The 144,179-nt window shown below is 47.8% G+C and overlaps 1 long non-coding RNA gene across 1 annotated transcript; it reads left to right on the top strand.

Moving 5' to 3' along the window:
* The first annotated feature begins 23,464 nt into the window (after positions 1 to 23,464).
* On the top strand, positions 23,465 to 128,561 carry LOC311526843. The gene is made up of 5 exons (XR_014713175.1): positions 23,465 to 23,557; positions 63,074 to 63,148; positions 106,961 to 107,202; positions 126,841 to 127,216; positions 128,340 to 128,561. It is a non-coding gene; the product is annotated as an uncharacterized lncRNA (long non-coding RNA).
* Positions 128,562 to 144,179: the final 15,618 nt, after the last annotated feature.

The raw sequence follows: 144,179 nt of genomic DNA, 5'->3' as shown, positions 1-144,179 counted from the left end.
TTGCGTTAGAGCGGGTAGGAGGAAGGCACATGGGGAGGTTGTGGCGGGATGGAGAATGATGCCAGGAGTCCCTGGAGTATGCAATGTGCTCAGCTGCAGAAGCAAGAAAGAAGGCGCCCCTTAGTTCTGTTACATGGTATTGTCTCTGCTCCTGGCTAGAGGGGTGCACAAGTCTTTCCACCAGTGTGAACGCATGCGCATGTGAATTTAAAATTCCGCTTCTGCTAATGCTTGCACATGTGACTTGACATTCACGCTTTGTGAATGTCTGTGAGCACACGGAGCACAAATGTAGCTGGAGCACATTCATGGTGAGATGATTTCTCAGGGACAAAAGTTTGCATGATTTGCCCCTCTCGCTCGATACGTGTCTGTGTCTCTGTTTTGATCCACATCCGTTGTTCACGTAAACATACAACGCACAATGTGCGGCATGCGGTCAGCCAGGCTCACCTCTGCTGTCATATGGCATGGAAAGAGGTGGGCTTGTAACAGACTTTTTGTAGCATGTTATTTCTACCCTATGGAATCATTCCAACTTTGTGTGCCACGTGCATTCCCCACCAGGGGTCTGTCTGAAATATGACTGGTCAAATGTAGGCTAGAAATATGATTCCCTTGATTATTTGCACTGGGTTAGCACCTTCCATCCAAAGAGCTTCCAACACTTGATAAGCATTGACCCTTCCAGTGTGTATCAGCATGGATGCACTTAGTTTCCCAGATGGAACCTAGAAGAGCAGAATCAGGGGGAACAGACATTCCAAAGCTTGGAGCCTTTGGCGTCAATGGGAGTGAGTCATTAATATACATGGCCACCATGCTACGGCCACGGGCTCAGGAGGCTTTCTTGACTGGGGCTGTTTTCTGAATCAGGGCCTGAGAGTCTCTCTTCTCCCTGAGAATACAAACCCTCTGGGGAATCTTTCTGGGAGTGTTGGGAGCAGCCACCCCGATGTACAGCGTAGCACTGAGCCCTCTGGCACACACTAAGCTGAATCCACCCGCCCAGGCTTTCATCACTGGCGCGATATTGATGTTCAGCGTGCCGTGTGGAGCAGGTGTTAATGGAAGGTCACTTGCGGCTTGACCTCCATATAATTACTAGGCTGTTTCCAGCATTCGCCTGCCATGTTAACACAGATCAATGCTGCAAATGGTTACGAGGCTTGAAGTGAACGTGCCCTGGGGTGCTGCTCTGCTGTCCGCCTTCCTCTAGGGGGTTGTCTCATTTATTAGATTTCTAAAAACCTGCCCCATCGGGTAGGCCTCTGAGTGTGTTTGTATCAGGAACAGCATGCCAGTGTCTAAAGAGCAGGTTGTGTTGCCAGCGACCGGCTGTAGGAAAAAACAATCCCCACGTTTACCATCCTCGCCAGCCCCGCTGTACAGCCTCAGCTTGGCGTTCGAGCAGACCATGACTTGTCTCTAGGTCCGTTCCCACTCCCAAAAGCGGCACCGAGTGATACTGCAAAATGGAGAAGGAATGAAAGTGCTGAGTTTCTCCCACAGCCCCAGGAGCAGAGCACAACGGGAGATGATGGTCTTGGGCAAGGAAGTGAAGGATGCTGTGGCTAGTGGCTGGGGAAGGGGGGTTGTTGGCACATTTTAATTACCTGAGTTGGGCTGAATCTAGGGACTTTTAAATGTTGTTGAAGAAATCACTTCCGTTCTTATAACCTCAGGTTTGTTCCTGTCTCTGCCGTCTGTCCATCTCCTTGTTCACCCAGCCGATGCCTTCCATTTGTAGCTCAGCCGTATCTTGTGGGACATGGGAATGATCGTGAGTCATCCTGCGGTTCTGTTCCCACGCTGGAAAGAAGAGTTGCATGGCTGCATTCTTACAAGAGCCTAGTGCATCCATGTCATCCTAGAGACGATGGTCGATGCACATCCGCTGCCTGGCTGGGCTGCAGGGGATCTGTAGCTGTAAATAAAAGCCCGCCATTGTCTCTCTTAGCCTTGTGGGACCTTTCGTCCTTGTACAGGGCTGTTGCAGTAAGGTCAGATGACAGCTCACAAGGCTCAAGCCTGCATCATCCTGTTGCATTGGCTGAGGAAGGAGTTTTTCAAGATAGCAGAGAAGGTGACAGGCAGAACAGCCCCAGTAGAGTCAGCATCTAAAATTCTTGCTTGGTGGTAGGTGGCTTTGGGGTTGACATTCAGGAAATCCACTTCCCACCTGCTGTAGCTTCTGTTGATTTCTTAGGACTAGATTTCTGAACCAGTTCTGAAGTGCAGACCAAACATCTCTGAGGTTGGCAGCTTGTCTTACTTTTATATTCTCTTTCAGCTCAACTAATAACAGACATGGTCCCAAACACTATCAAGCTTTGGATCTGGATTCAGATCCAAGTGCAGCAGCTTGCCTGGTCTCTCTCTTCCTCTAACGGGTGAAACAAACAGCCAAGATCCAGCCACTTTAGGGGGAATTTGCGCCTGAACGTGTGGCTTTCACTAATACTCTGTATTTCACTTACCAAGGCTTGAAAACTACTGCATGCTAGAGGAATGAGAAGCACTAATTTAGTATCCAGTTATTACTCTGTGGCTTTCCACTGAGTTTATTCTGAGTTCTTCCTTGCAATATTTTAAAGTCCTGTGGAAGGATCTTCACAGACAGAGTCAATGGGCATAATCTTTTTTTTACATTAAATGCTCATTACTTGACTGGAGTTACTTCTCATTTACACTGGTGTAACTGAGATCAGATTCTGGTCCAGTTTCTGTTCTATGTCTAATGGCAGCTTTCTGGGATGTTTCCTGAGTGATGATCAGAGAAGAAAAGAATCTGTGTACTGGAAATGATCAGATGCTGAAATTGTCAGTTCAGTCTGTAGATTACACTTATTGTGTGTGTTTGTGTGTGTGTGTGTGTGTGTGTGTGTGTGTTAAATGTACATACACCCACTGTACAAGGGAACAGTATTCTACAATAATGGCCAAAGTATGTCAGTTCTTTGGAGCTTTCAGAATATTGTAGAGTAGGTTTTTTTGTTTTTAACAAGGGCAGAAGTGGCTTTAAAATAATATTGGATAAAGGGGTCGGGCAGAGAAACCTGTGGGCCTGATTTCCCAATGCTCTGCTGCTTGTGTTGTCACTTAGATCAGTGCAAGATGGGTGTGAGATGCCCCCATTCTGACCTGGTAATGTTTTATTCTTGATCTGCACAGTAGATGATGACACAAGGCGCCGGACAGGGGGAACCAGACCATATGTATCTAGCACAATCAGTCTCAGCCATCCCCAGTCTAAGGCCTGATCTGTACCTGGGTTTTGTACGGATTGTAACCATTTCGGGTAGAGGTGTGATTTTTTTACTGAAATAGTGAAATAGGAATACGCTCTATCAGTATACGCACCTTCATCGCTGTATAAATGTGTCCACCCGTACGGCCATAACCCTGCCAGTCAGTGCTTTATTGCTTTACTGATACCGGGGCCTGCTCTGCCCGTATTGTTCAAGCACAGCTCTTGAACGTAACCAAGCCCTGAAATCTGTTTGTTCTGCTTTATTTGTCTTTCATTTTCTGTTCTCTCCCAACTGAATGCTCAAAGCAACGTCCTCCAGCTCGAGGGCTTCTGTCCACCAGCATGTTAACTTTGTTGACAAATTTGGGTGTCCCGATGATGCACATCTTAATTCTTTGTACAAACTCTCCAGCACGGCACATCCCTGGCTCGACATCCATCTCCCCTCTCTCCACAGAGCTTTGTGTAGGGGCTGCCTGTGTTCTTGTTTGAAATTGTCTCATCTTCTGGGAATGAAAAACACACAAACTGGAGGAGAAAATACTTAGGGTGCTTGGTGATTTTTAAAAAACTGATTCCCTCTCCTCTGGCAGCTATAATTTTTCTGCGGCAATGTTGCCATAGAGATGGTGTCCAATCTAGCTCTGTTGATTTTCCCCTTTATGAAAGGCCATGAATAGGCTCTGAGGTAGGTAAATGTATGCAGTGACACTGAGCGGATGATTCTATTCTGACAAATTCCTGCAACATTTGTTTCCAGGCTTGTCTGAGGGCTGGGACACTGTGTTGGTCTTTTTGTTCCACGTGCTGCCCTCGCAGGGCCGGAGTTAATGGAAGCCTTGTTCCGAGCTACTGGGGCAGAAGTTTTTTTGCTGAGGGAGACAAAAGCTGAACAGGCCACCACAGAGGCTGCTTTGGGAAGGCTGTCTCATGGGGGCTCTCAAAGGAGATAACGCGCAACCCAGGAGACTCATCAAACGTTTTCAAGCACCCTCCCTGTCACCCCTTTCTTACACATCTGCCTCCTCAGACTTCTTTGCTGGGGAAACGGGGGGCTTTTCTCCATCAAGGGTATTCATTAGATTTGCCCTTTTTCTGCCTGCCAGGGGGATAACATACGGCTCTTTGCAGCATGCCTGGGAGTTCAGCTCAGGGGATGTGGCCATGGTGGGATGGCTGGAGCAGAACTCCCCTCTCTTGGAAAGAGAAAGATTACAATATGCCGAAATCCAAATACAGGGAGCCAGGAGACTTTGTACCATTCACAGCACAAAGGACGTTCCAACTGTCACGTTCCAGGCCAAACTGACAGTGATTGTTTAGGTACAAGAAGGTATAATGCGGAGTGATAGCATGCAACTAAAAAAGCAAAATTTAGTCTGAATAACAGAAAATATGACTTAGCAGTGTGGCTGGCTCTTGTGATTTTTACCTTAAGGCTCTTGATATCTCTGTTTTCCCTTAGAGCCCCAGCTCCTGGAGTCCTGTGATTATGTAAGAATCTCAGCTTGCAATTTTTTTAAGGTTCTAGCCCTTGTGATTGTAGGGAAAAGTCTGAAAATGTGAAGCAAGTGCAACCTAGCAGCTGAGAGAGCAGAAAACAAAGAAAAATAACCTAGCAGATCCTTATGTCTCATGATCTTTAAGCCATTCTCAGATCTTTTCAGATCTGACTCATGTTTTTTAAATGCTGGGGTTGGTGACACAGTACCTGGAAGTTCTACCAGACTGCAGAATAACCTGTCCAGGGAAGAGATGGGAAGCCTCACCGCTAAAGACTTTTGAAACCAGACTAAGCAAAGCATTAGAACCCTGCACTGCTGGGGGGTGTTGCTGTGCTAAATTTCTGCTGCTTTCCTCCCCAGAGGTGGCTGCATTTTAGCAGTGGGAAAACGTATTCAGCTTTAATTTTGTAAAGCACATGGGATCTATAGGAGTGAGAAATTGAACATCAATGTAAAATATCATCTGTATAATCTGCCTATATTCACTAGTGTGGAGGGAATGGTTTCCAGTGAATAATTTAATGAATTTAGTCTCCGTTTCTGCTCACCAAATGCCCACACACAGAGGGGTATTTCTTCAAATGCACTTAACGAATATTTGTTAGACTTCCTGCGTTGACGACTCTGGAGTGACTGCAATTTGCTATGAATTGAGCATGCAATAGCTGATATTTAAGCTGTTTTAATTAGTTGAGATGGGGTCCACAAATCACATGGTATTGTTTCTGTCTCCTGATTGGCTGAGAGTAATTCTTTTAGTGTCTAGTCCTGAAAATGTTTCAGCATCTGTAGATACCCAAGCAACCCTATTGGACTATATTTATAATTAATGTATTTAGATATTATATGAGATCATTTGGCTGAGAACTTAATGATCAAGACCAGGCTGTCTGCTCTGAGTGATGTTAAAGGTTCTATGTCAGTTTTTTAAGAGTATGACTTTGTCTTCTCACTTGTGCACTCAAGTGGTTGGTTGCTGCCATCCACCCCATGTATAATTGCATTTTCAATGATGCTGTGTGGATAGAAGACTTCAGCCCACAAAGACTTAAGTGGGTAAGTAACTTTATTCATGTGAGTATCACATTTAACTCAGGAGGGCATTTCCTATGCTTGTGTGTTTGCAGATAAGGCCATCATTTGAAAGTGCTTCGGGATCCTTCAGGATGAAAGGTGCTGAGGAGATATGAATTCATAGGTTCCAAGGCTAGGACTGTTATGATCATCCAGTCTGATCTCCTGATAACACAGGCCAGAGACCTGCCCCACAATAATTCCTAGAGCAGATTTTTTTAGACAAACCTACAGTCTTGATTTTAAATTGTTAGTGACGGAGAATCCACCCTGACCCTCGGTAAATTGTTCCAATGGCTAATCACTCGCACTGTTAAAAATGTACACCTTATTTCTAGTGTGAATTTGTCTAGCTTCAACTTCCAGCCATTGGACTGTGTTGTACCTTTCTCTACTAGGCTGAAGAGCCCAGTAGGAAATACACGTATGTACTGACAGACTGTGATCAAGTCACCTCTTAACCTTCCCTTTGTTCAGCTAAGTAGATGGCGCTCCTGCAGTCTATCGCTATAAGGCAGGTTTCTAATCCTTTTATCATTCGCGTCACTCTTCTCTGACCCCTCTCTAGTTTATCAACCTCCTTGTTGGATTGTGGGCACCAGAACTGGACACAGGATTCCCGTCATGGTCAAAGGCACAGAGCCAAACACAGAGGTAAAAATATCTCTCTACTCCTACTCAAGATCCCGATGTATATGCATCCCAGCATCACATTAGCTCTTTTGGCCACAGCATCACACTGGGAGTCCATGTCCAGCTGATTATCCTCCACCCACCCCCAACCCCCAATCTTTTTCAGAGTCCCTGCTTTCCAGGAAAGAGACCCCCAACAGGTAAGCTTGGCCTGCGTTCTTTGTTCCCGGAGGCATATGTTTACATTTAATTGTATTTAAATGCACATGGTTTACTTGTGCCCAGTTTACCAAGCAATCCAGCTTGCTCTGTGTCAGTGACTTCTCTACATTATTCGCCACTCTCCCAATTTTTTTGTCATTTGCAAACTTTATCAGTGATGGTTTTATGTTTTCCCACAGGTCATTGATAAAAAGTTAGGATCCCACCGGAAACGCACCTGCTCAGTGATGATTCCCCATCTACAATTACATTTTGAGACCTATCAGTTAGCCAGATTTTAAACCATTTAATGTGAGCCACCTCAACACTATTGCCTTTATCAGCCAAACCTGTAATCTCTTTTTAAAAAAAAAATCAGTTAGTTTGGCAGGATCCATTTTCCATACACCCATGTTGATTTGCATTACTTATATTATCCTCCTTTGATTCTTTTGTTAATGGAGTCCCGCATCAGCCACTCCATTATCTTACCTGGGATTAATATCAGGCTGTCAGGCCTATAATTACCTGGGTCCCCCTGTTTACCGTTTACAAAAATTGGCACATTAGCTTTCTTCCCATCTTCTGGAACTTCCCCAGTGCTCCAAGACCTAATGAAAAATTAATCTTCCTAGGATCATCTCTGTGTAAGTGCAAACAGGAATGTAACCTCAAAGGAACTGTTTACTGAAACATGTATGATCTAGAAAACAGATAAAATATCTAGACATGTTTCTAAACTTCCCACAAACCAGGGAACCAGGGAACAAGCCAGCTTTGATTCTGAACTAATCTTTTCTTTTTTCATTTGATTAAAATTTCACCAGCTAGACGAAACCCAGACACTTGCATGTGTGACCGTTACACACCAGAGCGGTCCCCATGAACTCAGTGAGATTATTCGCAGGCATATGTGTTTGTAGAATCAAGGCCCTGCCTTGGCGGTGTTAGTCCGGATGGCCAACAGTTTTCCTTGGACCAGGTGTTGCACTCCCACCTTAGTGAATGATGCTGATTTCTCCTGCCTTGAGCCCCACTGGTGGAGCTGAAAGGAGAACTGAGTTTGCTTTCTCCTGTAGTTGTTTAAAGGGTGTATTCTCTCTCAATACATAACTTCCATTCACTTTGCCGTGCACAGGAGAGCCTGGGGACCCTTTTTTCTGCTGTGCATAATGCATGACTCTTTTGTAATGAAAACCTGGTAGAAGTGAAGCTAAGAGCACCAAACCCTGGTCGCTTACAACATATAACCAAAAGAGGCACCACTTTCAATAGCAAGTAGTAACACTGCCAGCCCTTATAAATAACCCTCTAAGCCACACCACGTTCATAGGAGGTAAGTCTGTCAGGATTACTAGAGAGTGGGAGCACTGACCATTCTGCAGCCTAGAAAAAAAAAATCTTCCAATATAATACTGCCATTTAAGGGAAATCAGACCTGAAAAGCAGCTGTCAAACTTTAATTTCCTGGCTAATTAATGGCTGAGAATCCATCCTTTAATGACTCTTGACCCTAGAAACAAAATTTATTAGTACTTTCAGATTTTGCACAGTAGTGCTAAATGGGGCATGTAATGTACTAATTTAGTGCCTCTTTAGCATAATCACACCCCACATACAGAGCTACATTTCCTTGGCAGGCAGCTTTCACAAGACCTGCAAAGAACTTACGTAGGACATTTCACCCTATTATTCATTTCACTGATGCCTGGGAATCGATAAATGTGATTCCCCCCCCCCACTTCCCCATGAAAAAGCATAAAAACACCCATTGATCTTAATGGGGATGATTAAAATGCAGACAATTCAGTTCTCTTCACTATGAGCCATGGGGAGACCTTCCCTTTTACTGTATGTCTAATCTGTGATTCGAAACTCCACAGAAATGATGACCTAGGAGATAAATTCTACCTTCCAGAAGGAAGAGTCACGCATGTTGGCCACAGCTTTGACTGTCTGAGTCAGAGCTATATTTCGAGCATGTTCCTTTAAAGTGTAAAACAGACATCCCCCCTCCAACTTGTAAATATTTCTAGAGCACTGAAATTTTTTAAAACCTCCCTTTAAAATGGAACTTGGACCCACCCCCAAAGGGAAACAGCCCAGCGCAGTGTGATTAAAGCTGCTTAACCTGCTGATTAATTACCCAGCCTGGTTTTTCTGGCTTCCCTTGGGTTGCAGGTTAGAGCTCTGGCCACAGAAAAATAAAGCCATTTGTCTTGTGCATCTGCATGCCAATAGGATCCCCTTAAATATGCTCTTAAAGCGGCTGTGGAGGGGTTCTGTGTTACACGTAAAGCACTCCCCAGTTTTATCCTTTTGCTTTTTCTCCTCCTCAGTGTCTGACAGTTCGACCACGTGACAGAGTCGTTTTCAGAAGAAGTTTAGTTATTTTTCTAGCTGTTTGTTCAAAGAATAAGAACACCTTGTTTTCGGTGAAAAGGAATAGAAATAGTCTGATGTTTTTAATTTCTATTAATAAAACCCATTGTAGAAAGCACAGCCCCCACTAATGTTAGTCTCCTTTCAGAAATGCTTTTAACTGGACAAAAATGAGAACGGTTCGTTAAATAAAATGGGCTCTGCCCTTGTATCAGCCTGCAGCTGACCAATACTAATCAATACCCAGCCCTGCAGTGAATCCGCTCCCCTGGGGAGCCCCTTTGACAGGGCTGGGGTGGGCAGGATGAGGGCCGAATATCATTGATTAACACATTGCATATTTACGGCCCAACTCTGCCCTCAGTCACGGTGGTATCATTCCGGAGAACGCCTCCCAGGTCACTAATTACTCTGGATGGGCATTAGTGTAAGTGAAAGCAGGAGTCACTCTATTGACTTTGGAGTAACTCTGGATTTACACCAGTGCAACTGAAAGAGGATTCAGTCCATATAGGCCTTTTATCTGAGGATCTCAAAGTGCTTTGCTCAGGTGGGGTCACTGTCATCCTCCCCGCTTTACAGCTGCAGGATCCGTGGTGCAGAGAAGTAGGGTAAATCCGAGGACCCGTGGTACACTTCTGGCAAGGCTGCGACTAGAGCTCTGGTTTCCTGACTTGGGGCCTAATCCTGTGAGGTGCCGAGCCCCCGTTTGCCCAGCTTCCATTGCCGTCAGTCAGAGATGAGACCATTCAGGGCTTTCCCTCCCCTGTTCTACCTTCTGCGTCCCACCCGTTCTTTGGCGTGAGCTGTGTAAGGGAAGAACAGAACAGAGCTGAGCCATGCGAACCTACCAGCTTTCAGACTGCAGGCTGCTCACGTGTGACACCTGAGTTCTACAGTGCTCCCAAATCAGACCAACCTCCCCCTGATTTCGAGGCTGATGGATCTTCGCCTGGCTGAGGAGCTGGGGATGGCTGTAATAGAATTTCTTCAGGCCGCTATTCATTTACGTTTCTAGGTAAATTTGCTTCAACTGTGTCTGCAGCTCTTTGGATAGCTGAGATGATGCCTTTACTGGCAGGCGTATTGGCAGGTTTTAGAAAGAGAATTTCATCTTCATAATCACAAGCATTCATGGTAGAAACCTGATCCTAGGAGCAATGCTTAACCAGCCAGAGGGGGAAAACGACACCACGTAACCTGCAATGTGTCCGGTCAAAACAGCTGAAAATTCAAAATTGGAATATTTGCAGCAAACAAGCTACAGCCCAAGGAGGATTTGCAGGAGTTATTCAGTTAATCATTTTTAATAACAAATACATGTGAAGAAATCCCAAGCAGAGAGAGAGGCAAAATGAAAACAAAGATTACTAGTTAGCAATCTTTCACCCTGCTCTAGTAGGAGGAGTAATGAATACTGTCCTACCCGTCAGGGAAAGTGAGATTTAGCTAGGTACTATGTATACCACATTTGGAGGGTCTCATGTGGAAGGTGCAAAATAAGTGTAAGATATTCTTGCTGGAAATAACCGTTAACCACAGGAGACGCGTGGCCACTGTTTTCAAAACATTTTCATATAGTGTCCACCCACATTACAAACACATATCATTGCTTTAGAAATAACAGACTAAACCCACCACTAGTGTAAATCAGCACCGTGCTATTGACTTCAATGGAGTTACAGATTTACACCAGATAAGGGGCTTGCCCACTATATTAAATTTTTTAGGCAATGCATTTCTCACCCTAGTGTCTGTGTGCCTTAAAATATGAATGAATGTAGCCTTACAACCCCTTGTGAGGGAAGGAAGTATTCGCGACACGGAGGAATGTGAGCGTTCAGCGCTTTGGTTCCATGGGTTTCATATTAGTCCATGGAAGTTTCACTCATGTATCTGAGCACAGAGCTGGGCCCTAAGGGAAGGGAGGCCATGCTTTGGTGTAACTGGGAACAGAATTTCATCCCTAAAGTTTGAACAGGCACTTGCCAAAGACTCGTATGGACTTCAATGAGCTTTGGATCAACCCTTGATGAACTGAGCTGAATACAGTAGCTATCTCCAGCACTGTGCCATGTCCTGCTTCAGTTTCATTTGTACACCAAAAAGAAATGCAGAGCTATCTAATAACTCCTCCACCAGACATGCATGTGGTGCTCATGGCCCAAGACCAAATCTCTTCCTCTGGCATTCCCCAGGGTTATGTTATGCCTGCCACAGCCTAGGGCTGAAATTACATTTATTAACCTTGGTGTGCGTGGGTGGGGTCTGTGGGGAAGGGAACCTCAGGGCACAGGTCCCAAACTGTGGCTCTCATTCTTCTGAGTCCCTTTTTCTCCCCTGCTCAGCTGCTCTCTCTTTTCGTGCCTACAGAGGGAGCCAGCAGTTCTTGCTAGCACGGGACTCATCACTTAAGCTCTTAGCTGCGGAACTTGCAATGGGAGAGAGGACAGATCTGAACTTCTTAATATGATTTGGACACATTAGAAAAAACAGGCCTTAAAAAAACACCTCCCACCCCCCAAAACCTCCCTAAGCTCTGGCAAGCTGCATGTGGCGGGTATGTGGCCTGCTCCCAATTGTGTGCTCATTTCTGTGGTGAGGGGCAGGTACGTTGTGCAAATGGCAAAGGTTTCTCTGGCCCTGCTATTGAAGAAGTGCCTGCAGCCATGGTTTGACATGCACGGTTGCTGGGGAGGGTTTAATGACATGCCCCTGTGGGTTTTTGTAGAATAAAACTAATCTCTCTCCTCTCCCAGCTGATGGGACCCAATCCTGCAATCCTTCACCAGACAAACCCCCAACAAACTAATCGGAGCATCATTAAACGAAGGTTTCAGAGTAGCAGCCGTGTTAGTCTGTATTTGCAAAAAGAAAAGGAGGACTTGTGGCACCTTAGAGACTAACCAATTTATTAGAGCATAAGCTTTCGTGAGCTACAGCTCACTTGCTGTAGCTCACGAAAGCTTATGCTCTAATAAATTGGTTAGTCTCTAAGGTGCCACAAGTCCTCCTTTTCATTAAACGAAGTTGAGCAGGGCCAGGCATTTGCTGTCTCAGCATCAGGCTGGGCCTGAGTCTCCCCCGACTTACCCCAGGGTTTCTCTGCGGCTTCTGTGGAGTCACTGCTCAATTACATCAGCATCACCTGGAAGGACACTCGAGCACAAGGTGCTGCTCAATGCTTAAGCAGGAGAGCAGGAATCAAGGCGCTTCAGCCCTAGTCTCACCTCTGCCACTGACCTCATACAAGTACCCCTCTGTGGCTCAGTTTACCTACCTGTGCTCTTTGCCTTGACAGGGTGTTGCACAGCTTGATCCCTGTTAGAACCATGCTCGGTGGTTTCCTGACGAAAGCTGGTGTGGAGGTCCAAGGCTCAGTGTTACTTTATCAGAATAGGTAAGCAGCAAGTTCCACTGTTGTTAGGGACCTTTCTAGATTGCTGTGCGAGGGTGCGGAATACACCTGGAGAAAAACCAAATGAAATGCAGACAAAAGTATTGGATTTCTCACACTTCTGAAGAATGTGTTTGTTTAGCAGAATACGGTTACCTAATGGTGCTTTGAAGTCAGTAGCATGCCCCAGTTCGATTCCCATTTTCCGCCAGGCAGCACACGTCGGGAGGGAGATAATCTCTACACTGACCCCGCAGGGTTTTTTACCAGTTTTTCTTTGTTTCAGTTTAATTTGAACATTTCTGAGCTTATTTAAAACCAGAGCAAAGAGGGTAACCAGTTCTGCAGCTCTAATGCATAGGAGCCGTCCACTGGTTTCAACTGGGCTGCTCGCCAGAGTAAGGACTGCGCTCTCCGCGGGACCACTTGCATTCGTACATTGCAGGATCAAGCCACAAAGCACTATGTAAGAAGCTTTCAGAATCTGCTGTAGGGCCTGATCTTGTGCAGCATTACTCACCTGAGCAAGCCTCTTGATTTCAGAGGGGTTATTTGCATGAAAGTGGATTTACTTGTGTGAGTAAGGATATACAATATTGGGACCATTGCACCCCTAAGTTATAAAACTGAGAATACCTGTGTGTGTTCCACTGCAAATGGACGTGTCCTACGTTTTGAAATACACATTACAGAGCTAAGCAAAGAGACGTATGGTGCCAGGTCAGAATGGTTTATGAACAGTTTCTGGCCAGGTCTGTTAAAACATTTAATAGTTTGGCTGCTTACAGCCAAAACACAAGCAAGTATTTAAAGGCAGCAGTAAAAGTTCCTATGTGAGTCAGAAAGTCCTACAGAAATCCTGCAAGTGAATTTCCCTGTGATAGCCTGCAGGGCTAGCTGGAAAAAATACCACAAAAATCTGCTGGTATGAAATATTTGTTAACAGGTCTTTTGGAAGTGGCATGGAATGTCCCTGCAAAGCTCCTGAAACCGGATCCCAGGCGTGCAATGCTCAAGCAGCAATCTTCCTAGCTTTTTAATTACTGTCGCCGCAAAATCCTCTTTTATTCCTGGGGAACCACAAAGGAGCCAGTTTGGAGTGTGACCTTTCTGTGGCATCTCACTTGTTTAGTGAAGACTCATGAATGTGTAAATCTTAAACCTGGAATCCAGCAGGTCTGAACATCCAAGCTTATATTGCAAGTTAAAGCAAAATCCTGCTCTGACAGCTGCATCTTCTCGCCTTAGTTGTTGTGCTCTCCTTTCTGGCAGAGAACTTATCCTCTAACATTAACAAAGATACATCCATTTCTCCTTCTCCCCTTGGGGTAGTGCCGAGCCCCCTGGGACTCTTTCTGTTTGGAAGGTGCTCCGAGGGCCAGGTTCAGAGGAGAGGAGTATCATTAAAGTCCAGGGTCCAGAAAGGTTCCATTCCACTTCTCCCTGCTCACAGGTGACCCTCCAAAGTCTGGTCTACACGGGGGGAACTCATGTCTCTCGGCTGCTACCTGGGTAGTAATGGAGCGAGACCTGGAGGTTGGCAGCTGCTGGCATCTTGTGTTAGGCTCACTCTGAGCCAGGTCTGATTGCATGGTGCTTAAAATGCTGGCAACCGCAAGGGCTCCCTTGGCGTGCTGGGCTGGTGGCAGCACCAAGGTAGGGAACATCCTAATTTAGCCCCACCAAGGGACCAGTTCCTGGCTGCCCTGCACATTGGGCAGTTATTTATCCCGTGCAGGGCGGGGGCAATTTCTGCTCTGGACCTGTTTATATACCTTGTGCATGAGGCTGCGTGCAGGGCAGCCAGGCCCCAGTGGTTGGAGTCTGGGTTTGGTTGGGATGCTTTTCTCCGGGTGCACGAAGCTGAGCCAGGAACCAGGACCAGCACTTCTGCTCTGGCTGGAAATCTTCCGTGTACTTCAGCTGGCATGTCCAGGGCTGGTGCCGCCAAACAGGAAGAGGAAAATCATTTCCGCAAGCCGGCACCTCAGGTAGGATCCGTTTGAGTTTGGGTGAAAGAACCGGTGCAGCACTGGGGGTAGGGGTGGGGGGACTATTTCCTGCGCCAGTTCCCCCCACCCCTGCTTTTTACCAGGCACGGCCAGTGACTCGCGCTGCAATTCTATAGCTAGGGCACAGCCCTGGACAGCAAGATGCTGAGGGCTTGTCGGACCAGGCCAGTTCGCAGCCGTGTCACTGCGTTAATGTGTGCACAAGCCCAGCTGCGGACGTGCCCAGGGAAGCGAAGCCGGGCTCATGCCGTGGGAGATCACCGGGGAGGCACTCCGTGAGTCGGTGGCACAGAGAACGCAGAACTCCTGACCCCCAGCTCTGTGCTCTAACCACAAACTCCCACTCCACACAGGGTGCACAGTGAGTGCGTCTCCCCCCCATCCCCCCACACACTCGAGGCTGTTGGCCTGAACTTTGCTGTTGGAAGTAAAAGACGGGAGGGGTGAAGATTGCAGCGATTGTAACTGCACGGGGATAGCTCCTGTCCCCATCCACACTGGCAGCCAGACCAGCTTCTCTGTCTCAAGCTCTGGTGCTTTGCTGTTGTCCCTAAAGCCTACAGAGGGTGCCTGTGGACCACAGCTGGCTGAGTGGAGAGCGTTTCCAGCTGACTGCCTAGGCACCGGGGAGAGAATGCAGAGGGTTAGGGGGAAGGCCTGGTAGATGCCCTCCCTCCCCACTTGTACAGATCTCAACAACAGCATCTGATTGGATGTCCTGTCCAGCTGCGGTTGCTGGTCGATCTAGCGAGCTGGAGAGCAAGGAGCTGTGCCTGGGAGCTGCGGGAGTTCCTGGGCAGCTGGGGATGTGCCCTTTCCTGGCTCCTGTGCAAATACCCATTTGTATAAGTCACAGGAGAGGCAGAACTTTCCCTCGCCACCCAAACCAAGCAATGTTACGTCACACACGTCGCCTCGTGTTTTCTTCCCCACCAGGGCAGAGGCTCGGCTCTGCTCTGCCCCTTGCAGCTCTGCCAGTGGAGGGTTTGACGGGAGCAAGAGAAGGGCGAGCCCAGGAGCCTGTAACTACTTGCTCAGGAGCTGGGGATGAAGTTGGCAGTCAGGGTGCTGGTGGGGGCATTCTCTGTCTCTCTGAAGCCGTTATGCGTCCTCTTCCCAAGGGGTTTCAGCACCACTGCCAAGCAGTCCTTACCATCGTGAGCGCAGCCTGGGTGCTCATCGGCCAAGCCGCTGGGGTACCGGGGGCCTGGGTGGAGGGCTGGTAACGGATTGCAGAGGTAGCTCACCACCAGTTCAGATCCGGCCTAGGTCAGCAGTGAGTGGTGGCTGTTACCTGCTGTTTGACTGACACGATGAGCTAGGGAAATGGGATGTGGGTCTCAGACCAGTTCCTGGTGGATGAATATCCGCAGCCTGAGCCTGCCCAGCACTGGTGGCTCCAGCGGGGATCCTTGAAAAGGGGAGCCACTGGTCTCTCTGCTTCAGGGAGGCTGAAATCCCCTGCCCTGTGCTGGAGGCCCAGGCTCAGGCCCTGCCTGCAGGCGTGCGGAGCTTGCACGGATGCTGCCTGTGCTCTCCCTGTCCTGTGGCTGAGGAGACTTCACCCACGGGGACTGGCAACCCAGCGCTTCTCCCCAGCTGCGGCATCGTCCATGGGGCGGCTGCACGGTGCAGGTGCCCCATGGGTGCGGGCAGTGCTGGTTCAATGGTGAGGCTACTTCGGTCATTTTTGCACTCTAGGAATATGATGCTGATGCGATGGTTGCCTACAGCTTCATGCTTATCACCCTCAGAACTTCGTGATGGCAGCAGACCTGACCAAGAGCCTCCTGCTTCACAATTCGAACGCTCTACCCCTGGAGCTAGAGGTGAATCTCCATTAGCTGCTAATAGTATAGTGCCTATGACACACATAGCCAGGCAGTTCTGATTCCATTCAGTAAAGAGGGAAATGGTGCACACAGAGGTTACTAGCCAGTTCATTACAACATGCTCTCACAAGTTCATTAACTACAGATGAAATATCTAAAGAAGTAGTAGAGAGACAAGGTAGGTGAGGTCATTTCTTTTATTGGACGAACTTCTGTTTGTGAGAGAGACAAGCTTCTGAGCCGCACAGAGCTCTTCTTCCGGTCTGGGAAATGTACTCCTAGTGTTACAGATAAATACAAGGTGGAACAGATTGTTTAGCATAAGGAGTTAACACATATTTCTAGGGAACATTCAAGGTGAGCTGGTCGATTAACACCTCTCCAGTCATAGGGAGGAAGTTGTGGTGAAAATCTATGAGGGAGTTTGTCATCTGTCCAGAGGATTAAAATACAGAAATAAAAACCTCTCCCACTACGTACTGCTAGTTGTCACCTATCACCCCCACAACTACAACTGTATGTAAGGGAGCAGTATGACTGCTCAGAGCTCCGGTACGAAACTGCAGAAAAACCTGAGTGTCTCTGGATTAAGTTTAGAAGTGTGAGCAACAAGAGTGATGTAGTGGTGGGAGTCTGCTATAGACCACCGGACCAGGGGGATGAGGTGGATGAGGCTTTCTTCCGGCAGCTCACGGAAGCTACTAGATCGCATGCCCTGATTCTCATGGGTGACTTTAATTTTCCTGATATCTGCTGGGAGAGCAATACAGCGGTGCATAGACAATCCAGGAAGTTTTTGGAAAGCGTAGGGGACAATTTCCTGGCGCAAGTGCTAGAGGAGCCAACTAGGGGGGGCGCTTTTCTTGACCTGCTGCTCACAAACCGGGTAGAATTAGTGGGGGAAGCAAAAGTGGATGGGAATCTGGGAGGCAGTGACCATGAGTTGGTTGAGTTCAGGATCCTGACACAGGGAAGAAAGGTAAGCAGCAGGATACGGACCCTGGACTTCAGGAAAGCAGACTTCGACTCCCTCAGGGAACAGATGGCCAGGATCCCCTGGGGGACTAACTTGAAGGGGAAAGGAGTCCAGGAGAGCTGGCTGTATTTCAAGGAATCCCTGTTGAGGTTACAGGGACAAACCATCCCGATGAGTCGAAAGAATAGTAAATATGGCAGGCGACCAGCTTGGCTTAATGGTGAAATCCTAGCGGATCTTAAACATAAAAAAGAAGCTTACAAGAAGTGGAAGGTTGGACATATGACCAGGGAAGAGTATAAAAATATTGCTCGGGCATGTAGGAATTAAATCAGGAGGGCCAAATCGCACCTGGAGCTGCAGCTAGCCAGAGATGTCAAGAGTAACAAGAAGGGTTTCTTCAGGTATGTTGGCAACAAGAAGAAAGCCAAGGAATGTGTGGGCCTCTTACTGAATGAGGGAGGCAACCTAGTGACAAAGGATGTGGAAAAAGCTAATGTACTCAATGCTTTTTTTGCCTCTGTTTTCACTAACAAGGTCAGCTCCCAGACTGCTGCGCTGGGCATCACAAAATGGGGAAGAGATGGCCAGCCCTCTGTGGAGATAGAGGTGGTTAGGGACTATTTAGAAAAGCTGGACGTGCACAAGTCCATGGGGCCGGACGAGTTGCATCCGAGAGTGCTGAAGGAATTGGCGGCTGTGATTGCAGAGCCATTGGCCATTATCTTTGAAAACTCGTGGCGAACCGGGGAAGTCCCGGATGACTGGAAAAAGGCTAATGTAGTGCCAATCTTTAAAAAAGGGAAGAAGAAGGATCCTGGGAGCTACAGGCCAGTCAGCCTCACTTCAGTCCCTGGAAAAATCATGGAGCAGGTCCTCAAAGAATCAATCCTGAACCACTTACACGAGAGGAAAGTGATCAGGAACAGCCAGCATGGATTCACCAAGGGAAGGTCATGCCTGACTAATCTAATCGCCTTTTATGATGAGATTACTGGTTCTGTGGATGAAGGGAAAGCAGTGGATGTATTGTTTCTTGACTTTAGCAAAGCTTTTGACACGGTCTCCCACAGTATTCTTGTCAGCAAGTTAAGGAAGTATGGGCTGGATGAATGCACTACAAGGTGGGTAGAAAGCTGGCTAGATTGTCGGGCTCAACGGGTAGTGATCAATGGCTCCATATCTAGTTGGCAGCCGGTATCAAGTGGAGTACCCCAAGGGTCGGTCCTGGGGCCGGTTTTGTTCAATATCTTCATAAATGATCTGGAGGATGGTGTGGATTGCACTCTCAGCAAATTTGCAGATGATACTAAACTGGGAGGAGTGGTAGATACGCTGGAGGGGAGGGATAGGATACAGAGGGCCCTAGACAAATTGGAGGATTGGGCCAAAAGAAATCTGATGAGGTTCAATAAGGATAAGTGCAGGGTCCTGCACTTAGGACGGAAGAACCCAATGCACAGCTACAGACTAGGGACCGAATGGCTAGGCAGCAGTTCTGCGGAAAAGGACCTAGGGGTGACAGTGGACGAGAAGCTGGATATGAGTCAGCAGTGTGCCCTTGTTGCCAAGAAGGCCAATGGCATTTTGGGATGTATAAGTAGGGGCATAGCGAGCAGATCGAGGGACGTGATCGTTCCCCTCTATTCGACATTGGTGAGGCCTCATCTAGAGTACTGTGTCCAGTTTTGGGCCCCACACTTCAAGAAGGATGTGGATAAATTGGAGAGAGTCCAGCGAAGGGCTACAAAAATGATTAGGGGACTGGAACACATGAGTTATGAGGAGAGGCTGAGGGAGCTGGGATTGTTTAGCCTGCAGAAGAGAAGAATGAGGGGGGATTTGATAGCTGCTTTCAACTACCTGAAAGGGGGTTCCAAAGAGGATGGCTCTAGACTGTTCTCAATGGTAGCAGATGACAGAACGAGGAGTAATGGTCTCAAGTTGCAGTGGGGGAGGTTTAGGTTGGATATTAGGAAAAACTTTTTCACTAAGAGGGTGGTGAAACACTGGAATGCGTTACCTAGGGAGGTGGTAGAATCTCCTTCCTTAGAGGTTTTTAAGGTCAGGCTTGACAAAGCCCTGGCTGGGATGATTTAACTGGGAATTGGTCCTGCTTTGAGCAGGGGGTTGGACTAGATGACCTTCTGGGGTCCCTTCCAACCCTGATATTCTATGATTCTATGATTCTAACCCATACTCAGTGGGACCCCATCCTAAAAGAAACCTTTCTGAAACCCTCTCTTCTGGCTTTCAAACAATCCCCCAACCTCATCATCAGAAGCAAGCTCCCCACAGTCCAGGACCCACCAACTCAAAGCGGCATCAGACCCTGCCAGAACAACAGATGCAAAATCTTCAGGTGTTTGTCCAACGTGTTCTTAAAACCTCCAGGGACGGGATTCTAAAACCTCCCTTGGAAGCCTGTTCCAGAGCTTAACCACCCTGAGAGTTAGAAAGTTTTTCCTAATATCTAACCTAAGTCTCCCTTCTTGCAGATTAAGCCCGTTGCTGCTTGTCCTACCTTCAGTGGACATGGAGAACCATTGATCCCTGTCCTCTCTTTAACAGCCCTTCACAGATTGGAAGGTTACTATATTATTAGGTTCCCCCTCAGTCTTTTTGCAAGACTAAACATGCCCAGTTTTTTTAACCTTTCCTCACAGGTCAGGGTTTCTAAACCATTTATCAATTTTTTGCCATCCTCTGGACTCTCTCCAATTTTCCTAAAGTGCGGCACCCAGAGCTGGACACAGCACTCCCGCTGAGGCCTCACCAGTGTCAAGGAGAGCATCACAATCACCTCCCGTGTCTTACATGAGATACTTCTGTTAATACACCCCACAGTGATATTAGCCTCTTTTGCAACTGGCTCACACTGTTGACATGTATCAGTTTGTGATCCACTAGAACCCCCAGATCCTTCCCCATTGTGTAGCTGTGAATTTGATTTTTCCTTTATAAGTCAAGTACTTTGCACTTGTCTTTACTGAATTTCATATTATTGAATTCAGCTCAATTCTCCAATTTGTCAAAGTTGTTTTGCATTCTAATCCTGTCCTCCAAAGTGCTTACACCCCCTTCCAGCTTGGTGTCACCTGTAAATTTAATAAGCATACTCTCCATTCCATTATGCAAGCCATTAATTAAAATATTCAATAGTACCAGACCCAGGACTGACCCCTGCGGGACCCCACTAGAGAAGCCCAGTTTGAGAGTGAGCCATTGATAACCACTCTTTTGAATATCGTCTTTCAACCAGTTGTGCATCCCCTTATGTGTATTTAATCTAGATGGCATTCCCCTAGTTTGTTTATGAGAATGTCTGGTGGGACTGTGTCCAAAGCCGTCAAGATATATCATGTCTACTGATTCCCCCAAGGTACCGTAGTAAAACGCAGACTGGGAACTAGGACTCCTGGATTCTAATCCCAATGTCCCCAGTGCGTTGTTTGCTCCACATCAAGTCACTTCTTATCATCTTAACTCCGAGTTACACTGCAGCCCAGGGACCTTGGTTGGGATTGGGGCCCCAGTGGACTGTGCACTGTGGGACTCTGTGGGCATGTCCTCGGGAGAAGACAAGTGACAGAGGCAGGGTTGGGGTGGAGGGGACAATCCAGATCTGAACATTTGCATTTTATCTTTTGAAATCACTTAACTAGTGAAAGTCGGCCCCAGCTCCCTGGGTCTGCCGTGCTGCCTTGTGCTTGTTAGCTGGCTGGTGTCTCGGCAGTGCCGGGCACAAAGGGGGGATGTGAAGGAGCCGAGGGGAGCAGCGCAGGGAGGATGGTGTGTGGGGGAGAAAGCCCAGAGGTGCTTGTGTGGCAAACAGAGGAGTGGGCGGGCGAGGCTGGAGCCACTGGCAGAACAGAGGGGATGTGCAGAGGGGTCATGCAATGCAGGGTAATCAGGGAGTGGCAGCACTGTGAGGGGGCGAGTTGGACAAGAAGCTTTCACGTGAGGAGGTACCTTGGGGAGCTGATGGGGGGATGTGGAACAGCGGTGAGCAGACAGTGAACTTGGCAGCAGCATGCTGGATGGACTGGAGGGAGGTGATATGGACGGGGGGCGTCCCAAGAGCAGGTGGTTATGGTGATCAAGGCCTCTCCATGTTTCTTCTCCCTGTCTGTAAATCAGGGCGAGGCACTGGGTGCCTGGGGACACCACCAGGTGGCTGCTGAACATTTTGTGAAAACAAAGCATTAATTTTCTGGATCCAAGATCTTGAGCACCGGTCTGAAGGATTCCGTGATGTGACTGAAGAGACGGCCCCAGGCCTCTCACAGCAGCAGGACGCGAGTGATTTCCTAGGCTGGGGGGGGGGTGAGGGGGGGTGAGACTGGCTACAGCTGGTCTGAAACTGGAATTCCTCTTCCGCAGGAACTTGTGACATTTCAATTTTTTTTCATTCTCAGTTGGAACAAAAACCTAAGTTTTGAAAATTCACAAGCAACACAGATTTCAAAAACCGTTGCGTGAGGGCAATCAAATCCATTCATTGCAATAATGTTGAACCCGTTTATTTTCACAAGGTAAAAACACTTTGTTCGGACATTATTGTTTGGATTCATTGTGTTATGATTTATATATTGTATATTTTAATATTATATACATCATCCATATAATACAGGTAATACTGTAATATAATATAGAAGTATTAAAAATAAACTGAACCAAAGAAGTCGAAACAAAATGTTTTCTTATCAAAATGAAACAAGGACATCAAAACAATTCTTTTCCCTTTTTCCCATAGAAAATTTTGACGAAATCAGCATCTTACAGGGAAATGTTTTTGTTTTGCCGAAACTGAATTTTTTAAACAGAAAACTGTTCCACTGAAAATTTTCAACCAGGTCTAACACTGAGCCCTCAGTTCGGGACAGTGCCATCCAGAAAAATTCAACTAACCTGAGTTCTGCCTATAGCTTGAACAGAACCTTTCTTGCTGCTGGAGATGGTCAAGATAATTCAGCGTATTTGTTTATCTCAGGCTAGATTTTCAGAGGCAAAGGGCACCTCTGTCTCCCATTGGCTTCAGTGGGATTTGTGGAAACTCCACACCTTTGAAGATCAGACCCTCCATGTCTAAATATTCTCTGCACACCCTGACATATCCAGGAGTGCCATTGTTGCATGATCCCATGTTCGTCTGCGGCCAGATTCTGCTGTCGGAGATATGTGAAACACCAGGAGACCGGAGTCAGCACTGGTCTCACTGATACTTTGTGAAATGGTGTGGAAATGCCTCGCTTGCCCAGAGTAACCCCTAGAACTGGGTTTAAAACACAACAACATTTTCATAAACTTTTTTGTGAAAACTTCATCACTCTTCAAAATTTCAAAGTTGGCACCCAGCAAACAGGCTGAAATTTTCATGAAACTGTTCTCCCTTTTGTGTGTGTGTGGGGGGGGACGGTGTCAAAATTCAAAATTTCATTGAAATTTTCAAAAGCATTGATTAACCATAGTTGCTTTGATGTTTCCTCAATGAAGGCCCCCCACCATGGTGTATTTTTCCTTGAGGTTATTTCTGTGATTTGGTTTGGATGAAGTTGGGTTCCAGTCTGTAAAGTGGCTCTGTGTAAACAGCATCTCCTCACCCTACAGGTTCACTCCCTGTATACATCCAGAGTCAGCTCTGCTCACTACTCGTGTGGTTTCTACTGCGTTCACTCTCATAAGCCCTGTAGAGCCAGTGCAGCTAAGACCACGTGAGCTCAATTCCATTCCTCCTTGTGCACATCCACAGAGCTCACACTTGAAAGGCTCCAGTAAAGGCAATGGGATTGTACTGGGATGACTGAGGGCCTTGCTGGGCCCTTGTGCAAGAAGGAAAGACCCAGTTTGTCTCTCAGACAAACTGAGCTTGCAGGGGCTGGCCCTCGGGGAAACAAAAATTGATTCATTTGTACATTTGATCAGAACCAGTAAGAAGCAAGCATGGAACCCCACATAAAACTGCACAGAAACTCAGCGCCAAACCCGGGTTCATTGGCCTTCAGACTAGAATGTCCCTGATGAATGTGTAAGCGTGTTGTGATGAAATTTCCCGGTGTGTTGATGGAATGTTCAGCTGCTGGAATTTCCTGCTCACTGGAGAGTGTGTGTGCAGCCAACTGTCTGTGTGGGTGCAGTGATTCATTGAGTGCAGGAAGACCTTCCCTTATCTTGAAGGAAAGATCAACAGGAAGGAAAACGCTAAGCTTCAGGTTTCGAAGCCCTTGATTCACTGGAACCACGGGTTCAAATCCGAAAGGGTCAAATGAGCCCTTTGTGCATCGGAGACAGGGTGAGTGCCATGTGGTTGATTGCACGGGTTTTCTTTGCTGTGCATGGCTGTTAGAGGTACCATATTACACTGAGAAAGGCAGCATGAACAATTTCATTCATTTTTTGGAAAGAAATAAATTTTTTTTAAAGTTATGTTTTAGTTCAAGAAATGTTGGTCAGTTCCAGGAATTGTTAGAGCCTGTGGAGACGAACGACACTAAAGAAACACAAGCTGCTGCTCTTCTGTTATTACTCTGCTTTTATTTGACATGATTTTTAAAAATTATTTGATAAAACACAGCCAAGGGTGGGTTCTCACCCCTTACCAGACAGCTCCGTGTTCCAGCAACCTCCTGGGAACGTGACAGGAGGAATCTGGACTGCCTAACTTGACTGCACGGCACCTGGAAGGAGAGATGCAGGTTGGTTGGTTTGATCATAGTGTGCTGATTCCCCTTTCACATTGCTCAAGTAGAGATAGCTTTGAGATTGCGTTGCCACTCTCCCAAGGAAGCAAACCTCAACAATCCAGCTCTCACCTGCTCCTGAACAGTGGAAGCTGTGAGTGCAGTAGGGCTTGACAGAATCAGGACTGCAGGATTGGTCCATGCTTCATAAACTTACTTAGCATAACAAATAACCCCTGGGTGTACTGGACTATAAAATGTTATGCGTATTGCCTAGGTCCACTGCTATTCCATAAGATGTTCCAAATTGCTGTGCGTAATAACACGAGTGCAATGTTCTCACGCACTATAGACTGACACCAAACCAAATACCTGGGAATACCACACCTGAATACCCACTCGTCCTCTACATGCATATCTGCCTGTGCACTTATATGCAGAAATGCCCATCTAAGCATGTAAGTTTTCTTTAATTTTTCCCAAGTTTTTTTAGGTCGCTGCAATATTTTACTATGGCATGTAATATTCCTTGCCTAAGATGTTATGTAATGTACTAGCCAGGATATTAGCTGAAATGATGACAAAACCAGACATTCTATATAACAGGATGAAGGATCTGTTATTTATTTATCCCGTCTCTGACACAAGATGCTGGTCATGTGATATCAGACACTTAATAACAATTGGAAAAGCAAAGTTTCTTTCTAAGTGTTACTAGTCCAGCACACGTCTTTCATGCCTTCCATTGGACGCCCTCAGTGCTTCACAAATGCATATGAATCCTCGGATGGGGGTAAGAGTTCATATTCCCACTGTGCCCATGGGGAAACAGAGATTGAGAGTTTAAAGGTCCAAGTCTTCAAAAGTAGCCCCTAATTTTAAGTCTCTCACTTTTTGGGTGCCCAGCTGTAAACACTCCAGTGCCCGATTGCCCACTGGTTTGATTCGTGTGTAACCACTGTTAAGTTATGTTAGTGTAAGGTCAGTGTAACGCAGGGGAGAGTCAGACCCCCGTCCCCACCCCAACCCCAACCCCACCAGGCTTTTCACAAGTGCTGAGCACCCACAACCCAAAGCAACATCAGTGGGAGCCGTAGTACCCCGTCCCGCTGGGAGTCTGCTCAGGTGTCTAACGCTGGGCATGGAGAGTTAGTGGCTATGTTGTCAAATGTGGCTCTCAGTGATTTTTCCAGGAAGTCTGTGCTAGACCTGAGAACAGAGTCCAGATCTGCTGGTGCCCGGTGCTGTGACTTAAGGCACAAGCCCGTCTTTCCAGTTAGACCCGGATAAAAAGTAAACCTGGTGCCCTCATGACTAGCCCCATGTGACATCTGCAGAATCATATGGGAGGGAGACTTTTTTCCATTTTCCAGGTTCCCATCTTCTACGTGCAAGGTTTAATATTCAAAGCAGAATTCAGCAGGAAATAGTTTTGTTCTTGGCTGTGGGTCGTATGTTGCTCCGGGAATGATCACTTTGAGGTATCTTTCTAAATCATATTGTTCCTGCAGGCAACTGCTGCACGGGTGTCGACCAGCCCGTTCACCTGTCAGATTTTGGAATTGCTTTGGGAAAAGATAAGAGAGTTGAATGTTCAGGGAGCTGGAGAGGACAATCTAGAGCTGAGGAAATAATTCCCAGAGCTAATTCTGCTCACCCTGGACGGTATCAGACAGCAAGAGCAGTCACTGACTTCCACTGGGCAACTGGTGGGCGAAGGTGCTGTTCAGAAAGGCTGTAGCCAGGGATCAGGACCGGGTCCCTAGGAGGTAATGTGCATGGTGGCTTTTCTTGTTTTTATGAATTGCCCAGAAGCAGCTTATGCTTTGCTCATTTTTATTCCTTAGCCAAACTTACGTCTGGGCAGGCACTGTCTGTGTCCTTGTTCCTGAATAGGCCATCTCCTGGAGCTGCCCAAATAGGTTGCGTACCTAATCATGGGAATGGTACGTAATTTGCAGGGTGTGCGTTGTTTGCGAGATTTGGCTATTTGAGCCAGGCTGGATAGTTTGGACTGGTAATGCAGGTTGCATGGTATTGCTTTTGCTCTCTAATTAGATGGCTGTAATCCTAGCCACCGCTTTCTGGTATGAAGATATGTTCAAAATTTGCTTTACGAGAACATTCTCTTTTATGTGCTGTTTTCACCGGACATACCTGTTCTCTAGATATTGGCAGAGAGAGAAAGCACAAAGGGCATGGGTGGAACCAGCGCAAATGGGATTTTTGTCAGAATTTTGGCAGGTTCCACCCAGCTGAAGTGAAATCCCAGGGTTGGAGTCTGTGCTGCATTGCTCTGTTTTCACACTGATGTATCTCCGCTGGAGTTAATGGAACTTCCCTGCTATAAGACTGAGGTGACAAAGGGGTGAATCTGGCCCCCAGACTCAGGTCCCGATCTTGCAATAAACCGTGAATAGGCGGCCCACTGCCCCTGTGCGGAACCCCACTGATCTCAACAAAGCTTTGTGTTCTATCCTCTGGCGCTCCCGGCAGGATCCGGCAGGCAGGACCCCAAACTGAGTGCCGTGTTCATAGGGCTGGCCGAGAGCCTTTTCTTCCTGTGAAACATTTTTCTATGAGAATGATTTTTTGGGGGGTGGGGGTGTTAAAAAAAGATTGGCACAAAAATGTTGAGTTTTCATTGGAAAAGCGACAAAACCTGGAAACTTTCAACTCAAAACCAAACACTTTCAGTTTCAAACTGAAAACTTCTCCATTTTGATTTTTCAATGAAAACCTGAATATTTTGGTTAAAAACAAATTTTTAGTGAAAAAAGTTTCAGCTCACAAACCCCATTGTGGGGGGGAGAGGGGGAACGACCCCTTTCAGCTGAAAATATTGTTCTCCATGTTGCAGTTACACAAGGATGTTAAAAATTCTCAGCACCTTCCTGATGTGAATACACAGGACTTTCTGCTTCCGAAAACTGAATCTCCCCCCGGATTGACTTAGCGGCTTTGTTGAACCGTATTCGTGTCCCCGGAGTGTGTAAAGGCAAGGAGTTTGGGCGAAATGCTGCACAACGTACTGCAGGGAGCAGTCTCGGCCTGGCAGCAGGACACAGGCGGTGACCTAATAAGTCATTTCCCTCCCTAATTGCTCTGATTCTGTGATTTAAGGAATTAGACAATATGTGTTTTAGTTGGAACAGGACACTATTACTGAGTAAAGACGTGTGTCATGATCGTATGTCAGGGGAGCGTAAGCGTCTATCAGCAGGCTCCCTGCTCCAGCATTGTGCTCTGCTACATTACTGAAGTGGTAACACACTCAATACTAAAATTACCCATAATAAAGGGCTTGTTGAACTGACGCTCACGGGAAATGGCTGGTACCTACGTTTTGTTTTGTTTTTTCTAATTTACAATCTCAGCCCCCAGTCCAACCAAGGAATGAGCCCCCTCAGCCCCCAGGTCAGTCCATAGCAGGTGAGAGTGGCCCGCCCTGTGAAGGATCAGGCCCTTTTAATCCTTGCACATTATGTCTCTCCTGCATGCATGAGCCATTGGTTCCAGTTTCTCCAGGCAGTTAAATTGTTCTGAACATTATTGGGAAGGTAAATTTTGCCTAAGTTTATAGTATAATTTAGGTACTGACCTAAGTCCTAGATTTAATAATTCTCTAGTGTTTATACTGCTCTGCACCGTGTTCTTAAGTACACCACGAACATTCACTAGTTCATACTGATAACTAAAAGCGGGGGAGGGAATATCTTTTATTGGACCAGCTTCTGTTGGTGAGAGAGAAGCTTTGGAGCTTACCCAGAGCTCTTCGTCAGCTGCTCACCTACCTTGTCTCTCATGTCCTGGGACCCAAACAGCCACACAACACTGCATCCAACAATAGCGAAGGGGCATTGTCCTCATTTTGCAGACTGGGCTGAGTGACTTGGCCAAGGCTACACAGTGTGAGCAGAGCACTGGCACAAAGCCTAGATCTTAGGTGGGAACTGATTGGGATCTAGGACCCTCAGGGGCTCCCTGTACAAGAGTGATCCCCCCCGGTATGGATCAGTAGCAGAGCCAGGACTAGAACCTTTAGCAGTTATGTAACTTATTGTTCATGGGCTTGACTGAATAGCCGAGGAGGTCTGATGTATGTAGGAAAAAAGGTTTTCTGTTCTGTGACAATGACAATTCTATTATACTTCAAAAGGAACCTTGTAATGACTGCTGGCCTTGGGACACTGGCTCACTGCGGTCAGGAGTTTAAAATCCCCCTTTCTTGCGTTCTCAGTGATATTCCTAATCTGCAGCAAGAAATTTGGGCATGACATGTGAGAAGTTGTCTTTTGAAAGAGAGCAATTTTGTTTTCTACTGCATGTGCCCATGTGTACATGGTCACGCGTACACACACACACATGCACAGACGTACACACGCTCTCTCTCCCTTCATGGAAAACCTCTTCAATCTCATCTTGGTGCTTTCAGGGGAGGGAGAGGAGAGCAGACATCGTCCCTCTTGTGTTTGACTAAGTGCATTAAAAATACATCCTGCAGGTGCACTGATTTCCCCCTCCTCCACCAAGTGAAGGAAGGCTTGAATGTCCCTTTTCTTCTCCGGGAGTTAATATATTAACTTATGCAAATGGCATAAGGGCTATTTTGAAGAAAAAACGGGATTCTAATACACTGAGTAATGTGAGGAATTCTGACGGGAGGGAATTAAAATTGTCCATTTTTTCCTCCTAAAATAAATAGACAAGTTAATCTGAAAAAGTGAAGAATACCAAATATTCATCCCATGCACTAGAGTGACTTCATGGGCAAAACTGACAGTTTTATTGTGCGATTCCTTTGCTTGCACTGGAAACGGATGGTTTCCAAGCAACACTTACCAAACAATTAGGGCTTCATGGATAATCAAATTTGTACGGAAACATTCAGTTATGCGATTTAACCGTGATCTCGGCTGGGTGTCGGCACAGTGCTGTGCTGGCGGAAAGAATCCCTGTCTGGGTGGAGTGGCCCTCTCCGTCGAAGGTGTCTGACTCATGCAATTAAGTGCTGCGAGGTTGGGCCCTGAGTGCTCCTTGCTAGATTGACACATGGCTGCTAGCCTCTGCATCGTGAATGTAAGCTACGGTGGGGGGAACCTCTTTGCATCAAAACAAAACGTAACCTGGACAGTAGCTCCAAATTTCTGTCCCATGTCCGGCTCAGGTGAATTAAACCCCCACTGAACTTGACCCTTGAGTTTGCAAAGGCTTGTGCGGGACTTTTCATATACGTGTGCGTGACACGAGAGGGGCTGGGAAGAATTTTAATGTAAATATAATTCTTTCCCTTTTAGCCTTTTGAACTCTTCACTTGTTATCCCCCAGAGATGGTTGTGCGAATAGGGTAATAACCGAACGCTTGGCACAGACGTTAACGCACCACCCAGAATCCTCGCCCCTTAGGGAGGTCAGCATCACGACTTCACTGCGCAGATGTGCACATGGTGCCCCAGCTCCAGGGACAGTGGGCCCAGGGCGAGCCCCTCCACAATGCGCGAGGGGGCTAGAATTTGGCTACCAATGCACAAAGGGCAAGGAGGGGAGGTAACACTGCAGTCGGGTTTATCAGTCCGCATGTGGTGCATCTGCTGAGGCTCTGGCAGAGCCAGGCACCTCCTGTGCACCGGGCAGTACCAAGATGCCTGCACTGCGGGACTGCAGGCTGCAACTATTTTACAGGTGTAGCAAGGGCTGCCCCTCACTGTGTGGCATTAAAATTATAAGCGGTCACTTTAAGTTCTATGGGGTATTCCTAGCCCTGCCGGCAAGGGGGCTCTGTGACTGAAGCATGCAATCTGAGTCTAGCAGCAGTCAGTCTACGAAGAGCCAGCCCACAGCAAGGTTGAGCGAGTTGTGCTGCTTTCTTGTAGGGAGCAGCCTGCATTCTCTCTCTCTGGTTTTGGTTCGTGTGTGTTGAAATCCTGCATCTTAAGAAATAAAGTTATGTGATACTGCAACCTTCCAGAAAGAGCATTTGTGTGTATCTAACTTCTCTGCACATATGCTGTGAACATAACGCTCCCCACTTTCCCTCTGCTCCTCCTTCCTGGGCAGCAGGGCCCCTGACATTGTCCATGGGGAAAGGACAGTGCTCCCCAGTATTCCTCTACCATCTAACTGGCTTAATTTAGCCCTAAACGATTTCCTAAGAGCAAGCCAGAGGCTAGGCTAGAGCTCAGCAGTTCTTGGATTCCAGTCCCAGCCTCTCAGGGCTAGACACCAGCAATGCGCCATAGAGGCATATGCAGGATGCTCGCTCTTCTAGCACTTCAACTACTCTGCATTTTGAACATGTCTTATTCAAGGGTTCCAAGGCTGGACGGGACTATTGTGATCATCTGGCCTGACCTCCTGTGTGACACAGGCCTGAGAACTGCTGTCATTCCCAGAGCAGAGCTGTTAGAAAAACCTCCCACCCTGATTTAAAAATGGTCAGTGATGGAGCATACACCACGGCCCTTGGTAAATTATTTCCATGGTTAATTACTCTCACCTTATTTCTGGTCTGAATTTGCCTAGCTTCAACTTCCAGCCATAGGATCAGATTTGACCTTTCTCTGGTAGATTGAAGCACCCATTATTAAATCTTTGGTCCACATGTGGGTATGCACAGGCTGTGATCAAGTCACCCCTTAACCTTCTCTTTGTTAAGCTAAATAGACTGAGTTCTTTGAGTCTCTATCAGGCAAGTTTTCTAATCCTTTAATCATTCTCCTGGCTCTTCTCCGACCCCTCTCCAGTTTATCAACATCCTTCTTGAATTGTGGGCACCAGAACTAGACACAGTATCTTAGCTGAAGTCACACCAGTGCCAAATACAGAAGTAAAATAAGCACTCTACTCGTATTTGAGATTCCTCTGTTTATTCATCCCAGGATCGAATTAGCTTTTTTGGCTCTTGTCACATTGGAAGCTCATGTTTGCTTGTTTGTGTCATTTGCAACTTTCAGGGATGATTTGGTTTCTTCCAGGGCATTAATAAAAATGTTAAGTAGCGCAGGACCAAGAAATGATCTGGAAACACACCCGCTCAATGATGATTCCCCATCTACAATTGCATTTTGAGACCAGCGAGCCGGTTTTTAATCCAGTCCATGTGTGCCATGTTGAATTTATGTCATTCGAGTTTTTTAATCAAAATGTCATGTGGTACCAGGGCACACACTGAGAGAAGTCTAAGTATACTACATCAACACTAGTACCTTTATCAAGCAAACTTGTGTAAGCAGTATCAGGATGAGCTCCACCCTGACATCTGGTGGTGAGGTGTGGCAAGTTGTGGAAAAGAACTTCAGGGGCCGATCTCATTTGCATAGGCACACCCACCACGCCTAGAATGAGACCATAGCTGCCCAAATGGTCACTTTGGCTGCTGTGGGATCCCCGGTGTCTCTGTTATTGGGGCAGGAAGAATAAATTGTTATTACCCTGATTATGGGAACTGTGCTTGGAACTGTACGTGGCCTTTTGTTATGATGGAGGGACTCACCATCAACTAAGTAGCACTCGCTAGGCAAGGGTCATGGGTTCCAAAACTGTGTGAACGGAGAGAGGCTGGGGACAAGTATTAATACTTGGTGGCATGGGCCCCTTGGTGAGGGCCTTACATGCTGATTGCACTTCCTCCTCTCTCCACTGTGGAATATCAGAGCTAATTTTGATTTCATTAGAAGTCTAGTTATAGGCTGCTGAGCTCACTTTGGGCTGACAGTGCCCCAGCACTGGGGCTCCCCTACTATAAGCTGAGTTCACCTAAGAGCTGAAATCACTGAGTGTTGTGTTAAGTAGTGGGGGAGCCTGAAGATATATTATGGAGCAGTTTGCGGGACGGCTGGTGAAGCAGTTCGACGCGGAGCAGTGTGTGGATGGCAGGAGCTGCTTGTGGGCTGTGGAGCTGAGTGAAGGAGTTCGTGGGGCGGCTGGTGGAGTGGAGCGCAGCTGAGCGAAGGAGTTCGTGGGGCGGCTGGCGGAGCGGAGCTCAGCTGAGCGAAGGAGTTCGTGGGGCGGCTGGTGGAGCGGAGCGCAGCTGAGCGAAGGAGTTCGTGGGGCGGCTGGCGGAGTGGAGCGCAGCTGAGCGAAGGAGTTTGTGGGGCGGCTGGCGGAGTGGAGCGCCGCTATGGAGCTATGGGGCGGTCAGCTTCAGATCACGTAAGGTGCCTCTTACCCCCGTCCCATTTCCACCCAGGTTGGGAGGTAAAGCTCCGCAGATAAACTTTCGAACTCTGGGGCTGCCCTGACCAGGGACAGAGACTTTTGGGGCATTGGACTTTTGGGACTTTGGGTGATTTGGGGTTGCTGGACTCAAGAACCAAAGGGAAAAGGGCATGCCCCAATTTGCCTGGGGTGGGGTTGTTTTTGCTCATGGGTTGTGTTATGAATCCTGTTGGTGGTGTTTCCCCAACATAATGCCACATTGTTTTTCTCTGTTATTAAAAGACTTTTGCTACACTCAGACTATGTGCTTGTGAGAGGGGAAGTATTGCCTCTTGGAGGCGCCCAGCGGGGGTGGTATATATTTGTCCCAGGTCACTGGGTGGGGGCTCGAGCCGGTTTGCATTGTGTTATTGGAATGGAACCCCTAGATATTGAACCCGGCCCTTGTTGCTGCCAACTCTGACGGGCAGAAGGGTTACACTTGTAATCTCCTCCAAAAAAGATATCAAATTAGTTTGACAGGACCTATTTTCCATTAACCCATGTGGATTTGCATTAATGACATTACCCTTCTTTAGTTCTGTATTAATCAATTCCCGCAGCAGCCGCTTCTTTAAGGAGAATCTGGAAGTGGATTGTGTGTCTTGGTGCCTTTACAAATCCTGCTTTCTGCTGGAAGTGATAAAAACAAAATTCAGTGGGAGAATGAGGCTGCCCATTGGGCCTGACTTCACTTGATCTGGCCTGGAAATCTCCTAATGGAGCCTGTCCTCCTGAGGGCTCCAGCCTGCCCTCCAAATCCAAAGAGGCGTGGATAGATTTAGATAAGCAGTCAGGCTGATGGATGTTCATCCCCTGACTCTTCTGTAGGTTTGCCCATCAGTAAACCAGACCCCACCAACTGGGGAAATGTTAGGGTAAATCAGAACAGAGTGGGGCTTGAGCTGAAGCCCTTGACCAAAATACCTCAGAACTTTGGGGCAGTTCGACTCCATGACTGAACCTCCAGGGTGGCCCCTGTCTCTGAAGCCAAAGTCCAAAGCTGAAACCCATTCCCACACTTTGAGAGAATGCAGCTTTAACGGCTGCATTGCCCCTGGGGCCCATTTCCAGGGTTGCCGGCAAGACAGCCTGTTCAGGCAAGACTTTCAGCCCAACTTTGCAGTCCCAGCAGCCCTGTCTGCACAGGGGAAATCTGAGAGGTTTTATCTGTCACAGTGCAGCTCCACCAACGTGGCCAACGGAGGAAGTTATAGTGGAGACAGAGGGTAGGTGCTTTTACCGCGGGTATCCAGAGAGGGTTAGACATCCTGAGCATACAGACCTCTTGCACCTCGTCTCCGCATAACACTGGTGAAGCTGCATCGCTGCAGAAAAACACGTACAAATGTTCCCAGTGCCGGTGCCCCCAGAAGGATCGGGTCATCCGGATGTGATGGCTCATACAGAGAATGACCCTGAATCTTTAGGTAATGGCCCAGCACTGCTTGTTCCTCTGCTATCTGCGTTAAGGATTATCCAGAGCCAGTGAGTTCGTCGGCACTTTCAGCTGGGCTGTTTTTACAAACCCCTGAAGTTCTGAAAGCTCAGAATACGTGAGTCCACCTGCAGCTACAGATGCACCCGGAGCCTCAGCAAGTGCGTTAGCACCAGGGTGTAACTCTTGCTATTTATTCAGCAACTGCAGGGCTGTTGACTGTAAACACATCCTGCCAGTGCTTATTGTGGTGCCAGAATTGGCACATTTTATTGCCAGATGCACCTGTCTGCAGTGTGATTTGTTTCGGCTCCAGGTGAAAAGGGGGTTGGGATCCCAGATGGAAGGAACAAGGAGGCTTTTTGGCTTCCAGGGTTTTGTTGACTTAGCTAGGATGTAACAAACAGGCTTCGTTAAGGCCCGCTAGGAGCTCTTCCATGTGGCTCTAGGGGCTATTGGATTAGGCAGAGATTGGCATGACCTCTTGACAGGACATGCTGGATTAGCCTGTTGTGCGCTGGTTGTCAGTTCGCAGGGCAGAAGTGCTATGACAAGGTCTCTTCTCAGCCACGGCCGAACTGCCCGTCTTCTGTACGGTTCGGTTGCAGGACGCAGGCCCAGCCCAATTTAACGGCCGGCTGAATTGAATCGCGGCGTTTTGTTTCTAGCAGCCACCAGCCACAGACACACACCTCCAAGATTACCCAACTGTTTCGTGGTTACAAGGGTCACTTCACTGTCACGTCCGTTGGCTCTGCGGCCTGCACCACAGGGCGGGTTTCGGAAGTGCCGGCTCTCCCTGGAACCACGTGTTCAGACTGCAGCTGGCTTGGCTCAGCAGATCAGTCCAGTTCAGCGCAGTGTGCTGGGCCCGGCTCCTCCAAACTCCACCCACATTAACCGTGCCCTGGCTCCTTGAGTGGGATTAGGGGCTTACCCCACGGTTTCCCAGCCAGAATTTCCCCTTCCCTGCTATGTGCCAGGCGCCCACACTCACCCCCTCCCCCTCAAACTGGGCCTTGTTCCGTTTCTACCCACCTGCTCCCAGATCACAAATGCTCCCTATGCTGTATTGGGTGTCCCACAATGCCTTTCCCTCTCCCAAAGGACACCGCTGCCCTCCGATGCAGTGAGCTCCGGAGGGATCGGGAGCGCTCATCCTGACAGACGCGGGGCCTGGTTCTCATTTACACGGAAAGCCACATTACACAGCTCCGGTAGAGCGACGGGATCCTGACGAGAGTGTAAACTTTACCTTACACCCCCTACGGTGCCTGAGTGGGGGACAAAAGGGATTCTGTGCGAATGAGAAGCAAGCCAAGAGAAAAGTCACTTTGCAAACCCCACTGAAGTGCAGCCCCTTTGGCCTGTGGCAGGGTAGCAATCTGACAGTGGGGCAGGAAGAGGAGAACAGTGAGGAATCCAGCCTGAAGAGCAGAGGAATTCTTTAATATCGTCACCATGTCCAACGTATCAGTTACCTGGTCGTTAAAGTCCCGATGACCCTCAATAGAACGCTGCTGCCTGCTACAGCCTGGCCTTCCACAGCTGAAGGGTCGTGACGTCTCCCTTCAGCCCCCCAGATATAGGGGAGCCAGCCCGGAGCTCCCAGCGAGCTGGCTCCCCAAGGCAGCCTTGCTTCTGGGACGTGCCTGCGCTCCTGCCAACACCCAGCCCAGCTGACTGAAATTAACCATTCGCCAGAGTCACTCACAGCTAGGTGACATTCACTGGGTGTAGCCTGTGTGGAAGGATATGCAGCCACACGGGGTGCACTGGGGGGAGAGCTTGGTGTAGGCGAGCACAGAAGGCTACACTGGGGTGGGTGGGGGCATGGACCACGCCCAGCTGGTATGGACATGCTCTCAGTCTGCCAGCTGGAACGTGTCTGTGGAGGGGTCCGGGGTGTGGCTGTCATACATCAACCCTGTGCCCTAGGCTGGGAGGCTGGGTTTCATTTCCCCAGCTGGCCTATCCACTCAGGTAAATTCCCCACTGCCCCAGCATCCTTTGCTGCTTGCTGTTTCTGCAGCAGCGGTTCACTCTCCTAGCTGCTTGTGAGGAGATGGGGCAGTGGTGAGTCTGCTGAAAGTGAGCAAAAGCACCCTGATCTACCGTGGTGGGACACTGGCGTAGACGCATAGGGCCATGTCCTGCTCTCGGTTGCACTGGTGGAAGTCTGGAATAATTCCCTTGAACTATACGCAGTTACTTTGGATTTACACCAGTGCAACTCAGAGCAGGATCTGGTCCAGTAACTTTCAAGGAACACCTAATTATATACCGTGCTGACCTGGGTACCAGGTTTACCATACGCCTTATTTCTCTCCCCCACGCCAAGTACATCAAGGACCCATCAGAGATGGGCCTGATCCAGCCCCTGGCACATAGGGAGGTTCTGACCCAGTTCTGGGCCGGTGGGAATTTGCCAGAGTGAAGCTTTTGGAGCTGGGCCCAGAAAGCAGAGTTCAGTAAGATGCAGCGGCGCTTTCCATGGTTGAATGCTCTTCACACATATGGGAGCGGTGTCTGGATGCTACTGGCCAGTGCAGGGGTGAGCAGGCTCCCAAACCTAGGTCATTTGCACCATAAAAGGTGACCTCAGGTCTAACCAAAATGTCTCATTGTCCTTGCACTCGGGGTGGCCGTTCCACCCTGTCATTTCTCCTCTGAACAAAGTCCTTGGATACATCCCACCCCTACCTGCGGTCCACCCACAGCTCAGCATGGGGCTTGCCCCGCTGCATGGGGTCACAGCCCCACTACCCTGTCGGCTGGGGGAGCCTCTGTCAGTGGCTCTGGACTGGAGTGACAGCTGACTTCCCACCATCAATCTTCTCTGCTGACAGAGGGAAGGTGGCCCTCTGTGCAGATGCTAATGGCTATCCACAGAGACAGGAAACAAAGAGGCCAGCTCCTTGTTCCCGACATGCTTTTACTAGCCCAGCGGAGAAGCGCCAGAGGCCCCAAGGGAGGGGAAAGGATTGTAAATGATGGGTCTGTCCAACCTGATACTCTGCTAGGGCATCACTGGAAAGAGGGTGGCTCTTGGGCTGGGAATGTACCTGTGGTCTGGAGCGTAAACGAAACCCTTGGTCCCAGGACATAGCGAAGAGCCTGTGGGTTTGCCCGTGAGCAGCACCAGGCCTGAGTGGCCGGAGCAGCTGGCCCAGGGTCTGCAGACCTGGGCTGCTTCCCAGCCCTGCTGCTGCTTCCCTGCATGCAATGGGGCACGCTGCGGTTGTCTTGGTTTCCCCGCCTGTGGCCCGGGGGAGTTAATCCTCCGCAGTGCAGCAAGGTGGCTGGGTGGAATGTGCGGGACAGTGCAGCGTGTAAGGGGAGCTCAGCCTCCTGTGTCGTGAGGGGCTCTGCGGCTGGGGAGGCTTGGCTGCCTGTGGGATTCAGGCCGCAGTGCAGACACTGGTGTCGGTGGGGACACGCTGTTTAAGAGGCGAGCATGGAGCCCAGGAGCACGGCTCTTGCAGCGGAGAGGGAAGACTGCAGTCGCAAAGGTTAGGTCTGTGTCTGCAGTATTACCCGAACGTCCCCAGGCTTAACTGGAAGGCCACAGGTGCTGCAAGGGAGCAGGCAAGTTCTTATGAGGCTCTCAGGTCACAGAACGCCCCAGGGCACAGATGCTATCCAGGCAGTCAGGACGGGCCCTGGGCTCCTCTTCCCTTGGTGCGCCTGGCCATGTGCCGTGTCAGGAAGAACGCGGTCTGCCCGGACTGCCGGTGGGATTCAGGCCCCATCCCTCCCTCTGTGACATTCGCTACGTACGCCCTGCTATGCGCACAACTCCTGCCCCGCATTAGGGCAGCTTTGTTCTGCTCTGTCAGGGCAAAGGTTCCCTAAAGCCAGTTTACCCAGCCCCTGCTGAGCCACCACACCTATTCCTGCCCTGCTCCCACGCTCTGCTTCTGCCCCGTTAAAACTCCTCCACCTTTGCCCCCTTGACCTACCCGCTGAATGGTGCCTAGAGCAGAGCAGTGTGTGCACTCAGGGGCTCTCGGGGAGCTGGGAGCGTCCCCCTGAGAAATCCGTCCCGACTCCTGAGCATTAAGGAACAGCCCTCTTCAACCGCCCAAGAACTAGTTCCCATTTGTCACCGGTATGCACTGAAACAGCGCTCTCCTGCGGCGGTCCTGGCTTTGTGGGGCTGCCCAAGGAGTTCCTTGGCCTGGGGCAGAGACGAGAGTTGCCCTAGAACTAGGGTGACCAGATGTCCCAATTTTATGGGAACAGTCCCAATATTCAATTTGCTTATATAGGCGCCTATTACCCTCCCACCCGCTGTCCCAATTTTTCATACTTGCTCTCTGGTCACCATACATAGAGCCCTCACATGTCACTTCAAATACCCTGCTGCCCACCACGTGAAACCCGCCCGCTGAACCCGGGCTTTCTGTCAGGGGAGCATCACGGTCCTGCCTCATTCTTCCTTAGCATATGGTACACTGAAAAAACATTCTCTCCTTCTTTCCCCCCACCCCCGGCCATCCTCAGATGCACCAGAGCCCCTGGAGGGTCTGGCTCAGAGCCTGCAGAGTGGTAGCAAAGCAAACAAAGTCTTCCAACCAAAACTGAAGGTTTCTTTCTAAAAGTTATTCTCGCTCAGCCAGAATTTATGGGCTGGACGCAGGAATGGCTGGGTGAGGTTTCCTGGCCTGTGTAATGGAGGAGATGAGACTAAATGATCCTAATGGTCCCTTCTGCCCTTTACTTCCATGGCTCCATGAGTTCCTGTATGAGGATTTAGACCATGCAAAGGGGAGAGGGAATCAGTGGGATATAACTTCAAACCCTAAGGTCTTCGAGTTGATACTTCGTCTCCGTTTCTCCTGCCCTGGAGGCTCTAGTTTTTGCAGCGTGCCAAGTGACACCATATCCTCCGGAGAGGGAGAGGGGTGGCCGGAGAAGAAGATTGGTTTGCAGAAATATTTCATTTCACGGCGTGATAAAGTTCTTTAACAGCTGCAGGAGCAGGAAGAAGCTGCTTGAATATCATGGGGCTTTTGCACCAGCTCAAGTAACGGTTTCTGCTCCACTGCACACAAACGTCGCTACAGGGACATTGTAAAGGAAAGAGGGAAAAAAAGGTTGACGTTTTCTCTTGAAACCGTTTTTCAGTGGAAAATTGTGTGTGTGCGGGGGGGGGATTATATTTAAATTGTTTGCAAAAAGTTTATACTCTCCGTGCAGTATAACTTTTTTCATCAAAAAATGGCCTACCCCCAAAATGAAATATTTCAATTCTAAAATGTCACCATGGTGCTCATGGGAATTGCAGTTGAGTTGTCTCATGTTCCCCACTTTCTTCTCTGGGCCACACTCCTCAGCGAGATTTCAGTTCCCGTGATACACCATGACCATGGGACTCCCCGGAGGCAGGGCTACCCATTGCCAAGAAGGTGAAAATCTTATTTTATGACCAGCTGGAATGTAATTAATGTTTTAAAACTGGAGATGGGCCTGAACAGAAACTCCCAGCTATGAGCAGCCCAAACTTTGGGAGAATTCAGCTACAGACCCAGCTGGTTCTGCTCTCTCCCTACTAGCAGGAAAACAAGTGAAAACGTAGCATCTGAAGTTAACGGCCACGCTCTGCTGTCAGATCATGAAGTGATCAGAGTTTCAGAGCAGCATTCCCATCTCTGAACTACCCTGTCCCCAGACATGACCGTCTCTCCATACTTTTTTCCTGCCAAGCTCGCAGCATGGGGAGAAAGTCGTGCTCCCTAATCCCTGAAACGTTGGCTAAACTGCTCTACAACTGACCTTGAGGGCCTCGTTTTAGTGCATCCACCTGCTGGACCCTGAGCTTGCTGTGTCGTTAGAAGCAAAACACCCACAGGAATCGGTGGGAATTTTCTTGTGTGAAGGGCAGAGACTGCACCACTGGGACGAGCTCAGAATATGTCCCGATAGTCCCCGTTCTCTCTTGTCATTTGTATGTTTGTCTCAAAACCTAAACTTGAATCCTACCCTCCTCGGCTGCACGGTCCATAAGATGTTGTCACGTTCTGCCCAGACTTCTCCGTGGGCCAGGTTCTCGCCTACAGCTGAGTTCTCCTGAGCCCGCGGAGTGGGGGGTGTCAGCATTCTGCCATTAGCTCCCTGCCCCGGAGCTCTGGTCTGTGCTGGCTCGCGCCCCAAGGGGCTGCTGTAACGTCCTCCACGGGAACAGGGAATGGACCTCACACCTGCGGAAGGCAGGTGGAGCTGAGCTCGCGCCCCGCCAAGCCCTCAGAGGCCCGTCCCTCCCCCAGTGCGTCCCCTGCGTCCCGGCTGAGTGTGGTGGTTGGTGCAGGAGACTGTATCAAGGGAATTGCCTGCTGGCAATTTAGGGCCGGATTCTGACCCCTTTGTGCTGCCTGAGTAGTCCCCAAGGGCCAGATCTCAGCAGAGAATCTCTGCTCCTACGTCTGGTTCTGATGCTTCTCTCCATATGACATGGAACGAAAGCTTCAGGGAGTGGCTCTGACCTTAACATCAAGCCAGTACATCCAGCTGCCTCGGGGCCTGTCCTTGGGCACTGGAGAGCACGTACTGCTACTACGGGAAGTGGCGGGTTGGCAGCATCTCTTTGAGGATTAGGCTCTGGAGTTGAAATTAACCCTGCACAGATGACTGGCACAAGGCCTGTGGGCCACCTGGGTCCGGCTGAGCCCTGTTTTGAGGGTGTAAGTGTGGTATAGGCCTGTGCTGGCTGCTCCCCACAGGAGTGAATTACACCCTATTTAAATAAAACTTCAAATCTCTGACCCCAAACAGCGCGACCACCCCCAGTGCCTTCAAGGGGTGTAAAAGAAAAGAACAAGACAAGGAAAAATCACAGTTGCCAGTCAGTGAATACAGGTGTGGGTCACGTCTAACCTCCTGCAATTTCCTTCAAGATCACTTTGGGGTCCATTCCCTTTCCTTTAGCCTCATTCTGCAGTGGCGGGTCACAGCTCTTGAATGCATCCTTCTGCTTCCCATCCTAGGGCGCAGCTTGGCACCTCTCTCTGAACTTGGGGTACGTGTCTGAGTGTGGGCTTTGAGACATGCCATCCTTCAGTGAATGCAGAGAGCAGCGATGGGCCAGAGAGAACCATTTTCCGAAGTGCTTTGCAGTCATCTTACATCAAACCAAATATTTTTGTGTTCACAGCTTTCCCTGCTCCTCCTCGCTCTCCGGACTCCCACAGTCGTGGTGAAATTCCATCTCCTTCACTGAAAAATGCTTTTGAACTTTTCATTTCCCCTCCCAGCCCTTCAAACCTGCATGGACAGCCAGCAAACAGAAAGGTTTTTGTAGAGCGAGGGAAGCGTACGTCCACTGCAAATGGCAATGAAATGAACAATTTCCCTTCACTGTGGGAGGCTCTTACGCAGTCATTCATACTCCTGGAATAAAATCTTGTAACTCTACAATGGCCCAGCACCGTACTGCCCCAATTCCTGCTATGGCTACTGCTCAGAGCTCTCTGCTAGTCCAAAGCAATACATTCAAGATCCTCTTCTCTTTGTGTCCCTCCAGCGCATCTCTGTTCACAGCCGGACCTATCCATTGCTCATTGTAAATTAGCTATAGTTGCTCGATGCAAAGGATCACAAGTGCGTTGCAATGGCCATGATTTTAATGTCTCCTGCTCTTGCAGCAGACTCTGCCAGATGCATGACCAAAGCTTCTCCCGATGTTTGTCACTTTAAAGACTCGGTGCAAAAATAATGTTTGTGGCTTATTGAGCTCCCACCATATCCTGTAAGTCTGCAATTCTCCCTCAGCAGTTGACAGCAGTGGGTGTTGAGAGACCCTGGGCACTGTAAGTCGAGAAGGAGCTCCATTAATTCCTGTCTAGACTAGCTTTTGAGTCCAGGTCCCAGAGATGAAAGGGCACTTTATTAAAACAGGGCATAAATCCACTCTGCCAACAAGTCCACACGCCCCGAGATTATTTACACCTCTTTTCCTCCCGCTGGTCACTGCCTGTCCTTGTATAACCACATGAAAGTTCTGACAGGATTAAGTCGATATATCTTAACCGTTAAATATCAGGCTCTGTGTGCTTTTGTTTTCAGAGTGCCACAAGAAAGACTTCACATTTCTACACGCAGCCTGAAAAGAACTAGATGCCTATGTAAAGGAGCTTGTTAGTCAAAGCTGTGCTATAAACCATGGGCTGGGAAGGTCTTATTACATTATTTCTAAAGCAGCCTTTGCCACATCCACTGTGCCTCTCCTCTCTTCCCTACCACCAATGTTATACCTGTTGGGTGTGCGGTGTATTGAAAAGTGTGTTAAAATTATAACCCATCATTTTAATTTGTAAAGACCTCTTAGCCTTGCTTGCAGGCTAAGGGGCTCTGTAGAGGAGCGTGAAATTACACTCAGTCAGAGAGCCAGCCCAGGGTAAGGTGGGGTGAGTTGTGCCTGTCTGCCTTAGGAAGCAGCCTGCTTTGTCTCTCTCTGTTTGAGTCCTTGTGCGTTATCACTCTGAATTCTAAGAAATAAAGTTGTTACGTAGCCACCTTCCAGCAAGAGCATTGTATATTTTTGTCTTCCTTCTCAGTGTGAGTCATAGCAACTGGGGGGGACCTGGGTTCTAGTCTTGGTTCTGCCATCGTTTTGTACAAGTCGCTACGACTTTGATTTCTTGGGTGCTGCACCTGGCAATGTAAGAAGCAAGACTGCCTGCATGTTGGGTGTACAGCTGTGCGGCATTTCAAGATGGAGGATCTGAGAGACACAGGCACTCGTGCTCTCTCTTGCTCTCTCTCAGGTGCTGGAACTAGGGGTGCTGGGTATATGGCAGCACCCCCGGCGTGACAGGGTTTACAGTTTGGTTCACTGGCTCTCAGCACCCCTGCTCTCAAGGAGATTTTACATTTGTTCTATTGTTTCTTGATTTTTGTTGATCCAAAGTAAAATTCCTCTAGGCTGGCAGTGCATGTTTTACTCTGTATGTGTGAAAAAAGCCAGAAAGCGTGTGACCCTAGTCAGCTCACAAAGCCTCTCTTTGCCTCCATTTTCCTCTTGTTCAATGGACATGAAAATACCAACCCGTCCCTCTCAACCAGCCAAGGTGCCAATAGGGGATACAAGTTTTGGCAAAGGGCCCTAGGGAGGGTCACACACGCAGCATTTACGCAGAGAACTGAAATGACCTCGGAATCTCCTCCTTTGGTTGGAATGACTCTCTCCAGGGGCTCAGAGCCGTGGTTCGTTATTTCTGATGGAAATCATTTTCAGCAACGAGCACGAGGGCTGGTGGCTTCTGTCATGTTAGCAGGTAGCTGATGTACCTCCAGGAGACTGGGAATCGGTATCCTTGCCACTGACTCACTGTGTGACCTAAAGAAGCGACTTTACCCCTCTGCTTCCCCTTTTATGAAAAGGGGATAACGACACGGATCTGCCCCATGGGGGGCTGTGATCGTTAATTATTCCTTGGAAGCTGCTTTGAGAGTCTTCACCACAGAAGGAGCTGCAGAAAGATCAGGTTTATGGGTGAGGGTGAGGGTGTGTCTGTGTATGGTAGTTATGGGACCAGTCACAGCAAATATTTCATAGCTCGCTGATACGACAGAACGGCCTGAGGTTAGCACATTTCATTTATTCACTCAGCAACCCGAAGAGAATTAGCAAGAGAAGCAGCGGGACTGCTCTGCTCTTTTGGCAGCTTGGCCGTGGAAAGCACAAGTTAGCCCCAGTACCTGGGATTACCTTCCCACTGGTCCCAGGAAACTCAGGCATGTTCCTCTGTTACATCTCTATTCAGAAAAGTACTTAAGCACATGACTAACTGAAATCACTGATACGTTCAACACAGGCTTCGGTGCTTTCCTGAAGAGGGGACTTTCCGTCTAAGTGCTCTCACACGTCCTCCCAAAGAGATAGCAGACCAGCTGGTTCCTGAGGGATCACACTGGTCTGCAGGAAGGAAGCATTCCCCCAAATCTCCATGCACAAGTCAAACCCAAACCAAACTAATTCCTCTGAACTGGCTGCAAGTAGGACTTCCTGTGTCACAGCAGGCCCCGGGCCACCCCGCTGCTGCTTGTGTGAGCTCTGAGCAGATAACAAAATTTGATGATCTGGCTACAAAATGCTGAGAAATACGTGGTTTAAAGATGTTTATGATAATTAGCAGATGTGTGTCTCTCACAAGATCAGCATGTAGCAGCAATAATGGGGTTAGAAAGCAGCACTGTCAGTAGACAGATGCTGCTTAAAGGTCACCTTTATCTCACTGTAGAGCTGGGCAGATACATCAGAAAACCACAGTGCCAAAATTTGCATGGATATAAATTTAAATGTGTGATTTATTAAAGATAGGGCTGTCGACTAATCGCAGTCAACTCATGCCATTAACTCAAAAAAACTTGTGATTTAAAAAAATGAATTGCGATTAATCGCACTGTTAAACAACAGAATACCAACTGAAATTTATTAAATATTTTTGGATATTTTTCTGCATTTTCAAATATGTTGATTTCTGTTACCACACAGAATACAAAGTGTACACGGCACACTGTATATTATTTTTGTTTACAAATATTTACACTGTAAAAAGGATAAACAAAAGAAATGGTATTTTTCAATTCACCTCATACAAGTACCGTAGTGCAATCTCTTTGTGGTGAAAGTGCAATTTACAAATGTAGATTTTTTTTGTTACATAACTGCACTCAAAAACAAAACAATGTAAAACTTCAGAGCCCACGAGTCCACTCAGTCCTACTTCTTGTTCAGCCAATTGCTAAGACAAACCAGTGTGTTTACATTTACAGGAGATAATGCTGCCTGCTTCTTGTTTACAATGTCACCTGAAAGTGAGAACAGGCATTTACATGGCACTTTTGTAGCCGGTGTTTCAATGTATTTATGTGCCAGATACACTAAACATTCATATGCCCCTTCATGCTTTGGCCACCATTCCAGAGGACATGCTTCCATGCTGATGATGCTCGTTTAAAAAAAAATTGCATTAATTAAATTTGTGACTGAACTCCTTGGGGGAGAATTGTATGTCTCCTGCTCTGTTTTACCCGCGTTCTGCCATATATTTCATGTTATAGCAGTCTCAGATGATCATAGAATCATAGAATATCAGGGTGGGAAGGGACCTCAGGAGGTCATCTAGTCCAACCCCCTGCTCAAAGCAGGACTAATCCTCAACTAAATCATCCCAGCCAGGGCTTTGTCAAGCCTGACCTTAAAAACTTCTAAGGAAGGAGATTCCACCACCTCCCTAGGGAACCCATTCGAGTGCTTCACCACCCTCCTAGTGAAATAGTGTTTCCTAATATCCAAATGACCCAGCACATGTTCGTTTTAAGAACACTTTCACAGCAGATTTGACAAAATGCAAAGAAGGTACCAATGTGAGATTTCTACAAATAGCTACAGCACGTGACCCAAGGTTTAAGAATCTGAAGTGCCTTCCAAAATCTGAGAGGGATGAGGTGTGGCGCTTGCTTTCAGAAGTCTTAAAAGAGCAACACGCCGATGTGCAAACTACAGAATCCGAACCACCAAAAAAAATCAACCTTCTGCTGCTGGCGTCTGACTCAGATGATGGGAATGAAGATGCGTCGGTCTGCTCTGCTTTGGATCACTATCGAACGAAACCCCTCATCAGCAAGGACGCGTGTCCCCTGGCATGGTGGCCGAAGCATGAAGGGGCATACCAATGTTTAGCGTATCTGGCACATAAATACCTTGCAGCACCGGCTACAAAAGTGCCATGCAAATGCCTGTTCTCACTTTCAGGTGACATTGTAAATAAGAAGTGGGCAGCATTATCTCCCGTCAATGTAAACACACGTGTTTGAGCGATTGGCTGAAGTAGGACTGTGCGGACTCGTAGGGTCTAAAATTTTACATTGTTTTATTTTTGAATCCACTTATTTTTTGTACATAGTTCTACATTTGTAAGTTCAACTTTCATGATATTGAGATTGCATTATAGTACTTGTATTAGGTGAATTGAAAAATACTATTTCTTTTGTTTTTTACAGTGCAAATATTTGTAATAAAATAAATATAAACTGAGCACTGTACACTTTGTATTCTGTGTTTTAATTGAAATCAATGTTTGAAAATGTAGAAAATATCCCAAAATATTTAAATAAATGGTATTCTATTATTGTTTAACAATGCAATTAATCACAATTAATTTTTTTAATCGCTTGACAGCCCTAATTAAAGACTGTTAAAATTGTAAGCTATCACTTTAAATTTCAGGGTTTTTTCCTGATCATGCTTGCAAAGTAGGGGGCTCTGTAGAAAATCATGGGATCTGGGCCTAGCTGCAGTGAGTCTGCAGTCAGCCAGCCTAGAGTAAAAGGTTGCCTGAGCGGTGCCTCTCTTCTTTAGGGAGCAGTCTGCTTTTTCTCTCTCTAGTTTTGGTTCTTGCATGTTAAATAAAGCAGTATGACATTGCAACCTTCCAGCAAGGGTGTTTATGATTTTATCTAACTCCTCTGTGTGCATGCCATGAACATTACAGAATGGACTTTGGTTGCATTCATCACCCTTTTGTGTTTGTTTTCTGTTTGCATTTTAGCAAATGATTTTACAGAGAGAATGTTCACAGACACGGCGAATTTCAAGTGAATATTAGTGAATGTTTGCCGAGGGGGAATTTTAAACCCGTGAAAAGTGAAAATTCTTCTTCAAGTAGTGTCCCTGTGGGTGCTCCACTTCGGGTGCGCATGATTTCCATTAGCAGAGTCCGTTGGGCCCGAGCATGGGCTGCAAACATCCTAGTGCCACGCACCGAGGCGATACCAGAATGAACCGCCCTCAGTTCTGTCTCAAACACTTCGGCCCAAGACAGAGCTTAGCATGTTTGCGTTGTGCATGCTTTGGCTGAATTTATTCTACTTGGTTTATTTAATTTACTGAGTTAGTTGTTAGTTACTGGCTACTGAAAAGACTGTTTTATTTCCTCCTGGGAAATCCTCCCTGTGAGGCCATGCCCAGTTCACCAGGGTGGAAACATTGCCTCACATGTAGATGCTGTCTCGGTCAATGACGGACACTCTAGTGTGTTCGCTGCCTGGGAGACTCGCATGCCCCAGAGAAGTATAACTTCTCTCTGGCCCTCAAATCCTGGGCACAGAAGGGCCCTGTAGCGGGGTGGCTGCTCCACACAGGGAGAAGAAGGGGTTAAAAGCAATACCAGGAAGGCTGCGCGGAACCCACGAATCAGGAAAGGGCTTATTGAGCCCACCAATGGGGGGAGGCTTGTGGGAACAGCCAATCAGGACCGGCGAGGGCCATATATAAAGGGCTGCTCAGCAGAAGAGAGAGGAGTCTCTCCCTGGAAGGCAAGGCCAGTATCCAGACTGCAGTTTGCCCCTGAGGCAAGTGGTGGGACTAAGGACTGCCGGTCCCCTGGAAGGGGGGAGATACCAGAGTGGAGGCACAGCCAGAGGACCGTGCCCAAAAGAGGATGCTGCAATTCGGGGAGTGACGCAGGTCCAAAAATTGGAGACAGCAGTGATGGCAGGCATGACATCACTAGCTGAAGGCAGACTGGAAAGGCCGAGAGCTAATTCCCAGGACGGCCAGCAGGTGGCATCATGGTTGAGAGTCCGGCTTTGTCACAGACCTCCTATACCTCAGTTCCTAGCACCCTTTCCGCCTCGGTGCAGCACTCTCCTAGCAAGGGGAAAGCCTCAGGGATCTCCTCTAAAGACCCTAAGAAGGGGAGCTCTAATTCCCCTCTTAAGGTGCCCACCTCGAAAACACCTCGCTCTCCGTCCAGAACAGCTGCCTCAGAGACCTTGTCCTTGAGGTTTGGTACTGCAGAGACAAAGGTCTCCCCTGCTACCAACGAGTCAGGAAAATCCTGCAGCAGTAAGAGTGAACATGGCTCTGAGAAGGCTCCAGTACTGTCTGGTGGAGATGGTCAGAACAAAAACAGGAGATCCGTACCATCAATATCCTTATTGAGCTCTTTGATACCATGTAAGACTTAGCCTGCATCTACATCAGTGCCACCTGCAAAGTGCTCAAAACCACCAGTACCATTCTCTAGGGACCTTTGGTATCTGAAAGACTTATTGGTGACTGGTGAACCAGAGTCTCCATTGCTGGCAGGTCCTGAGCGTCTCTCGATACTGAGAACCTCTTGGTCTCTGGCCCCTTATACATCCCTGGTTCCATAACCTCCCTTTTCAGTTGGAGCTCCCCCATTAGAGGATGAAGAGGATGATGATGGAGACCTTCCTTCTGTTCAGGGCTCTCCTATGTACCCATGTACGAACCCTCTTCCTTGAAGAGACAGGGAAGATGTCTGGGACCTCATCACTCCTGGTGGGAGCAACTCTGGATGCCACCCCCTTCCCCTTATGGTCCTCAGTGGCCATTGGGATCCCTGGCATCTTATCACCGGTAGTTCTCCAAGACCCAACCCTCTCTCATAAGGATGATAGGGAGACTTAACCTTCTATTCCTCAGCAGCAGAAGGAAATGTTTGAAGACCAAGAGACCAGAGTGGGCGAAGAAGCTACTCCTCAGACTACCATCTTGTCGTCTTCACTGGATTCCATCTATGGCTTCTGATTTCTGGCAGCTTCGAGACCTCATTAAATGTGTGGCAGACTCCCAGCAGAGACCTCTTGAGGACATCAAAGAATCCCAACACAAGCTCTTGGTTATTCTTCACTTGGTGTCACCATGCAGAGTAACCCTTCCTATCAATGAGGCTCTGCTGGAACCTGCAAAGATCATTTGGCAAAACCCGGTTATAGTAACACCTATGTGTCAGAGAGCTGATAAAAAGTATTCTGTTCCCACCAAGGACTCTGAGTTCCCACCCTCCACCTAACTGTCTTGTGGTATAAGTCCAGTATAAGTCCACCCTGTACAACAGAGACCAGAAGTGCCTTCTGGGGAGAAATCTTACTCATCAGCAACTCTATGGTTCTGCACTGTGAATTAGCAGGCACTGATGGCCAAACACAATTCTACAAATTATGCAAAATTTGGTTTCTTTATTCAACATTTTCCTCCAGATCAAAGGGAACAATTTCAGGCTACTATTGCTGAGGGACAGTTACTGGCCAGGACAGCTTTTCAGGAGACTGCAGATAGCACAGCCTCTTCCATCTCCACAGCTGTTGTGATGCACAGGGCATCCTGGCTACAATAAGTTGTCTGGTTTCCCCAGAGAAGTCTAGCATATGGTAGAGGATTTCCTCTTTGGTCTGAAGTTGTTCAGGGAGAAAGCTGATGAGTCACTGTCTACTGTTAATGACTCCAGGGCTACATTACACCCATTAAGCATCTGTACTCCTGCGAACAAAAGAAAATTCAGTAGATCACAAACATCTCAAAGATCTTGCCCAATGCAATTGTTTGGTTTTCAGAGACTGACAGAACCTCCTAGGAAAAGATGTAGAATTGCAGCGAGAAAGATCCTCTAACCCACCCAACATAAGTTTGCAGCAGGCTTCATCTTTGAATTTTGATTGGATGGTCGAGGGTTCGGACCCTTCCCTTCTTTAGCTTGGCAGCTACAACGATTTGCCCACCTGGGAACAACCCTCCCCCATTTCCGACAAAGCACAGGAGCATAGCATCTCGGACAAACTGGTGTGGAGATGGCTACGCCATTCATTTTACCTCCCTCCCTTCTCCTCATTCCCCTTCCCTGTCCCTCTTTAGGGACCCTTCTTATGACTTGCTGCTAACACAGGAGATAGACTCCCTTCTTCACTGAAGAACAAAAGAGCAGTTCCTGCCCAGCACCGGGGAAGGCGTTTCTACTCAAGGTACTTCCTTGTACCAAAAAAAAAAAAAGAGGGTGGAAACAAATCTTAGATCTAAGACTCCTAAACAAATTTGTGAGGCCTATAAAAGTTCAGGATGGTGACTCTGGCAGCTGTAATTCCTTCTCTAGATTCAGGGGATTGGTCCTCAACCTTCAAGACACATACTTCCTTGTAGCGATACACCCATTCCACAGCAGGTTTCTGTGTTTCATCATAGGCCGGGATTGTTTTCAGTGCCAGGTACTCCGGTTTGGTCTCTCCCCAGCTCCGAGAATGTTTTCACAGGTTCTGTTGATGGTGGCTGCCTGCCGGCAGCATCAAGCAATCATAGTATTCCCATGCCTTGGTGATTGGCTGCTCAAAGGTTGGTCATACCAAGAAGAGTTGTGCGCCACATGAAGATCTCTGTTCCTGTTCTTGGATCTTCAATTGAATGGCTCCTTGCTTCACAGGGTTAGAGTTGATCTGTTCTATGGAGGTGCAACAGAGGTTGTTAAATAGTAGGAAAGATTCTACCAGAAATACTTATTTATCTTCAAAAGTGGAGAAGATTTAGTCACTGGTGTGAACTCCAGAATGTTTTCCCTGAATCTACTTAGTTTCCATTTGTTCTGAAATACCTTCTGCAGCTAAAGGAAACAGGACGATTGTTTAGCTCTCTCAAGGTTCGCTCGGCTGCACTGACAGTTTTTCATATCACTAATGAGACGTTCATGCTGTTTGCTCACCCTACAACTATAAGGTACACGAAAGGTCTGGGTAATCTCTTCCCACCAGTGACAGTCCCCACCCCAGCTTGCGACCTTAATTTGGTTCTTAAAAGTTTCATGAAATCTCCTTTTGATCCGATAGTAACCTGCTCCTTACTGAATTAGTCCATGAAAACAGCCTTCTTAGTGGCTATAGCATCAGCCCACAGTCACGGAGATTGGGGCCTTAATGGCAGGCCCTCTTTTCACAGTATTCTATAAGGACAAAATTTCCTTACGACCATACTCCAGGTGTATTCCTAAAGTGTCTTCTGAGTTTCATCTGAATCAGACAATTTATCTACCGGTTTTCTTTCCAGAACCTGTAATTCCAACCTGGAGATGTCAGGAGGGCATTAGCCTTCTATCTAGATAGGACTAAACCATTTAGTAAATCTTCTAGACTGTCTGTTTAGTCTGTGGAGAGATCTAAGGGTTCTGCTGTTTCTACCCAAAGACTTTCAAATGGATTTGAAGGTGTATAATAGGTTGTTACCGTGATGCCAGCTTTCCACGCCTGCCAATGTGTCAGCTCATCTGATGAGGTCACAATCTGTAGCTAAGGCTCTACTTAAACATGGCCCTGTGTCTGAGATCCTCAGAGCTGCTACATGGTCCTCAGTACCTACCTTCTCCAGCCCCTATGTCTTAGACAATGCCTCTAGGTCTGACATGGCCATGCAGTTCCTTCGCCTGTGCCAGCCTCGATTCCAAAGCTCCCTCCTCCATAGGGGGATACTGGTTGGGAGTCCCCTGAAGTGGAGCACCCCTAGGACACTACTCGAAGAAGAAGGAGAGGTTACTCCCCCTGTGCAGTAACTATAGTTCTTCGAGATCTGTTTCCCTATGGGTGTTCTGCTACCCGCCCTCCTTCCCCACTGCTTTGGGGTTTCCTTCTGAGACTCAGCAGTGGAGAAGGAACTGAGGGCATTTCACCCATGCAGCCTGATACAGCCGTGGTGCTGGGACTAGGTTGCCAGCAGTTCACGCACAGGCCGAATGGATGCTGCTAGTGAAAATCGCTTATCAAAGGTGCACCCACACCTGAAGGGAAGCACCCGCAAGGGGACTTACCTTGAAGAACTCCAGTTACTGCACAGGGGGAGTAACCTCTTCTTCTAAACGATTCTAGGAGTTCTACGCATTCAGTCGGAGCCCAGTAACCATGTCATGTGGCCTGTGTGTCCAACCCAAAATAACCACACAGCTCAAATTTTAAATATTATGTGCTTGGAACAAAATGTTTGCAAACAGTCTTCAAACCAAAAGTCACTCATGGAAATGGCTTCAGAAATGCTTTCAAATACATACACTGAAGAATCAAAAGCTGCTGTAGCTATGAACAGAAAAAGAGCCTACATTCACTGAATAAATAATTCACAGGATTATTTTTCTCTCTGCCCATTATCTCTAGCATGTGGTCATTCTTTTAGCAGCATTTACAAACCGTCACATTTCCCTTGGGAAGCAAGCAACTCGGTTCTACTTTTGTTGCAGCAGTGCACGATACTGCAAGAAAATACCTGACTAACATGGTCTTGTATTAGTTGCTAGCCAAGGTGATTACTTTCTCCACATCCTCAGATAATCTCCGTCCTTTCCAATTTGGTGGCTTTCATTAGGCCGGCACGGCATATTATAATTCCTAAAAGCAACACCATTATTCAGATTTCAGATGCCCTGTCATCTCTTTCAGTGCTTCAGAACGATAGACCCAGGTTCATGTCAGCATGAGCACAGGGCTCCGGAGTTCCAGGATTCAATTAGAAGCAAGTCTGAATGAGATAAGGGCCTTATTGAGTCCCCTTAGGAATGGAGCCAGTCCTTTCCTGGCCAGCTGTGTCCAAGCGATCATTCTCTCAGTGGGGCCTGCAGCTGCTGCTGGACGTGGAGAGCGGGACATGTTACATTTGCCTTAGGGACAGAGCTGGTGCGGCATGCTTTCATGTGCCAGGAGTAGCCCACAAAGCTCCAGAATTACTTCACACTGGCTCTCCTTTGATTCATCAGTTTCAATATCTTGCTGGGCAGAATAGGTAACGGGTCTTAAATGCCCTATGTCGGCCTGCTCTGGCCATACTTATGAAGAAGACCAGACTGCTGGCAAGCAGTTTGAAAGCAGCCAGCATGAGGAGCAATTTGCTAGAAGGCAGCAGTGTTGTTCAGAGAGTAATTTTGTATGTTTTCATTTCTTCAGACTTATCTGAAGCTTTAACAGAAGGGGGCTCCGCTTTGTCTGAGTCTTTTGTTTTGTGGCCCCTAGCGTACAGGATTTTCCCAGCATTTGAGACAATGTTCAAGGATTCTCACAACTAAACTGAACGCTGTACCCATTGAGAGCTGCAGTCTCTAATTACCCATGTCACGGCATTTTACCTGATTAATGCATTTATTAACTTGGTTGGTAAGAGAAAACGTTGGCCGGAGCTCCTGAGTTCACCTGAGAGGCAGTCTTTCTGAAGAGCAGTGCTCCCTAGCCCACCCTTAGAAATGCAGCGGGCCTGTATTCTGAATACAGAACAATGCTCCACCCTCCTGGACTGAAAACAATGAGAGTTCAGCTATTAACTTCAATAGGAGCAGACTCTTGGGGCCCGATCCTGCACAGTGCTGCATGCCCTCCATTCCCCTTGTCTTAGGATATGTCTACACTGGAGGTGTGAATTCAAGCTTGAGTAGACGTATCTGCCCTGGCTAGCAGTGTAGCCCTGGTGCGGTAGTGGCCAGATGGGCTAGTCACCCCAAATACATACCTAGGGTCTTGGACAGGACCGTGTTGAGGGCAGCTAGCCCCTCCCACCGCTCGCGCTGCCATGCCTCTGCTGCTATTTTTAGCATGCTAGTTTGATCACAGCTAGCATAGGTGTGCTACCCAAACTGGAACTTACCCCTTCAAGCTCCAGACATAGTCTCTGGCTATAGTAAGGCAGGGTGGTGTAGAGGACAGGGCACAGAGGTGGGAGTCGGGCATGGGATGTCTTCCTAACTCTGCTGTGCTCAGTTTCCCTGCTATAGAAATGGGGATGATGATTTTAATCAGATCTAGCAAATCCCATTGACATTGAACAAAAAGGTATGACTTGATGACAGTGAGCTTGATTAAACTATGGAAGTGGGGGGAAGTCTCATTGCTTAAATTATTTAAAATTGGGAGGGACAAAACACCTACGAATATTCTGTAGGGAGGGATCCTGCATTGGCTGGGGCCTGGACAGCGTGCCCAATGACTCTGTTATACAGCTAGTTGAAAAGGGTAAATATTTTCTGCACAAAATTATGAAAGAATATTATTAAATTTCCATCAACACTTTGAAATGTTTTGATGCAAAACTGTATTTTATTTTAGTGTTTTCAGAAAAGACACCAAAAATTTGTTGCTGTTTTTTAAATGGCCATTTTTCATTGAAAAAAGTGTTGAGAGAAAACTTTCAATCAGCTGGAGTCTGTTCCATCTTTAATTTCCAACAGGAGGGAGGGGAAATGAAATGCCTGTGCTCCCACAGCATGCTGGTGTGGAAAAGCCAGCCTTTTGTATTGCAAAGATGCTGCCACCGGCTGGTTAACGCAGGAGTAAATAAGAGCTGGAGATGAGAAGATTTAACTGCAGCTCACAGATCTGTCGTAAACTTTAGATCCTATGGCCCTGTGGAAGACATCTTCCCTCTCTGTTTAACTTGTCTGGTATTTCCTCCTCCTGGCATTTATTAATCTGAGTGGTTAAACATTGAATTCAACCTGCAAGCTGATCTCATTGCAAATCCTCTTTTCCATGCTGGACTCCGAAAAGGGCCTGACTGAGCAAATTCACTTTTTGCATCTTCATTCAGAAAGGCAGAACTAACTGCTAGGGGTAGATGTGAAACTCACTCCCAAAGCTTTCCAGTTCAGGGGTGGCAAACAGTTCTGGGAGCTTGAGGATTTGTTCCAGCAGACAGGCCTCATTTTGATAAACATCCTTTGCACTTCATGGGCAATTTAGGCATGTCTTTTGCTTTTAGCTACAGAAATGAGAGACCTATTCATAGGGAATAACGTATCCAACAAATGTTGTCCTTGTCTGTGTGTGATCTCTCTGGGGGGTTTTCTTAGCACCCATCACTGAAGGGTGTTAAGTGGTTATGTGCGAACAGATTTTAATTTTAGCAAGTTTATTTACTATTCAAAATTGCTCAACCACTATTTCAGTGCAGAAACTGTTTGCAAGCTATTCACTTCAGCGGCTCTTTTGAAGGCTCGCTATTGGTGATGTCTGATTGGTCACTTAAGTCACATGTGTTGTTTCTCCTTCCTGAGTGGATGACTGCGATTTTCCTACCCTGTAGAAGAGGAATTGGAGGTTGTACGAAGGGCATCCAAACGCTTCTGCTTCCACCTTTCACACAAATCCATTGTGAACACACGAGGGATAAAACGTGCCTGCGATTGTTATGGGCAAATGACTAAAAAGGGTGACTTGCCCTGGGTCGCACAGTGAGTCTGGCTCAGTGGGCAATGGAACCCAGACGACCTGCCTCCCAGCTCTTTTAGCTGGGAGCCACTTGGGATGTTTCCAGTGGACTGTCATTTCCCAAAATACCAAGCACAGGAAGTGCCAGCAGCTAGATCGAGCACGATCCCACCACTGGTTATTGGGGAAGGGGGAACCTCACAGCATGTGATGCCTAAGTTCAGTTTGGATAGGCACCCAAAAGTTTGGCTGTTTTTAGAGGCCTATTTGAATTGTCTAGAACTTTGGGGCTGGACTTTGTCAAGACAAATACAAGGAAAACTTTGTATCTTTGGGGCAGGTGAGCAAACAAAACCCATTGTAAAACAGCAGGAGAAATTAAAGAGCTACTAGCCACTTCCTGAGTGGTGGTCCTAGATGAAAACCTTGGTCTAAATCCCCACTGGGGATGATCTGGTCCTGATCCGGAACCAAATCCAAACTCCCCAGCAAGTCCGCCTTTTAAATAATGCATAAGACAAATAACCTAGCTTTGAATATCCCGAAGCTTTGGATCCAGGTCTGAATCCCAGTACTCTGACTCAGGACCCATTTCTTCTTAACATGAGGATAATTAAGGGACAGAGCTTTCCACTGGCACCTGACTGCTAAGAACAACAATGTGTATAGTTTTCAGAGTAGCAGCCGTGTTAGTCTGTATCCGCAAAAAGAAAAGGGGGACTTGTGGCACCTTAGAGACTAACAAATCAAAAGCAATTTATATGTACAGTTTCTTTGCTGATAAGTGCAAAGCTGCCTGTCGGACATGTCAAATCCACAAGAAGAAGCACAGAAATTGGGCTTGGTTTTGGCTTAATTGGCTTGTGAGTTGCTTGTTGGCTAATTTTTGGCCGGCAGCTAGTTGCTTCTTTTTTTGATTGGCTCACGGCAAGCAGGGGCAAGGTGGGGGAGAGAGTCCGAGGTGCACAGCAGGCCCACCACAGTCCCAGGCTGCGCGCCGGCGAGATCTAGTCACGTAGAGTGTTGGGGTTCTTAGGGATTGGCTTGTTTTGGCCTTGTTTTGAAATGGAATTAGCTTGATTTTTGGATTATTGTGAAAGTCGGGGTGCTTATTTACCGCGTGGAAGTTGGCAGCTGTGGCCTGTAACTCAGTGAACTGGGAAATAGGAAGAAAACTTTTTTTTGCTTTTGCCAGATGAAGTGTAACATGCCCTGGGGCTGTGACTGTTTCTTCTCTTCTTATATCCACCCCTAGCAGTTCCTGGGTAATAACCTTCCCATTCACTGGAGAGCCAGCCTGCAGCCACAGGGCTCTGTCAATATTGACTTTCATGCAGGCTTTAGTGAGGTGGTGATGATTATATAGTTCACTAGTTAAGATTTAGCCAGTGAGCCCAAGTGGCTTTGAAGCCATTAAATACACACCCTGAATGGAGTTTGGGGGGATAGCGGGACAGATAAGGGAACTGATCAGTCCTGGGATTTTTTCTTTGTAATGTGGAATCACAATATCCGGTGACATTCAGCCTTGTGCAGGAGGCCCATGCAGGCCCAGTGCACATGTAAGGGCTGCTTAAACCCCATTCGGAAGGCTGATGTGTGACTTAAGTGATGTATAGGCCTGGTGGGCCATCTGCACAGGGATGACTTCTTCCTTTCATGCACACTTTCACACAAACCCGGCTCATTTCCTTTCCTCATTACTACCTCCTCCCAGCTTCCAAAATGTGCGTCTGCCTATTGGCAATGCCCGTCCTCTCTCTGACCTTGCATGCTCTGCTTTTCTAACCTGGCCGTCGGTGTATTCCCGCATCAAGATGCCTAGATTTAGATCGAAAACGTCTCATCTGCACCTTTTTTTATGACTAGTGGCCTTTTGTACAATGTGACGTTTTTCTTATCATTCAAACTTTTTCGTCAAAATTCAAGATGAAAAATCCCCCGTCAGCAGCCAGCCAGGTCCCTGACCCCATTGCTCACTGGTCACTAGGGCTACTAAGCACAAGCAGCCCTTGCCCTCGGCAGTGTTCGACGGCTAGAAATGTGGCTGGACCCTGCAGGGAGGTGCAGAGCAGGCGAGAGTCCTTTTCCCCTTCACCATCTTGTGCCCCCAGCCAGGGACTGGGCACAGACTCGGTTTGCACCAGGAGACGTCCTTCGAGGTGCTAAGGGAACGGAGTTATGCTGGCTCAGGTCACGGCAGGGGGAATTGCCTGAGGGGATCAAAGAACATCCTGCCACAGCTGTGTGCAGAGCAGTGCCCGTTTCCTCAGCAGTGGTGGGGGGAGCAGACTTCCCTCTCCCTTTGCACAGCGTGACTGCCTCGTTGGTGTGGAGGTAGCTCTGATTTGGTGGCCTTTGGATCTGTGGGTGGGCTGGGCGCATATTTGCTGAGCAAATTTCATTTCCTGGAGAGCCCTTTGCCTCACTTCCCCCTCCTCTGCAATCCTTCCATGCTTATTAAACATGCCATTAGCCGTTATGAATAAAATCCATGGTGCTGGTTCACCCCTGAGCTTGCTGAGAAGTCTGGATGCTTCATCTGCACAGTAAAGTGTTGAGTGATGCCTTACAAGTAAGCACCTGTATGTTGCTAATGAGTAGCCTGCTAAGACGGCCAGGGGAAGTGTTGCATGCTATAAATGGCTTATAGTTAACTTCCAAACAGCTGTTTGTAAACACGTATTGGGGTTGATTTACCCTCGTCGTAGGCCCTGGGAGGGATAATTTACACCCCTCCTAGTGAAACAGGAGAGGAGCTTTATGTTCTATGTTGGGAGTAGCTTCGCGTTCCACAGAAACCAGGGAGCTATTATCCAGAGGGCTGAAGTAGGACTTATATGTTGCATAGACCTTGTGTGGCTTACACTGTGCTTTGTGCTGGTCCTTTTTGCATACGGCCAAGTTTAATCCAATAGAAGTAACTGATATTGATTTCAGTGTAGCTGAAGAATAATACCCCTGGAAGCAACAAGAGAGAGAAAGGGAACGATACAGTGTGGGGAGAGAGGTACTGGAAAACAGACATAGGACAGAAAGGGAAGTAGAGTCCTACAAGAGACCTCAAAGACCAAAGCATATTTTAGAGGAGAAATTCTAGTCCTTGGGCTAGTTTATTGCTTGTTGTTCATGTCCTGAGATGCTAAGTATTTTATTTTCATCACATTCTGCCAGGAAAGTGAGTTTATTTGCAATAGAAAGTAGAGCTCATCTCCTTAATCAAGGGAGAAAAGAGAGACTTTCAGGGAGAAAAGATGGGGGAGGTCATATCTTTTATTGGACCAACTTCTGTTGGTGAAAGAGACAAGCTTTCGAAATACACAGAGCTCTTCTTCGGGTCTGTGTAGCTCACAAGCATGTCTCTCTGACAAACAGAAGTTGGTCCAATAGAAGATATTATCTCACCCTCCTTGTGTCACCAATATCCTGGGACCAACACGGCTAAAAACAACACTGCAGATAATATACTTTCTGGGGGCATAGTTACAGAGATGAAGGGGTAACAAGGCAAAGAGATAGGGTTGAATATTTTTCAGATACCATCCTAGCTTCTTACTCTGTCCAAAGCTAAAAAGCCAAGACAATGGAGAGGCTGGCAGTGAGGTGGTGGAATTCTCTCTCTGTCTCATGTATGCATACTTCAAAATGCTCCATTCTCCAAGCACTTGTTTCTGGGCACAGTGTTTACTCTCAGTATAGTCCCATTGACTTCTGTCCATCAGTGGGATTCCCCCATTTGAGGGTTGCCAATTTTGGTTGGACATGTTCCTGGAGGTTTCATCACATGACATAATCTTTAATTGAAGATTCATTGTTAATTCCTAGACACTCCAGGACAATCCTGAAGAGTTTGCAACTGTACTTATTAAGGGCTTTCAAGATTGGGCTCCATTTCCTACAATCAAGTGTGACTGAACTCTATGCAAAAAGGACCATGCAACCTAAGGTGAAAGCATAAATAGTGGTGACCAATGCAAAGTCAACATTTACCACCAGTTATTGCCTTGCTGTGTCTGAGATATGGCCCCTGAATCATGTTTTATGTATAAGGAAAAAGTCCAGTTATTCCACACCACGATGTAGGGAATGTTGGTAAATGAAGGTGTGGCACCGATACCTACTTGAAAAGGCCGGCTGATGATTTTATATTATTTCCCTAGATCTTTTCACAAAGCATCAATTTATATTCATAGGAGGCGCGTATAACGTGGGTCTCACTTATCACTCAATCGGAATCAAAAAGTCCTCAGAAATTTCTAGCAAGTTGGAGCTTAGCTACCATGGTTAGTGCGTACTTTCTAGATACATAGAGAGATCAGATCAGATTGAGAGAATAAATCTGCACTTGGATCAGGGTCTAACTGCATTTCTGTGATGTATCAGCCTGCATAACATTCCACACTAAGCACCAGGTTTACCCCATAACTTAATGAAGAAGCTCATGCAATATCGTTACTGCAAGGACAAACTCTGCAAATTTCTGGTGCAATCTCATTCTAGTATTTAGGGGAAATGAATGAGCAATGTGCAGGGGAAACCAGAGCTGATAACTGCTGTGAGGATAGCCAAGGGGCTTGCTGTAAAGAGAAGGGTTTGGAATTCTATGAAGTACCTTTGTACTATTCATTTTTCTCTCCTGGGGCTATGCCTGTATTCTAGCTATTTAATGAACATCACTGCAGTACAAAAATCTGTCCTCATGCAGGGAGTCTGGAGTCATCTTTTGAAGGAGCAAGTTCACTCTAAACTATTGTTCAGAAACTCTCTAGTGAAAGAGAATATTTTGTGAACCAATTAGACTGACTCTAAAGAACCCTCCCTGCCGTTCATTAGATTTTCTTGAAGTAAATCCATCCCAGACAAAACAGCTGAAGAGGAGGACACGTGACCTCCTTCCCACCCCAGCCTGGGGCCCCCATGCTCTCCCTGCCCCCTCCCCACCCCACCTTACCTGAGCATGCCAGAGAGGGTGCTGGGGGGCTCCAGCTCACTCGGCCGCTGTTCCCAGACACTGAGCGTGGGCGAGGGGCATGCCGCAGCCAGGAGCTCTCCCACTCAGCCTGGATGCAGGCAGCATGGCTGGAAGAGACTCTGGCCCTGCCCCTTCCTCTCTCCACCCGGGCCAGCTGCTGGGGGTGGGAGTCACTTGACCTATCGTGCCCCTCCAACAAGTCACCTAGTTTCCAAGCCTGCCGTTTTCAGTTTTCAGAACTGCTCCCACCACTTGGGTGGAGTCTGATGCCGCTTGGCCAGGCTGTTTGGAAAGGGCGTGCCACTGTTAGCCAAGCCTGGTGTCAAACTGTCCTGCAGCAGCTCCAGGGCATAGCTACTAAGCTCCGGCCAACTGTGGGAACCAGGGCACAAAGCCCACTTTGGCTGTGAGTTCTACACTTAGATTTCACCAACAACTTAGCAAGTGTAAACTCCTCAGATGCTATAACAGCCTATACATGGAGTCACAGACAGTCCCCTCAGGTATTCCAATGTGCCTTGACACCCAGGTGAGCCTGCCTTTGTGACAGATGGTCCCTGACACCAAGGATCACAGCAATAGTCAGGTTATTCCCAGTCCCAAAGGACTGGTCAATTACACTTTAGATCTCACCCCAAAAGGCAACGTCTGTAGCCAATCCTATAATAAACCATCTAAAGATGTATTAACTAGGAAAAGGAAACAGCATTATTTCCAAGGTTAAAGCAGGTAAACGTACATACACAAATGAGCTACAATCTTAAGTTTCAAAAAGTACTAGAAGTTTCTATCATAATCAGGCTCTGTATGTCCTTTAGGGCTAACCCAGGCTAAACAGCTGGGGATTCCTGGCTTATGCCTAAAAACCATGCCCCTGGAGTCTAAGCAGCAATGGCATACAGTTCCTCCGTGTTAGAGGTTTTATTTCATCTCCCCCACTTGTGTTCTGAGTTGCAAACTCAGCCGATGGGAGGAATCCACTTGCAAGACTCATCTTCATTGGGGTGAGGGGAGCATAAACAACAAAGTCTGTTGTCTTTTTTAACATCCCACTCTAGTCCATCTGGTGTCAATGGGCCTGTCTTGTCAGGCAGGATGTAACTCCTTCAGTTGGGGACCAGCATTTTGCACTAGTTAATGCCTCTCTCCTGTTTGGTGATTTGCACAGTTACAGAGGCTTACAATGCGAACACTCAAATATTACCTGACACTATGGGATACAGATGTTATAAGTGAGATTAATGCAGGTAGCAACTCACAAGCATTCCATAATATCTAAACACATTCTTATCATTCTAATGTCTGTTATAAATGCTAACACACAGGTTAGCCAGACTGATTTCAGCTTTGTGTGTGTCAGCATTCCTTTGGGGCATGGGGGCCTTGGCATGAGCTGGCACTGGGTTTGCCAGCATCACACCTGTTTTCTCACTGACCTTAGCACCACAGCTAGCCTTGCTGGGGGTTAACAACTTCCCACAGTAACATTGCTCACGGTTCCTGTGGGACACTTGTTGCCAACGACCCACCGGCTGTGAGGTCGTGTCTCTAACAGCTGGATCAGGAGTTTGGCCTGGATGTCCAAGTGAGAAAACTAGGGATGTCTCATGAGTAGAGCTGGGCAAAGAGCGAGGGAAATGATTCACTCAGGGGGAGTTCACTCCTGTGCAGGAGGCCAAGCCTGCTTCATTGCTTCATTCCTTGCTTCATTCCACGCTCCCGCCCGTTTTCTGACGAGAATGTTGCTGTGACTGTTTTCACGCCTTTGTTACTCACGTTTTACAAGCATTCAACTCAGCTCAGGTTAGTGCCTACAAAGGTTGGTGGGGAATGGATTTGGACCCCGAGAGGATTAAATGTTTATTCTGGGTGGACAAAGAAGTAGTTTGTAGAGTTTGTAGTGAGAAGTTACAATAATAATGATACCTGTCTTTTCTACAGCACTTCTTATCAATGGATCGCAAAGTGCTTTACAAAGCAGGTCGGTGTCACTATTCCCATTTTACAGATGGGGAAACTGAGGTACAGAGGGGAAGTGACTTGCCCAAGGTCCCCCAGCAGGCCATTAGCAGAGCCAGGAATAAACCCAGGTCTACTGAGTCCCAGTCGTCTGCTCTATCTACTAGACCACGCTAACACTTGTCAGCAAGGTGTTTGAATAATGATTCAAAATCATCTTGGAAGAGGCCAGGACAATTGTTAGAGCTGGTCACTTCAGTGGTGATGTTCATGAGCATTATCTTGTGATGGCTGCGGCCAGTCGTGGTCTCTAATGAGGGTAGACATACAGCTAGGAAGTCACAGTGGGGCAGCTGCTCAGAAATCCCGATGCCACAAATAGTTTTGAGAAGAACGTTTCTTTGCCCTATTTGAAGGGCCAGTAAATATGGAGAATGGAATTATTTGGAACACAGCGATTTTGTTGAGCTGCCATTGCATGGGGGAAAGAAAAGAAAGGCCGTTAAAAGTGACAAACAGTCCTAATGGTAAATGGAAAGCTAAGATGAGAGAGAGAGCACAAAATGGCCCACTTTGCCTCTACCAGGACAAATCTTTGCAATCCTTGCAGGGCGGAAATTACTCATGCAACCACGAGAAAAGAAAAGGGAAAATGGCCCATTATGCAGTGAATAAACCGTTCTCCAGAGGCCTTGTTTAAACAGACAAAGCCACTTTGACATGTAGATGTTTTGCACAGGTGGCAGGGTGGTTGGTTTATGAGAGAGATTGGCATCTTCTCGGATGATAACGAAGGTGGCCCACAACCCCAGGCTGCTGCTTAAACTTCTCAAAATGAGAATGATGCCCTGACTTATCTTGCTCATCCAACCAAACCAGCTTGATTCGGGAGCCTGATGGCTTGGTTAGATATTATGGAGGAACTAAAGCCTTGGAAATTGAGGTTTTCATCATTTGGGGGGTTAAGCTAGTTTGAGTTTATAAGCCTTTTCTCCTGTAATGTTAACACATGCTTCCCCCCACGCACAAGGCTGAGTCAATGTTTTAAGCGCTCATGTTTTCCTAGCTAAAGGGAAAGCTATGCCACGTATTCCCCTGTCCATCCACAGCTGCCAGCTCTGAAACTGGACACTTATAATCACACATGCAGCAGCTCTCCCAGTTGAGCCAAACTTTCCCCAGGTGGACGGCATTTTACATACATCCCCATTTCTTGTCCTTTTGGGGAGGCTCAGCCCCGAAGGAAGTTTTCTGTTGTTTGCCAGTGGTGGGTGCCCCTGGGTGGTGACTAGAGTCTCTGTGCTTTTCTCTTGCTGGAATGAAGCAGGGCTTTGTTTTGCATTAAATGCAGGTTGTGTTCTCTCAGTTATCTTCCCCACTGTGCAGAGAGCCACAGCCTGGTGTGTGCATCATTTGTGTCCTTAAAACAGAGCTTGAGTGGAACTGAAATACAGTCTCACCCTGCGCAAGGGGGAATTTCACCCTGAAAGACCAATCTTCTTTCCACTAAAATCATTGACCAAAACTCCAGTAATGTAAGTGAGATCACAGTTCTGAGCCCACTGTTGGGTGACCCTGGGTATTTTATGGTTTCAGGATCAAGCCATGTGAAACTAGAGGATCTGCAGTATTGGCGGACTTTGGGTTTGAGGCCTAGGGTTCATCTGAAAGGTAAGTGAACTTTTAGGAAATACCTCAGCTGAGTTTTGAGTTTCTAAAAAAAACCTGAAACCAGGTAGGTTTTCCATGATTTTAGGTTCCAAAATACTTGCACAGCTCAAGCAGAGATCGTTGTAACCCCGAGCTGGGGGGTTAATCACTGTGGAAAAGTCTGCAGAGGGTGCTGACCTTTCTGTAGGGAAAAACCCGGTAGAATTCTATAGCAGGGATCCCATTCTGTGTTCAAGTCTGTCCATTGTTGGAAAAACTATGTAGAAAGGACCTACTTTTGTATTCATTTTTGTATGCTTTTGGAGGAATTCCAGCAGATTCCATCCTGTTACATTCTATTGAACTTTTCCGTAGCGTATACATTAGACTAGATCCATAACCTTGCTCAGCTATCTGAGAGGTGTGTATAGGAGTGAGGAACATTGTTTTCCCTGCACCTGACAGCAGTAAAATAAAGGGGAATGGTCTAAAAACAAAGAAGGAAAAAATCAGAAAGGAAGAAGAAAAATACTGGCATGAGGGAAACTCGGCAATGGCACCTTGATCACCACAGTAGATGAGGGAAAGTGTAGAGGAAAGAAAAGAGGAAAATTCTTTCTCGCATTTCAGTGGGAACCTGGATTCAGTATGCCCGGCTCAGCAGGTCTCATTTTTCTTGCAAAGCCTTTTCCTAAATCACACTGCCAGGTACATGGGGCAGCTGTTCGAACTTTGCTGTGGTTTCCGCAGCTAGAAAAACAGGTTTTTTTCCTTGTACATGCTCAGAACAAGTGTTTCATTTAAAATGTGTCTCGAAGTCTCGGGTATGGTAGAGTAAATCCAAGGGAAAATCTCTTCGGGTGGGAGAGAGAACCTGAGTAATAAGTCACTGCAGAGAAAGGAACCGTTTAATAACTAACTCGGGGAGACTTTTCCTTTATAAAATTTGCTGTAAGAACTTTGAACTGGAAATTGCTGATTCTTCCTGGTAGCAGCCCCAGTCCTGCCACCTGACCCACTCAGACCCTGTCATCTCTGCAGAACCCCACTGACTTCAGTGCATCTCGGGGTTCACCACATGGATCAGATTGCAGGGCCGAGGCCTCAGTCTTGTAATATCCAGACTTTGGGGCTAGCTGGGCAGCTGGCGTGTTCTGACCTGGCAGTGCATGAGTTCCTAGATACATTTAAGAGGAGAGTTTTTTGTACTTTTTTCTTTTCAGTTGGGATTGTCCCATTAAAAATTGCAATGGAATCACCAATCCTGTGGGCCAAATTCACCCCAGTATGGAGGGCAAAAGCCTTAGCTACCTCCTCCAACAGAGCTGAAGGGGGACATAACTGATGTATTTGCCCTGTGCAGGCCCTCTTCCCAGGGCTGGATTACATCCTTCTCCCCCCAGCTCCTTCACCACTAAGTTCACTTGCAGCGGGGGCACCAAGCACATTCAGAGGGGAGGGCTGAATTCCATCTTTAATTCGGGCCTCTGAGCATGGGTATAAATTCAGGAGTCTGTGCTCCCCACCATGCACAGGGGACACCCACTGGTGTCCATGGGAGGTCTGCACAAAGATCAAAGGGGGATACGGCCTTTGTTTAGTCCATAGCGGTTAGTGATGGTTGGTTTCAGTGCTCACTGATGCATGCTTCGCTCAGTGAGATCCTCCAATGTTTCTTGACTTTAGCAAAGCTTTTGACACGGTCTCCCACAGTATTCTTGTCAGCAAGTTAAGGAAGTATGGGCTGGATGAATGCACTATAAGGTGGGTAGAAAGCTGGCTAGATTGTCGGGCTCAACGGGTAGTGATCAATGGCTCCATGTCTAGTTGGCAGCCGGTATCAAGTGGAGTGCCCCAAGGGTCGGTCCTGGGGCCGGTTTTATTCAATATCTTCATAAATGATCTGGAGGATGGTGTGGATTGCACTCTCAGCAAATTTGCGGATGATACTAAACTGGGAGGAGTGGTAGATACGCTGGAGGGGAGGGATAGGATACAGAAGGACCTAGACCAATTGGAAGATTGGGCCAAAAGGAATCTGATGAGGTTCAATAAGGATAAGTGCAGGGTCCTGCACTTAGGACGGAAGAACCCAATGCACAGCTACAGACTAGGGACCGAATGGCTAGGCAGCAGTTCTGCGGAAAAGGACCTAGGGGTGACAGTGGACGAGAAGCTGGATATGAGTCAGCAGTGTGCCCTTGTTGCCAAGAAAGCCAATGGCATTTTGGGATGTATAAGTAGGGGCATAGCGAGCAGATCGAGGGACGTGATCGTTCCCCTCTATTCGACATTGGTGAGGCCTCATCTGGAGTACTGTGTCCAGTTTTGGGCCCCACACTTCAAGAAGGATGTGGATAAATTGGAGAGAGTCCAGCGAAGGGCAACAAAAATGATTAGGGGACTGGAACACATGAGTTATGAGGAGAGGCTGAGGGAGCTGGGATTGTTTAGCCTGCAGAAGAGAAGAATGAGGGGGGATTTGATAGCTGCTTTCAACTACCTGAAAGGGGGTTCCAAAGAGGATGGCTCTAGACTGTTCTCAATGGTAGCAGATGACAGAACGAGGAGTAATGGTCTCAAGTTGCAGTGGGGGAGGTTTAGATTGAATATTAGGAAAAACTTTTTCACTAAGAGGGTGGTGAAACACTGGAATGCGTTACCTAGGGAGGTGGTAGAATCTCCTTCCTTAGAGGTTTTTAAGGTCAGGCTTGACAAAGCCCTGGCTGAGATGATTTAACTGGGAATTGGTCCTGCTTTGAGCAGGGGGTTGGACTAGATGACCTTCTGGGGTCCCTTCCAACCCTGATATTCTATGATTCTATGATTCCACTCCCGTTAGGCACCGCTGTTCCTGCCCTGTGTTTCTCTGCCTTCACCTCCCTCCTTTTTCTGTGTCCCTCCATCTACCTTCTCTCTTTGAGGGTCCCTCCGCTCTGTTCTCCACAATCCCTCCCCTACCACAGCTCCCAATTCCCACCCCAGTGAGCTCTGATCCCACCCCTCCCTCCTTCCCTCCACCAAAATGGCAGTGGCTGAGTCATTAGTGGCTGAAGAGTCGTCATTGCGCTTTAGAGCTGACACTCCAGTCAGAGTAGCACGAGACAGGGGGAGATCATCCTTCTGAGCCATTGACTCAGGCTGTCTGCAGACTCAGGCAGACATCCCTGCATCTGTCCCACTCAGGCCACATTTGGACAGTTAATGCTGTAGCCACGAAGGCTAGAAACTTCCTTTTTGTATTAAATGAAAGCTTAGATTCTGATACTAAATACGTCAGGCATGTGAGGAAAAGTCCTCCTGCAGCTGCCACCATATTTGATGCTCTGGTTTAGAGATTATGGGGGAAGTTGTCAAAGGCACAAATGGGAGTTAAGGACCATTGTATTAATTAGATGGAACAAATGGGCCAAAGATGTTAACCTAACCCGGCCCCTGCTCAACATTAAATAGAGGGAGTTGATACACCGAGAGCTCAGCCTGCTTAGTCCCATGGCAAACTCGCTATAAAACTCAGACCAACAATTCGGAAGTTAGTGGTTGAAACACACAAGGAAAAGAGCCAAAAAGAGGTAAAGAGCATTGAAAGTGAAAGTGATTGTTTATGCAAAGCAAACAATGAAACTCTATCCAGGTCCTTTCTGGAGGCAGTGGATATTGGTTAAAGATTCTTCAGTCAAACAGTCCTGTTTGGTGGGGGAGAAAGGGTTATTTCTGTTGTTCAGTCTGAACTGAGATTGACACTTTCCTGCCTTAGACAAACCAGACAGATACAGATGGGAGAGAAGAGGTAGGATAGCAAAGATGGGGGAAATACGGCTTTTGTTGATGTTCTCAGGATACGGCAAGCTGAGTCATGGACGGATGCGTTGGGCTGACAGACTGGCCACCACAGCTGTTGCTCTGGATCATGGTTCGCCTTCTGGGTCAGGGACATCATCTGGTGGTGCTGGTGAAGCCCCTCTCAATACACAGGTCCTTCTCAGGTTGGGCAGAGCTGGATGGGCTGTCTCGTCTCACCACGTGGGTGTCATGGATTTCAGGATAAGGTGAAAAGCTGAAAGAGAGAGAGATTGATTGGACAGGTGGAAAGTCTGCAAGAAGCCTGGGAAACAAGTAGGGAGAACTGGAAGTCCTGGCACAGTCAAGGAATTATGATGTGATTGGAATAACAGAAACTTGATGGGATAACTCACATGACTGGAGTACTGTCATGGATGGTTATAAGCTATTCAGGAAGGACAGGCAGGGCAGAAAAGGTGGGGGAGCTGCACTGTATGTAAGAGAGGAGTATGATTGCTCAGAGCTCAAGTATGAAACTGTAGAAAAACCTGAGAGTCTCTGGATTAAGTTTAGAAGTGTGAGCAACAAGGGTGATGTCGTGGTAAGAGTCTGCTATAGACCACCGGACCAGGGGGATGAGATGGACGAGGCTTTCTTCTGGCAACTAACGGAAGTTACTAGATCACAGGCCCTGGTTCTCATGGGAGACTTCAATCACCCTGATATCTGCTGGGAGAGCAATACAGCAGTGCACAGGCAATCCAGGAAGTTTTTGGAAAAGGTAGGGGACAATTTCCTGGTGCAAGTGCTGGAGGAACCAACTAGGGGCAGAGCTCTTCTTGACCTGCTGCTCACAAACCGGGAAGAATTAGTAGGGGAAGCTAAAGTGGATGGGAACCTGGGAGGCAGTGACCATGAGATGGTCGAGTTCAGGATCCTGACACAAGGAAGAAAGGAGAGCAGCAGAATACCGACCCTGGACTTCAGAAAAGCAAACTTTGACTCCCTCAGGGAATTGATGGGCAGGATCCTCTGGGAGAATAAGATGAGGGGAAAAGGAGTCCAGGAGAGCTGGCTGTATTTTAAAGAATCCTTATTGAGATTACAGGGACAAACCATCCCGATGTGTAGAAAGAATAGTAAATATGGCAGGTGACCAGCTTGGCTTACCAGTGAAATCCTTGCTGATCTTAAACACAAAAAAGAAGCTTACAAGAAGTGGAAGATTGGACAAATGTTCAGGGAAGAGTATAAAAATATTGCTCGGGGATGCAGGAGTGAAATCAAGAAGGCCAAATCACACCTGGAGTTGCAGCTAGCAAGAGATGTTAAGAGTAACAAGAAGGGTTTCTTCAGGTATGTTGGCAACAAGAAGAAAGCCAAGGAAAGTGTGGGCCCCTTACTAAATGAGGGAGGCAACCTAATGACAGAGGATGTGGAAAAAGCTAATCTACTCAATGCTTTTTTTGCCTCTGTCTTCACAAACAAGGTCAGCTCCCAGACTGCTGCACTGGGCAGCACAGCATGGGGAGGAGGTAAACAGCCCTCTGTGAAGAAAGAAGTGGTTTGGAACTATTTAGAAAAGCTGGACGAGCACAAGTCCATGGGGCTGGATGCGCTGCATCCAAGAGTGCTAAAGGAGTTGGCGGATGTGATTGCAGAGCCATTGGCTATTATCTTTGAAAACTCATGGCGATCGGGGGAGCTCCCGGACAACTGGAAAAAGGCTAATGTAGTGCCCATCTTTAAAAAAGGGAAGAAGGAGGATCCTGGGAACTACAGGCCAGTCAGCCTCACCTCAGTCCCTGGAAAAATCATGGAGCAGGTCCTCAAGGAATCAATTCTGAAGCACGCAGAGGAGAGGAAAGTGATCAGGAACAGTCAGCATGGATTTACCAAGGGAAGGTCATGCCTGACTAATCTAATTGCCTTCTATGATGAGATAACTGCCTCTGTGGATGAGGGGAAAGCAGTGGACGTGTTGTTCCGTGACTTTAGCAAAGCTTTTGACACAATTTCCCTCAGTATTCTTGCCAGCAAGTTAAAGAAGTATGGGCTGGATGAATGGACAATAAGGTGGATAGAAAGCTGGCTAGATTGCCGGGCTCAACGGGTAGTGATCAATGGCTCCATGTCTAGTTGGCAGCTGGTATCAAGTGGAGTGCTCCAAGGGTAGGTCCTCGGGCCAGTTTTGTTCAATATCTTCATTAATGATCTGGAGGATGGTGTGGATTGCACCCTCAGCAAGTTTGCAGATGACACTGAACTTGGAGGAGAGTTAAATACACTGGAGGGTAGGGATAGGGTACAGAGGGCCCTAGACAAATTAGAGGATTGGGCCAAAAGAAATCTGATGAGGTTCAACAAGGACAAGTGCAGAGTCCTGCACTTAGGATGGAAGAATCCCATGCACCGCTACAGACTAGGGACCAAATGGCTAGGCAGCAGTTCTGCAGAAAAGGACCTAGGGGTTACAGTGGACGAGAAGCTGGATATGAGTCAACAGTGTGCCCTTGTTGCCAAGAAGGCCATGGCATTTTGGGCTGTATAAGTAGGGGCATTGCCAGCAGATCGAGGGACGTGATCATCCCCCTCTATTTGACATTGGTGAGGCCTCATCAGGAGTACTGTGTCCAGTTTTGGGCCCCACACTACAAGAAGGATGTGGAAAAACTGGAAAACATCCAGCAGAGGGCAACAAAAATGATTAGGGGTCTGGAACACATGACTTATGAGGAGAGGCTGAGGGAACTGGGGATGTTTAGTCTGCGGAAGAGAAGAATGAGGGGGGACTTGATAGCTGCTTTCAACTACCTGAAAGGGGGTTCCAAAGAGGATGGATCTAGACTGTTCTCAGTGGTAGCAGATGACAGAACGAGGAGTAATGGTCTCAAGTTGCAGTGGGGGAGAATTAGGTTGGATATTAGGAAAATCTTTTTCACTAGGAGGGTGGTGAAACACTGGAATGCGTTACCTAGGGTGGTGGTGGAATCTCCTTCCTTAGGAGTTTTTAAGGTCAGGCTTGATGAAGCCCTGGCTGGGATGATTTAATTGGGGATCGGTCCTGCTTTGAGCAGGGGGTTGGACTAGATGACCTCCTGAGGTCCCTTCCAACCCTGACATTCTGTGATTCTATGAAAGTCCGGTGCAGAAATGAGCACACGAGGGAGGGGAAAAGCAGAGCAGGATCTCACATTGATCAGGTTGGAGTCCTTACTGATGCAGTGATGACGGTCAAGCATGTCCACAGCACGGTGTGGTATCATGGCAACAGTCCTTCCACTGCAGTCGCAATGAGGGTAAAAGTTCTTGTGTTCTCCACCAAAGTCTCTCTTTAAAGGCCCCAAACAGGCAAGGGGCAGAATAATCCATCCTCTCACTATTTTGTCCACCAATTAGGCCTAATTTCAGACACACTCATTTTGGTTCGTTGATTTCTAGTCTTCTGCACCTCCTGTTTACCAGCCATAATCTTAACACAGTCCTGGAGTGGTATGACTAGACCCTTTCTGTTTAACTTCATTCTGTCTTTGTGTCTCCTTCGCACATCTTTTCTGAAACAGTTTTATATAATGGCTCCCTGGGACAGTTCGTGAACCTCTCCAACTTTTTACCAGTTGAGTTTATAATTAGGTACATTTGCAGGCCCAATCACAGCCCTGCCCAAGTTCAGTAGGAGTTGGATGCTTCCCTGTCCTCATGTCTTGGAAAATCTCCGTTTAGAGTGACCAAGCGTCTAGGCTTAAACTAAGAACAAGACAACTGAGACAGGCACACAGCATTACACCAGTGGCTTGGGATAAATTTGCTGTTTACAAATAACCTCTCTCCCTAATGGACACATTGACAAGATAACAGCCCTATCATATATATATATATATATATAATTTTTGTAACTATCCACACCTTTGATTATTCAAAATGAAAGAGTCTAGGGTATTTGATTTACTTTTCACCATTCTTTGTATATCTGTATAACAACAACCCCAACAAAAACTCATAACTTTCAGGAGTGAAACTGTAGTCCAGTTTCACTACCTGAGCCCAATTGTCTAGGCAATCCTGAGTTAAATGCAGTCCAGCACATGGAGTCCTTACGAGATCAGGGCCTCTATTTATCATGCAGTAGCACAATGCCCTTTTGTGGGGGATTCCTGGGTTGGCTGGGTTGGGTTTTATGTGACGAGTCTCTTTAAATTTCAGTTTTTCTCCATGGAGTTGTAAAGGAAAAGATTTCTTTCTTCCTTCGCTCAGAGCTCAGCCTGAGTTTGCTCAAAAGGCTGAGGTTTCAAGTCTGTGACTATCCCTGTAACCCAGGGAGCTTGGGGGTTTTGTAACAGAATTTCACACAGCAAAGATGCTATGATTTAAAACCTGAGAGGAGCTTGTGGTTAAGGCACAAGGCTGGGAGGCAGGAGAGCTGCATTCTGTCCCTGGCTCTGCCACAAACTGTCCGTGTGGCTTTGGTCAAATGACTTGATTTCTCTGGGTTGTCGTTTCCCTACCTGTAAAATGGGGATAATGAACTGCACAGGTGTTTCACAGAGATGCTGTGAGACGGCAGTCATCCACGTTTGCAAAATGCTTTGAGAACCTTAGCTCGAAGGGACAATAGAAGTGAAGCATTTTATTGTTATTCCTCGGAAAGGAGACTCCAGAATGAGAAACACATTGAGCCACTGGAAGCAGCAGAAACATATGCTTTGATTTTTAAAGCAACTGCTGCCATGAAAGTTTCACATGTGCCGCTGCCCAGCTTCACAACCAGTTGTTCTTCCAGGCAATTACAGGGCATTGTTTCAGGGCTGCATGTACACAGCCCTCAGATCACCCACATTAAAGAGGGGCTGGCCCCAGGAGAAATGATACTGCCTGCGCTCAGCCAGGCTTTCCATGTGTTGCGGCTTCAAGCAACCATACTGGAAACCAACACACAGGAAATGACAAGGTAGTGAGTCACTGAGACGATTGTCTGCCAGTCAGGGAGCCTGTACCGACAAGGGTCTGTGTCCGGCTCTGAGCAGAGGCCGACATTGCCCTGAGCTGGTGAGTGCCCATTGGCAGATCAGGGAGGAGGAAAAATCGGGACGTATTTTTCACTCTCCAGAGCGCAGTCAGTGCTTGTGAAAGAGCCAACCTGCCTGCCTGGCTGCCTGAGGTCCTCTGTCCACGGAACAGGCACGACCCTGCCCACCTGCTCTGACCCCTCCCGAGCGTCCGCCTCTGGGGCCAAGAGAGGCGCGCAGGTATGCATCGGCCCACTCAGCCCTGGCTGAAGCTGCTAGCAGGGGGCCAAGGGTGAGGTGGTCAAAACAGACTGTTGCCGCGGTATCCCTGGCCCGGCTGGAGGCAGGACTGACTGGAAACCCCCTTAAGGAGATTGTTCTGGTGAGATTTTCAGCCCAGCTTTTAGACCCAAGAGGCTAGGTTCACAGGTTTTTCTCTAAGCTTGTGTTGCTGCCAGCCCCTGCAAGCCCGAGGGAGCAGCCCTAGGGGTTGGATTCTGGTCACACTTACCACAGAGTAAACCAGGAATAAATCCTCTGACGGTGAAAATGTCACACTGATCTGGGGGCAGAATCACCCCCTTTGTGTGTGATGGTGCAGGCCCATGACTGGCCCCTTTAAAGCTGCTGACCCACTTCTCACTTTTTAAGATGAGCTAGAAACAGAGGCCACTGCAGCTCAGAGCAAACAGAGTTGGGAACTGCTGGGGCCTGATCTGCCCCATTAAAATCCATGGGGAAAGTCCCACAGGGGCTAGGATACCATAGAGCTGAGGGCCAGCTCGTTGCCTAGAAAGATAGACTGATGACTGCACTGGAAATGAGAGACGAGGCAGGGGAGGTAAGATAGTTTATTGACCAACTTATGCTGGTGGAAGGTACAAGCTTTCACAGAGCTCTTCTTCAGGTCTGCGGACGGTCTTAAAAACAACATGGGTCCCTGGAGGTCTAATGTTCTCAGTGGATTAGCACGGAGTTATTTAGCACTAGAGTCGGTTGGAAAAAGATTTTTTATGCAAAGAAAAAAAAAGTTTGCTGTTTTTACTCCCCGAAATTTTCTCTTTGTTTTGTTTTGAAGGAAAAAACAAAAATGTTCTGGTTTTCAAAAACTGAAAAAATTTACCATTGGAAAAATGAAAAAAAAATTTCTGCCGTTGTTATACTGTACAAAATTTCAAATGTCAAGATAATTTTCCATACACATTTTCATTTCCAAAAACGGCCATTTTTCATCAAGTTCAAGGAAAAATTCTGACAGAAATTTTTCACCCCACTCTGTTTAGTGCATGTTCTTCCATGGCAGTGAATATAAACAGCACCCTCTTCTCTCATTTCAGTGTTCCCGCTGCATGGACAAACAGTGAAGGCTTGTCTACACATGAAATTACCTCAGAATAAGGCAGGGTGACCGTGGAAAGCAAAATAGCTATTTCTGCTTAACTCCATATGTGGAAGCTCTTATTCCAGAATAAGAATGCCTTATTCCAAATTAATGTCATCTAAGCATGGATTAAGATAAAGTACTCTTGTTCCAGAATAAGAGCATCCACACGAAGTGACAGGCGAACCTCGCGAGGGATGGCGGAATGGTTTCTGGCCTGCAAGGTGTGACCTTTGTTGTAGAATTGCCTGGCCCTTTTGGAGAGACACAGTTGACATGGTGGCTGTAGGGCAGCCCCTGCGGTGGGTGAAATCCTCACCCTCAGGACTAATCAGCTGCTCTGCTAACTGCTCTCCAGGGATGTTAATTCCAGCCACGGCGTGGCTCTGACTCATTTGTGCTTGTTTTCCACACTCTGGAAGAAAAGGAAATTAGGAATGGGTGTTACTTCCCTGCAGATGATCCCATTATCGATCTGTTGCCAGCTCGGCCTTGCAGGGCTAAGGAGATTTCCTGAGCCGGGAGGATCAGAGCTTTCTGCACAGGGAGCTACGCCCTCACATCTTCGCAGTGCACAAGGAGGGGCGATTCAGGAGCACAAGCTGGGATTGTTCCTCAAGTGAGGTCAGTTTAAACAGCTGCATTTTTCAGAAACGTTTTCAACTGCGCTGTGTGTGTTTGGATGTGGGCTGTGCATCATCACCCCTGGGGCCTGTGGGCGCGTCAAGCGTGAGCAAGGGAGGAAAGGACGCCTACTGAGTGCCTTCAGAAGTGCATCCTGCAGGCAAACAGGCAGAGCCCAGGTCCTCTGGCTATGAAAATCCACAGGGGCTGGGCAGAAGTCTTTCATAAATCTTACACTTCCAGAGCCTGATCCTTGCATCCAGTGGGAGCTCCATGCGCAGAGGGATTGCAGGACTCGGATCCTACGTGTGCACTGGGTACACCAGGGCTCCGTATCTGGCTGCTTGTTGCCTATTGGGAGGTCCTTTAATAATTAGCCTGTTTACCAGAGAGGGTGGTGAATGAGTGCAGACTGAGGTGACCTCCTTTTGCTGCCAGAGATAGAGTGGAGGCCCCAGAGGCTGGGTTATGGAAGAGCCCGTACAGGGAGGGTTTTAGCTCTGCGGCCTTGGCCAAATATCAACTGGGATATTTACATTCTACCTGCCTGCATAGGAACACAGGAACAACGGGCTGGCTCAGACCCATGGCCCATCTCTCGCCTATCTCTGACAGTGGCCAGCACCAGCTGCTTCAGAGGGAGGAGCAAGAGCCCGGCAACAGACAGATGTATAATCTGCTACGTACGGAAGTCTCATTCTAGCTCCTAATCATTAGCGATTGGTGTCAGCCCTGAAGCAGGAAGTTTCATCTCCCATCCAAAACACTTGTTATCTCACAGTAACTATTGTAACTCTTGCTTGCTTCCACATAACTGTCCAATCCTTCTTTGAATCTTACTAAATTCCCTCCTCAGAGTCCAGTAGAATCGGAATTCACTTCCACTGCTAACTGCTGTGCAGGGGCTGCCAAATTCCACTCTAGAGGTGGCTGCACTTCAGTGATGATGAAGATTAATACATATCTATGCCTGTATCAGATGTTAGAGGGCCAGATGTCCCTGGTCCCTGCATAGGCGTGCAAGGAAAAAGGAGGCACAATTTCAGCCCCTGTCCCATCCTGACAGATATTTTGCAAACAGCAGAACAGACTATGTTATTTAAATGCATGGCTTGTTGGAATTATTCAGGAGCCCCTTGAAGCTCCTTACTGAATGCTCAGGCAGATGTGCTGTGTTCACTATGGGTATGAGTCCTCAGTTAATTTTCTCAAAAAAACCCTAACAATCTAAAATGCATGTAGAGTCTGAAAACTGACTAAGAAATGACTGTGGCATCCTGGGGCGACGTTTTCAGAAGTGCTTGACTCCCATTCAGGTCCCTAAACAAAGGCTAAATTTTCAGAAGTGCCCAGCACCCAGCGGCTTCCATTGTGATGCTTATTGATAGATTTTCATTAGTTCAGCACCTGATGTGCTGAGCCCTTTTGAAAATCGGACCCAGTAAGAACGTGCCATTTTCACAAAGTGTTTCTTCTAATTACACCTGCATTTCAGACACGGACTGAGAAACTCAGGGTTTGGTTTTGAAAAATCAAAACCAGAGGGGAGTTTGTGTTGAGATTCTGTTTATTCAGAAAGTTCGGGGGATGGATGGTTTGGGTTGTGGCCCATCACTATCATGGACAGAATGGGGTGGGGGTGAGTTGCTTTGCAACCCCCAGCAAAGAGTGATTTGCATCTAGGTTCCATTTTATCTGAACCACTAGAGTTCAGAAGCATTTGAGTAAAAGGTTCTCGTTTCCGTCCATCTCTAGTTATTCTCTTTGGAGTTCAGCAATAATCCTGAAAGCTGTGTGAGTTTGTGTGATTTAAATGATAAGTCCATCTAGACAAAGAGGCAAGAGGAGTCTGAGATAATGCAAATAACTGAAATCTGTCTCTCTAACATACCCAGAGACCATGTGAGTGGGAATTTATAGTAAATGAGCCTTTAGAATTCCCAGGGTTATTTTTACTGTTAAAAAATGACTAAGCCTTTTGGGTAGGCTGGATTTGAATGCCACCTAATGCTCTTTAATGTTATCTCTCTGATTTCTAACTGCTGCTTCCTAAGCTCTAGACTTCCTTCAGTAGTGCAAACATGAGGATGTGTAAATTAGGAATTAAAATGAACAAGCCAGCCAACATTCCTACCCTGTTAATAAAGCTCCTTAAGAGCTGAAATAGACCTTTCGTGTAGGAATCGAAATAGCGTCAATGACTTGAGAACTGGGTTCACCACAGACAAATCAAATCCATATTTTCTTTGTTTTTTTTTAACCGATGGCTGGAAATCTTGCCTAAAGTGACTTGCTTTCTTTTGAGCAGATCATGTAAAACATTGCCCCTGTGATCCTACAGAACAGCGACACAACAGCAGAGCTTTGCAAGGGGAAGAGAAAACCCTAAGTTCAATGGAGAGATCAAAGCCAAAACTTCTCCTTCATGACTTCCTTGTTAGAATTTTTTTTCTTTCTTCTACTTCTTTTCCATAATCAGAGACTTGAATCCCTTTTCGTTTCTATTCAGGCTCAAGATCAAACAGGCCAGACATCTGCTGCGGTATTTTTTCAATAATTTTTTTTGTGGGGGGGAGTGAAGGGGTTTGGGAGGGAAATGAAAATAATGACAGTGGCCAAAAAAATCACATAACTTTTCCTTCATTTACTGGAATGTTTGGTCCTGTCTGTTTCGTCTGAGAAAACAATCACAGCTGATGTACATTGGAAAGATGTTGCTCAGAAGTGTGGGCCTGAAATCCTCAAGTATTTTTTTCACTAAAAGTATTCTCCATTTCGCTGCATGGAATGTTGTGTCCCTGAAATGCAAACAGATTGATTACACTGGTGCAGGTGGTATTCCTAAATGTTACGTGGTTTAATGCAAAACTTGATCTTGAGAACAAAATGCTGAAATTTGAAATTTTGAAGATTTCAGTCTTCTCTTTAAAACAGAACCATGGTTTTATCAAATCCACCCATTCCCCCCCAAACAAAAAAGTCCCTATTTTAGAACAAAATTCTCTGAATGCCCAAAAGATGTGCTCTAGCTCAAACCGAAGTTACGGGCTTGATACAGAAATTACTGGGGAGGTTCTCTGGCCCGTGTGACGCAGCAGGTCCTGAGATGATCATAAAGTCCCTCTTGACCTTTGCAGCTATGAAATTTTTCAGAGTTTTGGTTTTGTTTTGTTTTTCTTTTTTGTAAAATTGGTCCGCATGTGCAAAAAAGAAATTGAAGGTGCAAACTTTGAGTGCTGGGGGTTTGCTCAGTGAATTGCAAATATTTTCAGCAATCCTAATGTTTCGATTAGGTAATTCTAAAATTAGATTTACTGGCTCAGTGCTTTCTGAACATAAGGACCTTTGAGGCTATCTCGAGTTGGGCACCTGAGAATCGAGGTGGCCCAAATCCTCAGGTGCTTTTGAAAATTTTGGCTGATGCTTTTGTAGAGCTGGGCAAGAACCAGATCACTGGATCCAAAGTGCTTTGAACTACTGTGAAGTTCAGATCCAGATGGAAAGCTTGTAAGTTGGACCCCTCTTTGATTCTTTGCGCTACTGAAGGTGGAGATGGGCCTTGCTCATAGAGGCCCATACAAGATAAAGCCCTAAACGTACGTGATATGGTAGTGCCATAATGTTCAAGCTTTTGTGGGAAAACCAGCTCCATTTAATGGTGGATCAAGTACTTTCTACACAATCCCCATTTTTCATCCTACGAGACACCACTCGCATGTGCAAGGAATCTTTGGATGATATGCAAATGTAATGGGCAAAAGATTAATGCGCAAACTCGTCTGCATTGCTAAACATCATAGAGAAGTATGATGGCTTCACAAACCTAGCTCTCTTGGAAAGGGTTTCCTTTCAGTGACATGATCAATACAAAGGATTTAGGGAGATCTAGTCTATATTTTTGTGCGAGTTAGACTGATACATTTCATGTCGATTGCCCTGCTGTGATTCCGCAGAGCACTCAAATGCATGCTTTACTTTAAGCACGTGGTTAAGTGCTTTGCTGAATTGGAGCCATAGGGAGCTGGCTGAGGTTTTTTCTGCCTGCCCTATCAGTGTATATGTTGCACTTTATTGTCTTGCATTTAGTTTTGTGCATAAAAAATCATTCAGCAAGAAACCCAATCCTGAGTTTATATACATGTGTGTAGTGAGAGACAGTGAAGAATCTGACAATCTTTGTGCCTAACCACTGTCCTGAGCCTGGAAAGTCACCATATAATCACATTGTAGTCTCCCAAAGAGAGGGGAATTACTGGGAACACACATTCTATTGAGCTGGCTCTGCGACTCTATGTCATCGGCCACTGGCCTTAATCAAGTTATCGTATCAACCGACGCCTCCCGGGCCCGACACTCTTTTCAATGAGAAAAATTTGCAGACAAATTTCTAGCAGCAGGAAGTTGGAGCTCTCCTGCCTGGCTGGATGAAAAGTACCTGTAACCTCTGCACGGCCTCCCCGCTCTCTCACACTGAGAGATCGCTTCAAGTTAGCACCATGCTGCTTCAGAAGCTGCCATTTTACAGTCCCCTTCAGAAAATCAAATAATGCTGAGTGCACCAAAGACATTTCAGACTGACTGACCAGGGAAAATAACGGTATAAACGGTCCCACATGCGGTCGATATGTTAAAGGGGCGTGAACTGTGCCTTGTGTTCACATTCAGGAAGGTTTGTCTATTCTTCTGAAATCTCTTTTTTCAATGTTCTGTTTTAGTTCCATGCTTATTCTCACCGTGTGAAAATTGCATCTCAACGTTCAAATGAGCCTCAGCTACTGGTCCCACTTTAGGATGTATTTGATTGAATGCAACAAATAAATCCGTTAAGTGACACAGTGGAGGTTTGAAACCGGCTTTAAGGCACTGAGCTGTGTTCTCAGTAAACACCCCACACCTGCTGGGCAAGCACTTACCAAAGCGGGTTTCTATTTGGTTATCAGGCACATTTGACCATCTCCCCACCCCCAAAAAATAACGTAAAATTGTAAGTGCAGGGTAAACAAAGAACTTGTTCTTATGGAAGAAGTTTGGAGGGGAGAAAGGGCTGAAAGGATCACGATGCTGCCCAAGCTTGACGCCATAAATCTGATTAATTTACCTTGTGACAATCTTAACAGAAAGGTGAAGGGTCAGTGCCCTGGCTGAGGGCTGACCTTTCACCTGCAGGGAAAGGCTGCACAATAGGGTCTTGAGCTGCTCAGAGGAGTGACCCTTCCTTTCACAGCTACCTGCTGCTTCCTACAATACAATTGGACACAGCTTTCACTATGATGGAAAACACCTTCAGCCCAAAGGCCCTTTCTTCTTTGCTTCTGAGCCGGCTGGACGTGCAGCCTGGGCCGAAGAGGCTGAGGGGTTGGAACTGGGCAAAGGGAGAGGGCGTATTCCCGCCTTGCCTTGCACCGCCAATGGGACTGCTGTGCCCATGGCTAATCCGCCATCCGCCCAAGCTGCAAGTCCTACCTCAGGGTTTCCTCGGTGGAGGGGACGTCAGGATCTGACCCTGCATTATCAGTTGGAGACTTGGCCTGCGTGAGTCCTGGATGGGGGGGGGGGGAGATATCCTGACTGCTGTGACAGACTCGTGAGAGACCCTGCTGATTTTAAGGGAGCCCCAGCACAGGCCAGTCCAGCAGCCGTGTACTGCAGCCCCCGGGTGACGGTCATGCCTGGGTGGAGACCACAGAACTACGTGGTTTCGTTGCATGGCATGGGCTGGGCAGCCATGTTGAGGCCAGCACAGGGCTGGAACTGGGCAGGAATGGGGTTGATGGCTCTGCGATTAGAGACCCCAGAGAGTAGGGATGCAGGGGTTGTGGCCTGTCTCCAGCTGACATAGCTGCCATGGACAGGATTAACTCTGCCATGGGGGCGGGCGAGGAAGTGCTGTCTCAGCACCGCCCTGCAATCCCCCCGAGGCCTTTTGCTTGGGCTCTGGGCAGGGGTGAAAGTAACATTAAGCACTTACCGGTGCGGGGGCCCGGAGCCGGGCCCCTGGAAGGTGCGGGGCCTCTGGCAGAAGGGGCGGGGCTGAGGGTCAGACTCCCCGAGCCAGGCCATCCGCACCGCCTGGCCCGCGCTGCCCGGGGCTCCAGCCGCTGCTGCGGTAGTGGAGGTGGCCAGGAGCCCCGGGCCCTTTTAAATCTCCATCCCTGGGGCAGCTGCCCCTTTCTCCCCACCCTCGTCGACTTTGTTGGTTCCTGTTTGGAATGGGCTGGAAGTTTATTGTAGCCCCAGAACCAAGCAAATAAACTCCCCCTTGAGCCGGTGTCCCTACACTGCGGAGTTTTGTTACTCTTTTTACCTGTAACCGATAGGTGTTGGAGACCCCTCACTCATGCTGCGGGTACTTCACAGAGGAAAACACCAGTGCCCTCATCCTGCTGGGCTCTGGGGAATGAGCCGCTACCTCATCCGGATTCAATCAAAGCTGACGCACTTGGTTTGAGAAACTTTGCAGCTTCCTCGTAGCATAACCAAATCCCTTACAGCTTGTGCGTGTCATCGAATCGTTAACCGCCGCACATTGTGATGGGAACATCTGGCGCAATGACATCCTGAAATGGGAAACAGGCACAAGCCATGCTCAACAAAAAGCTAGCTCTCCGTGGAATTAATCTCTCCATTGGGTTTGGGTTTGTTTAACTCCTGCTTTCCCCACAGCAGCGGCACCCATTCCTGGCTGGACCAGCCTCTCGCTCGATTGCTGTCAGACTGGAGAGTCATTTAACTGGGATAGAGATGATATCAGTACACAACAGACCAGGCTGAATACTAGGGTCCTGATGCAGTGCCCATTGCAGCCAACAGAAAAATCCCATTCACTTCAATGGGCCTGGGATCAGGCCCTAAAAGGTTATTTCTAGAGCTGTCGGGGGCTGGGTTTTTGTTTTCTTCTGTTTCTGGCAATCAAGTCCCTCTAGGTTCAAGTGAAAATCTTGGATTTATTCTGCGAGTTTTGCACATGAGGGTTGAGATGAGGTTTGAGCCACGTGACAGCTCCTCAGTACAGAGCATCAGCCAAGCAGCTCTTACCCAGCTGCATGGCATGTCAATACAAGAATATGATTTTTCAGACCTATTACAGATATTTGCCTGCACTTGCTGCTCATAGCAGGTGCTGGGCTGATGGCCTGGAGAGTGAATATGGGGTGAGGTTCTCAGCCTGTGCTATGCAGTAGCTAAGTCAGTGATACTCAGACTGAGCGGCTCCTTCATGTGTCTCCTGCTGCTCTTTGCAGCACATGCTATTAAAACACTGTCTGAATTAATTATTAACCAATCAGGAGGCTTTTACTATGTCATTAACCAATTGTAGTTGATAAAATAAGAATACTTTGTCAGTTATTTTGCTGTGAGAATTTTGTATATATATAAACTAAATATTTCCCTGTCATACTGTTTAAATACGACTATGTAGGACTATAGTAAATGAAACAATGAATTCACACTCTTTTGGGTAATGTGGATCACTAATTTGGCTCCTAACCACTGAGGTCTGAGTATCACTGGACTAGATGATCCAATGGTCCCTTCTGGAACGTAAGAAGTGTCCTCCTTTTGGTCCGGATCCCATGGTCCCTTCTCTGGTACAGCTCCCGTGTGGTTTCAATGGGAGCTTTGCCTGAGCATGGATTTATAGGCTTAGGAGTGTATTCGACAAAACAGTCACCCTTGTGTTATCCACCCCCTCCACCCTGTCAGGGTGCCTTAGCATTGCCTCCCACAGAGAGAAACAGGCCCTTGGGCTGCCCTGTAGAACGTGACAGAAAATTATGACCCTGCTTGAGAATTCTATAGAATCATTTAAAAACCAATAGATAGGAGCTCATGTTTTATTAAATGTATAGAGTTTTACCTGTTACATTTCTGTAGAACCGGATTGGTTTCATCCCTAGTAGATTGTTTAGGACACTTCCATAAAGGCTGGAATACCCCTGCGGGTGAGAAGGGATTTCAGTCTCCCTGGCTCATCCAATCATTGGTTTCTTTGCTAGGGGACCCCCTCATAAGGATGCCAAATATGTCCAAATGGCTTTCCCTCTGCTCTCAGGGCTCCTTCATTTCCTGCCTTGAGTTTTGGATTGAACACAACCCATGCAGGGCAAATCTGGCCCTCAATTTAGATATGATAAAACAAAGGTAAACCTACAGCCAATTGAAAGGCTTCTGTGCCTTTTTTAACCCCATTGTTCAAATGGAAGCAGCAGTTTCTAAATAAATACACATGGCCCCTCAGCGTTTGCAAACCAGACACCATGTGGTCATGCTAGTGAAGGAGAGTCTGAGAGCAAAACCAACTTGCTGATTCTCAGCGTCAGGTCCCAGAGGAAACAAAGTGCAGCAATGTTGAAAAGGAAACGAGTTGGTCAAATCCAGTCCGTTTTAATGAAATAGAATGAGATGCCCCATGCAGAGCCATCTCTGCACCAAAACGCAAAACCCCTCTCGGCACTAGGATTTCCAGACAGCACGACGCACACAGTCAGGGCCAGATTGTCACTATTGCTCTGCATGTTGGGTACACATTGGGTGCTGAGATCTTCTGAAAACTTGGCTCTCGGTGGCTAGAAAGGGAGGAAGCGGTGGAGGGGCAGCTGTGCAGAGGCTGTGAGCACAGCAGAAAGGGATCCTGCCCCAGCCTCACTCGTATATAGGGGTGGGAGTGGGACCGGGCAGGCCGTTGAAAGAGCCCTGGGTCCTAACAGCCTGTGTGAGAGGTGTACAGCCCTGCTATTCTACCCAAGAGTCGGAGTTCCAGCCCTTGGTCTGCCTGCTGGTTCAGGGAGGAGCTCGGGCTCTTTCCAAAACCATGTTAGTGCCCCCACAAAGAGCCTCGTTGCTCAGGCTTTCTGCTGGAGGGGTGAACTTTCCCCATAAAGGGTTATCGGAACATGTCTGTCTGTCTGTCTGCCTTAGGGTGTTAGCTTGCTCTCTGAGTGCCTTCCACCTAAAATTGATGTACTAACTACGGTCACTACGGGAGTCTCTGGAATTTCCCCCTTTACAAAGTCAAAACTCTGCTTCGGGAGTTGCTTTTCCCAGATGCGTGGCTGGTTGATTTTTTCGGTGCAGGTGTTCTGGGGGGCCAGGCAGGTGGGGTGTCAGCGATGCGAGCGCCATTCCTGCTTGTGGTGCAAAGGCTATTTCAAAGCGGGAGGGCGTAGGGAGGCAATGTGTTTCTCAAGGTACTGGTCGATAAAGCCAAATTCACCCCTTGCAGACAGAGACTCCCCCGAAGGCAGCGGGCCCATGACCCTCAGTCCCCTACTTACAAGGGGCTCAATCCTGCTCCAATTGAAGCCAATGGCAAATCTCCAACTGACTTCAAAGGGAGGGCCAGCGTGCACAGATCTCATTCTGGTGGTTGTATATTATGTCACACCAATTTGGTTTTATTTTCCCCCCCACTCTATGTAAGGCCTGCTGAATTCCCAAGCTTTCAGACATGCAGTGACTTTCCCCAGCCACCCCTGCAGTGCAATCAAAACCGGAGACAAGTTGTGTGTGCGAATGGCACAAGTAGAAATGGCCACAGACTGGGTAATAGAGCCAGGCTGGGCTGTGCCTGTGACGGGGAGACTTTTCTTCCATAAAGAGCATTTCAGACACTGGAATAAGCTTTTAATCATATCCAGATGGGAGCTCGATCCATCATGAATGTGCTAAGCTGGGAGAAAAGTGACACTGGGAGTTTTATTTGTCCTAGATGGGCCAAATTGAAATATTTTGTTTTAAAAGACCAGCACCTGATTATTCTTATAGGAAGTGACACATCATTGATCCTGCCACCACATCTCTTCTGTCTCTGACATGCCGACTGGCCAGCTCAGTTGTTACAGCCGTGACTTGAGAAGATGCCATCGCATCCTAGAGTACTGGTCTGCATGGGCCAAATTCTGCTCTTGCTCACGCTTGTGCAAATCTGGAGGAAATGAGCAGAGGTTGGATCCTCTGTCTTAGGGCTAACGAATGTTCAGGCTGATTAGCGTATTTCCTCTGTGCCTCAGAACAGCCAGAATGAAAAGCTCCCTTTTCAAGATGAACAATCTGAAGATGCTTATTCAGCCCTTCCATGTGCACCTAATATTTCCAACTACACAGAGGGTGGAATGCTTTCCCCTTGCCAGGAGGTGTGTCGCTACTTCTCACACCATATATCCTTACCCCAGGGCCTCTACCCTTCTAATTCTTCCCACATTGGGTCAGGAACTGAAGGCTTACTGCGTTTTTTTCCATAAGAAAAGCAATTGCCCAAAGGACTGCATCCGGAATAATTCCAGCAACGTCCCCTGAGTGGCGTTTGAAACAAATGCCGATCGTGCTTTATTTTACCGGGTTTTGTCACTTACTAAATCTCTCTTTCTCCGTCTCACTGTGGCGCTATCTCCCATTCCCATCCCCAAGCGCGCACACAGCATCCCTTGTTCGATTCGTACCGCACCGGGCTTCCTGAGCCTCAGTCAGTGCGTGAATGAAAAGAGCTAGAGGAATTATTATCATTCATGAGCAATCGTCTCTGCCCCACTGGCATCTGCAATGCTATGCCACGGCCAGAGCAAAACATTTCCCCCGTGCGTGCGGGTTCCTCTGCTGCTCTTATTGACCAAGCCCCTAGAATTCCAGCCCCAGTCCTACCTGTAAAGGGACAAAATGTGTGAGCCCACGCTGCAGAGCAATGTCCCAAATGCCACGGCCCCCGATGGGGCCTGGAGGAATGTGTCTTTTTATAAAGGTCTGAAGAAATTCCTCACAGCTCAGTGACGGAAAAAGCAGTAAGTAGTCAACAGGCATAAGGCATCTCCGCTGGGTGATGGGGAACCAGTTTGGAGAGTCCGCTGTCAAAGGGAACACGTGTCTGAACTGCGGAGCTGACAGGGGAGGTTCATCAGCCCTACAAGGGGGCCAGGCTAGTGCCACGTGTGCTCATTTAACGTGATTTTAGCCTAGCCATTCTGTTCCTGTCTAGCTGTATCACAGTAGTGTCTAGAGCCCCAAATGAAAACGGGGCCCTCGTGTCTAAGTAAGAGACCATTCCTGCCCCATAGAGTTTGCAGTCTGGATGTACAAGACAGCCACCAGCTGGGAGGGGAAACAGAGGCATAGACAGGGAAAGTTCTTTGCCTAAGGTCACCCAGCATAGCCAGGAACAGAATCCAGGACTCCTGACTCCCATTCTAGTTCCCTTCCAGTGAACCATGCTGCTTTTCCACATGGCTGGCTTTATAGATGCACCTGGAGATGGCACTGATTTGTCATTTTAAATCGTAGTTTTTTTACTTCTGCAGTCCTTTCCATCGCAGGAACTTCCTAAACATCCATGAATTACACAGCCCAGAACCCACGGGCAGCACCAGCCTTTTTCGAACTTGTGGTTTGTGGGTGGTGGTGTTTGTGGTTAAACCTGTGAAGTCTTTTGGCTCAGATGGGCAACACGTGGTGGAGGCTGAAATGGCTCAAAAGGACTTAGCCATTTATGTCTGCGCATGCCCAGCCTCGTCCTTGTTCAACTGAAATCAATGGGGGTTTTGACACTGACTTCCCTGGCAGTAAGCTTGGGCCCAAAGGCCATCAATGGATATTTTTTAAAGAAATGAGTAAATAATTTGTACTAGGGGTTGGGTTTTCAGAGGCACAGTGTTGGCCTAAGTCTGCTCCTGTTGCAGTCAGTGATAACTGTCCCCCGACTTCAACGGAGGAAGCAGAGTTAAGACATTCAGCTCCTTGATACGCTCACCCCAATCTTTATCCCCTGGATAAATCTGGCTGGGTGATGTTTGCTCATTCCAACCAGTCATTCACAATTTAAAATAACACAGTAGTTAGTTACATACTTCATGAATTCTCTTTTGTTTCTAATGTGGATGTAAATAATACAGACATTTGGCAAATGGCTAGGGCCTCAGTTCTACAAACACTTATGTGGGTGAGTAAGTCCATGTGTACCGTTTCTCTGGTGTGTGGTATTTGGACAATGGGAGACCAACTTTGAATTTGATGCATTAGCTTGAAAAGTAAAAATGGGCCGTGTACCAACCCTAATTTGGACCGTGTACCTATTGGTCCTGTTTTGGACCGTGTACCAACCCTAATTCAGGCCTTTGGTTCACATTGACTTCGATGGATGCTTCATATCCTCACCTGCAGGTATAATTTTTGCCATGGAGGAGGAAGACTGTATAAAGGAGTCCCCCTTGGTAAGTAATATGCATTTTATAACTAGGTGTGGGCTTCAGCGCCAAAGTTCAGTCTCTGAATTATTTTTGTTCAGGAGACATTTAACTTATTTGTAACCTTCCAGATTTCAAGACCTTTTTAAAATAAAAATTCAGTTGGTGTTTGAGTGATTATGACACCAGTTTGTGCCGGTTGTTCAAAGAGACTCAGGTGATACAGGCTCCCTCAAGGAGTGGGTTTGTTTGTTTGTCTAAGTTTGTGCCCCTATCTTATCATTCTCCACACACTGCTGCACTTGGGGTTGGGGGTTAATAGACTATTAGGCATTGGAAGGTGCTATTCTTTACTTGGGCAGGTGCAAGCTGTTTGTAAGCTTTGTAAAAAAGAACATAAATCAATCATAAGGGACGTTTGGGAACCTTCATAACTTATCTGTTTTTTATCAACTTGAAAGGGTCCCTCAACGAAATGCCTTGAAGGTTAGATGGAATGATTTGTTAGTTAAGCAGTAACCTATTTTTCCTCCTTAAATATGTTGGCTAATGGCTTCTTGATACGCATCAGAAAATAAATAGTTAATAAAGGTGTTTTGATTGGAACAGCTGTTGCAATTCTTGGACATTGGGGCTTAATTGTTGACTGGAGAATCGAATCTTCAGAAGGTTTGGGGAACAGAGATTGATTGGGGTCGCCAGGTTACTCAGAGTAAAATCTTAACCCTTATCTCTTAAAATGCAGTGTCCAATTGATTTTCTCTGGACCATTACACACAACACACTGCAGGAAAGCCAAGGAAGGGAGTGGTAAAACCTTGTCCTTTTCAAGATACTTCCAAAATAAACCCATTGTGGTCCTTTGATTTCCAGAGAACTGTCTGCAAGGAGCAGCCTTTCCCTTTAAGAATGAAATAATTGCAGATGAAGTCAATGTTGTGAGGGCTTGTCCTTTTGCCAGTTTTATGTTTCATCTGGAGATGTTTTGCTATCTACAGGGATGCATTTATAAGGAACCCAACCGCACGCAGCAGAGCTAGGTAACTAACAACACTGACTTTGTTCAGCCAAATTGAACATATACATAAAAATTGCTGGATTCTACCAATTTTAGCATTTCAGTGATGGAGGGAAAACCTCTAAAGCTGGGGCAATACTCAGCACAGTTACCCCGTGTGCACGGCTGAAAGGGAGAGGGAGGGGGTGTGGTAGCTCACACTGGCAGAGGTTACAGCAGGAAAGGAGGGCTGTGCTTGACCTTAAGGTCACAGAGAGATTGTATTTAGCAGCTAAATCACCTTCATTCAAACACCAGGAGAGCCCGGGGTTAGCAGCAGCCAGCCACATCCTGAGCTGCTCCCTGCAGGCCAGAGCCCCAACTTCCAAGATGGCAGATGACCTGTGCTCTCGGCAGCCACAGCCACATCCTTGCACCGCTGTGGAGCTCCTGCACCTCTGGGTGGTGACGAGGCTGAACGGTGTGGGCCAAACTTTCCTCTCCGACACTCCTCGGCCTGAGGAGCTGACACCAATTTCCGGTCATGTAGGGGCAAGCCCTGTACCCAAGCCAGGACAGCGGTGGCACGGGGGCCTGCCCTGAGAGGCCATGGAGTAGCAGTGGAGGTGCTCGATAGCCACTACTACAGTATCAGGGCTGCAGGAGACGCTCTCCCTCCGTGGGGGGCCGAGGTCCATGGGCGCTGTCCAACCCCCGGCATCTGTCTCTGTGTCAGCACAGCCCTCGTGGGGCACAGATTTGTCTTCTAGCTTCCTGCCCACCATTGCACACCCACTCAGCGGAGCCAGTTCTGTGGAGTTCAGTGCCCCTTAATTACTGGAGCAACCACTTCCACTGTGGGGCACCAGCAGGGAGAGATCCCTAGACCAGCAGTCCCAAGAGCACAGGCCTCTACCACCTGAGCCGACGGGGTAACTCTGCTAGCTGTCAGTGGTAGTAGGCTATTATCTTCTGTGTGCACCAGGCCTTAGAGAGGGATGCAAGACACTTAGCCAGTGGGTTACGTTAATTCATGTTCACTCTGCGCCTAAGGTGGGTATTCTACAGTCGCACACTAGGGAGGAGGAAAGAAAGGCCTGCGGGACTCCCCTCAGCACTTACAGAACACTTTACATCTGCCACATAAGCATCCTGTTTCGCCTTCAGCCTTTGGGCCTGCCGGGGAAGGCCTGTCTGCTAATCCCACCTAACGCTGGAGGAGGAGCCTTGGCAACACCCCACGTATGTAGAAGCTGCATGTGACTTGGAGGGGTATAGCCAGGCGGCAGGGACCAGGGCTGGGGCAGGTGGGCTGTCAGCAGCAGCGTCGTTCAGCTCAGCCGTCCCCACACTGGCGGCAGGGGGGCAATGGAAGAATGGGTCCAAAGGCAGAGGAGAGCAGGGAATAGGGATCCTGGCCCTCCAACATGGGCTGCGCATGAGCCACCGGCTGGGGGAGGCTAGCCCCCAGCCCCGCCCCTTCCGTCTGAGGCCACGCCCCTTCCACCCCCCACCCTCGCCCACTGGAGCCCAGAGTCCCTCCACAGCGGCTGCCAGCTCCTGCCCCAGGCTAGCTCCCCGAGCCCCGGAGCGATGGGAGGGTGGCCTGTGCGGGGAGGGCGGGGGGGTGGGAGACACAGCTCCCTAACCACATTCTACAGGGGAGGGAGCCCGACCCTTTTTCGCATGTGAGACCATGTTTACACTTCCTGAATTTTCTCTCATTTTCAGCAGGAGGGCACGATCGCCCCATCAGTGCCCCTGAGAAGTGAGACTATCCCCATTTTACAGCATGGACGGTGGGGCACTGAGCGCCTCGGTGCCTAGTCCCAGACCCCACGGCACACCTGTGTCACAGCTGGGATTTGAACTCAAGCTCCCAAACTCCCCACACTAACCTCTTGTTTGCAGTGCATCCCCCTTCAAGAGCTACCGGCTGCTTGCTGGGCACATACCCCTCACACCAACACACTCGCCTTTGAGCCAGGCACACGTACTGTTCCCTGCAGCCTATTGCCGACAACTGGCCACGGGAACCCAGCTGGGCACAGGCTGTAAGTGCCAACACGCACGCGTGCTGCCAGGGGGTGCTGCAGAGTGCCCTCATGGTTGTACTGTGTGTGCCCCTCACGGAAGTTTCATGCCCTCAGGTTTTGATCTGCCATTGAGGGTCTGTCGTGTTGGCAGCCAATAACCAGTGAGAGTCCGCGGTGTTGTTAACCTGCCGGAGGGGTTCGTCAGGACTGGAGGAGCTTTGGACCAGACAGAGCCAGATTTTTTCTTGCCTGCTGGTGAAATTTTGATCAGTGAAACTTTCAACAAAACTGGGTTTGGACTTCAAATGTCTAACCACCCTGCCACCCCGGACACCTGGGGTGAGTCTCCCACAGAGCTGGGCAGGTCCCAGGGAGTCTTGCCTGAGCCATGTGGTGAATTGCTCAGCACGGGTTTACTCATGGCACTGCACCATTTCCTCTAGAGTGCACTGCCCTCCCCCCACCCCCAGCACTAACCTGGGGCAAAGGCAGCCCCAGCCGCTAGTCCTGACACTGGGGAGAAAGGGAAGGAATCCCCTCCCAAGTGCAGAAGTGTGTTAAACAGGCTGAGTATCCCAGCCCACATCTGGTAGGCTAGGAATGGAGCCTCTGCTCTGGATCCTGTCCCCTCGTCTGCCAGGCAGGGGGCTTGCCTAGAGGAGGGCTCCGTGCAGCGCTGTGAGTTCAGAGCAGCCCTGCGCACCACAGGGAGGGGGCTGGGTTTGCCCCTGAGTAATAAACAGCAAACACAGTAGAATCAAATTGATGCAGCAGACTGTAGGTAACTGAAATGATCCCAGCCCAATTCTCCTCCCTCCACTGATTCCAGTAGGGTCACGCTGCTGGAAGGAGTGAACCGGGCCCTTAGCCTCTCTCAGCCGATCATTCCTTTTGTCTAGGTCTTTTCCAAAGCTTTTCAGAGCAGGGATACGGGGCCTGTTCGTTTTTGTAAAGCTGAGGCTGCAACCTGTGATGTGAAGAAGACAGGGCATTATCATTATGGTCAGCATCGTATTTACAGCCAGGCTGGTCTGCTTTGTTCTATAACCCTGCCTTGCACTGGACTCACCGTAATGGTCTGCTGCATTCCCAGAGTTCTGGGGAAATAGCTTTCGCTCACGTCTCCTCTGGTTTATCTACGCTGAGAGAGTCCTGAGGCCCTGAAAAGTTGGTAAACAAACTTGAGTGCCATGTCAAGTACTGCCAATGCCTTTGACTTCACCTCAGGGGTTTGGGGAGGTTTTGTCCTTTGGGCTGAGGGTGCCTCTGCTTTACTCCTGCCTTTGTCTGACATGCTGGGAAGTTAGGCCAGGCACAGATGTCTGAGAGCTCCCCCTAATCCTTTTGTATTATTATTATTATTTATTATTTAAACAAGCAAGTCAAGTTTTGGAGGGGAGGGGGTTCTAATCATAATTTGAGCTAATAAGTACCACACCGGGCAGAGTTGCAGCTGCCTGGACAGGAGAGTTTTGTTTGAAGAGCTTCAGGGAATGTCACACAGGGCTAATTCCTGCGCGCGTGGCCCTTCTGCACGAGGCTCAGTTTCTCAGCTGGCGTAGATGAGCCCAGCGCCACTCGAGTCCATGGGACGATGCTGATTTTCTATTCAGGTTCTTACGCTGCCCCTGTCACCACAGCATCTGAGCCCTTTCCAGGAGCGCAGGAAGAGTGTGCGCCTTGCAAAATGCCCAGTGGTTCCCGGGGAGCAGGAGGATGCCCTACGCCAGGTGCCCAGTGGCTCTCACCTAGGAGTCTTTCTCCCTCTTTCTCTACATAAGGAAAATTGTCAGTCTTTAGAAAATATCATTTTAATTATTATTTAAACGATAAATTCATCGCCTCTGCTTTTACATCTCATCAAAATACATTAGCCCCGTACCCTCTCCCATCCCTTCAAAAACGTATATTGCAGCTACATTAATCGATCACAAATATATCATTAAGTCTGCACGAAGATTAAAGAGACACTGCCAGGTTACAGATCACATCATAATAGAAAGAGAAGTTGCCTTGGTGGTGGTAAGAACAACACCTTAAATTATTAAAATGGAAATATTTCTAAAAGCCTCATTTATTTTCACCAATAAATACTGATTATTTACTCTCCCATCAGATAATTAGACTAGACTAGTTAATTTCTCTCACACAATGCTGCAATAGATGAGTTGCAAACACTGCAGGAGAATGTTTAAATCTCCACAAAATCTGTTTTCACCAAAATCAGAGGGACGGGACTTTCTTTCGAGAGAAGTTTTTATAAAAGTTTAATTTTACAAAACCTAAACTTTAGCCCTAATTTGACCTGTCAACAGCCCTTTGTAAAAGGTTGAGGAGGGTCTATGTAATTAGCCATGTTTAGTTAATGACTTGTCCTAGGTCCATAAATGAAAGGTATTACTTGGAAGCGTACAATGAAATTGCCGCAGTCTCTTGTCTCTGGCATCTTGCTATATGCATGTGAGACTGGGACCTTAAGGAAACAGGATTTTAAGAGGTTTGTTGCCTTCTAGTTGAAATGCTGCAGGTGATTGCTGCATGTTAGTTCTACTTTGCACACAAATAATGAGGAGGTAATGGCCCAAATCTACAGCATAAGGAGAATGATGCCTGATATCATCAGGACAATCAGAGGAAGAAAGCTGGAGTTTGCAGGATATGTGGATAGGATGCGCGGAGGAAGTTTGCCAAAGCAAGTTTTGCAGGGACTGGAGCCAGATGCCAGGGCAGGAGGCGCCCGCGGCGAATGTGGTTCAAGGATGTGGCTGAGTGGACGGGAAGCAGTATGGTGCACTTCTTAAGGCTGTGTGAAGACCAAAGTGTGCAGGAAGATTGCTGACCAATGACTCTTGTGTGTTGTGTTTGCTGTTCACTGTGATATGCTTCGATGGTGCTTTGCACTAGGAGAGAATATATGCATGTATAGGGCCTAAAGTCAAGGGGAATTTTGGCTGCACAAGAAATACAAGTGTAGGTCCATGAGAATAAAATAGTAACTAATCTCCCTTGTACTGTAGCTGCAAGTTATTCAGACAATCAGCTGCATTGCTCAAGTTCTAATATTGCTTTCCAAAAGGATACAGCCTCATGCACTGGGATGCTTCACTCTTCCCTTGTTGTTCTCATTAAATATAATGTAGTCACATGACATAACAAAAGTACTCTGCACTCTTCCAGAGCTCGCCTAGCACTGGTCTCAAAGCACGGGTGGTGGAGGGATGTGGTTGCTTAAATTTGTTTGATAACCTCAGTATTCTCCAAAATGATAAGGATAAAAGCAGCAGAGGTTCAAGCATTGTAATAACTTGCACTTGACAAGATTTTTTGCTATTACGTTGCCATTTATTCTGGCCTTGAAGAAAATGGAGCTTCATTCTATGTTCCTGTCAGTTCTCGCCAGCTAAGCAGAGTTGGGATTGGGGTGCATTTGGGCGGGTGACTCCCAAAGAAAATCCAGGCTGCTGAAGATGGAGGTGTTGATGGCAACAATACTGTGAAGGGATATGTTGCTAGAGGAGCATCTGCCTTTCAAATAGAAAAGGAGAATTCTATGATTCTATGACTTGTGGCACCTTAGAGACGAACCAATTTATTTGAGCATGAGCTTTCATGAGCTACAGCTCACTTCATCGGATGCATTCAGTGGAAAATACATTGTATTTTCAAGCTTATGCTCAAATAAGCTTTCAAGCTTATGCTCAAATAAATGTGTTAGTCTCTAAGGTGCCACAAGTCCTCCTTTTCTTTTTGCGAATACAGACTAACATGGCTGCTACTCTGAAACCTGCCTTTCAAATGGGACCCCCACCAAGGTCCAGACTGGGGAGCTAATTAAGGCTCACGCATTGTCCTCCACAGTTCCCCTCCCAAACTGTTGCCTGCCGCTGCTATGCACTATTAAAGAGATGCTGTGTTTCAAAAGGAGCTGCAGAATGTGGATCCATATCTGACCCTCCTAGGGCGACCAGATGTCCCGATTTTATAGGGACAGTCCCGATATTTGGGGCTTTTTCTTATATAGACTCCTATTACCCCCCTACCCCCTGTCCCAATTTTTCACACTTGCTATCTGGTCACCCTAGACCGTCCCCAGGACCTCAGGGCTGTTTGGTGCGGGCTCATTTCAACATTCCAACTAGTACTCGGCGCAGTGATTCCTGTGTAGATTGTTTTGTAAAGAGTTTTGCATCCATGATGAAAATACATCTTGAAAATGTTACATAAATCAGACAAATAAAATTCCCACCGGGGCTCATGCCCACCAGTTCAGCTCTTAGCACTGGTGTGAGACCTGGTGTAAACAAGACTCCAGTGGACACACCCTTTTCTGCCGTCATTTTAATTATTCCCGCTGAAAGCCAGTCTAACTGAAGCCATGGTCAAGAGGTGTGTGTAGAGACAGGAGTCTGTCAGCAGGGGTTAGTATGGGTAGGAATATTATTTGTAAATTCCTCCTGGTGCAGAAAAGGCTTGAATGTTCAATGTTATTATCCAGTAAAAGAACTGATAGGGCAGAGCTGCTTTCTCAGGTGTATCTGAGAACCACAGCAATCCAGTTTAATGATCCATGCTAAAAAAGAAAATGTCAGATTTGGAGCTTTTTTGAGATGTCAGAAATTTTTCCCTCCTGAATCGGGACTGCAAGTCAAAAATTTGAAGTTTTGTGAACTAGAAAAAAATTGGTTCAGGTCAATCTAAATGTTTCATTTAGATCCTTTGTGAATGTTTTGTTTCGCTACTGGCCAGTTTTTAATTTTTAAAAAAAAATATTTGCTATAATCTGCTTAAATTTCTAAACGAAAAGGTAACCAACCCTTCTGCCAGGTGGAACAGCAGCAACAAAGGCCAGGTTCAGTATCTACAGGTTCCTTTTCAACAATCCAACACAAAACCAGCTCTGTCAGGACCTGCAACGTTGGGTAAGTTCCTCTTGGGGATTCACCATAAGTGCCTTGGGTGTTCACATGGATGCTGTGCCAGTTGCCTGGTGTGACTGAACCTCCCAGACCCCATCAGCTGCCTGCCTCTCCTTCTCCTCCTCTCGAACCTCGGTGGATTTTCTTGTCATTCCCTTAATCGAAGGTGGAGTAGGGTTGGGTTCTTGTATTGAACTCCTCTCACAATCTGACCCAATCTAGTCTGGTCCATTTGCCAAACAACCAATGCTCCCCTCATGATGGCTCTCTGTAATAATTTCTCCAACCTCTGTATATAGGCAAAAAGAACAGGAGGACTTGTGGCACCTTAGAGACTAACCAATTTATTTGAGCATAAGCTTTCGTGAGCTACAGCTCATTTCATCAGATGTATTTTTCACCCTTTTGCTGTCTGGCATTAAGGAACTTGCAGCAAATATCCTCCAAGCCCTCCGTGTGATCAAAGGCCTCTAGGCAATCCCATCATGCTGAGCACCTAGGCAGGGTGAGTGTGTCCATGCAAACGAGATCAGCTCCTGAAGTCCTTTTCCACAGCTCACCACTAGATGTCAGGTGAGAGCTCATTCAGATTCTGCTTACATAGAAAACCAAAATGTTTCATTTTTCATAAAATTTTTGTGTAGCAAAATTTATTGAAACTAACCCAATTCTCACAAGAAGTTTTCTTTTCAATGAATCAGCAATTTTTCATGAAAACAATGTGTCATTGAAAAACTCCCAACCAACTCTACTCATAGTGCTTTCTTCATGGGGGAAAAAGAACTCCTTAATATTGTTTTGTTCAGAAACAAAAATTCTTCTTTGTTTGTATGACTAGGTCTCGGTTGTCAAAAGGCGATCCCTCCATAATGCTGCTGACTGTAGAAAAATCAAAATGAGAAATGTTATGTGAGCAGAGGCTGGCTTCCGTAAAGGGGAGATTTAAGGAACTAAAAGCTATTTTGAAGTCATTTGTTATAACAGAGGTTGTTATTGGTCGTCGATCGAGCACTTTAACCACAACTCGGTGAGACCCTTGAGCCAGGGACGGCGTCTAATGAAGCAGCATATGCGCACAGCCTGCAGGCGCGGAACAATAACCTTTGAAAGTAAACCCTCCTTTTCAGGTGCCTATGGGAGAACTCATTTCAGGCTAACCATGCGCACTCAGCCTGGGTGTGGCATTTCCCAATGGACCGAGCGCTCAGGGCCCAAACTTGCAGGGAGCTGAGCTGCTCCTGCACGGGGCTGTGTTCCTTCAAATCCCAGTGGCTATAAATGGGAGTTGCTGCCACCTGGCAAGTTGCAGGATTGGGCCCTTCATCAGAAATGTCTCTGTGGCCCAGGACAAAATACAAGTGGCAGCCTTCACCTCGCTCAGCCCACCAGTCAGATGATAATGAAGAGACAGCATGGCTACTGCGGCTGGTCTGTTGGAGCCTTGCCGAGCACGTGCAGCCCATGTGGGGCCCTGTCTTGGTGTCTCACCGGCCAGGCCATGGCTCGGGAAGTATCTCCTTTCTGCGTCTAGTCTGGTGCACTAGCTATTCTGTAAGCTTCTGGAATGTCTGCTCAGGTCTCCTGCAAGAGGAGAGGCTGCCAGGCCGTCTAAGCCTTGAGTCACCTGCCCAGCCCGTGAACTGTAGTAAACCAAATAATATTCAGGCTTTGCATGCCCATGCTTCCCCTAAGATCCCAAAGGTCTTCCAAGCATGAATGAGCCCCGAGAAGGCTCTGGGGAAGTGGGAGGGGGTCACTCCCATTTTACAGATGGGGAGACTGAGGCGTAGGAGGATTAAGAAAAACATTTTCAGCACTAACAGGGCTACCATTCTGATTTCAGAAGTGGCCACTGATTTGCATGCCCAGCTGGAGGCACCGTGGGCAGGAATTTTCAGCCTCTGTGGGAGCTGTGGGTTGCTCCACACTTCAGAAAATCAGGCCAATGATGTCCCAGAAGCCCCCCAACCACCACCACCACCAAATCAGTGGCCATTTCTGAATATGGTGACCTTCGAAATTTTCCCAAGATCTCACTGCGAATCTGCTGTGGAGATGGTACCAGCATCAGCACTCTTGCCTACATCACACTTCCATAGCTGCCTCTTCCTACAGTTCTCCAGCAAAGCCGAGATCCACTGACAGCTCCCTGTCACCGAAAGGAGTGAGCCAAATGGTGCACGGTGCTGTAGCAACCTACCCTGCGAACCCCACAGCTGCAGGGGCCTCAGATCCAGTCCCTAGCGTCAAGGCTATTTCAATTGGTGCAGAGCAGACTAAAGGTCATGCAATTCTGTGATACTAGGTATTTGTATGGCCCTTTGTACACTCCCAGTGCTACTGCAGGTACAAAGTAAACAGAATAAGAGAAGATACACTGTGGTTGAACTCCTTAGACACACACACTGTGTTCCCTCCAGAGATGGTACATTACCTAGCCATAACTGGTTGGGAACTGTCCTCCCCACACCCAGTTCTGTCCTTAGAGATACTCTATTCCCTGCTGCAGGAGAGTTTTCCCCTTTCTGCTTTACACTTGCAGGGACCTGTTACATAGAATAATAGAATATCAGGGTTGGAAGGGACCTCAGGAGGTCATCTAGTCCCACCCCCTGCTCAAAGAAGGACCAACCCCAACTAAATCATCCCGGCCAGGGCTTTGTCAAGCCTGACCTTAAAAACCTCTAAGGAAGGAGATTCCACCACCTCCCTAGGTAACAGACTAAATAATCCCAGTTCCCTCAGCCTCTCCTCATACATCATGTGCTCCAGCCCCCTAATCATTTTTGTTGTCCTCCGCTGGACTCTTTCCAATTTTTCCACATCCTTCTTGTAGTGTGGGGCCCAAAACTGGACACAGTACTCCAGATGAGGCCTCACCAATGTCGGATAGAGGGGAACAATCACGTCCCTTGATCTGCTGGCAATGCCCCAATTTATACAGCCCAAAATACCATTGGCCTTCTTGGCAACAAGGGCACACTGTTGACTCATATCCAGCTTCTCGTCCACTGTAACCCGTAGGTCCTTTTCTGCAGAACTGCTGCCGAGCCATTCGGTCCCTAGTCTGTAGCGGTGCATGGGATTCTTCCATCCTAAGTGCAGGACTCTACACTTGTCCTTGTTGAACCTCATCAGATTTCTTTTGGCCCAATCCTCCAATTTGTCTGGGGCCCTCTGTATCCTATCCTTGCCCTCCAGCGTATCTATCACTCCTCCCAGTTTAGTGTCATCTGCAAACTGGCTGAGGGTGCAATCCATGCCATCCTCCAGATCATTAATGAAGATATTGAACAAAACCGGCCCCAGGACCGACCCTTGGGGCACTCCGCTTGATACCGGCTGCCAACTAGACATGGAGCCATTGATCACTACCCGTTGAGCCCGACAATCTAGCCAACTTTCTATCCACCTTATCGTCCATTGATCCAGCCCATACTTCTTTAACTTACTGGCAAGAATACTGTGGGAGACCGTGTCAAAAGCTTTGCTAAAGTCAAGGAACAACACGTCCACTGCTTTCCCCTCATCCACAGAGCCAGTTATCTCGTCATAGAAGGCAATTAGATTAGTCAGGCATGACTTGCCCTTGGTAAATCCATGCTGACTGTTCCTGATCACTTTCCTCTCCTCTAAGTGCTTCAAAATTGATTCCTTCAGGACCTGCTCCATGATTTTTCCAGGGATCCTCCTCCTTCCCTTTTTTAAAGATGGGCACTACATTAGCCTTTGTCCAGTCATCCGGGACCTCCCCCGATCGCCATGAGTTTTACATATGGTGCTGCTGTTTACAATTAGGTGTATGGTGTATGATGCTCTTTGATTATAAAGACTAACAAACTCGTGCTGATTAGGCCTCAACTGGAGTATTGTGTCCAGTTGTGGGCGCCACATTTCAGGAAAGATGTGGACAAACTGGAGAAAGTCCAGAAAAGAACAACAAAAATGATTAAAGGTCTAGAAAACATGACCTATGGGGGAAGATTGAAAAAACTGGGTTTGTTTAGTCTGGAGAAGAGAAGTCTGAGAGGGGACATGATAACAGTTTTCAAGTACATAAAAGGTTGTTACAAGGAGGAGAGAGAAAAATTGTTCTTCTTAACCACTGAGGCTAGGACGAGAAGCAATGGGCTTAAATTGCAGCAAGCGGGGGGGTTAGACTGGAGATTAGGAAAAACTTCCTAACTGTCAGGGTGGTTAAACACTGGAATAAATTGCCTAGGGAGGTTGTGGAATCTCCATCATTGGGGATTTTTAAGAGCAGGTTAGACAAACACCTGTCAGGGATGGTCTAGATAATACTTAGTTCTGCCTCAGTACAGGGGACTGGACTAGATGACCTCTCAAGGTCCCTTCCAGTCCTATGATTCTATGAAACCCAATGAGGGGTTTTATTATTTATGGGAGGGACTGCTGTGCTCTGAGGCCCTAGCCAGGGTCACTAGATCAGGGAGGGTGGAGGGTCTCACAGCCTTTGCCTCAGATGGAGCCTAAAAAGTTGCCTTTCGATTTAGTTGAATGTTCTCTTGTTATTGTATTATGATGAGAAAGGGTAAACAAGAGGGCACAGATGGAAAAAATAGAAAGAAGGAGCGGATTAAAAGACATAAAGGTGCACTTGAGAGGTTGTTGACTCCTGGCACCTCTTCAAATGTAGAACCAGTCCAGGAAACTGATCAAGAAAAACGCTTAAACTTGCATGAAGAAATCAGGAGCAAGAAACATTGTCTGACAGTTCTGCTGTAATATCACTGCACTTTGAAGAGAACAGCCACAGCTCAGGAGACATTCTACTAATTCCGGTGTCCCTTTTTAACATCCGTGATCCTTCAGCATGGCCCAAACTCATAGATGACAAAACAAGAATAATCTTAGAGAAATACTGACCATTGCAAATTAAAGGTAAAAGTTTTCCAAGTCACAACAGAAGAAGAAAATTATGTAAGAAAACTGAAAAATGGAGAAACTGTACAACTACACTGGCTCATATGTTCTGGGAAAATGGATGCAGTGTTGTGTTTTTGTTGCAAATGATTTAGTGTTGGTAGCCATAGTCTCATCGGTGTGGGTTTGGGGAATGGCAGTATATCCACAGAACTCTCAGAACTCATGAGAAAAGGCATGTTCACATCCGAAATATGGTGAAATGGAGCAAATTGGAAATAGGTCTGAAATCTGAATCTGCAATTGACCAGACTTCACAATCATTGCTTGAAATTGAGAGACAACACTTGTGAGGTATATTTGAAACAGTTGTGGCCACTGCTCTTCACTTAGTTGAACAGAACCTACCTTTTCATGGGTCCATGGAAACACTTAACGAGTGTGGAAATTTAAACTTCGTAGGCCAAGTTGAGTTACTGGCTAAATTTGAGTCTGTGGTGAAGGAACATGTTATGTCAGTTCTTCTCTGGAGAAGAAAGACACCATCACTTTAGCCCTACTATATAAAATTATGTCATTTTGAAGTTATCTCAAAAGGTAACAGGTAGAGTTATTAACAACAAAACCAAGAGGAACTATTACTCCATTATTTTGGATTGCACATCCAATATCGGTTACAAGAAACAAATGTCTGTCAATTTGAGATACATTAAGATCCAAGAGACAGAAGTCATCACTGAAGAGCATTTCCTATCATTTCTGAATATGCAGGAAATTTCCAGACAGGCTTTGTCAGATGAAGTGCTATCCAGACATGGTATGACATTTGATAATAGCAGGAGACAGAGATATGAAAATGGAGCTAACATGAGAGGACGGCATCAAGGTGTGCAAGCTTGTTTAATTCAAAAGAACAAAAAGGCATTTTTTGTTCCTTGCAGATGACATTCCTTAAATCTAGTGTTGAGTGACACAGCAAATTCCTCAAACTGGCCAAAAACTTTTCTTGGTGTTCTTCAACAAATGTACACTATATTTACAGCTTCAACAAGTAAGTGGATGGTTTTGAAATCCTGTGTGAAAATAACATTAAAGCCTCACTTGGAGACAAGATAGGAGAGCAAACTGGAAAGTGTCAAAGTCTGGCGGTTTCAGACACGAAGTGTGCAGTCAGCTCTGTTGAAATTGAGAGAAACAACAAAAGATAATAGCATGCAGAAGCTGGATCACTGGCAGATGATCTCTCCTCATTTCAGTTCATCATCTCACTTGTGGCTTGGCAGAACTTACTGTTTAAAATTCATATAGTAAGCAAAAAAATGCAGAGCTTAGTGCTTGGTCTTGATGATAGCAAATTAATTGAAGTTATTCAGACAAATACAGAATTATCATAAAAATAGATTTGAAGAGACTTTAATTGCTAAACGGATCACAAAGGAAATGTCAGGGCCTGTGGAGCTAGCTGAAACATGAGTCCGCAGAAAGAAGAAACTGTTCTGCAACAAAGCAGAGGTTCAAATCATTGGAGATGCAGAAAAGAGATTTAAATTTGACAAGATAAGAGCGGCCAGACTGGGTCAGACCAAAGGTCCGTCCAGCCCAGTATCCTGCCTTCCGACAGTGGCCAGTGCCAGGTGCCCCAGAGGGAGTGAACAGAACAGGGAATCAAGTGATCCATCCCTTGTCACCCACTCCCAGCTTCTGGCAAAAGAGGCTAGGGACACCATCCCTGTCTATCCTGGCTAGTAGCCATTGATGGACTTCATCAATATTGCTATGGACACTGCTCTCATGAAGCTGGCAGAACATTCTGAATTCTCATGAGAGCATGTGAACATGTTTGGATTCCTGCGCAATGTGAAAAACACTGCAAACTTTTTTCCGACGAGTGAACTGGAAAATGTGTTCGGTAACCTGGAATGGGCTCTGACGAGTTCTGATGTCAATATCGTGCATGTAAACAGGCATGACCTGGCACATGAACTCAAGAATCCTTCTGGTGTTTTGCTGAAGCCTGCAGATGCAGTTGAGACACTTCAGTTCATTTCCAGGAGCAGTTTGTCCACAGTGAACCCAAACATGTGTATTGCTCTGCAAGTGCTTCTCACAACTCCAGTCTCTGTGGTGCCTACAGAAAGAAGTTGCTCAAAGTTTAAGTTAATAAAAACTTATTATTTGAGGTTGACCAAGTCTCAAGAACATTTGATAGGATGGGCTGCAGTGTCCATAGACACTGACAATTGCAAGACGCTGGACTTTCAAGTCGTGATAAAAGAATTTGTCAACAGAGCATTCCATTACTCAGGCAAGAAAAAACTCCTTATACTTTTTTCAGTAGTTAGCCACTGACGAGTAAAATGCAACAGACATTTTATTTATGTTTGTGTTTAGCTTTGAAGGTATTTGCAGCCAGTTTACTAGGTGTGGATTTCTATAGGTTATTATTTGCATACTTTGATTAAATTGGGAATGGACTATTACTAATGGAAAGGGGGCCCCCCATAGGTCCTCTCACAGTGGGCCTCCAGATTTCTTGCTACAGCACTGATGGTGCAGGAAAGAGGAAGAACATCCCGATGAGGCGGTGTCCTTTGCATAGTCAGGTGGCAATCCTACAGCCACGCCCTGCTCTAGCAGTTCCACTTGTACTGTCAGTTTCTCAAGCAACCTAGAATTTTCAGCAGCTCTTTGATACACTCTTGACCCTCAAACTGCTTCTAATTTCCTTTCACTCGTTTCACAATTGGATTTCCCCCCCGGTGACAGGATCCCCAGGGTGTAACCTGAACTGTGGGACCACTGAGCCCTCTGTCCCACCAATCAGGGGTGTCCCTCTCACACACTGATGCTGAGTCAAGGCACAAAACTCTGGCAGGCCCTGCACTTACACAGACATCCCCAGGCAGGGACACACCCAGCTGAGTTCCATGAATGATCTCCCAGCCACTCGTGAACCATCAATAGGGAGGCTCCAGCCAGTTCCCCCCAGCTCCCTCATCTTGCACCCTAGGACTGTACAATCTTGCACTGGTCAGAAGCCTGGCCGGTTAAGTGCATTACTTAGTTTGCCACTTCTTCACAGGAAAGGGGTTAAGACCCAGCCTTTGTAATCTGAGCAGATTTACCAAGCGCTTTAGACAAACACACTGATAAGGATAAAACATTAAAATAAGTTTATTAACTACAGAAAGATAGATTTTAAAGGATTATAAGTGCTAGGCATAAAAGTCAAAGCTAGTTACCTTAAGAAATAAAAATAGAAACATGCATTCTAAGTCCTACATTTTCAGTCTAAGCAAGAGTTGAATCATACAGCTTTTCTCACCCTGACAGATGGTACAAGCAGGTTACAGTTCCTCAATACACAGGCTGGACTTCAGTTCAAAGTCTTTTTCTTCCAGACCTTCTTCCAGGTGTTGAGATGGGGAGACAGGAGAAGGGCCAGGTGATGATGTCATTTCCCCTTCTTTATATTTTCTTCCAGTTTGCTGGAAAGATCCTTGCTGTGATGAGGGGATCAGGCAGTCCCCACAGGCCTTCTCTAAGGAGCATCTGGGATAGTCGATTCATTTCCTGATGAGCCATTAATGCTGTCTGGCTACTGATGGTTATTCCTTTTTTGAACCTGAAAGGCTGGTTGTGGGAGTTCCCAACCTCATGACATATTTCAGTAGCACATCTAGCAATACTTCACAACTTCACATACAAGGACAGTACATACAATCCAACAGGATATTAATGTTCAACAGATCAAGATTTTTAAAATGATACTTCATAGGGTATGCTTTGTACAAGATATATCATAATCGTATCCCCCTGGTGAATATGAGGGTTCCAAGGTGCTACTTTGAGGTACAGAGTGTCACACATACAACCTCGAGTTAAAGGAATCCAGAGTTTGGCAGCTGTAACAGAGGTGCGTTGTAGGTAGTTTTCATTCATTTTACTAGAGGAATTGGTGAGCCTCGGGAAGTTTGGAATTTGAGTTCAGTTCAAGTATTGAAACTTTGGAAGTTTCTTCGGAGCTTTTCCAAACCTTGTAGCCTTGCAAATCCAGGCAGGAAATCTCAGAAAAATGCTTAATTTCCAGCCATACCTGCCATGGGAGCCACCTGGAAAGAGTAGAGGAGAGCTTTACTTGTGATATTCCAATGATTGTCCTTCCAGGCCTGGCTGGGAATTGGAAGTTCAGAGGTTGGGCAGAATTATCTTTCTCAAACCTCCAGAAAGGGTTGATCTGAATTTAGGACAAATGTTCAGGTGGGATCCTATTTTCTCCAAACTGGTCTGCCCATCCCCTGATTAGTAACTGTTGGACAGGCATGTAACGTGTGTTCAGCTAGAAATGGGTCCAAACTGTAAAGGCCAGTGGGTGCCTTATATCTGGGGTTTTGCCCCTGGCCCTTATAGATATAGAGGTCCAGAAGCAGCATTTGGACGTGAACTTTCCCAGAAATTCAGGAGTGCTTAGACTGGGGGGTCTGAGTGCCTAATTCCCATGGGCTCCTTTGAAAACCCCAGCCTGAATCATTCTCCAAGAGGAATATGTGGGACGCCCTTACCCTAGGGATGGACTGACTCAGGTTTGTCATTTTTGCCTTTCTATCCCCTCTGGGAAGGATCACATTCATTGTCCATTTCTTAGCTATTGGCGTTTCTCTCCTTCCCCCATTTTCTTCAATGGTTATTGTGTTGTGTTGGATTGTATTGTACAAATGATGATTTGTATTACTATGCTCCATCTTCCTCATCAGTTCGTGGTTGTGCTGTCCCCTTGGGGCAGACATGCTAGAAACTGCTTTCATGCCTGGCCCTACGGCTGCTAGCAAGCTGGCTCCCAAACTTCTGTGTGTGTGCTGACACCCTGGGCAAACCTTGATAGAAAGGTTGTTCGTGCTGTCATCCCCACTGTAATTCTTGCTGTCTGTTCCCACTGGAAAGCATCATTATCAGCGATGGACAAGAGCCTGAGGCATTTCAGAGATTTGGATCCAATAAGATAACAAGTGCTAGGTAGCCATGGTGACGCATGCTGTATAAAAACCGATGGATAGATGGGCATCCAGATTTTTGGATTTAACCTTGTCAGAACTTCTGTGGCTTCGAGTCTGCATACTCACTCGATGTCATTTGGTGAAGCAGGTCCAACATAAGCAAGTCAAACTGGAGCTTCCTTCAAGAACACTGAAGCTGCAGATAGGAGGGGGGAAAATCATTCCAAGCCAAACAGTAAGTATCTGGACTTGACAACCAGCCACCTTTACGAGCATCTCTGAGGCTCCCTATAGAGCAAATAATTAAAGAGATGGGCAATATAGTGAATGATACTAATAAATCACCCAAGGTTGTCTGTGTCCTCTCCAGAAACATAAATCACTCGTCTTTACATTATGGTGACAAGCATTCTCCCCCAGTTGCTGGCACTTTGGATTTATTGGATGAAGTCGTTAGAAATGTATTAGGGAGAAAACTGAACTCATCAACCAAGTTAGCTTAATAGCTTAATTGTTCCGTGTGCAGTAAGTACTGTGTTCTTTTCTCTCTGGGTTGGAAAGTGCATCAGTTTTAGTGAGGGTAAGAAAATCAGGGTAAGAAGAAACCCAGGAATCCTCTGTGACTAAACAAGAGGTGATAATGTCCCCAAACAGCGCCTGCTGGGATAATCCCATCATTAGAATTGGCCTGTGGGGAAGAGAGTGGCGCCCCTGTGGGGTCCTAATCTCTGAGTGAGCCTTAGATGGGCTGTAATTAGACTCAGGCAGGTGCGTTTGTCTCTCTGTTAATTGGCTTCATGTCAGTGAGGGGATCTTTGAGAAACAAAGCTACTGGCGACTCTGCAGCTGGGGTAAGCCAGGGCCTGCCATAGACTTTGTGTGTTAATTTGGAAGGACAATTGTAAGTCAAAAATTCAAACCATTTCCATCCCCCTTCCCTGGCCCCCTCCTGCCCAAACAAAGGACAAACCCAGCAAGCTTGTGAAGTTCACTTTTCAGCAAAGTTAACTGTTTGACATGGGAGAAATGGGGAGAGAACTTTGTGTCTCACCCCAAAGTGAGTGAGAGAACTAACTGTCTCTCACCCCAAAGTGACTGTTGGACAGATGCCAAGCTTGGCCAACTCTGAAATAAGGCTGCACGTTTGGCTTATGCAGGAACCTGTGGGCCCAAGCCACAAAATCTGGTTCTGAGCCCCAAACACTGGGGAAGTTCAGAGCTTTGGCTTTGGGTCAGCCTGTTGCAGAGATAAGGATCAGCTATGGAACTTGGACTCAGATGTAACCTTCTCCCAAAGTTCCAGGGTTCATGTCCATGTATGATGCAAGCCCTAATGCTTCATATCTTCATCAGTGATTTAGATAATGGCATAGAGAGCACACTTATAAAGTTTGCGGACAATACCAAGCTGGGAGGGGTTGCAAGTGCTTTGGAGGATAGGATTAAAATTCAAAATGATCTGGACAAACTGGATTGGCTGTCCCTAGCTGGGAAGGCTCACCTTGGGGTAGCTTTACGCCTTTCAGTGGAGAGATCCCAGGGGAAATGTCCAGCCTGAGGGCTCTCTAGGAGTTGGAAGGATCTTTCCTTTCTCCCCTCTTCTGCGATTGTCATGATGAGTTCGCTGAAGACACCCAGCTCCATGAACCTGCTGGCCCAGCTAAGCAATTTTCCTAGTGTCTGAATTAAACTGGGCCTTGGCTGGGGCCTAGCTGGCTGAGGCTCAGTCCAGACAAGGCTGCTGTGATACCTGTAGATTTGGGAGAGCAACTGCTAAAATTAGCTGAGATGAATTAAGCCTCCCTGGGTAGAAGGACACCTGCCATTTGCTCCTGGGGTGTGCAAACACCTACAGGAACATACTAGACCCTTGGCTGCACCTGGATGTCCCAGCAGCAGCAGATGCCAAGACAGCATTGCTCCACTTGCACTTGACAAGCAACTTTGGGAATTAGGCTCTTGTTGTTGTTGCTTATTATTTTCATTATCACCATGTCTAGGACAATCATCCCGGCCTTTGTCACATGGAGATGGAACTGTTGCGGAGAACTGGCTCAGCTACTCCACACGTGATTGGAAAGCATACATTGCTTGAAATTCTGCTCACAGTTTTTGGTCCTAGCATGAAGCTGGACCAACCCCATAGGAGTCCGTGGGGGTATTCTGCATCTACAGTGGTATAATGGAGGGCAGAATCTGGGCTCATGCACAGATGGAGGAAATAATTTTGATTGCTATTCAGGCTTGTCAGAAAGATGCAGCGGCACAGCGAGCATCTGCGTTTTCATTCATGACACATAAGAACGGCCAGACCAAAGGTCCATCGAGCCCAGTATCCTGCCTTCCGACAGTAGCTAATGCCAGGTGCCCCAGAGGGAATGAACAGAACAGGGAATCATCGAGTGATCCATCCCCTGTCGCTCATTCCCAGCTTCTGGCAAACAGAGGCTAGGGACACCATCCCTACCCATTCTGATTAAAAGCCATTGATGGACCTATCGTCCATGAACTTATCTAGTTCTTTTTTGAACCCTGTTAGTGTTTCCACTTCCAATTTTCAAGAGTTATTTCTCAGGCTGCTGTGCCCTGCTAGGAAGTGTAGTTTGTAGGAGATGGGACTACTGATGCTGAATGCCATGCAAGGATACCCCGAATTTCTCAGCACAGGGCACAGCTATTTTGGAGAAGCTCTGCTCTAAGCTCTTAGAATGAAATGGGCACTTTCTGAATGCCCTGAGTTTTTTGGTCTTTGTTTCTGTAGGCCAGAGGTTTCCACTGTCCAACCATTAGCATCTGCTGTCTACTTGTAACAAAAGTTCATAAACAGTGGCTCTTTGTAGGGGTCCCAATCCTGACCAAGCCCTGACACTCTCATGCAGGCAAAACGTCCATTGATGCTATTGCTCTGAGAGAGTGAAGCTTTCTCTACCTTGTCTTCCTTGGAGGTATGGTGCGGTACGGGGTGTTGCATGCACAAAGGTTGTCAGTGTGGCTCCTGGTAAGGTGTTCACTTCCATGAGATGAAACCTTTTTCTTTTTCAGGTTCAAGATCCGAGATGCAGCTTGGAACTACTTCTTCCTCCTGCTCTCCCTGCTAGTTCTTACAGCTTAGGTGAGGTCAAGGCCCCTAAAAGATTACTTAGAAAGGACTTGTACATAACTCCAGCTGAACTTGATGGGCATTTTGCCAGGGTGGAGACTTCATGATTGGACCCGAACTATTTCACCTTGGCAAGAGTGGGTTTTTTCAACCTGATGATGGATGGCTCCAGAGTGGGGGAAAGGTAAGAGGAGAAAACTTGAATTTAATGACTATAACAACAAACTTTATTGCAGTGATTTTATAGGGGAAAATATCTTACAATCTTCATTATATAACAATGTCCTGACAGACATGATGTCATTGCAGCTTAAAAGGTGTTTGAGTTGGAAAATCTTTCCAGCGGTATTATAAGGGGGCTGTTTAAATGATTAATAAGATTTATACATGTGATTTATTATCTGAAAATAAAAATGTACATTATGTATAAAATACATATGTATGGTATGATTGTATATATTAGTGTTACACGTGCTATATTGCTAGACAGGTATAAAAATAAATATGATTAACTTTAAAAGAAAAAATATGGCATTTGGTAAGAACATCATATATTTATACATCTGTGTCCTGACAGTACATATAAGAAAGAAGAAAGGGGCTAGACAGAATTTTATTTTGGATCAAATTTAATGAAATTTAAAAAAATTTAACGTTACTTGTTTTCCCTTATTCGTATTTCACCTTCCCCAAATCTTTGCTCTGCCTCTCCAAACTTAGAATATGTTTGAATTGTATGTCTTTACTAGACATGCCTGATGGCTAGAATAATAGTTTTTGTTGTTTCAATTTGTGAATGCTTATCTAACTCAAAATATCCAAATTTCATCCAAATATGTTGTTTTCTGGTCTCTGCCCAGAGGCAATTTTTTGTGCAATTTCAGCAAAATCTTTTTAGCTGTTTCTGAGTTCTGTGTGTGTTTTCCTTTGTAAAAACTCGAACACACAAAAAACCCATACCCATTTTTTCCTGAAAGGAATTTTGCCCAAGCATAACTTTACAATGTTCAAACCCAGTCTGTTTTGCTCATACCATAGGTTTTGCTCAAACATAGATTGTTTTGAGAATCTTTTGATATCTAAGTCACAAGCCAAGTTTCAAGGAAAGTGATTCAGAAGTTTAGAAATCCTCAAAGTTGCAATAGTTTCACACATTCAAATTTTCCTTTATTTTCTTTTCTCAGCCCAAAGCTTTGAAGGCTGAGGGTGCCCGCGGATTCAGATGTTCAGTTTTTACACTAATTTCAAATGTTGGTGGCACTATTAAGCACACAGAAAACTTTATAAATACATCAGCAAGACCAAGATCTTGTTAAATTCCCTTGTGGAAAAAGTCCATAGAATTTAAAAAGTATGAAACAAAGAGGGTTCTGTAGCAATGACTTTAAACACCTATAGAATTTAAGAGAGAATGAGATCCTGTCTATGGAGTTCTTAAACCAGCGTATAGAATTATATAGATACTCTGCATCAATCCAAACCAGGAGTCAGAAAACATTGATTCTCCTTCTTTTGAAAACGTTGGTCCTAGCTTGACTGAGACTCCGCTTCCTCCTGTAGAAACTGAAGATAGTTTGTTTTTTTTCTTCTTCCTTTTTTGTATTAGAAATAGCCATGTTAAATGTTCCAGTCTCGATGGGCAATCCAGTTAATTACTTCAGATGACCTGCAGTGGATGGCAGAGATACCATTGGGTTTGGATTGTTTGGGACATTGATCAATGAGGTGTTCCATAATTCGAAGTCCATTTCTGCAGTCACAAACAGGACTGTGTCACAGGCCCCTTTTATGGAGAAGGCAGGCGCACCTGCCACGTGACGTGCGGATGTGAATCAAAGCGGACCATGTTTTCTGTGGGAATGAAAACCTCTGGGTTATTTCATAGAATCATAGAATATCAGAGTTGAAAGGGACCTCTGGAGGTCATCTAGTCCAACCCCCTGCCCAGAGCAGGACCAATCCCAACTAAATCATCCCAGCCACGGCTTTGTCAAGCCTGACCTTAAAAACCTCTAAGGAAGGAGATTCCACCACCTCCCTAGGTAACGCATTCCAGTGTTTCACCACCCTCCTAGTGAAAAAGTTTTTCCTAATATCCAACCTAAACCTCCCACACTGCAACTTGAGACCATTACTCCTTGTTCTGTCATCTGCTATTACTGAGAATAGTCTAGATCCATCCTCTTTGGATCCACCTTTCAGGTAGTTAAAAGCAGCTATCAAATCCCCCCTCATTCTTCTCTTCTGCAGACTAAACATCCCCAGTTCCCTCAACCTCTCCTCATAAGTCATGTGCTCCAGACCCCGCATCATTTTTGTTGCCCTTTGCTGGACTCTCTCCAATTTCTCCACATCCTTCTTGTAGTGTGGGGCTCAAAACTGGACACAGTACTCCAGATGAGGCCTCACCAATGTCGAATAGAGGGGAACGATCACGTCCCTCGATCTGCTGGCTATGCCCCTACAGATACACCCTAAAATGCCATTGGCCTTCTTGGCAACAAGGGCACACTGTTGACTCATATCCAGCTTCTCATCCACTGTCACCCCTAGGTCCTTCTCTGCAGAACTGCTGCCTAGCCATTCGGTCCCTAGTCTGTAGCAGTGCATTGGATTCTTCCATCCTAAGTGCAGGACTCTGCACTTGTCCTTGTTGAACCTCATCAGATTTCTTTTGGCCCAATCCTCCAATTTGTCTAGGGCCCTCTGTATCCTATCCCTACCCTACAGCGTATCTACCACTCCTCCCAGTTTAGTATCATCCACAAACTTGCTGAGGGTGCAATCCACGCCATCCTCCAGATCATTAATGAAGATATTGAACAAAACCGGCCCCAGGACCAACCCTTGTGGCACTCCGCTAGATACCGGCTGCCAACTAGACATGGAGCCATTGATCACTACCCGTTGAGCCCGACAATCTAGCCAACTTTCTACCCACCTTGTAGTGCATCCATCCAGCCCATACTTCCTTAACTTGCTGACAAGAATACTGTGGGAGACCGTGTCAAAAGCTTTGCTAAAGTTGAGGAATAACACGTCCACTGCTTTCCCTTCATCCACAGAACTAGTTATGTCATCATAGAAGGCAATTAGGTTAGTCAGGCATGACTTTCCCTTGGTGAATCCATGCTGACTGTTCCTGATCACTTTCCTCTCCTCTAAATGCTTCAGAATTGATTCGTTGAGGACCTGCTCCATGATTTTTCCGGGGACTGAGGTGAGGCTGACCCACCTGTAGTTCCCAGGATCCTCCTCCTTCCCTTTTTTAAAGATGGGCACTACATTAGCCTTTTTCCAGTCGTCCGGGACTTCCCCCGATCGCCATGAGTTTTCAAAGATAATGGCCAATGTCTCTGCAATCACAGCCGCCAACTCCTTTAGCGCTCTCGGATGCAACGCATCTGGCCTCATGGACTTGTGTGTGTCCAGTTTTTCTAAATAGTCCCGAACCACTTCTTCCTTCACGGAGGGCTGGCCACCTCCTCCCCATGCTGTGTTGCCCAGCGCAGCAGTCTGGGGGCTGACCTTGTTTGTGAAGACAGAGGCAAAAAAAGCATTGAGTACATTAGCTTTTTCCACATCCTCTGTCACTAGGTTGCCTCCCTCATTCAATAAGGGGCCCACAAGTTCCTTGGCTTTCTTCTTGTTTCCAACATACCTGTGAAGAACCCCTTCTTGTTACTCTTAACATCCCTCGCTAGCTGCAACTGCAGGTGTCATTTAGCCTTCCTGATTTCATTCTTACATGCCTGAGCAATATTTATATACTCATCCCTGGTCATTTGTCCAATCTTCCACTTCTTGTAAGCCTCTTTTTTGTGTTTAAGATCAGCAAGGATTTCACTGTTAAGCCAAGCTGGTCACCTGCTATATTTACTATTCTTTCTACACATCGGGATGGTTTGTCCCTGTAACCACAATAAGGATTCTTTAAAATTTGGTTGAGTCCTTGAGGAAGTGTGTGTTTGGAATGTTGGCATCCTTGCATCTTGCTCACCATTGACCTCTGGGGGAGAACCCTGGGTGTTTGGGCTCTCACACTGCAAGCCAAAACGGTTTTCTAGATTTGAGTCAGAATCTCGATGTATTATTTAGGTCTTCCTGTACTGGAAGATCCTTGTTCCGTTGAATACAATGGAACTTCCAAAGAAGTCTCACGTCATGGTGGATTTGGAGTGCATGGATGTGCACCAGTATGGAAAACCACATTTGTGGCATTGGTTTTACTGTGCCTGTAATGATCTGCATGGTGGTGTTGAGAGTCAGCAAGCCCTGTGTGGGAACTGTGTGTCCAGACACAAAGCAGTATTCTGCTGTGGAGTAGACAAAGACCAGTGAGGAGATCTGCAGAGTTTTTGCATCAGTCCTCCAGGTCTTTCCTGTCCATTTCTGGATGAGATTTACACATATTTTATTTTGTTGTGGATATTTGTCAGGTGCCAGCGGTATGTGAGGTGTCCGTCGAATATCAAACCAAGATATTTGGGGCTAGGATCATGTCTTATCTTCTGACCACAGGAGTTCACATGAGTTTCTGCCCTAGCCTTTCGATTGTTTGGACGGAATATTGACGCCACAGCCGTGGCGGGGGGAGGGGGGGCGTGGTTTTAGATACCAGTATAAGAAATATTCCTCCATGGTTCTAAGGTCCTTGGTTAGGATTTGTTCTATAATAGATAAATCCTGTGCCTGTACAGTCAGAGAAATGTCACCAGCATAGCCAAATTTCCATGGTGATGTTCGAGGAAGGTTGCTAGGGTGGATATTACACAGGATTGCTTCTAGGGTGGATATTACACAGGATTGCTCTGTGGTAGGCCAGCGCTGAGAGTGTGTGGCTTGCTGCCCTGGTCACCAAGGAAAATGTGAAAGCTAAGATTGGTCAGAATGTCTCGGAAGAATGTCATCATTGCATTGGGTGGGATAATATTGCTGGCTTTCAGGAGAAGGTTGTTCCTCCATACAGTGTCATAGGCAGCAGATAAGTTGATGAAGGCTGCCCCAGGCCTGAGGTTTCCCTGGAATCCTGCCTCAGTGTGTTGTTAAGTTTGTGAGTGCAGTGGCAGCCTGGTTGGCTTGTTCACTCCATAACATTACTCCTACAGGCGGCATGATCCTTGACAGTAATATATCTCTCCATGAGCTTGCGTGATGATGTTCAGAGGAATGATACGGGCCAATATGGTGGGGAATTACCGGTTGGCTTCCCAGGCTTGACAATGACCATAGCCTCACACCAGATCCTTGGGAAGAACCAGGAGGAATGGCTGTTAGAGAACAGTGCTGCCAGTCATTTCCATCCCTTGGCTCCAAAGTTTTTAAGAAATTCTGGAAAGATGCCATCAGGCCCTATGATTTTTCTTGCTCTCCTGAGTGAGAGGGCCTTGCCTACCTCCTCGACAGTGAAAGACAGTGATGGGCAGAGGATGTGAAGAGAGAGCTATTTGTCAGAGCTCTCTGAGTGCTTTGTGCTTCATAAACTTGTCCCCTGGTACTTGGGCATCCGTAAGAAGCCTATGATGGCCCCACAGCACGTGGTGGTTATGGAAATCACTGACGTACATAGCCAGGTGATAAGCTATGGGTAATGGGGAGAAGGTCAATCTATATTCAGTGGTTTACACACATTAACTACTGTTATCTAGCCAATTCTTACTGAGATGGTAAAGGTTCTGGAATTGCTCCTGGCATCTATCGTGTCATCGTCCTTTCTTATATTTACCTACTTCACAGGGGTAATGTGAGTCTTAAGGGCCTGACCCCGCTCCCACTGAAAGGAATGGCAAAACTCCCTTTGACTTGACTGGGGCAGTCAGTCCCTAGCTGCATAACAGTTATAAAATGCACAGTGTTTGTAAGGTCAGTAAGTGAGAGAGGTGGGAAGAGAATTGAGAAGCTCTGGTTTCCTACCCCTGTGCTTGTTCCTTTAGACAAGGGTTATCTCTAAGGAAACGCCTCCTTCTGCCCTTGAATCTCTCATGTGAAAACCCTGTAGAATTCTATCCTATCTATAGGCTTGATTGGTCCATCCTACAGAATCCTCACAAAGAACATCATCCTCTACGCAATTCAATAGGATGCATCTATAAAGCTTACACATTTCTATTAAATTCTACAAGCCAGTCCCATAAAGTTAATAATTGCTGGAAATAAAAGCTTTCTGGAGGTGGGGAAGGGTGGTGTTCAGGAGGTGGAATTTCCCTGTCCCGATCTGACCCCTTCCAATTTATTTTACTTGTAACGTATCATTTGGCTGATGATAGAGAGCAGAAAAACACAGTCTCCGGTGTAATAAAGAGCTGCCTTCCCGACCTCCCATTTGAACTGCCATGAACTCACATCCTCCAAGAGAGCCGCTAATATTTTCAATAATGCATTTTTGGCATCTCCTGACACTACTTAGAGTCATTAAAATAAAACTAAATGGAAAATGCATTTTGCCTCCTCCCTCCATTTCCATGGAGCAGATCTAATTATCTTTTTTAATAGCACTAATTGGTGGGCTTACAAATCCTGCTGCCGAGGCCATTGCTCTGAGCTTCTCTTTATCCCTCCTGCTGCCCCAGCCTCTTCTGCTGGATGGGATTTAAGTGTGGTTTGATAGTTTCTGAAAGTACTTTGACTTGTTGCCCTCTCTTCACTGAGGCTACCTGAGCTCTAAGACCTGTTGACAGAGGAGCTTTCCTTTGTCTTTGCAAATTGACCCAGCTGCACACTTGGCAAATAGACTCAGATGTGGAGCTTTTGTCTGAATGGCTCTTTCAGATGCATGCAGAGGAGAAGTAGGTTGAACAGACGCTAAGCTGGAGCCAGCAGCAGGAGAATGGAGTGGAATTTTCTCTGAGAATTCACTGCCAGGGAATGGGGCTAACCACTCCGACAAGGTATTTGCTTCCCTTTGGGAATAACATTCCTGCAGCCAATAGCTCATCATGATTCTGCATCTAAACTGGGAGTTAATTAGCCCACTGTATGAAGAGGAGATTTCCCCCCTCCCCCGATTACACATACTAATCTCTCAGCGCACACACTCTTTGCACAGTGATTTGGGACACCTGGAAAAAGCATAATAACTGAATCCAAAGAGCCCCAAGTCTAGCAAGTGGGAGTTTGCCATCGGGAGCATTCACCATAACAGCCAAGTCAAAGTGAACATTGCAGAATATTCCTGGGGATTCCTGATTGCCAGATTTTGCTCTGCAAACCTGATTCTCAGCACTACACTGTCCTAGTCCCAGGCCACAGAACCGTGCCATGGGAGCTTCGTGTCCAATCAAAACAGCTTGCATTTTACACACTTGTAACAAACTGTGGGCAAACCAGCTAGGGCCCAAGAATCATCTGCAGAAACTAATCTGAGTTGGGATGGCAGGAAAACAAGGCAAAATTAATCAGATAATGTCTGTAATAAATTATCTGCCTGGCTCTAATTCTGCCCCATCTCACTCAGAGTTTTTAGGCACTGGTATCAAGGCGCAGGAAGGGTTGATTTTTAGGTAAGAGGATAGGTCAGATTGGAGACTGCACTGCAGAAATCCGGGCCTGAAATCTTTCCAAAGCTGGTTTTTCCTTTCAACGTTTCCCCCTAGGGTGAAGAGTTCTTCCTGTCGGAATTCACGCTGGGGCAGTATGGGAGAGCTTCCCTGGCTTTCCCAAAATGCCTTGCCACACAGACAGTGATGCAGCGTGGCAGCAAGTGTGGATGGCCCAATGCAGCTGAGACGCAGTTTGGCCAGGAACGATGGACTGCCCTGAGCTGTGTTTTCCGTAGCTGTGTCAGACGAGCCTGCGGCAGCACCGGAATGGGTTATCTCCAGAGCACAGACGAGGCCTAAGTCCCAGTCTGCCTTGGGGTCCCTCCTCTTTGTTCCAGTCTGGATGTTGTTTGACTCTCAGCTGCCTGGAACCGCTCTCCCTCCCGTCCCGCAGCTGGGGCTGAGCCTGTTTGCCTCAGCTCTTGAGGGGTTAGCCTAATGTTTGGCTACTGCCGAGCATTGAATCAGGAGGTAACCAGCCTTAATTCGCTGGCCGTGCTTTCGAAAGCACCACTTCCGCCACGTGTGTGGGCTGTCATAGCAATGTGTTCCTTGGAGCGTGGCCACGGAGTGATGCCGAATTCCTGCTAAGTACTGGGCCCTTTCACAGGAGAAATCCGCCTTGTCTTTGAATTAAAAAAAATAGTGTGAAAGGCAAGTGAGTGCTCAGTGTGGCCCTTGCCAGCCCTTCCATTCCCATTTTGGGAGTCTCCGGTGCGGGAGGGTGGCGTCACCGAGCCATCTGCCTGCCCTAAATTCCTCCCAAGACGTGGGGACAAGATAAATACCAGGGACAGCTACCACTGAACAACTTGTTAATGACTTTATAGCTGGTTAAATAAAATGGCCCAAATAAAACTACAGGAGCCCTTCACTACCTTTACATGGCTGTAAATATGTATTAACTCAACCACGATCAGCAATTACCCTAGCTTGGGAACAGTAAAAGGAGGCGCAGACAAAAGGACATTATTATCCTTGAAAACAAGTATGCAGATAAAAGGAATTTATTCCACTTTAGCTAATGAGTAGAGGCCTAGGTATGGAAATGGAGACCCTTTTACCTCCAGTTGCTTTAGAACGTCCATAAAGCGAGCCGAGGAGCAGTCTGCATTTCCTCCAGGAGGTGCAGGTGCATTGTCAAGACGCCCGCCCCTGAGAAGCCAGTTGTGCTCAGGGGGAGTTGGAGGAGTAACATTTCAATCAGTGTGAAAGGAAAATGGCTCGCTGTGAATGAGCTCACTGGCCAACCTCCTTCTCAAGGGGGCTTTTGAAGCCATTGTTGAAGGTGAGAAGCACGAGGAGAGGAGGTGGAGGTGAGGACGTTCTGTGATTTTTCATACATTGCACCCAGAAGGGAATCCTTGATAACCACAGCCAGACCTGTTCGCTGGGGAAACGCAACTCATCTCCTTTCAGAACCTCAGCTCAGAGGATATTGGGCTGGTGCCCTGCTCAGGGGGAGGGGAAGAAGGAAATATACCCAGGTGGAAGATGAAGGAGACGGACGGAGAGAAATACAAGTGTATACAGACGAGGTGATGATCCGAGAGAGAAGGGAAGAAGGACCAGAAAGGAGGAGGTGGGAAAAGTATAATGAAAAACAACTGCTGAGGGCTAAATTCTTCCTTGGTGTAATGCCTTTGGCTCAGCATATAGACATGGAATTTAACCGGGTGCTTTTGGCTTAGGATGTACACTGAATTATAGCTGGGGAGAACAACGTCAACAGAACCATTTTCCATCTGAGACTGCAGTTCTGGCAAAATCAACATCCTGCAAAATCACGTGTTTCCCCAGAATTCTGTATCAGAGAAACAAAGGAGAAATAAGTTCTGACAGTGTTGAATGACCATTTTTGGGAACAAAATGTTTCATTCTTTAATATTCTGTATTATAAAATATAAAAAAAAGTCAAAAACAAAAGAAAAATGTTTAGATTTCATCAAAATGAAACGCTTTGATTGACCTAAACAAAAAAGAAACTCAAAAATTCTGGAATGTTCTTTTTGCAGAGAACTTTGAAATGTTCAGGTTTCATCCCTAATCAGAAAAAAACCCCAAATCCATCGCTATCTCAGAACCCTCCATGAAACAGAATTTTGGTTCTCCGCCCAGCTCTACGCAGAATGGTAGGTACCCTTTTGTGCCAGACTGGCTTTCTGGGGTGATGAGTGTCTCTCATCTGTCTTGTCTGGCTGCCCAGCTAGCACTGCACCTGTCCTTGTTGCCCGAGTGCCCATGGAAAACGTAGACAGGTTTGCAAACTCGGAACAAGGTTTACAACCCCCAAAAATAGTGTGAGGGCCAGATCCTGAGCAGCTCCCCTGACTTCAGCAGAGAGATGCTGATTTACACCAGATCAGGATCTGGCCCTGAGAGTTCTGCAGAACTTTGCATGTCACGGGATTCGCCTGACCCTTCTTACTGCTAGCGCTGATGTAGCTGTTCAGACACAGAATGTGGTAATAATTTCCCAACTCAGTTCAGGTCTTCTCCAATCAGGAGCCCTTCAAAATTCTCAACCTGGCCAAGCAAATTGTTGCACTGAAGACAAACACAGTGCTCTTGTCTGCAGCCAGACTCTCCCCACATCTGCTGATCTCTCCCGTCCTCAACAATCCCAGTGACCTTTTCCTGTAACCAACTCCCCTCAAAATGCCCCAGCCCAGCTCTCCAGCTGTTGACCTGTCCTTACTTCCTGCCTGCAGGAGTCGTGACACACCCTCAGCTGCCAACTCCCCTGCAGACACCCCCCAGATTCCTGGGCACGTGCACACCTGTCTCTGCCCACTCTGGCACCTGGTTTTCTCCTCAACTCAGCAAATGTCTTCCCATCTGCTCCACCTCCCACCTGGAGCTCATGTCTGGAAGTCAGTGAGCCTTTCAGGCAGGAGGTAAGTAGGGCCAAGAAGGGATCTATGATAGGAAGGCCCAGTGGACACTGGAACGTTTTACTGTTATCACACTTTTGCTTAGGGATATGATTTTTTTAAAAAAATCAAAATAGTTATACCAGTAAAAGCTCTAGAGCGAATCCAGTTTATGCCGGTATAAAGGTGTGTGTCTGTGTCCGTGGCCGTGTAGCTTTTCCCCCATCCCAGACAGAAACAGGTGATACAGAAAGGGGAATAAGCAATACCAACATGAGGCACCTTCTAAGGGCTTGTCTACACATGCAGCTGGTACTGCTTTAGTCACACTGCCATAGTTAAAGCGTAAGAACGGCCATCCTGGGTCAGACCAGAGGTCCATCCAGCCCAGTATCCTGCCTTCCAACAGTGGCCAATGCCAGGTGCCCCAGAGGGAATGAAAAGGACAGGGAATCATCAAGTGATCCATCCCCTGTCGCCCATTCCCAGGACCAACCCTCCAGTGTGGATGCGCTTGATATTAGTTTCTACCGCAGTACGGTCTAGAGGCCACACCCCATTATGCTGGGCACTGTACAAACACAGACCAAACCCTGGTCTCCAGGGGGCCTACCACAACTGAGTCCAACCTCAGTCAAGGCTTTTAGGGGCTACAGGAATACAAATAATCTGGTTGATCCGCAGTTGGTGTAAATCAGCGTAGCAATATTGACTTCAGTGCAGTGACCCCAGTTAGCACCAGCTGAGTATCTGGCCCAGTGATTCCGAGATTCACTCGTCCCCCGTGAATAACCCCTTTGTTCTCCCTGGAGATCTCATCACTTGTTTTTATCTTTGCATTTGGCATTTAAGAAAGCCTGACACAAACTCATGCAAGAAAGCACAAGTGGGAATAAACCAGGCTCCAGTTCCTTCCTTACCTCTTCATTCGCTCTTCCAAGGGGAAGGGGGTGGTTGGGTGAGTGCCAGAGTGGGGTGTGTAGAAGGAATTGTGGTCAGGGGCCAGCACAAACAATATTGGGAAAGGTCCACCAGATTTCCAGCCTTCACCTCATGTAATCCCTCAGCAGTTTCTTGTTGTTGGTTGGTTGGTGCTGGCTTCTAAAAACTCTGAGGCAGGTTTGCAGATGGGGAACTCTTTGCCAGAGGATGTTGTGAAGGCCAAGACTATAACAGGGTTCAAAAAAGAACTAGATACGTTCATGGAGGATAGGTCCATCAATGGCTATTAGCCAGGATGGGCAGGGATGGTGTCCCTAGTCTCTGTTTGCCAGAAGCTGGGAATGGTCGACAGGGGATGGATCACTTGATGATTCCCTGTTCTGTTCATTCCCTCTGGGGCACCCGGCACTGGCCTCTGTCGGAAGACAGGATACTGGGCTTGATGGACCTTTGGTCTGACCCAAAATGGCCATTCTTATATTCTTATATTGTATACAGGGCATGTGTGTGTGAGCTCATCTGGAAGGACATTGCCTCTATCACGAATACTGCATGCATGCTATTAAAAATGAGCTAACCTAGAAAGGATAAATAGGTTCCTTTTTTCCCCTGCAGAGGAGGACCGTAAATCAAAGGTTTAAGCCTAACTCATTGATATCATAGTTAATTTGCTTTTTGGGAACTCTGAGGGCGCAAAGGGGCAAAACAACCTGCTGGAAGCAACTGGTACCATTATCGGAGCCTCCTTTTGCTTCCAAACACTATGCTTCAGCCAAAAACTTTGTTAAAAAAAATATTTTTTTTTGGAAGTTGCTTTGTCATTCCTGAGAAATTCCTGCATTGGCAAATCTAAACTAATGACTCCCTGGTAGAGCTGGTCAGGAAATTTCCAGCGAAAATATTTTTTAATTGGAAAATGCCAGTTTCTTGAAACCAAAACTGTTTGCGAGAAGGGATTGAGGGTCCTTGACTTCTCCTGTTCTGAAAAAGATTGGGGGGGGGGGGTTTCAAAGTTGTCCAAACATCCCATTTTGGTTCAAAACAACTTTTCATTTAGAAATTTAAGTTAATTCATAGTTGGGGGGGGGAGTAAGGGGGAGCAGGTCAACATCAAAACAAAACGTTTCAATTGACCCAATCCAAATTTTGGGTTTTTTTCCAGATTTTTTGGTTAATAAACATTTTTGAGATTTTGAGATTTCATCACAGTTTAGGCTGGGGAGACTTTTCAAATCTCAAAAATCCTCCTGGGATGGGAAAACCATTTCCCACCCAGCTCTGCTCCCCAGCTCCAAGCTCTCTCCCCACTTTGAGCTAGCTGCTTGGCATTGCAGGCTAGACATGTGGATTCGTCTTTGAGCACCTTGAGCTGTCTTGGCATACTAAGGCATTGTGATTGCCTAACTGCTCTCCAGGCAGAAGGCGTGTACGGGTGGCATACATTCTGTGCTTGGTTTCGTACCAGTGATACGCATGTGAACATACCCACCCTGGCTACCCACAAGCAATGAACCACACAGAAACCTCTGTAGTCCTCAATGGATTGGGTGGGCATATATAGCTTATTTTATGAGGACTAATTCTCCTGTCCCTAACGATCATCATGATTTAACCCTCTCGCAGCAATGGAGGAGCACTGAGCCTTCACAACTCCCCTTGAAGTCCGTGAGAAATGCAGGCACTGAGCCCCTCTGGAAATCAGTCTTTAGAAATCCCTGACTCCAAAGGCCATAGGGCCGGGGTAGTCAATAGGCGGACCGTGGGCCAAATCCAGAGCCCCAGGCACTTTTGAACAGACCACAACATCTTTTTATTTACTTATGATCACTATTGTTTTATTTTTGTATTATTCTCTCTGGAGTCTGGACCTTGACTATGCCTTGACCAAGAAATTTGGACCTTGACAAAAAAAATAATTGATAACCCCTGCCATAGGATGACATAAGTGTGGGAAGCAAAGGTCAGGACAGTCGTATTTGTGCTTGTGAACATCCCTGCTGGGCAGGGTGCCACGTCAGTGACTGCCAGAGAGGTGGCAGTCCAAATGGTGCCATCTCCCAAATCACATTTCGCTACCACGAGAAACTTCCTTCCCCAGGTTTCTTCACACTTGGTTGGTGAAGTTAAGGACAAAAGTTGGCTTTGTTCCAGAGATAGGACAACAACCCACGGGTCCTGATAAAACCCTGTTTGTTTCCTCAGCTTGGTGCCTGTGTCCGAAGTGCCCTTTCCAACATCCCTTCTCCCAATATTTAACAAGTGTGACACACAGCTTCATTTTAATTCAGGGTGCATTGAAGCAACTGTGTTAGCTTTCATTATTCAAGGCCTAGCCGTGCCGCCTGTCCACTCCACCCACAGCTCCTTCGCTGCTCAGTTAACATGGGGGTGAGGGTTACTGACTTCATGAACATTTCTTTTAAAATGGCTGTAGAGACAGACCGGCAGGTTCTGTTTGGATTTGCAAAAAGTAAATGACATTTAACAGCAGCTTTGCCTAGCGAGTAGCTGCAACGGGGTACCTTTCTCTTTGCTCCACATCATGGGACACAGTGGAAGTTCTGTGCATGGAATCAGTAGAGCCCTGCGCCGACACAAAATGTGTATCCTCATCCGATCTGCCATCTGCAAACATGGTGCCCGGATAGCCGCAGATATCAAGCAGGCAGCCGCAGATTTGCAGGGCTCTAGGAATCAGTACAGACTGTGCAGTACGCATGGACAGGACAGCAGTCTACACAACAGTTCAGGATGGAATGCGAGGAAGAAGCTTGTGTCCATTTGACTCTTCGGGAGGGGGATTTAAAGAGGCAGAATGCAGCTACTCAAGCTGGTGTTTGGCCAGGATACCAGGGCTAAGCCCCTTATTAATGACCAATTATTATCATTACTAGTTCTCGTTACTTATTACTGCTCTTATGGAAAGGGCCATGGGATCTTTAGTGATCAGACGTGACAAGGACCTTGATTTAACATCCAATCCACGAGGATGGCCAGAGTACGAGAGTCCTTAGCACCATGCTGGGGGACTGGAATCAAAGCAGTGACGGGGACGGGAGAGCGGCCCCTCCACCCCACTTCCTGCAGCACCTCACTGGGGCCTTGGAGTCACCTACGGAAACAGCACTACTGCTTCCTGCGGCACCCTGGCGGCCAAGGTCCATGAGCGTCTCCCACCCATACGCTGACCAGGTCTGATCACAGAATCACGGAATATCCAGGTTGGAAGGGACCTCAGGAGGTCATCTAGTCCAACCCCCTCCTCAAAGCAGGACCAATCCCCAACTAAATCATCCCAGCCAGGGCTTTGTCAAGCCTGACCTTAAAAACCTCTCAGGAAGGAAATTCCACCACCTCCCTAGGTAACGCGTTCCAGTGTTTCACCACCCTCCTAGTGAAAAAGTTTTTCCTAATATCCAACCTAAACCTCCCACACTGCAACTTGAGACCATTACTCCTTGTTCTGTCATCTGGTACCACTGAGAACAGTCTAGAGCCATCCTCTTTGGAACCCCCTTTCAGGTAGTTGAAAGCAGCTATCAAATCTCCCCTCATTCTTCTCTTCCGCAGACAAAACAATCCCAGTTCCCTCAGCCTCTCCTCATAAGTCATGTGCTCCAGCCCCCTAATCATTTTTGTTGCCTTCCGCTGGATGCTTTCCAATTTTTTCACACCCTTCTTGTAGTGTGGGGCCCAAAACTGGACACAGTACTCCAGATGAGGCCTCACCAATGTTGAATAGAGGGGAATGATCACGTCCCTCGATCTGCTGGCAATGCCCCTACTTATACAGCCCAAAATGCCATTGGCCTTCTTGGCAACAAGGGCACACAGTTGACTCATATCCAGCTTCTCGTCCACTGTCACCCCTAGGTCCTTTTCTGCAGAACTGCTTCCTAGCCACTCGGTCTCTAGTCTGCAGCAGTACATGGGATTCTTCCGTCCTAAGTGCAGGACTCTGCACTTGTCCTTGTTGAAGCTCATCAGATTTCTTTTGGCCCAATCCTCTAATTTGTCTAGGGCCCTCTGTACCCTATCCCTATCCTGATCCTGCTTAACATGTGAGAGCATGTGAGGTCACTGCCCAAGGCGCTATCATTGCAGAGTCTGCATGACCTGTGGTGAAAAGGGAAAAAATATACACAACAAAACAAAGGTAAGATTGTACAGCAGGGGCATGTTGGACACACGCTGCAGATGTGACCACAGCAGGCACCAGGCTATTGGGGAGATGAAGGAAAGTGTCATGCGAAACAGCAACGTAGTTGTGTTACAGGAAGACGTGTGATGCTGGCAACATTTGAAAGCTGTCCCTGCAATTTTGCAGAGTTAGCAGGTCCCCACTGTAATGAAATTTTAATGGGAAAAGGCACAACTGTTACCAAATGTTTTCAGGAGCTTAGGTCTGACCTGGTTTGCTCTGCAGGGCCAGCTGACTTGGGGGCATCACGTGGCTGTGCTCCATAGGGAGCCAGGGAAGCTAAACCTGGCTCTGATTTGTAGGCAAGTAGGAAGCAGACACGGAAGGGAACTCTTGTAACACTCCAGTGAAGGAGGTCTTGGCTCAGGAGCAGTGTGCCAAGGAGGGGAAAAGGTGAGGCCCAGCATTTTGATCCAAGCCCTCCTCTAGTTTTCTTAGCACTCTGCGTAGGTGAGAGATGGCCAGGCCCCAGAGGAAGCCCCAATTCCCTAAGAACTGTGATAAGAGTCAGGGGTTGGCTGCTGCGATCTGGTGAGATCTGCTTCCACCTGACATGACTAACACTAGGACAGCCAGCTCCCACGTTAGTCCTGGCATGGGCACATTATGGAGATTAGGGGATATAAGCCAACAGGATGAGCCAATCTCAAACAATCTCCCTTTTATCTCTGGCACAAAAGGGCTTTTCTCCAGCACAGAGCAGGCACGGCCTTCCCTCGCAGCCCTTTGATAGTTAGTGTGGCCACTGCATAGAAAAGTTTGTTCGTTGTCTGCACTGCTGCTGGACTTCCCCTGTGTGTCCCCACCAGATATAGCGTGGTGTGCTGTGGGGCTTTTTTTTTTTTTTTTTGGGTGGGGGGTGTAAATATATTCTAGTTCAAGCTAAACACACGGAGCAGAAAACCCCGCTCCAATGCCATCATACAGCCAATGCTGTCCAGTGACCATTAGCAGCGCTCGTTTCCTTCTGCTTGACCTTGAGACCAGCTTCTGTTATGCACTGTAATTAACACGGGAAGATCCCCTGCTTTTGCTGTCCTACCACTGAGGAGAGTGCACTGGTACTAGCAGCTCATAATTCATAAAGTCTAAGGCCAGAAGGGACCGTTAGATCTAGTCTGGCATTCTGTGCATCACAAGGCATGGAACTTTCCCCAAAAATTCCCACAGCAGATCTTTTAGACAAACAGCCAGTCCTGATAGAAAAATGCTCAATGATGGAAAATCCACCATGACCCTTGGTAAGTTTGTTCCAAGGGTTAATTATCCTCCCTGTTAACATTTTACATCGTATTTCCAGTCAGAATGTATTTAGCTTCCACTTCCAGCCATTGGATCTTGTTAGACTTTCCTCTGCTAGACTGAAGAGCCCGTTATTAAATATTTGGTCCCCACATAGGTACTTACAGACTGTGAACAAGTCACCCTTTAACCTTCTCACTAATAGATTGAGCTGCTTCCATCTATCACTGTAAAGCAGGCTTTCTAATGCTTTAATCACTCTCGGGCTCTTCTCTGAACCATCTCCAATTTATCAACATCCTTCTTGAATTACAGATGCCACAACTGGACACAGTATCCCAGCATCGGTTGCATCAGTGCCCCAATATTGAGCCCAATAACTTGTGACTGGCTAAAGAATATCTTCCAAAAAAGGCATCCAGGCCTGATTTGAAGACATCAAGAGATGTAGAATCCACCAGTTCCCTGAAGAGTTTGCTCCAATAGTTAATCACCCTCATTCTGCATCACTGCCCTGTCCTCATCATTGTTTACCCATCAGCCAATCTTTGGGTCATGCACAAACTTCCATTGTGATTTGATATTTACTCCTAGACCTGATGAACCTGCAGAACTCTCCTCGAAACACCCCCGTTCCAGGCTGATCCCCATTGACGACTACTTTTTGAGATCTGTAAATTAGCAGGTCTTAATCCATTTAATGGGGTCTGTTGATATTGCACAGTGCTGCCTTTTTAACCAGAATGTCCTGCAGTACTTAGACTTTTGTAAGGCATTCGACTAAGTCTATTACATCTATTCAGTTTCCTTTGTCAGTGACATCGAATCTCATCATGGACTGAAATCAGGCTTGTTTGACAAGAACTATTTTCATTAAAACCATGTTGACTGGCAAAAATTATATTCCTATCCTTTAATTCGTTATTAATTGAGTCTCATATCAGCTTTTCTATTTTTCCTGGCACCAATTGTTACCTGTGTCATCCTGCTTTCCCTTTCTGAATATTATCACAACAATAACATTCTTCCAGTCTTCTGCAATTTCCCTGGTATTCTAAGATATATTCAAAATTAACATCAGTGGACAAGGGATCTCCTCAGCCAACTCTTTTAGACCTTTGGGTGCAAGTTATCTAGACATGCTGATTTAAAAATATTTATCCCTTGTAGATGTTGTTTGACATCCTCCTTAGTTACTAATAAGCTGGAAATACTTCACGTCCTGATTCTTTCCAAATATAGAACAGAAATATTTATTGAATATTTCTTCCTTTGCTGCGTCATTATTAACAATTTTCTACCTCTGTCCAATAATGGACCTATCCATTGCTAGGATTTCTTTTGTTCCTAATATACTTTAAAAATGCCTTCTTATTGTCCTTAGCCCTGCAAACCATGGCCTGAACTAGACAGAACGCAAGAGGTAACACTGGGGGGTCAGTCCCATGTTGGACAGTGGTTATACTAGATTAAGATTGTAGGAAACAAATTCTTTTCTGAGTTACAGGAGTGTAAATCCAGTCACTCCACTGACTTCAGCGGAGTTATTCTGGTTTTACACTGGTGAAGTCAACAGCCGAATCTGGCCCTAAGTCTCTTCATCTCCAGTTTGTGGTGGTGATGATTATGGTAAAAAATACTTCAACTTATTTACAGTAGCAGCTTTTCCTCCACGGAACTCCAAACGGTACAAAAAGAGTGTCCTAGCGAACGTCCGTAGCCCTGTTTCATAGCAAGGGGCTGGTTCAAGCACAGTTCACTTCTGACCTTAAGAGCTGTAGGAAGTGATTTCCAAAGGAGCCTAGGGGAGTCAAGGTGCTCAAATCTCAGGGGCCTAACTCCCTTTTGAAAATCCCAGCCATGAAAGTTAGTGATGGGCACCCCACAAAGAACTTTAGCCCTGCTCCACCATTTCACACACACTTGTGGAGGTGTGACTTGTTATACTGTGTCTCCCTGGAATTTACTATAACCAGCGAAAAACAATGAGTGAAATTCTGACCCCATTGACGTCAATGACAGAATTCCCATAGAGTTCAATGGGGCCAGGATTTCACCAGTGGTTTTGCTGAGAGTAGGTTAGGGAGCAGAAGCCAGGAGTTCCTGAATTCCAATCCCAGCAGCTGTGTCTCTCTATGTCCTTAGGCAAGTTATTTCCCCCCGCTGTGCCTCAGTTTCCCCATCTGTAGAAAAATACTGTAAATACTAACACTATACTTTCTCTAGGGCATGTGGGAGTTTAATTCATTGTAACTGGAGCTAGCTAAAAATCATTGAGAGAATAATTCTTCAATGAATGTTGCTTCTGTCACGTACAGTATGTGTCCCATCTGCAGATTGCTGGCTGAATATTATTCACTGAATAAATTAACTGGCTGACAGAATTAGTCCCAGGATAATTTATTTGATTAATACATTTTCTGATGCTCATCCAGCTCTGGTTATTACATAGCTGGACTCAAGCTCCAAAACTCAGATCTGTGTTTCGAACTGCCCAGAGGTCTGTTGTTCAGTTCCAGCGTCGGGTTGCGGGGCCCATCCTGAGGCCATTAAAGCTCTTTGAAGTGCTATGACTAATTAGCCCCAGTTTTGATGTCTGTAGAATGTAACTGGAAATCTAACAGGAACAAGCGCCCTCACAATTTCCACTGCTTCTGACGTCTGGCACAGCTGTAATTAGCACCAGAGCATCTCTGTCACCGTGCGCCAAGATTTCTTGCCACCGCAACTGGAAGGTGGAAGTGCGACGGCAGCTCTGGCTCTGAAATGTCACTGCGAGGGATGATCAATGCACATCTCAGAACCACCAGGGAGGGGCTGTTCTAGAAATGGGCAAGGGTGAGGGAAGGTGAGTCTGGAGGCCTGAGTGCTGCTATTCCTGACTGTCGAGTTGGCCAACTCCCTTTAAGCCAAAATTTCAAAACTAGCCTCTAATTTTGGATGCCTCCATGTTTGTATCCTCAGCTTGAATTTGTTCAGTTTGGTTTGGCGTCATTTTTTGTTGTTGTTGTTTTTTCTCCTTTCAGATGGTGTCCCTCTCTTTGAAGGCTCATGTTGCAGTTCCCCCGTAATGAACCTTCCTTGAAGAAAGCTCGGCGCTGGAGGAATGGAAGGTGGAGCAGCGTGGATGCTAGAATGCAGTAGTATTTCCTCCTGAGCGAAGAGAGACTCTTCTTCCTGTAATCTCCTTGTCTCTCCGTCTGAGGAGATATTAGCCAAGACTCACAGATGGGATCGTTTACAGTTTCCTTTTGGGCAGCCTTGGCCCTTTCAGATTTTGTTTATTCAGGCGAGGTTTTCAAACAAGTGAGGGCGGAGCAGCGAAGGGCTCTCCTCAGATATGCTCATTTGGATTATTGGTGCTGCAGGTCCGGTGGCCGATCTGACACAAAATGATGGATGGTAAGATCGCCTTGTGTGCTAGCTGTAAACTTGGCAGGATTGGAAAATTGTGACGTGGGAGGCTGTTTTCTTTGCTAGGCCTTAAATCCCTGTTCTCAAAGTAATCCAGAGAATGGAATGCTGTGGTCATTACTAACCAACAAACGGAAAATCCATTCAAAATGGAAGGCAGCTTGCCTTGTTCACAGTCAAATGTCTGGAGGGTGGTTACTTTGGAGGTTTGTTTGTTTTTTTTAAGAAAACACAAAACCCAAGTCAAAATTTGCTTCAAAAGAAAACAGATTTTAGAGAAGTCAGAGCGGCCTGCAGCACGGAAACATTTGCCGTTTCTGTAAGTGGTTCCCTACCCATAATGAATCTATGAACAGAGCTGACAGCAAGCAACAGAGTGTCATAGTCATTTCTATGGGCAACATTATGGGTAATTCTCCTAGCAGCTATGAGTTAAATAAGTAGTTTAGAACAGAATAAAACTGTCTGGTACATTTCTCCCTCTAGTCCTGGGAGCGATACAGATAGGCCAGAATCATACAACTGTCACTCTCAGAGGTAAGCATTTACCTGTACAAGGAGTCCTGTAAGGATGAGGCCTTTTCCTGTAGCCATATGGTAAGGCCTACGGCCTTTGTCTGCAGCCAGATTGGGAGAGCACCAGCCATAAACCAAGAAGCAGGAAGTCACATCCTCACAGTCCATCTAAATTACATTAAAATCTCATATCAGGCTGCTAAGAAGGAGACCCCGTCCTAATAGCACCTGCCATCACCAGATAAGTAAACAGATCTTAAGATGGTTAAAGAAAACTTAGTTTGATAGCATCTGTCTGACAAGAAATCACTTATCAATAGTTGTGATTGTGAAATCCTCATTTCTTTAATGTTTTATCTTTATGGTCCTCACTTCTCTATTGTTTGTCTGTATGATCCCTGGTTCCTCAATTGTTTCTGTCTGTTACATCATTAATTTTGCTGGGTGTAAATTAATTAAGGTGGTGGGGTATGATTGGTTAGAGAATTTTGTTGCAATGTTAGGACTGGTTAGTAATATTTTAGTAAAATGATTGGTTAAAGTACCGCTAAGCAAGACTCGAGTTTCACTTTATAAATTGGGGTCCAAATTTAAGGAAGTTCTTTGGAACCAACTCCAGGACACAGCCCCAAGATCAGAGCTGCCAGACCTCAACACTCTGCCAATGACACCGTGCAGAACCTGGAGTCCCCCAGATGGACCTGATTCTGACTGGCCATCAAGAAAAGTTCATCTGCCTTATTGGGAGTGGTGAGCATTGTATGTGTAACCTGTGCATTCTGTTCTGGTGATTGTTAATAAACGGATATTAAGGATATTACTGTGTAAGGCTCTTTCACTGGTAAAAGACCCTGTAAACCCTCAAAAGATTAAGACCTGAGTCCAGAGGGAATGGGTGTTTGCTCTGAGTCCAGAAAGAATGGGGGTTTACCCCTCCGTTGGCTCCGGGCTCTACTCCTCCAGGCTCCAGGTAAAGTTAGAGTGTCTAAATTAAGAGGGTTACACCTTGAGCCCTAGGAACTAGGTAGAGGTGCGTGCCCTAGAGTGTGCAAGTGACAGAGAATTTTGTGCGGGTAACAGTCCCACTGATTACCGTGAGAATGTGCTCACCTATGTGTGCAATGGATGCCCCATCCAGTCCTAATGAAGGAGCTCAAGATGCAAAGTTTATGTCTGAAATTGCATTCCGCTGCAGTGTGGGTCTGTGCAGTTGAGGGGGATGAGACAGCCCATTAAAGATGTACCATAGGATCCAGCCAGAGTGTGTCTTGAAGGGACTTCCCACAGGAGACTGCCCCGAACTCTGAGCCAGAGCATGTTTTCAGCATTGCACCAAACTCAACTAGTTTCCGGAGACAGGGCCCAACAGCACCATTTATTCAGTTTCGGTTCAGGCACGTTCACATGTCACTGTCCTGCAGGTCAATTTCCAACAACACCCAAAGTCTCACAATAATTCATTGAGAACCAATGCGTCCTGGCAGGTTCATCAATGACATTCCCATGGGAGCTCTGTGGCACCTCAGAAAAGCTCCCTACTGACTTGGGCTGGTTTTCATAACAGTAACAAACCCTGTATGAGTGAGAATTCCTTGGGCTTGCCATTCACATAGACACGGGCTCGCACTGCACAATTTGGTTCTGGATCTGAATGTCTAATGTCCCAAATTGCTGGAGATATTTGGATCCATCTTTTAGGTTTGTAACTAAGACTCCTGTTGGGTGCCTTGGAAAGAAGAAAGAGCCCCACATGGGGTCTATGTAAAAGGCCTGGAAATCTGGAATGGATGAGGGCAGCCCCTGTGCCCACACAGCTTTGTAGTGTTTGGAACAAAGCAGCCAAGGTACCGTTTCCTTTCTTTACAGACATAGCATGGCTGCAGAACTTTGAGATTGTTTCACATGGCAGCGCCTGCAGTTTGTCAGGTTCTGAGCCTGAATACTATGGTAGAAGAAGAGGGGTGAATGGTGTAGTGGGGACAGCACAGTTAGATGGTGGGGGGGGTTAGTTAAACTTTAAACATAAGAACATAAGAATGGCCCTACTGGGTCAGATCAAGGATCCATCTCGCCCCAGTATCCTGTCTTCCGACAGTGGCCTGTGCCAGGTGACCCAGAGGGAATGAACAGAACAGGTAATCATCAAGTGATCCATCCCCTGTCGCTCATGTCCCAGCTTCTGGCAAACAGGGGCTAGAGACACCAACCCTGCCCATCCTCCATTAATTTATCTAGTTCTTTTTCAACCCTATTATGGTCTTGGCCTTCACCATATCCTCTGGCAAGGAGTTCCACAGGTTGACTGTGTGTTGTGTGAAGAAATACTTCCTTTTATTTGTTTTAAACCTGCTGCCTATTAATTTCATTTGGTGACCCCTAGTTCCTGTGTTATGATAAGTAGTAAACAACACTTCCATACATACATAAAAAAAAATCAATAAACCTGCATTGTAGGAGGTTAATCAAAAAAGGGGAGAATGGAATCTGAGAGAAGGGACTCAAAGGGATGATGCTCCTGGTCAGCACTGTGATATATTCTAAATAACGGCTCAAGTGAGCTGGGATGACTCAAGGGATTGGGGATGGGATGGGGGGAGCTTTTTCCCTCCGCATTGCTGCTTTAAATCCAGCTGCAGTTGAAGAGTAACCAGCAGTTACCATGTGACAGCTGTAGGTGTCCTATGGGAAATGAGCTGGTGTTCTCAGTCCAGCACCTGTGTGGCTGTAATTCCTCACCCACTCCCCTTGCTGAAGTCTCTATGGAGGAAACTTGAACTGAAATATGTGTGTTATTTATTGGAGGTGGGAGGTTAAATTTTTTCTGACCCTTCCGGGCTCCCTCTGGGAGACCAACAGAGACATGAGCAGGGGGCAGGGTGTGTCCTGGGCATAAAGAAAAACATTACAGTCTGCTGGGCTGCTGGCAACGTGCCAGTCACTGGGGCTAATTAACTGTAATTATTGCTATTGCTGTTGTGTAGATCCTCATGGCCCTGGTGAGCTCGGTACTCTGTGAGCATGGAATGACCGTCCCTGACCTATGAGCTGAGGCCCCGATTCTGCCAAGACTTAGCGGGCTCCACTTTATCCCACTGGCTGTGGGGCTGCTCACGGCTCATGTGTGAACAGATCAGCATCTGCGGCAACCGTCGCCGCACACCAGACACCGGCTATTAGCTCCTGTTTCGTGGGCCTCCCAGCGGAGGGAAGCTCTAAAGAGGGATCTGAAGGGAGACTGGCATGGCATTGTAGCAGTTAGCACCAGGGGCAGCAGAGGATAAAGCATGAAGAAATACCAATGATTCTTATTTAACATTAATATTCCCGTAGTGCCCAGAGGCCCCAGTCATCATGCTGAGGGCCCGATTGCACTAGGTGCTGTACAAATGCATAGGAAGACCTAGTTCCTTCCTGCCCTGAAGAGTTCGCCGTCTGTGCCAAAGTAGCAGCTCAGAATTCTCTCCCCAGACCTCCATCTGGTAAAAGAAGTGCCGACGGGGGCATGTTCTGTTTGCTTCAGCTGCACAGCGAGACGGGTTCACATGAACTCTCCTGGCTGGTAACAAAATGATTTTACATATGTAGGAAGCAGGATGTGCAAAAGCCCAGGAGTCTGATCTTGTTTCTGAGATCAAACAGAGTCGCATTGTACAGGGGTGTGGAGCTGATGTCACTGTCTAGTGTGCCGGACAGCATCGCCGTGGTTACGCAGCTGGACCGGAATAAAGCAAGTCTGTATCTGAACTCATTAATTTTTACAACCAACTGAACAGTTCTGCCTCTTTTTTGGCGTGTGGAGGAGGACGGCCAATTTGGAACATAGGGGTCTCCCTGTGACCAGACCTCCTCTCATTATCAGGCTGTCTGTGACAGCAAACACCACTGGATGCGCTGGGGCCATGACAGCCTAGGGAGCGTGTGGGGGCAGGTAATATGATATGTGCAAACCTCTTTCACCTCTCCTCGGCCCCTGCCATTTCCCGGGGACGCTGAGCCAGCCGTATGGGTTCTTTACTGGGAGACTCACAGGGGCTGGGGGAGCAGCAGTGAAAATGCAAGAATACTGTGAGTTGCTCTTTCAGCTTCAGGTTATGGCAGCATTTCTGTTATCCACCGCTATTTTCAGGGTGTTATAAATTGGCTATAAAACTCCAGGCTGGGCTCTGGCAGGCCAGGCCTCAGCAGAGAAGTCAAGCTTTTACTTTTTAAATATTCAGTTCAACAGGGGGGTTAAACATCTGTTTAAGATGCTTTTTTTAAAAAAAAAAATTCTTTTTGCATTTTTACAAGTAATGAGTGAATAATTCAGTATAAAACTTGGTAGTCACAATTTGCACCTTTCATTGAAGTAGCTCAGGGCTCTCTATGAATAGTCAGAACATGCCTGTGAGGAAAAGAAGCAGTTCTTTTTAGGCAGAAACCTGTCTCTTTATTCTGTGTTTGTACAGCACCTAACACAGTGGGGTCCAGGTCTGGAACTAGGGCTCCTGCAATAATACATACAAAAGTAATAATATGCCATTTGCAAATGGGTAAACTGAGGCAAAGGTGGTTAAGTGACTTACCCATGGCCACACATAAATCAGTGGTAGAGTTCAGGTTAAAACTTAGGACTCTTGAATTACTGCTAGCACCACTCGATACAGACCCTCTTCCCCCCCATCCCCCAACTGGAGTCCTTGCTCCCAGTCCCCTGCTTTAACCACTAGACACACTACCTATGGTGATGGAATGGGATGTACAGTAATTTCTGTTCCTCAAGGGTTTTTTCCCATATGGGGTTTTTACGCTATGTAGCCTTAATGCGACTCCTCGTACATATTGTTTGCAGTGTTGTAGCCATGTCGGCCCCAGGGTATTAGAGAGGCAATGTAAGGAAGGTAATAGCTTTTATTAGACCAACTTCTGAGAGACAAGCTTTCGAGCCACACCGAGCTCCTCTTCAGTCGGGACCTGAAGTTGGCCCAGTAACAGATATTACCTCCCCCACCTTGTGTCTCTATTTGCTGACACGGGGCCAGTCCTGTGAGAGATGATGATGCACAGCTCAGAATAACGGACAATGAGAACTCACCTGCTCTTTATGGAAGCGAATGGCTGCGCTCTTGGTAAAGCCAGTGAGGGGCCGCGCTCAGACAAACCCGCAGTGCCGGCGTGCTCCCCCAGCTCCTCAGAGCTGGCTCTCAGCCTGGACAGCTCACAGCGACCAGGCTGCAGGGGCCTCTCGTGCCATGTTTTAATGACCGTTCTCACCATGCTCTGCCCAGTGCCCGGCCCGATGACTGGGCGGGCTGCTGGGGGATCAGCAGGAGCGGGCACGGAGGGCGGGCAGTGGAGGAACGGTGTAGCCAGGCTTCAGTGTTGGAACAGGGCCCATCCCCTCTGTGCCCCCACTTCCCACACGTATGGGAGGAACAGTCAGCGGGCCCACACGGAGAAAGCTCCATCAGCGAACCCCTCAAGCCAATACCAAGCCCACCGTGATGGACTGTGCTGCCCACACGCACCCCGAAGGGGTTTACGTAGGCCCAAGGGGCCAATTACCCTATTAAACTGCAAACCTGGGAACATTTAGGCTGAGAACAGAGCCCTAATTTAGGCACCTCACCTGTGCAGGAGCAGGAAGGGCTTCTACAAAGCCAGGGAGCTGGCTGCAGGGGGAGCGCTGCCATCCCTTGCCCGGGGACAAGGGAGAGAGGGGTCGGCGCCAGGAGGGAGGGTTTGTCTAGCGGACCCAGGAGATAAGGGTATGGCTAGAAGGGTGGGGAATGCGACCCGGGCACAGGCAAGGCAGGTCATAGTCCAGGGGTGGGATAGGAAGGTTCATGGTAGTGCAGACCTTGGCTGCTGGAGATAGAGCCCAGGACTGGACCCCGGTGTAGAGGGCGGGCCTGGGTTCCCCTGCCCGCCTCGGAATGAGGGGCAGAATCTGGACAGTGACCTCGAAGCCTGTCCGGGACTGTTCGTTCTAGTCACTTGGGGTATGGCTCAGACAGGGCAGGAGATTTAAGAACTGTCTGGGCCGGGGTGGAAGACTTTGACAGCGCCCCCAGAAAGGGTAAACTACAGTGACCTGGCTGGAGGGCCATGGCATGAAGAGGGAGCCATTGAGTCTCAAGAGAGAGAGACAGACGGCGCACCCCCAGGAAGGGGCGCCAGACTGACAGAGCTAATCCCCAAGGAGGCGTTCCAGTGGTGAGTAAATCTCCCCATCACCCCCTCGCTCCCCACTGGGGCACGGGGGCCCTCAGGAATGAGTCTGGATCATGCAGGTTTCACAACACAGCCTGGTGTCTCAGAATTCAGCCCTGTCTCCCATGTTCCCCTTCACAAGAGGTGCCCTCTGCCCGCAGGAGGCACCAGGGTTTGCTCCAGAAAGGAGAAAGCCATGCAGCTCGCACGCCCCCATCCCATCCCGAACCGAAGCCAATTCATTCATCCTATTCAAGGCTGGTTTGCTGCTCACCCTGCTGCTCTGGGGCCTGCCCCATTAAGCCTTGGATACCTGCAGTTGCTTTCCCTGGCTGTGAGCTCAGCCCACGGAGAACACAGCGTCCAGGCGGGGGTGATGAAATGGAGCCGCCAGGTCCTGGGGATGGAGTGGGAGGAGCGCTCCGGGGGAGTTATTTACGCACCTGCTGAATTGCCTGTAATAAACTAAATTGGCTGAGTGCATGCGGCGTGTTGGCTGGCGCGTCCTGCCCTGCAGCCGCTCTCACCCCGCGGGCACTGGCTGCGTTCGCTGGCTGAATGCTGAGCATACGGCCAAGTCTCCTCGCATCATCGTGCAGCTGCAGGCAACACTTGCCTATGGTTCCCCGTTTTTCACAGCACCGTTCCCGGCCCAATTTTTCCCCAAGCCCCCGAGGGGGCCACAGGGCATCGCTACTCCATAAGCTATTTCCTACCCAGAGGTTATTTTATTTCAGAAGGGTGCAAAAAGCAGAGAAAATGACCAGAAAGTCTCCAGAATGCACAGGGCCCTTGGCAGTGCTGGGCTCACTGCGCACCCAGAAACTGCCCCTTGACTAATCTACCCTTCCCTCCCTCACCCCCAGCTGTCTCCCTCTGCCCATAGGCCCTACCTGTGGACCTTCCCAGGCCCCCTGAGCTTTGCACACGCCCCCGCTGCACCTTTATGGATTCCTGCCTGCACCTGCACTTTGCCCAGCTAGCCGGGGGTGAACGCCCCACGGCTCTACGCTGCAGTGTAGACAGACCCACGGTGCTTGGGCTGATGGGGAGTCCAGCTTCCCTTTCAGAGCGTTCGCCCAGGCCGTGCTGGGAGTCCTGACATGCCCACCTGCAGTTACTCTCAGGCTCCCTTGTTGGCCTCGCTCTTGGAACCGCCGTGTCTGGGCTTGTGCCCCCAGTCTGCAGCCGTGGCTGCTGCACCCCGTCACTGCCGCTCCCTGCGACAAGTAATGGCCCTGAAGGATGTCGCTCAGGCACTTTAATTTCCCAAACCTGTCATAAAAGCAGCTCCTCTCTCCTAATGAGGTAATTGGTGCCAAAATCCCATTAAGAAGGCACCCCCTGTGCAGAGCTCAATTAAGTAAACTATATAAAATGATTTACATGGCTTTCTTTAGCCAGGACCCTGACCCAAGTCGAGATGAGTCATACAGCGCTCCTCATTAACGGGAGGGCAGCAGCCATGGGGTCCTCTGCGACTGCTTTAGAGCTAACGAATGCACTAGCCCAGCCCCCCTTCCCTGCCCTCTGCCCTAGCCAGATTTCAGATAATGGCCAGAGGAGGTGACGCTGCGCAAGGCGCTGAGGTGTGGGCCCCGCACTGGCGCCGGAGTCCTGGCGGCTCAGACGGGACCACTCTCAGATAGCAGAGGAGCCGCTCCAAGGGTAGTTTGGAGAGGAAGCTGGTTTTTTGAGGCTTGGGTATAAAGCCCCAGGAGCCAGGATGGCCTTTGTGATCCAGGGAATGTGGGAGGGATCTTCCCCCAAGCGGAGCAGCTCACGGAGGCATCACCTGGCTCTTCATACTCACGCGAGTAACACCTGTGGGGAATGCCGTCAGGGTAGGGTTTGTATTTCTAACAGACTTGAGGTGGGTAAGGAAATACATCTCATGTTTTCGAAAATAACGTCACGATTCTGTGTGTCTGGTTTCTGACAATGCAGCGGGCAGGAGAAGGAGCAGCAGGGGCAGATCAGGGAGGAAGATTCAGGCAAGAAGGCAGGAAATGAGGCGGGCAGGGAGTCACTCGAGTAATAGGAAAGGGATCGCCGTCCCCCCGCGCTAGGAGTGAGGAAGGGATTAGTGGGGCCTCCATCTGAGCGGCCAGGGAGAGACGTGCGTGTCGGTGTGTACTAACAGCTGTATTTTCCAGGTGCACCACAACGCAGCGCTGGTGAAGGAGGCTCCTCCGGGGACCCCACTTCTCAGGCCTGTGAACTCTCTGCTGCGACTTGTGCTGGGGAAGGACAGGACTCCAGGACGCGGGGCTAGCTCTGGCACAATGGCTCAGCTTCCCTGGTTTTCACTCCTCAAGGCCTAGCCCTGCTTTGTATAGTGGCCGCCCCCCCAGCAGCCCGCACCCACTAGGCTGGGGTGGGTGGCCAGAAAGTGACTGTTCCTAGCACTTGTGAGTCACTGATGCTGACGTGTAACTGTGCTGCACTTGACAGATGTTCTACATGGCCCTTCCCCTGCATCTCCTGCCATATGGACCAGTCCTATGGCTTCCCTCTGCATCACCATCTCTTTGGGATTTATTATTTTTCCTCCCTTAACTCCACTGAGGCCAGGTCTGCCTCTCTGGACGGTGGAAGAATCCCTCAGTGTAGGAGAATCCGCACATGGCCTAGAGCTAGTATAAGTAGCCCTACGCCGCCCTACACCACCCCGTCTCACAGCCATCGGCTCACGGGACGTGGCCAAGGAGGAGTGTTTTCTGACGGCTGCTGCACCTCAGCACCATTACTGCGAAGGGGAACCCTCCATCTACCGCTCTCCCATTGCACTGAGCATTCACCCCGCTGCAGCTCAGCAGGACTAGAGATAGAATCAAATCAAATCTAGTGTATAGAATCATAGAATATTTGGGTTGGAAGGGACCTCAGGAGGTCATCTAGTCCAACCCCCTGCTCAAAGCAGGACCAATCCCCAATTTTTGCCCCAGATGGTTTTCGGCTGCTGGGTGCTGAGTGCTTCTGAAAATCTAGGTAAAGAAGCTCAGGTGCTGCGAATTCTTCTATGTCCTAGGAGAGAGTTGTACATTTTTGTGTGATTATTCTGCTTCTTCCGGATGAAGAAGTGATTCACTGCTGTGGAGAGTTAGAGTAAGGGAGGATCGGTACCATCGCCACGGTGCTGCTACAGGCTCCGTGCAGGAGCAGGATGGATTCTCTGGCCCATGTGATGCGGGAGGTCAGACCACAGGATCATATCGGCCCCTTCTGGCCTTCACATCTCCGCATCCCACTGTGATGAGCGTGGCATAAACACCTGGAGAGAGAGATCTGGTTAGACTGGAGAGAAGCGTGTCTGTAGCAGAGGGGGAAGAGCCCTTCCAAGGTGAAAAGGTGTCTTTGCAAGGCCAGTCTCCAGCACTGCACCAAATAATTTCATCCTGTTTTCCAAAGGAGAGTGAAGGGATCCATGCAGCAGCTGAGAGGGTGGTGAGTGCTGGGTCACTCCGTGTTCGAGATGTGGGTACGGGCACACAGAGATGTGAAGTGACTTGTGTAGCTTGGGCCTGATTCTCAACTCGGACTCAAGCCGAGCTGCACTTCCTCGTGCGGTGAGTCCCCATGGGCTAGGGTGGAAGTGCTGATCAGCATGAATAAAGGCCGCAGAATTGAACCCATGTAACGGTAAGATCTGGAGGGCAGGGACCTGGGGCAGGGCTCTGAAAAGCTTGTTCCCAGGGGATCTCCAAGCCAGAGGCATGGGGCTGAGCCTTTCAAAGCCCTCCTGTAACCCCTGAGCCTTGTGATGTTCCCTCATCATTAATAGATAGCTGGCAGCACAAGGTCCTAAGACCCAAAGGATTCAGTTGCTAGCGTCGCATCATCCCTTTTATTCTAGCCAGGCCTGCGTCTTCAGTGGTGCCTGAATGAATCTGTTTGCAGCCCTTTCAGTCAGCATCCTGTCTGTCTTTCTGCTGTGGCATGCAGTGTTCCCCGCCTCCCCCAAGCCTCTCCAGTCCTGATTGGGGGAGGAGAAAACTTCTCACTTTTTTCCCCCTTCCTTTCCAGTGTACTGGAGATACTGATCTGTTACCATGGTTGGTTTTCCTGTTCTCTACGACCCCCGCAGATTTCCCTTATGAGTTCGTGTCCTGGAATGTCTCTTTATTAGGTGTCTGGAGAAGGAGAGCTGACCTGATGCCAATGCCCTCATGCGGAGGGGGCTTTATTAGTTTTTTAATTTTCTGTCTGGGTGCTCTCGCTGCATCAAACTTTCCACGGCTCTTAAGATTTATTAGCGAAGCAGCCCCATTTGTGTCCATTCCTGCACCCCGCCCCAATAAAATAAGGAATTTGGGGCATCGCGCACAGAGGCTTTAAAATAGAGATACTTTGTCTATGCGATGGCCAACTTCCCCGCAGCCCCTCTCAGGGGAGGGGATCCCCCCAGCCAGAAGAGAGGCCCATTGTCCTCTCCCCTGTGGTTTCTGGGAGGGCTGAAGGAAATGTTCTCCCAGGCAGCCTCCCGGCAGCCTCCCAGGCTCGGGTGCTGCTGTTTTGTAGCAAGGCTTGAGGAAAGATATGGCAAAGGGGGTCGAAGGAGCCAGGTGTCTGCCATAAATCATCCCTGAGAGGCTCCCGTTAGTTTAGGATGGAGAGCTCTGTGGCTTTAAGGCATAGGGTAAAGGGGAGCACAGGGTGACTGCTTCTCACTTCCCCAGGATCTTTAATAGCAGCAGTCCCCAGGATCCCTAGGTGAGTGCCCCAGCAAAGCTCCTCTTCACCTTGGGTCCTTACTCAGGCTAAACTGCCACCGGCAGTCCTGGCGTTTCCCCTTCGCGCCCCTGTTCTGTTCCTTTTTCCACTGGCCCATGCCAGAACAATCTTTTCTTTCTCTCTCCCCTCCTCTTTCCCGAAGGCTGTGTCACTCCCGGGGGTGCAGAGCGCAGCTTCCCCCGCAGCCTGCCTGGCAGCCTGCCTGAGCCCAGCCGCGGACAGAGGGAGAGTCTGTCTGGGCCTCCAGCCCGGTCAGTCCCTGGCTCTTCGCTCGCTGCCAGGCGGAGGCAGCAGCGGGGTTACACCCCTCCGTCTGGGGCCCGAGAGGAGCCCCGATCACAGCCAAGGGGACATTTCCCAGTAAGGAGAGGAAGGTGGGAGTTCGGCTCAGGCTTCCGTGGGGCCCCCCTGCAGTTGGTTTTGGGCTGAGTCGTGCTGCTCGGGCCCAGGCCTTGTGGGGAGCTTGTACCCCCTGCTGTGCCAGGGCTGTTCTGCTAGCCATGGCCCGGCCTCCTAGCCACCCCACTCGGGGAGCATCTTGCCCCCTGACGGATTAGGGAGGGAGCAGACCCTGGGTCCTCCCCTGACTGCAATCGTGCCTGGGCCCTTATGGGGGCTGCACCAGGGGCAGGTTCCTCGGGCTGTCCCTTCCCACTCCTCTGGGGCTGCCACCTCTGAGGCACAACGCCTGGGCCATCCAGGATGGTCCTGAGCCTGTAAAACTGGGCAGCTGGCCGTGTGCACTGAGTCCCTGACAGATTTCCCAGGCCAGCCACCGCAAAAAAGGGACGATCCTGGAGAAACCTGGACCTGTGGCAACCCTGCACGCTCCTGCACAGAGCAGCCGGGAGCAGCCTTGGATCATAGGATAAGGGGATAGGATGGGGTCAGCCAAGAACCACTGTGTGTGTAGTCAGGCCCCTCGAGAGAAATTTGGGGCCCTGCTACATCATGTTCGGTTGTTCCCCACCCCTCCCAGCTCATTTTATTTACACAGATGCTACCGATGTTTAGGGGCCACCCTGAGCTTGGGGCCCTGCTACAATTGTCCCCCCTTCACCTCCTCTCACCAGCCCTGGGTGGAGGAACCCATTCTGGCCGACCTGCGCCCTGCCCCGAGCTGGCTCCCCACAGACTCCGGCTCGTGCAGACCTCGTGGCTCGGGCTGGCAATCAGGCTCTGAAGCCCGTTGCCCTCCCCAGGCTTCAGAGCCCGAGCTCCCGCCTAAGCCCAGACGTCTACACAGCTGGTTTTAGCACCCTAGCAGGAGCCTGAGTCCCCAGCTCTGAGCCTCTCTGCCACGGCTCCCGCTCGCTGTGTAGACGTCCCCTTCGTGTCAGGCTGGCTTGTAAGGCCTGCTAAGCCCCAGGTCCGTGGTTTGACTTAGCTGGGTCAGCCCTATCTCCAGAGGGACCAGTTCCCCGCTGGCAGAGCTGGTGAATGAAGAGGTCACGGCTGAGAGGCCCAAACGCTCTGGCCCTTGGTGGTTGGGCTGTTTCTAAAAAGAAGACTATTGTTACGTTGTGGTGTTGCTGGCACACCTTTCCTCCCTCGGGAGGGCCCCTTGGCCCAGAGCCCCGTGAGCTCTGCCTTGTGTTGGGTGTTGAGGAGCCTGGCATATCCGCAGACAGGGCCAGTCGAACCCTGGTGCGGTGAGATCAGCACAGACTGCAGGGATTCTGGGACCGTCCCCTGGCAGCATTTCCTCTGCTCTCTGTCATCAGAGTCTGGGCGTCAGCCCCCAGGAGGAAAGCAGGGATCTAGCCCGCGACGCAAACCCTGCAGGTATCCTGAGATCTGGCACATCCGCAAGGGGCACAGAGCTTAGGCCTCCATAGCAGTTTGGCTTCTCCACCCCCAGCTCTCGCCCTGCTCACTGGGTCGCCCCAGGACTCCTTAAGAGTGATCCCCGCTTGGGGATGCCCAAAGAATTGTGATACAGGTGCCTGGGGAGGTGTGTGTTGGGACAACACAACAGGGGAGAAAGGCCTGCGGAGCAGGGGAATTGCGGGAGCAGCATTTTGGGAGAGGGAAACACATGAGAGGTTGCGGAGGAAAGACTCCTCTTTCCCTGGGCCCCTAAGGAAATCTGGCTCGCTCCCCTCACAGCTGCATGATATAACTCTCCAGGGGCTCCCAAGAGTTCGGCACCTGTGCCCCTATGCATCAGAGCTGGGATGGACACTCAGGGATTCCTGTTCCCCATGCTCCTCCCACTAGACTGCGCTCCCTCCTCTCAGGCTTCTCTTGGAAGTTTGGAAAACTCTTTGCAGGTTTCCCCTCTGGCTGGTCGTGGGTGGGGAGGGAAGGTGAGGAGAAGGGGACTGCAGAGGGCATGGGTCGCACAGGCGCGAGGGAGGATAGTCTAGTGGGGAGGGCACTGGACTGGGATTTGAGAGAGCGGCATCCAATTCCCTGCTTCGCCAGACTCCCTGGGTGACCCGGGGAAAGTCTCTGTGTCTCTGTTCCCCTCTGTACCATGGGGATCACAGCCCTGCTCTGCACCAGGGGGCCTAGGGGGTGAGGCCAGAGAGATGGAAGTTTGAGAGGTGCTCAGACACTGCAGTGACGTGAGCCAAACAAGTGGCTAGCTACAGGAGAGACAGTAACTGACAGCAGAAGTGAAGTCGGGGGAACATGGGTGGCACTGGGAGACAGCCTGGGATGGCTGGTGTGGTGCTGGGGATTATTAAGCATGCAATGGCGATGGGGCAGTACTGGGACCAGGAGAGACATCGCCAGTATTCTGGGAGCAGGGAGCAGGACAGAAATGATGACGGGACAGAAGGGTCTGACTTACAAGGCCCGATTAAAAAGAGCTAAATATTTATTTGTTCATGAAGTTATATTGTGCTCGTCACCGTGGTAATTTAGTGCCTCACAATGTATTTTTAAAACCAGCACAGATAAGGAGATGTCAGCCAAAGGCTGCCCGGAGGAGAGGGGGTGAGCGGCTCACCCCATGGGGCAGCATAGGACCCACTGGAATTGTCTGTCTCGCCTGGGGAGTGATGGCAGCCCCATGGCTTGAGCCGTTTTAACCTGGGCAAAGCACTGGAGCATGGAGAGCCTTGCCCAGGCCAGGTCTGATGTGATGTGCCTCTTGCCATCTATCATTCCATGAGGAGAGTGCGGCTGGAGAGCCAAGAGGAGACGGGGACACGGCGCGGGTGCTAGGAAAAGGAGTAGGAGGCACCCATAAGCTCCCTTGCTAATTGCGCAGAGTATGGCAAAGAATCTAGTCTCAGGACATGGATCCAGCCAGAGCAGCTAGAGGAGCAAGGCTCAGAAGGGGAGGCCTAGTGGTGCAAAGTCACGTTTGATTTGGGCCATGGTGGCCCACGGGAGGCCTGGGGGCATGCAGCCTAGGCGGGGCTGGCTCTGCCAGTCTGTGATGCCAGTGCCGGATTTGGGGTTGTTTTGGAGTTTTCCTTTTCACCACTTTGCAGCGCACACAGCCATGCCAGGTGCTTCACAGATAAAGCAGAAAATGCAGCTCCCTGTCCCAAAGACCATACAGTCTAAGGGCCAGATTCTGCCACCCTGCAGCAACATGCCCTCAAACAGCTGGCAGGCCAGGCCAGAGATGAAGCTAGATAGTCCTAAAGGGCTTGACCCTGAACCCTTGACTCACACGAGTAATCCTCCCCGCTGCAAAGAATCCCTGGGACTCCAGCAGGGCTACCTGACAACCCAGTTCTGCTACTCTTACTCCTTTTGAGTAGTACCTTGCTCACACACCTGCTCCCATTGATTTCAGCGCGTGTTCTTGCAAAGGAAAGTGGCCTAGCAAATCACTGCGGCATGTGAGTAGTTCCTTGGCTTTCAAGGGCTTAAAGTCAAGCTGCTGCTGAAGTGCTTTGCTGGATCAAGGCCTTAGGCCGTACTCAGTGCCGTGGGGACAAAACTGGGCCCTCTGTGAATCAAGGTTTCAGGATCATGCCCAAACATTATGCAAAGTTAAATCAGACCGTGCTATTTAATGCAGCTGCCTGAGCCTACAGACAGGAAAATGGCACTGCAGATAACTTGGCTCAAACCTGCACAGACATAAATTCCATTATTTTTATGTCAGTTGAACAATTTGTTCCTGTAACGAGGTGTTTTAACCTTACTTCATAGTCATTGTTCTGCCCTTTTTGATTTTACTGTAAATGACTGAATTCGCTTTTAATGTGTTGCCAGTGCTCCCTACTTTCTGACACTCACTCTCAGAAATGAAAGAACCTTCTCCGCTGCTCAGCTAGTGCAGTGGATGCTGGCAGCAGGCATGGCTTTGCAGACACTGGTTTGAATTGTTTGGGCTCCTTAATGTACTTCCAGATTTCAGGGCGGGCAGCCACTTTGCCAGATCAATAGAACGGTGGGCAAGAAAGCTCCCTCTCCGAAATTCAACGCATGGGTGCAATTTGCCCAAGGCTTCCTGAAAACGAGAGAAAAGTCTGAAGAGCTGTAGATCCAAACGGCTGGGTTCTGTGGGTAGCCCTCATCTCTGCTGGCGGCTGGGTTTTGAATCAGCACTAAGTCTGCTCCTGTATCTGTCCAAAACGCTGCAGTGTTCCCCTGGGAGCTGGCATTTCCTCATGCCCGTAGGGGCTAGTGGTTAGCGCACAGGGCATTAGGACTCCTCAGCTCTATGCCTGACTCTGCCACAGCGTCACTGTAAGCTTTGAGGTGAGTCACTTAGTCTCTGCAGGCCTCCGTTCTCCCATCTGAAAAATGTGACTACTGCTCACCCACCTCCTGGGCTTGACAGCGTCGGATGGAAAACTCCATGGCAGGGCTGGGACTGTTGCCCCGCAGTTATTGTTTGATCTTCCCAGGTTACAAATGTGCCGCGTGAAACGTCTCTTGTTCCCCTTTCGTGTCACATCACCCAACACCACGGTGCACAGGTCGTGTCACCACCATCACAACCTGCCGGCTGACCCGGGGGACCACAAGGACGCTGGTCTCAGTGCTCCGTGAGGTTCATTTTACAATCTAACTCCCTGCCACGCTCTGCATGGGCACTGCCATGCTGGAGACATGTCTCCGATTGCCCAGCCCAGCCCCGCCCGGGCCTCTCCATCTCCCAGGCCGGTTGGGTCAGGGCGTGCTGTGGCGTTAGCATGCCCAGAAGCTCAGGGGACAGGAGGGGACGCCTTGTGTCCTGCAGCCGAGCCCCTTTCTGGTCAGGTAAAGGGGTGACTGTAAGTCACCTGCCTGACTCTCCGATTGCCCAGCCCTGCTCCTCGTTGGGCCTCTCACTGCTCCACGGTCAGAGCCCCGAGGCAGCCTGGCTGTGCCCTGCTTTCCACGAGGGGGCAGGACCTGGCTGGAGGACCTCAGAGCCATTTGTGCCTGCGCTGGGCTCTGAGCAGGGGTCCAAGGCCCGTCTGCCAGCTCTGCGCACTGGGGGAGGCCCATTACCTGGGGATATTCCCTGTATGGCAGCAGCCCCCAGACTCAGGACCCCAGACGCAGGGCTGTTCTAGGGGCTATTAAAATGAATGCTCGGGAGCTGTGC

Source organism: Lepidochelys olivacea (genome assembly GCF_965140295.1).
Source record: "Lepidochelys olivacea isolate rLepOli2 genome assembly, chromosome: 9".
In the NCBI taxonomy this organism is placed as follows: Eukaryota; Metazoa; Chordata; order Testudines; family Cheloniidae; genus Lepidochelys; species Lepidochelys olivacea.
The sequence above is the reverse complement of the archived record's forward strand: the minus strand, read 5'-3'. Positions and strand labels throughout refer to the sequence as shown.